This window comes from Mytilus galloprovincialis, chromosome 4 (assembly GCF_965363235.1).
Source record: "Mytilus galloprovincialis chromosome 4, xbMytGall1.hap1.1, whole genome shotgun sequence".
Taxonomy (NCBI): domain Eukaryota; kingdom Metazoa; phylum Mollusca; class Bivalvia; order Mytilida; family Mytilidae; genus Mytilus; species Mytilus galloprovincialis.
This window is the reverse complement of record NC_134841.1, coordinates 13,926,517-14,070,695: the sequence shown is the minus strand read 5'-3', so window position 1 is coordinate 14,070,695 and position 144,179 is coordinate 13,926,517. Positions and strand designations below refer to the sequence as shown.

The following is a 144,179-nucleotide window of genomic DNA, read 5'->3' as shown; positions in this document are numbered from 1 at the left end:
AATTTAGTCAAGCTGCAGTCCAGCTACAGAACCCCTAAAAATGAGTTTTTTCAACGGTTCTTAACGGAAAGATATTGGCACTCCCTATACACGAGGCATCAAAATAAACGTTCCATTCTGACCGGAAGTGGCTACAAATGTATACAGACCAGATAGACGAACGGAACCTCAGCTTTGGTAGGAAGACCAATATATCATATTGCAATACATCAGTTGACCCTTGGGTACAAATTAATTTTACTATCTTTTGTAGCTTATTAGTATGAATAAAATGACCAAACTCAAGTGTAAATTAAAAAAGTGGAGGTTCTTAAGACATGACAAAGTCACATGCTCGACTTAATCAACAACAAGAGTGACTAGGAAACAACTGTCAATGAGTTAATATCGATTGATAGCATTGAAACATTGAGATGTTGGTATAGTATTGTCTCATTTTTCTGTTTACCTTTGATAAAGTAATACGTTACCGTAATAAATGTTCAGAAGTGATAGTATACCTACACTCTTACAGAACTATACATTACAAAATGCTGTAGAAAGTCAACAGTAACGCCATGGAATGAAGTTGAAAAGATTATTTTTTATAACATTACATGGATGAACAGGTCTTTCGATGTCTGTCAGAAATAATCAAATTTATATATCTTTAAAGCTATTTTTTTTCTGATTTGTATTTGAGATTTAAACGTTACCAAAGAATTAGATTCTGTTTTATTTTTGTTTTAGTTTGATTTCTGTGTTGTCCTTAGAACTGAAGATCAACTTTTTTGTTTAATGTCAGTATTGATATTATAAGGTTTCGACGATCTCATGCTATAAACGTTGTATATGATAGCTTCTTTGTTAAATCGCGCATACTTATTACCAATTAAATTGTTTATTATGTCGATCATGAAAAAACTTATCCATGACATATAGTTTATCAGTAATTATCTTATACATCCTAGGTAAAATAATATATTACCGTAAATTATATTCAAAGTATACTTTCACAGCTTGTTTGGTCTAGTTTTTCCGGTTCTTTGTTCCCTGAAGAACAAACAATTAGTGAGATCTGGTAAAACAGTTCAAAAATGAAGTATTATCGGTTCTTTGTTTTTTACTAGATACTGATCCTTCTTTGTCCACTTACATTAGATATTATATTTGCTTCAACACATGGATGCAAAGAATCATCAAACTTTTGGAGATCTTGACTGCTGCAAGTTTGTAGCAAGCTTAAAAAATGAACCAGGGAAAAAGAAATTTCTTTCTGAAAACAAGCAGACACTCAGTATATCTTTGAATTCTTCCTGGTTAAATTCTTTGACAAAACCCTTGAGTGTTCCCGGGACAAACTAAATACCTTGCAGATTTCTTCCCACAATTTCTCACCCACGTGATCCTTTTTAATTTAAGCACAGAAAAAAATGCTGTAAAATTGTAGGGGCATTGTGAAAAGGTGCATTTCTTATCTTGTTTTACTAGGTCATGGATGGGACAATTATACTTAACTAAATTTTAAGCATAATCGGGCCAGGTTCTGGATTTAAAATCTAAATATCCCGCTTGTGTAGATGCGTTTTAAGTAATCTAAATTGCGTTTTTTAATAACATACTGAGTTGTGATCCTATTTATGCATTGTTTTATATACAAAACAGTTAAATCACAAAAATAATGAACTCCAACAAAAATTTAAAACGAAGAGTCCCTAAACAAATGGCAAAATCAAAAGCTCAAACACATCAAACGAATGAAAAACAACTGTCATATTTATGACTTGGTACAAAAAATGAAAAGTGTTTTAGACACACACAAAAGTCAGTTCGAAATATGCAATAACTAATATGCTCTTATTGCTAAATGACAATAGGTCATATGCCATTGTAAACTATAAAAAAGGGGTAGCTAACACCAAGTTCATTTGCCATAGTAATTAGACTGTGGTTTCTTTGTTGAGTCTATTTATCATATATTATTCCGTGTTTTATCAACAATTGGGGTTTAAAATGTTTTAATTTTCATAGTTATCATATCGAGTTTATACTGAACTTGCCAAATTTTTAATTTTTCATTCTGATTGATTTTTAGCGTTTTTCATAATTCTCAAATTGCAAATTAGTGACAGAATTTTCTAGTAAACAAGCCTTAATTTTTAAAGTTTGTTTTGATTTCAGCTGTAAATTTGAACAAGACAAAAACAAATATAACAATTAACTCCTACCAATCCTTGAATATTATATTTTAAAAATATGTTTGGTAAGTGATCTTTGGCATCTAGTTAATCAAACAATGCAATTATCTCGGGACACTTGGTAATTTTGACAGTTCACACTAAAAACCTGAAATAAGGCTTGTTTATACGACTAATGAATCTTCCAATGTTACGACATGCTGTACATCATCGATAGTCTAAGGTCATTACACTCTATTCTGGGACAACCTTAGAACGCGGCAGAGAAATCAAAGAACACTATAATAAATAGAATTCTTCTATTTAACTACAATTTTATGTTGGATTTTTTGCACCTTTGCTTAATTGAATATTGACTTGGACATAACAAATCTAAACAAGATTATTATTATGATTAGATTACCATAAACTCAAAATCGTTAGATATTCAAACGTTGCTTTTCAGCTATGATTCGTTCCGTTTGTCGATCGATTTGAATGTTTGGTTGTCAGTTCGATTAACCGGAGTCTGTGTAAAGATGATACAGAAGGTCGTCTAGTTCTGTTCATTCATAATCACACCTAAACAAGTATGCGTCAATTGAGAATTTGTCACAATACATTTGTCATGCTGGAATCTACACGTATTAGTTCATTCTGCAGTGACAGGAATGCATTGATAAGCTGCATTGAGACAGTCTTGTGTGTTGTAATAATTCGCCATCAGAAGAAGTTTAATTACAAGAGCAAAAGTCAGAGTGGAATGTCCACAGATATTAGCAACACGAACAAATTAGCTATATAGAAACGTATTTATAACAGATATGTAAGATGTGTATCATAAGTAATAAAAGGAAAAGATAAACAACAGTCAACTATCATTGATTTAGATGTTAATGAAAACGATAGCATTGAAGTAAAGAACTATACTATTACAAATAGTATGTACCAGTTTCATTTCATTAGAAATTAAAATCACATCATGTTCTTCTCCTTCTAAACTTGGTTTCATACAGCAGATTAAATTCAAGGACAAAATGTAAAATTAATCATCATTTGCCCCTCATATTGCAAAAGGCTTTAATACTTTCAATTATATGTCTAATTTATTGATAAATGAAGTCTAGTCCAGATTCAGTATACATTAATTACGTTTGAAGGCAAAGTGCTTCATATAAAACATATAATAGTCGATATATTAGTATGTATGAACAAAAAGAGATAGCTATTTACATCAATGTATCTAAATCAAACATTAGCAAAAGTTTTGCATCAAAGAGGGATCCTAATGATGAATATTTGGTCAGGTAACATGTCATTTTGAAATAGGTTATCAGAATAATGTATCTCAAAATGTGGCAGTTTTTGAGGTTTTTTTATAAGTTGCAAAAGGTTGTAAGGCCAATTATTCATAGGGCAAATGTGTAATACAAATAAAAACATAAAGATAAATTTACCACTGTGGGTGTTTGGTAAATCTGCTTACCCTCCCGGAGCACCTGAGATCACCCCTAGTTTTTGGTGGGGTTCGTGTTGTTTATTCTTTAGTTTTCTATATTGTGTCATGTGTACTATTGTTTTTCTGTTTATCTTTTTCGTTTTTAGCCATGGCGTTGTCAGTTTGTTTTGGATTTGTGAGTTTGACTGTCCCTTTGGTATCTTTCGTCCCTCTTTTAATTAACATAGTTCATAGGTTCAAATATAACCCACACCATATATTAACTCTTTCTATAGTCAGTATCGATGTCCAAAACTGAAAATTTCTATTACAATTAATTCAAGTGAAAAAGTTGACCGCAATCATAATACTGTGTTCTCATCTTGACTTACAATACCAAAATAATCACACAAATGCAATTTGTTCAAGTACATAACGTCCTTTAGAAATAAAAAATATTACCAATTAGACAACTGTCCACCAGATATCAAATGTCATTGACGTAAACATCTGCAGGTCACAGTGCGACCTTCAACAGTAAGCACATTATGTAGCGGATAGTCAGAAATAAAAGATTCCGACATAACAAAATTTAAATCGATACCGTCTCGGACCAAATAGATATTTTTCCTAAACTCTAGTTTCTATGATTCAAAATAAATTGTGACAGTTCAGTGTTAGCTAAAATCAGCATTACGTAAGATTTATTGTCACAATTACGAATTGGTTGACAGATACATTTCTGTCTTTTAGACCATTAGCTACATGTTTTGTGTTCTATTACCTATAATGGCGTGTTGATTGCGTGTGCTTTCTCATGGTGGATGATGCGTGCACAGCAGACGACAATAATCCTGTCGACGGATCAAGTCTCGATTCTTTTGGAGGCCATGCAATATCACCAGTATTTTGAGATTTGGACATCGATACACTACTATTGCCTCTTTTCAAAAATAAAGGTCGAATAACTCAGATAACTCTTTTGCATGTCGAAATGTTCTATTATATCATTTGAACGTCACTGATGAGTCTTTTGTAGACGAAACGCGCGTCTGGCGTATTTAATAAATTTAGTCCTGGTATCTATGATGAGTTTATTTACCATGTATTTCGCTATCTTAGTTGTTCTTATATTTATTTGTACTGTATTCCCATCATGTAATGTCATTTTAGCGGAATATTTTTAAAACATTGCCAAAAAGCGTAGATGTTTGGCTAGCCAAACAAACAGGTTCAAGCCACCATTTCTTAAAATTTCCTGTACCAAGTAAGGATAATGATAGTTGTTATCTAATAGCATGTTTTTATGTAATTTAAATTGTCTTTTGTTTTTTGTTACACCTGCTCTGTTGTTTCGTTATTTTCCTCTTTTACTTGATGTTTTATCTCGGTTGTACTATGAGGCCCGGGTTTGTGTTCTGTCGATCGATTTATACCTTTTGAACAGCAGTATACTACTGTTGCCATTTTGTGGTTTATGATTTGAAAATAAAACTATAATCCATGTTATGATACCAGTATGCTTAATAAAACCATTATGTCAATGATACTGATGAAACACTTCAACGTATTTAAATTATGAAAAGCTACAACCAGTGCTGAAAAGAAATCATCGATGGCACATTTGCATCTAAAATGCTACTGAAGATTTACTTCCGAACTCTAATATCATACAGGAAGCTTTAATTTATTTACAAAGAAGGGAAATGTTGAAGTTTAATGTTGAAAACAGTTCCAGTAGCTGATTGCATAATCATCGCCATAATAATTACTTTACTATAAATAAGGTAGTTAACAATAGAATATTCAAATTTAAAGAATCCATTTACAAGATACAACACCAGTTAAAACACAAACCCTGTCATTGAAAACGCACTTAGCCAAATATGTCAAATAAGAAAGAAAAGAAAAGAAACAGTAAATGTAGAATTCAGACGACAATTCAGGTATCTGTGAAAACAATGTCGCAATTGAGTTCTGTTACATTTCGTTGTCTATTTCTTAAGAATCTTTTTTAGTTTTATTTGGGTGACCTTATCATTGATGCATTAGTTTGTGTATTTTAATCGATTATAAGATTATAAGACTGGGATGTGATATCATCGGGAATATGTGATTCAGAAATTTAATTATTAATACTTTTTTTCCTTGCAGACAAACGTACAATTAAGTTATATGTATCAACCAGAAAATATTTAAATGTGTACTGTATTATAGAATCATACAGCCAAACAAAAGAATGAAAAAATAAGTAAATGTATATTTAAAGTCCCTTTTACACCATGCATCTATAAGGATTCGACTGGAATAACTTCAATTATGGAGGCAGTAGTTTAACGATGTTGATGTCGCGCCTTTACAACAGTCCACTATTTTACAATTTGGACGTTTCGATCAAGTACAATATTGTGCGCTAGGTGTTTTGTATGAATGATTTCAAACATCATCGTGAAATACGCTCGAAATACGATATTAAAAAAATAAACATTGATAGTATAATAATAAATCCTTTATTTGTTCGTCTCAGATTTCACTCCTGGTAATGTTTTCTTTTAATGCCAGGCTATTTCTGGTTCAATGTACTTTATTGAGTGCATTTTTTTTAACACCAGGAAGATATTATTGATAGGATGTCAGATTAAATTCATATCTATTAAAATCATAAATTGCAATTTTATTGCAAGGTGAGTTGTGAAAATACTTCATGAGTGTTTTGAGCTTTTATTTCATACTGATAACCCTATCATTACCCTAAATCTGTCATAAAACCAAATGCATTGCGTCTTAATAGATAAAAACTGGCTACTTTCTGTCAGAATGTATCATAATATCATTAAATCCCTGATATAATTGGCTCAGCTATTGACGCGTTGTTTGAAACATAATTTCATCAAATAAACTCATCATAGATACCAGAATTGAAATTTTGTATTTTCACCAGATGCGCGTTTCGACTACAAAAACTCATCAGTGTAGTTTGAATAAAAAAAAAAGAAAAATGCCAACTGGAACATCTATCTCGACTTTATTTGTGAACGTTTGTATATCATAAATGACAATACTTGAACGCAGCATTTAAATTGGTATTCAGATTTGTTTTTAATGTGTGTTGTATCTACCCAAATGCACGACTTTACATAACTAATGTTACCCCAAGACAATTGGAAGAAAACAAGCATGCACTTAGGACACATTGTATACTTATAGAAGTAAACAAATCAGATATACAAAATCAACCGAATAGTTCTACGGCCGCTGAAACATGATGACTTGTTTATGAATCACGCCCATTACATTGCTATTCTTCTAGCTTTTAAGTCGGAGTATTCAAATGTTTCATTCAGTTATCCAACATAATTACAGTAAAAACTTGTATATTGCTTCAAGCTAACAGATGTAAAAGAGACACGAGTTTTATCAGCATCATGTTAAGAATTGTTCAAACCTAAACGACATAAGATAAACAACGGGAATATACCTTATGTTTAAAGCCATTCACTGCCATGTTGAGTAGGGATCTTTCCAGTGTGCTGGAATTTAATATGCTTTCTTTGGTGAAACAACATTGACTCAGATAAAGCATTATGGACAACGCTTAACCATTTATAGCATCCATAGAATTAATGAAAGAGCCTTATGTGAGCAAGCTCCCACTCCCATATAATTAACATTGGAATTATTGCACTGATATGATTAATGAAAACATCTATCCCAATTTGAAATGAAAAACAATCGGATGTAAGATTTTTATGACGAAAAAATATGTGATTTGTTTTAAAGTTTTTCTGTCACATGTAAATTTTTCTGACTTTTTTTAAACACATTCGATGTTTTGATGAGTGGAAAACTTCGTAAACATTTGGAGTGGATAATTAAGATAACATGAAGGTGCTATATTTCGCCAAAAAGAAACATCATTATATATTAGTATTATTATTACAGTAAACACCAACAAAATAAGAAAAATAAAAGACACATTTTCCTATGGGAAAGAATGCATAGGCAAACTATGTTTAGGATTGTGTGTGTTGTAAAATCATATTGCTGTTCTCGCTTTGTTGAGAAATGTGTGCGTAGTTTTAATTTCAGCGCACTTGGGCACTATAAATAACCGATTAAAAGGATTGAAGATGGGTTAATATTGATATGCATGCTAGTATTATTATATAGATTTTTTTCTAACAGTTTTAATAAACTAAAGATTCAAATGTTTTCCAATACCTTAACACAACTCTTGAGAGTAATAAATTTTACATTTGACGTTTATTATAGTTTTTGATTTTTATGCTGTCGTCAAGTCATAGGATTAGAAACTTCCGATCATTTTGACTTTAAATCGATGTCTTGAAGTATCCATAAGTCGGAAGAAGAAAAAAAAACTCTTTCATCATTTAATCTTGTAGTATATTTCAAAATCCGTTATATGCTGTATGTTAGAAGTTTTAGCATCTTTGCATCAAACATCAAACGTATAACATTTTTTTGAAACGAGAAAAGGTTAAACCCCATTATAAAACAGTCATAGTTTAACATTGGTTGATTGATTCGTGTTTTCTTTATGCCGTATCAAAACAACAATGTTATACCGACGCAATAAACAGAAGATGGATAAATGAATAGAAAATTGAAAAAAAAACCGGTTTGATTTGACACAAAATGTGCACGAAATGTGTCTCGCACATTAAATTGATCATGATAGAAATTATTATAAATTAAGGAATGCATCTCCCTCATACAAAGCTCTGATTCCTTTCACGGATTTGGTTATACTTTTTGGACCTTTTGGATTTTAGCTCTTCATCTTTTATAGAAGCTTTGGATTTCAAATATTTCGCTCCACGAGCATCACTGAAGAGACATGTATTGTCGAAATGCGCATCTGGTGCAAGAAAATTGGTACCGTTAACTAATTAATAACACTGGGTCGATGCCTCTGCTGGTGGACTATTAGTCCCCGAGGGTATCACCAGCCCAATAGCCAGTACTTCGGTACTGGCATGAAAATACGGATTTTTTGTGATATTAAGATTTGCTGTTACAAAATGATAGAAATTATTATAAATTAAGGAATGCATCTCCCTCATACAAAGCTCTGATTCCTTTTACGGATTCGGTTATACTTTTTGAATCTTTTGGATTATAGCTCTTCCTCTTTTATATAAGCTTTGGATTTCAAATATTTTGGCCACGAGCATCACTGAAGAGACATGTATTGTCGAAATGCGCATCTGGTGCAAGAAAATTGGTACCGTTAATTTAATTACTACCACTGGGTCGATGCCTCTGCTGGTGGACTATTAGTCCCCGAGGGTATCACCAGTCCAATAGCGAGTACTTCGGTACTGGCATGAAAATACGGATTTTTTGTGTTATTAAAATTTGTTGTTGCAAAATGATAGAAATTATTATAACTTAAGGAATGCATCTCCCTCACGCAAAGCTCTGATTCCTTTCACGGATTTGGCTATACTTTTTGGACCTTTTGGATTTTAGCTCTTCATCTTTTATATAAGCTTTGGATTTCAAATATTTTGGCCACCAGCATCACTGAAGAGACATGTATTGTTGAAATGCGCATCTGGTGCAAGAAAATTGGTACCGTTAATTTAATTAAAGGGTCATGGCGGTTCTGAAACTGAACACCAACCAATAGCAAGGTAATATTTACGAACAATGTTCTGGGAATCTTTAAAGAAACAGGAACCTAACAAGCTCGGCAAACACTGGTTGAACATACGCGCGTCTGGCGTACAAAATTATAATCCTGGTACCTTTGATAACTATTTACACCACTGGGTCGATGCCACTGCTGGTGGACGTTTCGTCCCCGAGGGTATCACCAGCCCAGTAGTCAACACTTCGGTGTTGAAATGAATATCAATAATGTGGTCATTTTTATAAATTTCCTGTTTCCCAAACTTTAAATTTTTGAAAAAACTAAGGATTTTCTTATTCCAGGCAAAGATTACCTTAGCCGTATTTGGCACAACTTTTCGGAATTTTGGATCCTCAATGCTCTTCAACTTTGTACTTGTTTGGCTTTATAAATATTTTGATATGAGCGTCACTGATGAGTCTTATGTAGACGAAACGCGCGTCTGGCGTACAAAATTATAATCCTGGTACCTTTGATAACTAATTACTACTTTCCTTCGTTTATCCACGGGAACGATTTCATACCTTCTAAAGCAAAATTTAATTTAACCTAATTTGATATCTGCATTTATCATGCTTTAGAACAGTGCTTTAAAATCCATCATTTGCAATAAATATAAATACAGTAAGAAAAACGTAATCAGGCTTAATTACGCCCTCCCGTGTTTATCTATATACTGAAATAAATTGATATTTTCATTATATGTACAGGGAAACAACTTATTTGTGAAGATGCAGTGTTTCCTACAAAATATGACAATAATGTTCTATGTTGATCATTTAACAGAGTAAACATCAGTATGCTACGTTTGCAGTTGTCATTCTTAGAGCATTCTTCAAGAAATTCTACTGAGAAAACATATGGTGGCAAATTGACCGATTCACACGATGTACTTTTTCTTACCAATTGGCTATTCTTTCGTTGTTAAACGATAGCAAGGTAAGGTTGCATTACTTTCACATCAAATAACTGCAGACACGTAAAACAATATATCAACGTCAGGATGGTACACAGGTGTGTTTACAGCAGATTTGTACCGGTAATTAGTGACTGATGATCATAAAACTGCCTATAACAATTTCTTTGGATAATTGGTAGATTAACATCTGTTAGATATTTCGCATTTAGATGACTATAAGAATTGAATAGGATAATTATAACGTCTATTTCTGTTAATAAATTGATGAACATATAATTCTGATTATTTAATTGATAATATTTCAAGATTTAGAACGACATAAGAAAAATTTGTAATTACTTGTCAGTGGTTTGCAACGTTAATAGTGCAAATTACATAAGTAAATTGAAAGCATCGAATTTGATGGGTGGATGTTAATTTGGTATTCAATTTCCAAATATTTGTTACATTACATTCTGTTTTAAGGTCTAAATGAACTTTTAACAAGAAGTCAATTGCTTTTCTGACAGGAACTTTGGTTATTAAACCCTCTTCTTTTGTTTGTTAATTTTTAAAGTGTGTTTTATTTGGTCCTCCGCACGACGCGTCCGTCTGTCCGCTCGGCGCTCTCAGGTGAACATATCTGTCTAGATTTTTATGAAAGTTAAATCATAGGTATGTATCAGCAATGTATCTCAAAAATATGTGCAGGTTATCTAGTTTTAAAAGAGTTATGTATGTATGTTTAATTATCCTTTTTACCCAGTTGCTGTTTCAAATCAGAAGAATCATCGTCCGAAGTTATTATTTCATTTTACTGTTTGTCTTCTTGGCAATATGGTGTTGATATACCATCTTTGGTTGTCTAGTCTTCAAAAGTTAGATTATTGACAACCCTCACAAAATTAGGCTTTGTTTAACTTGTCACAAGGTGTTGATTGTTGGAGAAAGACGAAAACCTTTCGACATTTCCCCCTTTCTTTAGGTTTATATTAAGTTGCTGTCTCATTGACTCCTATCTTCTGTACTGTTTCAATCATATGATGTTTGAAAATAAGGTCATAAAAATCTGGAGTATGAATGAGAAAATATTGGAAAAAATGAAAATATAATGTAAAATTTATCTGACGGTAAAACGATATTTCACGTATTATTATTTTCCTTGACTCAATTTTTATTTATCAGCCATTACATTTATGTAAAAATGAATGGTTAATATTGGTATTGTTTGAGTGTTTTCAATCTTTGCCACTTGATTTTAATAGAATGTTTAAACAAATTTAATTGATTTTGACATTATGTTAGAAGTTAAAACGACTTAATGACACGAAAGATTATAATGCATAATAAAAAATATTTATGAAATCACGCAATAATATAAAGTAAATGGTAAATTGCTGGTAAATTGCATGGTTTATTTGATATCAAGGCATTTATTTAATCATATAAAACATTCATTTGAAGTCTTTCTCATTTCAAATCTGATGTTTCCTGCTGGTTTCAATACTTATTTGTTTCCCACTTCACACTGTATATTAAGGATAATGATCTCATCTCAAGTCATCATCAAGAAAAACTGCGATGAAATATCTACCACCCTTGACTGAAATACTCTCACAAATATTATATATAAGGGTAAGGGATGATAGTTTAGTGAGAAAAAAAACATCAACACTTCATTAAATCAAGCCATAATGATTCATGAAAAGTACTCGCTTTGGTAGGACTATGTAAGAAAACTATACTATGAATTCCAATCTTGAAGTTACACCAATGCTAATAGGCTGTGTGTGATTTGTATATAGATTTGATAGACACTTAAGGTGGCACGGTAATATTTCAGGGCCCATAGGGATACTGAAAACCTTTTTAGAATTTAAACAAATTTCTAATACAAAATTCTTCATTTTCAGATAACTGAAGTACTTTCATTTTATCATTCAAAAACTAATTTGAATATGAATGATGACCGTTTACTTTTTTTCATATATATCTTTGTAAACCTAAGGCTACAAGTGCTTATGGGTTTTAAATCATGCAGTGAAAAAAATTGTAAATTCATGACTTGAATGTAAAATCATTTCAAATTTTCTACACCTGTTTCGTCCCTCAGTGTGGGCAGAGAATGTCTATATTAAGTTAGTATAGACTGTCACTGGTATGTTCAGTAAATACTGAATTTTTTGTACAATCGCACTGTTCAGATACATTGACAGAGCAACTTAAATTTCAGAATGTAAATACAATAATGTGCAACTTAAGGATCATCCCTGATATGAAATTATTTGAAACTGAAAGACAAACAAGATGAAATTTCAAATAAGAAACCCTTAACGATTTCCTGTCTTTAGAGAAGCACTTTCTCATATGGAAGGGTTTAATGACTGTAATGGTAAATTCTCAAAGAGAAGTTTATGTATTTAATTAGTTGACAAAAGGTTTAGAGAAGAGGTTAAAAATACCAAGTGGAGAATCAATCGTCATTAGTCGACTTGAAACCGCCAAAAACGAAAAACAACGAAAAACAATGAAAAGACACGCAAAAGATAACAAAGCAAAACACGAACCTCACCACACATTAGGGATGATAATCTCATATACTCCAGAAGGGAATGCAGATCCTGCTCCACAAGTGACCAAAGTCGGGTTCATTGCTCCTTAAGAGGTCACATATTTATCAAAATATATTTGTTTCAGAACTTTTTTATTTTAAAGGTATAATACCATCAATTCAAAGTATGTAACATAAGGTTGTACACGAAAAAGGGTTGACAAAAATATTCCCTTAAATTTGACAGTTGTAGGAAATTAATCCCACACTTCATTGCAGTAAAAAATTAAAATTACTTTGGTGTTTCAAAGCACAATTCATTTTAATAGAATACTTTGAACACTTGAGTTAACATGGTTACTACAGCTTACACAAAGGTTAAAAAGAGGTTGACATTTGATTGGTTAACTTCCAGTGATTTTTATTATCTTTGATGTTAATATGAAATGTTATGTGAAATTTTGTCACTTTAGTACTGGACAGGATAAAACATTTTTTGAAAAGTGCAAATTTAACGAAGACTTAAAAGAGAAAACCAATGATGGTATAAGACATAATACTCAACAATCATTTTATTTTTTGGATTATTATGATACTGTGCATTAAAAATTAATCTTAAACCTATATACAACGTTCGTTTGGATGAACTGGCAAACATGCAATGTTCATTGAATTTGTACTTGTATTTGCACAATATTGTTTTTGTTTTATTAATGAGATCAAACTATTAGAAACAGATGGTCGTCAATAATGTCTACAAAGAATGTTGTGGCATGTCAAAATAGTTTGTTTGAAATACACTTTTAAAGCTGAAAAAAGATTCAAGAATCACAAACTGATATCTTTTTACTTAATGGATAGTAATTGCACCAAAAGACTTATCTCAAATTGTCTCATTGGCAATCATACCACATCTTCTGTTTTATATAATATAAATTTTGTGTTCTCGATAGCATAGCGCCAATCACTAGAACAAACTTTTACCTCATATATAAACGTATATACAAAGGTAGAGTATTGTAGACATGTGTTCTAAACATTTGTGTCGAGATTTAACAGGTTGTGTAATAAACAACAGAAAACAAACAAATAAAAACACATTCGAGGCAGGAACATCCCAAGGTTAACTAAATGAATTACATTCATGCTATAAGAAAATTTAACTATCCTTTCAAAATACGTTATTTGTACTGTTTTTAAATGTCTGTTTACTTACTAATATGGTATAAAACGTTTAATCACTTATGATGGCAATATGAAACCCAAGTATGTCCAATGATTAATCCAAGAAGGTGAGGTTAAACAAAAGACGTTCACATTCTGTTATGAATAATTCATCCAAAGGCCCATTTTTGAATTAGTGCGAATAAATATTTTCATAGTTGGTTAACTTACGGAAGTTTGTTTGTCACACATTATAATTGAACCTTTTTAAAGCCTGTTTGCTAAATGATTTATCGGTTTATTCAAACCTAAATGAGACGTGTAAAATAGTAGTTTTGATCATTCTTCAGTATTATATACTATATTAGTAAACATATTGCTAGAAATAAAGCGATCTTTTAAGTCGAACATGCCTGGTGCTGTACCTTGTTAATTACATGACTATGTATTTGTTTGGTACATGCTTTGGAATTGCAAATAAAGAGTGAATATAGAAATATTTTTAATATTACATTATAGATTTGTAAATGTCAAATTTGTTATTTGCAACCTCATTTAAAAATCTTTGTTGGCATCATTTCATATTTATACTATAATTATCCTTTATTCACTGTATCGTTCGGACCTGTCAGATAGTCAATGCTCAAAAGTAACTAGCTAAAATAACCCCATCATAGATACTATAATTAATATTATGTAATAGGTCAGACTCACGTTTTGTCTACAAGAGACTCATCCGTACTAGTGATTCTCGAACAAAAAAGCTAAAAGGGCAATATACAAATTGTTCGTACCTGAAGACGACTATTTGTTTATTATCTCAACTAACTCATCAGGATGTTTACATTAAAAACTACATGTATCATTATTGCATTAAACCAGCATCTTGATGAAAAACACTCGAGTAGAAAATCTCAGAAAGGTGGCGCTTCCTCCTACCCTTTTTGTAAACGTTGTGAATCAATCATCCGTAAATTCGATAATTCTAGTACTAGTATGTAAATATCTTAGTACCGATTTACATACGAACCATGCAAAATGTAAATCATGCATGGGTTGACAATAAAAATTAATTATATGTGGTATGATTGCCAATGAACCAACTATTAAACAAGATACCAATGACACAAACATAGAAAGCTTTGGGTAACCGTACGGCTTCAACAAGTATCAAAGCCCATGATACCGCATAGTCCGCTATCATACACATAAGAATAGTACATTTGTAATATCTTATCTACGATATGAAATAATGCTTCATTTAAATATAATATTATATGGTCCCTATTCAGGCGAGATATAAATTCTATAGAATGGATTATAAACTAATGTTAAAAAATCTAATGCAAATATTATCGTATAGAATCTGTTGTGAAGTATTACCCCTTACATTTATCTACACCGTGGCCTTATACATGTGTAACAACTGATTTCCAAAAATAAACATGTGTTGTCTTTCGTGAGGTGTTACTAAATTTCTAAATATTTTGCTTGATTCTTAATGGACTATATACTATTACTCAAGAGATAAACATTAGTGAAGGTTTTCTTTCTATTGATTTGCGATATGAGAACTTCAGAATCGCATACCTCTAGCCACTGTGAAGATGAAGAACAGTAATACAAGACTTTTATTGTTATTGTGACATGACTTACGTTTTCATTAGGAAGACGTTATGTAGAACTCTTGATGTTTTTTTTTTCTTCAGCAATCACCGTAAGATCGTGTGTGTTCATTCAGCTGTATATTTATAGTGTGTAGCAAATGAAAGCTCAAATAAATGTTCGGTGAAAGAGCAACAAAACTACTTTTAATCAAAATTAATTTAGTTTGATTTATTTTGTCATTTGATGTTCACATATACTGGTTAATAGAACTTCAAAGAAGAAGCGGTAGTTTGTGAATACAATTTATCTCAATTTGATAACAATTAACCCTTACATAGAACGGTGCAATTTAATTAGTACGTTAGATATTCCATGTATATTCTAAATAGAAAAATTGTACTGATATAAATACCCACCTGAACATTCACATTAAGTTCTGCATTGTCAATTATTCTTGGAAGTTCAATCAATGAAACTCTTTAAGGTTTCTTCATGTTTGAGTTTGCCTACATGGACACAAGATTCAAATTTTTACATATGAATATGAGAAATGAGAAGACAAAAATAAACCAATCACATCTAAAGGTTTCTTATTTAATTTTTCAATCCATGACCGAGACAATGGACCAATGTAAGCATACATTTGTTTGAATAACCATGGCTGATGGTACAAAACAAGAATCGCATTGTCCCCTCCCAAGAGATATTCGATCAAAGAAAGACTAATTTAAGAAAGTCACTCTGTAAAGTATAACGCCGCATGAGGGGTTTTGCAACTGCAAGTAGGATTGTTCAACTGCATATATAACAATTAGAAAAATGAATCAACTCAATAAATAATAAAGCCGCATCAACCAAAAGAAGCTTGCAATATTGGTCTCTGGACTTTGCATTAGTCTGTCTACAATATGATAGAAATACAATATACACAGGGAACTACAAAGTTAATATATGACTCTCGACACGCTAGTCATAAAGTTTTCTGATACTATTTATATATTAACTGCATGTCTGTTCGATAATCAATACATGCGTTTTTATATTAATACTGATGAATAAATGCAATCTGAATTAAAGATGTTTCTTAAAAGCATACATATTGCATGGGAGATTAAAGATATTTCAAAGGTTCACATAAGGGATATACATTAGGGCTAAATTAACTATTCGTTTTTTTTAACACAATTTAAAGTCATTTCAAGTCATTGAAATTTTGAACATAAATTCGTGTTCAACAAAAATAAAAAGTTTGACCTTGTACATAGAGTGAAGGTTATAATTGATCAAACATTTAAAAAATTAAGGGTTGTGTTTGTCTGCTTTTGACATAAAATATTTTGTGAAATTTATTTCTAGATTTGGTTAACCATAAATACCCGTTTCTATTATGAATTCCATTTCAGAGTGTCACAAAGACATTCATTATATTTAATATATTAATTGTGACTATAGAAAAAAATTCTATAATGCGTTTTTCACTAAGAAAAAATACATCAACAAGTTATGTCTTTTTTTAGGACTCAATCAAACGTTTAGAATAGTTCATGTTTTGTATATTTTATTACAAAAGTTTAACTTGAGATTAGATTTACAAAATATAAACGTATAGTGATCAATATTGTTTCAGAGCGAGAGGGATATTCGAATGAAGAGATATGCAAGATTGTATATATTTTAGTTGATAAGTAGTTGTTTTTTCCAGATGTATATTTACCAGGCATATTCGGGGGAAAAGGGGGGGGGGAGAAAAATGAGAAAAAAAAATATTTTGTGGCATAGTTGCATTCATCGTCAGGTTTGATATACCTACAAAAACAATGGTGTAATTAGAAGGGTCTTACACCAGTAAGAGAGTTTTGTAAAATTCTCATCACACATAAAATGCCATGGTATTATAAACTGAATAAAGACAGAATACAGATGCACAGACAATCTGATATGCCTCCAATCATGAAAAATGATAAGAATAAATAAACGCCATATTCGTTTGAATATGGAGACTGCAAAATCACTACGAATTGCTGGCGGTAAACTTTTGCAACTCCGCCATTCTCATAGTGCAGACATTATTCTATTACAGCGAATGCATGCTTATGGCGTGAACCATATTGTTTTACAACTTATACATTCTCATAGTGTAGACCACATTCCTTACAATCAAAACATTCTCATAGTGTATGCAGGATTTTAATACAACAAATGCATCATCATGGTGTAGACCAGATTTTAGTAATGCATTCTATTGCAGACTACGTATTATGCAGAGCACATTCGTTTGTAAATCATACAAAAAGAGTAGATCAGATTCTCATGGGAAAATGCATTCTTTTTCAAAGAAAGGCTTTAGATAACAAAAAAAATATATATGAGAATATCCGCAAATATTTGTTTTAAATTGCAGCTTTTCTAGTAACTTTGAAGGGCAGAAACTTATTTGTATTTGCTATATTGCCAACAGTCTTATACATCTGAGCTATTACAAAATTCAATTATTATCCACAAAGCTTTTTGTGATTAACATCAAATAATATTGTGGAACATTTCACTTACGAATACATACCTAACAAATCCTATCGAATACTGAATATATCTGTAAACTATGAAATGCTTTGCAAGCGTTGCAATTATGAACACGGAAATGTTTTGATAACACATTTTGTATTTATTACCTTTTCACCCCAATTATACAAAATTAGCTCAAAACTCTCATTCACTGTTTTATTTGTATTAAGATTTCTTATTTATAGAAACATACGAAGAGTACAAGAATTAAAAATAAGAAGAAAAGATAAAAATTGACGCCGACAATTATCTTTCACCATATGTCAAATTTTAGATATAAACAAAGCAATACCTAGTTATACGATGTAACTGTAAGTCAAACTATATACTCCTTCTGTTTATATAACTATAACTGTTAACATATAGTTTGCGATTCTTAAACAGACAGGGTTCTAGTAACCGATTTCTATCAAAAGACTATTCTCAATTTTAATATGGCTAAAGTGATTTTGGCGTTCATTTTTGTTGCACGTCATCGTTTCTGTTGTTCCGTTCTTTTCCTCTTGCAGTAGATCTGTTTCTATCTGTTTAAGTTTGTTACCTTGACATATTTTCTCTCAATTGATTTATGATTTTTAAACCTCGGTATACTAGTACTGTTGCCTTTATTAAGTTATATGTCCCTCCCCCGTTCATATAATCATTTGAAGTGTGCTACTAACTTGAAGTTACGCATACTTTTCTTACAAAAATTATTTTACAATTGAATGGTCCAACTTGATTCACTTTTAAACATTACAATCAAATAACAGGAATGGAAATTGTTTTCTGATATGTCATAATCGATTTGTTTTAGGTAACAAATATTTTTTTGATAGCAAATGATTTCCCTCAAGCAAACTTTAAGTATGTTATAGTTAAATCCTTACAAGTTTTTTCTATTAATTTACACGATCTAGATGTATCGAAGTTACTGAGAATTAAGTTAAATATTTTGAAGGATATTAAAAATGTTGTTAAAATCAATGTATATTTATGTAAACAATTTTCTTTTGATCTTATATTCTATTTAATAGTGTATTATCTCGGTAAGCATTAATCATATTTTCTTTTTCAACTTTCCATTTTAGATTCGAAACTGAATTTAGATTATGGTTTATATGGGAAAACATTGGACCTTAAACGTTCAACTATCATGGAAAAAAGCACATCTTTTAAATTTTGCTTCGTAGAAATAGGAAAGTTTACATCCATGTATTTCAGTTAGTTTTTCTGTTTACATTACTACTTATAGTCTACATAGTCTGTCGGTACATTTAGGATAATCTATTCTTCTTTAATTAGTGTCTGAACGTTTTCATTCAAAGGCAAACTATAATTTCTTATAAGCAAAGAAACGGCAGTATATATTACATATATATGTGGAAGAAACTTTTAAAACTAACATCTTTTGTTTGCTTATCAACAGCATGTTTTTCACAATTCGCGCCATTTATTTACATAGTCAATATTTGACAAAATGATTGAGAATTTTACAATTTAAAGAAATGGGTTATGACATTGATGTGAAAATAGTGTTTACTGAATTGGGTCAGTTAGACATAATTTAATAATTGTCACCTAGTCTAGTAGTTAAAATCGAAAAACATGAATAGGTCAAGGCTGTAGTAGATGTTTGGTGGAATGTGCGTTACAACTTCATACCATTACCTGGACAGTGGTTTATTGGTTGTTGTTTTTTATGGCTGGGGAAATTGGTGAATAGACGGACGATATTTGTTTTACAATCAGGGATTCAAAAATGTATTTATAATGAAACTAGCGCTTAGAAACTAGAGTATGACTGATAAAAACAAACACTATTTCCTGTATCATGTCAAGAATATGACAGTTGATATCCATTCGATTGAAGTGTTTGAACTTTTGAGTTTTTTTATTAGGGACTTTCCATTATGAATTTTCCATGGAGTTCAGTTTTTTGAATTTCACTTTTTCATGTTGGTTTAGTATTTCTCATATATTGCCTCCATGACAAATATGTTGTCGTTCCAGCTGACAAAGCCTAAAAAATATTGTTTTTGTTTGCAAGACACTACATTGACTGTCTGATTAAGGAACTGGGGATAAATAACACACTTGGAAATCATACATTACACTAGGTACGCTTACGAAGCAGGAGATCCTGGAACAGCACAAATCGGTTCTAATCTCCTTTGGTGTTAATCCAAAGGATGACGACCAGGATATTCCATCCTTATATTGGATTCCTAAGCTTCACAAGAATCCTTATAAGGAAAGGTATATTGCAGGTTCTTCCAAGTGTTCCACTAAACCCCTTTCTAAAGTTCTTACTGCCATACTCACTGCAGTCAAAGAAGGACTTCAGAAAAATTCCGAAACGGCATATTCAAGACGTGTTGTTAATCAAATGTGGATACTGAAAAATTGAAAAGAGTTATAGGTGAATTTACAGTCTCAATCATTCAAACATTTTACCAACATTAAAAACTTTGATTTTTCAACTCTTTATACCGCTATTCCACATACTAAACTTAAAGCTCGACTGAAAGAACTCGTCAGCTTATGTTTCTTTAACAAAAAGGGCACTAGACACTTTAAATATCTAGTATTGAGCAGGAATTCAGCTTACTTTGTGAAAACTCATACAGAGTCAAGGAAAACATAAACCAAAGAGGATATCACTGCCATGCTGAACTTTTTAATTGACAACATATTTGTTGAATTTTGAGGTTTGGTCTTCCAACAGACTATTTGAATCCCAATGGGTACGAATTGCGCTCCTCTATTTGCAGATTTGTTTTTATTTTCATATGAAGCAGAATTTATCCAAGGGCTTGTACAGAAAGAAGAAAAGAAATCAGCCCACTCTTTTAATTTCCCCTTTCGGTATATTGATGATGTACTGTCTCTTAATAATAATAGATTAAGTGATCACTTACATTTATTATATCCAAGTGAACTTGAAATTAAAGATACTACCGACACAGATAAATCTGCTTCATATCTAGACCTTTTTTCTCGAAATGACTACTGATGATAGGTTGAATACCAAAATTTATGACAAACGATGATTTTAATTTTCCTATAGTCAACTTTCCATTTCTGTGTAGCAACATCCCAGCGGCACCAGCGTATGGAGTATATTTGTCTTAATTGATACGTTACTCTAGATCTAGCTCAAAGTACGTTAATTTTGTTGAACGAGGAATACTGCTTTCTCAAAAGTTGACAAGACAGGGCTATGAATCAATCAAATTAAGGTCATCACTCAAGAAATTTTACGGTCGCCATCATGAGCTGATTGGCCATTATGACAAAAGTATGTCAGAAATCATTTCTGATATTCTTCCTCAGTCATAATAACGTTTCATCATTACTGAACTGAACAAAAAATAACACGACGGGTGCCGTATACGGTGCAGGAAATGCTTACCCTTCCGGAGCACCTGATTTCACTCCCGGTTTTTAGTGGAGTTGTTTCTGATTTATTATTTATAACTGTTGATGTAAATGTCCCTTGGTTTTGTGAGTCTTTGTTTACTCCTTGGTTTAGATTGTTATTGTCTCATACAAATTTCCGATACTAGTAATTTTCGAGCATAGCAGATGGCTTGCAGTATAATTTAAATAAGAACAATTTGGTTTCATACAAAAAAATGTGATTGGCATCCTGATCATGCATATATGTTGGGAATGTTGATGATAACGAGGCCACTATATATATTTTTTCAATATTAAAACATCAAAACATTAAGAAAAGAATTAAATGAAATTATAAAAAAGATTTCATGGCTTTTATTCCGACAAAGATTATTATAATAACATTACCGATACCCAAAAAATTTGTTCAGGGTAACAGACTTTCAACAACTTTTTGATTGGTTTTGAGAGGGTCCCGTAATTGTAGATAATTGATTGATATGGACAAGAGAGTCAACATATACTTTAAAACAATATATGACTTCAACTGTGTAACGCAATATACAAATACAATTCCAGTTTTTCTTTATTTCACCATTTGTCTGTAGTAATGTAAATAACAAAATTACAAATAAAAAATATGAATGCGTTTTGTCAGAATCACTAAAAAAATATCGTTATGTACTTTCATGCCTCTAATCGTTCCTAGATGCAAAAGTTTGTCTGTACATCGAACGAATTTTTGTAAACACAGGAATTTTGCCAAAAGATTGTGATGAAACTTAAAATCCTCATGCGAATATACGCTTGCTGAATATAATTTCAAAAGCACCACCTCTACAATTTATTATTTGTGATCCCCCCGTTAATATCTTATTTGTGTTATTGCATACAGCTTGATCATAGAACATTTTTTATTGAAAGCATGTTTAAGCGTTTAAACAAAACAGCAGAATGAATATGTCATAGAGCAAAGCATTTTCTTGACCTACGTTATTCAACGATAAGAAATACAGGTTTGTGAGTAAAACAATATTAGATAAGAGCAGGAAATGACATGAAAAGAACGAAAATTTCTAATTAAAAACTGTATTGTCTTCAGTGGAATGGAAAGTTTCAATGCATGATCCGAAAGAATGCAGCTGCCTGGCTTATGTGAAAGTAAAATAAATAAAACTGTAAAGATAAAGATGACTTTTCCAAACATATGTTTGAACTTAAAGAACTTTTAAGAATAGCAATAAGATCCTATAATATAAAAGAAAAGTATATAGTTGACTATTTACAAAGGACAGTTATCAACAAATGATTGAATATTTTTCAAATGAATCTTTTTTTTTTCATCTTCGTGAAAGTAGTTTCGACGCCATTTTTATATAATTTTTTTAGTATGTAAACAGTAAGGTTTAATATAATCCCTGTATGTTCAACTAAATCAAAGATATAATATTAGTAGGAAATAGACAAACATGGGAGGCAGGAATTCCAAAAAGATTGAGACCAGATGCGATGGATCAGCATCATCCGTGATATATATTTTAGTTTTGGGTTTTCCACCAGCGTAAAATCTAAGCTGGAAGCTGGTTCTTGGCTAACTACTACACTTTGAGTGAGTGTAGTGTAGTACAAACGTATTTTAGTTTACATAAAATCCAGAGAGAGAAAATAAAGAAATGGATCAAGCATGATCGTCTCTACAGTACCCGGAATCACGTTACATATAAAACTTAGTAACATAATTCAAAAAGGATTATTGTGGGAAGGACAGGATCAGAACTAAATGATTGTTTTCATCATTTCTTATCTCCTAGGAAGCTTTTGTAGTAAATTCATATGGGTATAATCGTTCAACTGACGCTCCTATTGGAATATCAAACCATCAGTCTTGACAAGTTTTATGAAAAAAATTGAAAGCATTTTTGAAAAATATACTTTTTTTTATTTCCTCGTGTGTGAATAAGTCAAGGAATTTTCCACCTAGAACATTAACCGCTATCTGCTACGATTCTAATTCCAATAGAGAGAAAACAAATGTAAACAATATTGCAGTTGTATTAAAAAGAGGAGGAAGATGTCAAAAGGACCATAAAAACATAAGTCGATGAAACCAGATCAAAAGATTTTAAAAAACCCAAAAAGTTCTGTGGCAATCTTTAACTAGCTAGAAAAAACCGTAGTGTTTCGGTGTTTCAGGTAGTCTTTTTCATAACCCTGATACGGGATTCTGGTATCTTTCGTCACTCTCTTTTAGCCAAAAAAAATGCATAATTCAATTTTTCCATTGCAGCCGAAGAACGATTCATATATCAACGTGAAAGGCGTTTGCACTGTTTGTATGTAAAATATGTAATAACATTGGATGGCTTGAATTGAAAGAAATGTTGATTGTGGTCAATATATGCTGTATATTGTCAGTGATAATTACATATTTTGTTCTCATGTAATTCGCAAATTTTTATTGATATTAAGCAGTACCGTTCATTTAGAAAATATTCCAACATAGACCACCTCACCAAAAGGTTATTCTAACATAGCACGATGCTTTTAACATTTTTGTAATTGTGAAAAATAAATAGCCTTTTCTGCTATATATACGTTTGCAAAAGTAGACTCTTTGTATATCAATGTTTATTTTTGTACACACAGAATACCAGATCACACATTTAGCTTACTATTATGATTAGTTTGTACTGTTTTAAGTGGAGTGTTAATAGTTAACTAATTGAGATCAATTATATATACAAACAATATAAATAAGCTTTGATGTACCAAAGTGTTTCTTAATGAAATGTCAAAACAAATAAACCCATTAAGCAAAATAAATATCATATCATCATTACTAACATATAACTTCCTTTCTCAATATCAAACGTTCTCAAATCTCATCTTAGTGCAAGATCATTCATAATGACAAATGAAGGTCTTTTAGTCTTTAAACTATGAATTCAAATTGCTTTTATTATTTTTCGATCTGCTGCCTGCAATAAATGTTGCGAAAGGCGGAATATATATATATATAAAAATTTTACGGCGTTGTTAGTGTAGGCAACTGAATGTTTTGATATGTTTAACAGGTAATATGTTGGTTGTTTTTCGTAGGTTCAATTGCGCTCTACTAACTTGAAATGCAACGTGCAATTACAGATTTATATTCATAAGACTTTATCTTCTGCATATGCTATTATACTTTTATAATACTCTTGGTATTGCTTATATTGTAGCTGTAAAGCTCATAATATTGAATAAATAATTATATAAATAAGGATTTGTGGTATTATTAACAACGAAACACTAACTTCAAGCTAGTGACAGACCCTATAATTGTATGTTCTCTGTTCTTTTATCGTACATACAAAACAATTAAAAACCCCATCAACTCCAGATGCAATCACCCAGTGCTGCTTATTCTACACTGATTTGAATTAATCAACTAATGTTTTCTCAAACAAACATTTGGATAATGTAGTTGCATGATATAATATCAGCGTAAGTCATGTTGTTCATTTTTTGTTTTCTCTTGGCTTGGTTTTGGGGTAGGCGTTTATTAAAAGGTCTTCAGCTAGAACTGGTCTCGTGCCTCTTTGTCTATAAAATAAATATGTTTTGGGTTATAGTATGACGATACATATGTGCGCTAAACTTTATTTTCCAGTTATGTATATATATATATATCAGGTTTTCAAACACCCTTCATAGAAAATGGAAGTATTATAGTATTTCTCCTATTTGCATCCAAACACCATATTTTATTGTCAAGAGTATTAGTTGATTGGTGTTTATTATGCTATTTAGTTAAAGTCCGTTTTTATTGATGGAGGAAGCCAAAGAGAACAAACCAATTTTGGTAGGGAAACTAAAGTAAACATTCGAATGATAAAAAGCTTATGGTGCAGGTGTATGACGGCATTTCTTAGTGTGTGTAAGAGTAGACTTTAGTCAATAATTCGAGTATTTTGAATTTAACAGAAGAATAGACATTTTGTTTTGTGTTCAGTCCACAGGACTATATATAAATTCTTCGGTATTCTAGTGAAATTGTTTGATATTTACTTTCATAATTTATAACTTTGATAAACCATTATCATTTTGAAACCTTTCTACACTACTATTTGTAATGTATCAGATTTGTTATAATCTAGAAACATTATGCGTGTCTTAATGCACGTGACATTGAAGTAAGAAATTTATTCGGTCGTGCATATTTTGATAATTAATTACTATTTCTAAAGCAGCAGTTTTACTGCTATGAGCTTGTTGTTGAGAACAGCGATCCATTGATACATAATTATGTATTGTTTTATTTGTGGTTTTATTGTTTATTAGATTGGTAGTGTAATAGTAAGTGCATGTGTTTAACCATTTAAACTTGCATCAATCAATTAATTGCATTGGGTAAGGATAACATCTTATTTACTGGTTTTGATTTGTGCAAATAATGCCTGCGATTTAAAGTATTACATTGGATGGAATCCTTGATTGGAATTGTTTTATGGTCTTGCTCTATGATGTATCAAGTGTTTGTCAAGCTGAACCATGATTTAAACAGAAGGTTCTGACGTTTATTGCACCTGAAAACAGTCATAAAGACATGCAATTCCATCAACAGACTTCGTTATAAAGAACATGACTATATTTAGCTGAATCTGAGTCTGGGAGATTTTTCTAATAATTTGAGACATATTGGCGTTATTTATCCGTTGGAGTAAATCATTATGAATAAGAAATAAGTGTTCGTTCCATGCACAATAGTTCTGTCCGAAACAATTAATTTACAAATTTTTGAATTTTTTGAAATACTAAGGCTTTTCTACCTCAGGCATAGATTACCTTAGCTGTATTTGGCAAAACTTTGAGGAATTTTGGTTCTCAATGCTCTTCAACTTCGTACTTTATTTGGCCTTTTTAACTGTTTTGGATTCGATCGTCACTGATGAGTCTTTTGTAGACGAAACGCGCGTCTGGCGTATATACTAATACTTTAGTCCTGGTATCTATGATGAGTTTATTTATCTGAACTCAATATGAAATTAAATACAAAGAGAAAGAAAGTAAGAAAAGGAATAATAAATTTACAGTATGATTTGATGTGTTTTGTCATTTGATTTTGCCATGTGATTAGGGACTTTCCGATTGAATTTTCCTCGGAGTTCAGTATTTTTGTGATTTTACTTCCTACCAATCAGTTGTCTATACATTTTAAGAAGTCAACTTTATCATTGATAAAGATATTTGATAGTAGTAAAATGAATAGACACACAAGAACCTTAATAATGAGCTTTTCAACAAGAATCGTTTGTCCTTCAACCTGTTAGCACAGTTGAAAGTCAAATATTAGTCAATTCATGTAGACACGCAGCTGTATATGTCAGTATTGTATATTTTGTTTTTATAATTCAAGTTGAACTTGATAACCAGGATCAATATAGTCATCTGTTTTTGTATAACTCGGTGAAAATAAATCATTTACATTTGTAAAGCGGAAATTGGGTTTAATTGCAATAAATTGCTTTCTAATTAGTGACAAGTTGTATTAGTAACATGATTCATCAGAATAAAAATAAAAAAAGACACACAGTTGGTTCTTTTCAAATTATGCTTAACTTTCAAAAACATCAAGCGTTGCGATGACTGTTGTATAGAACTACTTAAAAGAATAGGGGAATATACCAAAGGGACATTAACGTCTTAAAAGTCCAAAGTAAAATAACAAAAATACCGAACTCCGAGGAAATTTCAAAACGGAAAGTCTATAATCAAATGGCAAAATCAAAAACTCAAAAACATCGAACGAATGTAAAACAACTATCATATTTCCTGACTTGGTGCAGACAAAGTTTCTCTTTACATATTATAAAGTCTTGTACGATTTTAAATTTCAATGATGCAATTATTACTCATTTTTACAGTCAAGCCCGATAGTACATAATTTTCTCATTAACTTCATGCTTAATTTACCAGAAAGTTGAAACTAGTAAGACTTAGTGTTAAAAAAAACCAATTTACCTATTTTTTTCTTAATAATTGGTTCTTATCTTTTACATGTTAATTATCGTCATTATTTATCTTAAAATAATTTATTCCAACGAGAATTTTATGTAACTATATTTATAGTATAAACATTTGTTTCATATTAAACAAAGATGGGATTTCATGTAGGGGTAAATTAATTTTAATTGATGAAAAGGTTTTTGCGTCAATTTTCTAAATTTATCAAAATGTTCATCTTCAATTCTGGTATTGCTAATAAAGAATTTATAAAGACACTGTTAAACAATATCAAATAAATTGATCAGAAACATAAAACCGCACCAGATTGTTCGCTCGCAACATTTATTGAGAAATAATTAGTAGATGAAAGTTAAAAATGGTCTGATTTATTTGGTGCAGTTTATAGCAATTTATTTAAATTAATCAAATATGCATTTGTACATTTACTAAAATCAATTTACTTTCATTTTATCTAATTTCGATCCCATTCTATAGATGCACATTACTTTTAATTGATGATCTGTTGATTTAATTGACATATAACTTGTTACATTTCGAGATAATTCAAATCATATATTAATGGAGTCTGTTTTATTTGTAGCAATTTTTAAAATGTTGTTTCGTTAAGCTCATATAGATTTCTTTTATAATCTTTCTTTTTACTAATGGACGTAAAATTAACCAATGTTTTCATTTTATTGTTAAAATTATGATGAGAATCTTGTTTCTGTCTTTACTTCATGTAATTCCTTGCTTTAGATTTGAAAGTAGGCTTGTGATAAAACAAACTAGAATAAACCCGGATAATATCTGTTTGTGTTCTCAAATACAGCAAACAGTATTATTTTGATGCTACAACACTCACTGAATGAACTCGATATAAAATATGCGATTAAATAGTGAACTTTATTCAGATAGGGTTGTCAGATGTACAAAACCCTTCCAGTGGACGATATAAAGAATCTATATATGCTATTTTTGTTAATTTGAATTTTCCTCGGAGTTCGGTGTTTTGATATTTTACTTTTTCAAATATTAAAATTCCAATTGAAACTGGTCGTAAAATAAGATAAACACTATATATTGTACGTTTAGCTACAAAAAAAATGTATCAGTTAGGATACTGAATTATTTTTCTGTGTAATAATGTGTTATTGAATAAATTTGATTCAAATCATTGCCATTTAAACACAACAATTTGATTAATAGTTCTTTGAATTTCCCGCTCCTGTTTTCAAGAAATTGACTTTTCAATACATGAAAAGTTACCGCTTCCACAAATGTTGGTGCGCATGCCACTTCAAATTAGTTTCTCCTTGAATTTTTTTTCTCACATAAACACTTTTCTGTTGCATATTATGTTCCTAGCGTTTTATTCGCATGTGGGATAAATCGATTTGTAGGTACATGGACAATATCAGTTCATTGCCGTTGACAAGTAGTTATTGAACACACAGTTATCCGAAATTAATGCATCTTATTTTACCTTTTAATCACCTGTTCTATGATGCAAAACTTAAAACATTTCGTTAAATGATCACAAACACATCAACACTTAAAACCCTCATCAATCCCTATCCTTGTTTCAACAGGCTAAGACTTATCTATCTTTTGGATGAAACAGTAAATTTCCCTGACTGTTTTACAAAGCACAGAAGTATTTAAAATGAAAACACATATCCCCGTGCTAGTCATTTAGTATTTAAGCAGAACACTGGGGAAATTTAAAGAATTCCACAGTGACCAAGAGGCTGCCGTATTGTGATTGGCTTGCGGAGTAGGTAGTTAGTTTAACCACATCTAGTCAAGCTAAAGAGTTTAAAATGCAAAAGAAAAAGTATTTTGCCCAGAAAGAAAAATGAATGTGAATGGGGGAAGCCCTTATTTTAAGGGAATACATGTATTAAAAATACAATCGGATCTACATGTATAGCAATATTACTGCCTTACTCAGTTTGTTGTTTTTGTCATTTCGATTATGCAAAAACAAATCCAGATAACATACTTAAACCGATGGACATATATCAACTACAGGAGGAAATTAAAGGAACAACAGGAACACTATACTACAACAAAAAAAAAATCCTTATCATATACAATGAAAACAACCATCAACTAGCATTTTTAAGAAATAATAAAAACAAAACAATCTCGCTCGCTCGCTTCATATTTTTTAGCTTTTGTTCGAAGAACTATTTTTGACCTTACTGTAGTAATTTTAAAGCAGTCATAATAAAGTGGTGATTGTATTTATTCTAATGAACCCATGTTAATACATGCACTACTTGTAATATGTTCAACACTATTCTAATCGAAGTATTGTTTTTGTTTTCCAGATTCTCTCATACAATATATGCAATTAGAGGAACAAACTGATTAATTTTTTTTCAAAGATGCAAGGTTTATGATTTTTTTTTTACAACAAAAGAGCGTTTCGTCTATATTGGACTCATTAGTGGTGTAGAGATTTACCAGTTGGAATGGCAAATAAAAAAAAAGTGAAATTCATTGAACAGGATTGGAAAACAGTTGTACCAAATAGGGCTTTGGTCATGTTAGCACTGAAACATAATCGAGGGATATGATATACTACATACGATTGTTTTGAGATTCATGAATTCTAACTGTATGAATGTACACTAAGATAATTATTCTTATCATTAATGGTGGATCGTGTACAATCTATCCCAAATATGATTTATAAAAAAAACATAGCATTAGGTGTTCATGAGACACTACTAGGCCGGGAATGTATACCGATGTCTTACATTTTCCATCATTCAACATAGGGGCAACAAAGGGGACTATCAAAATAAAATTTATTTTATAGCACTTCGGTGTTGACATGAATATTATATACATACCATATTTATATGGTTATTTTTATAAATTGACTGATCGCAATAGTATGAATTATTCGAAATATTAAGGATTTTCTTAGCGCAGACATAGATTACCATAGCCGTAATTAGCACAACATTTTTGAATTTCGGGTCCTCAATGACTCTCCAACTTTGTACTTGTTTCGCTTTTAACTATTTTGGTCTGAGTGTCACTGATGAGTTTTATGTAGACGAAACGCGCGGCTGTCGTATTAAATTTTAAGCCTGGTACCTTTAATAATGCATAATAGAACAATTGAAACTAGAAACTTAGTATTTCACCATTAAGCTAATGTCATATACATTTGATATACAGTTATTAACATAATGAACTATTGGAATGCATAACAAGGACATAAGCACAATCCAGTTGGAGACAAATTTCTCTTCAGGAAAAAATTAGTTAAGAATATATACTAAAATTGTTCACGTTATAACTTTTCAAATATCGGGTTAAAAAATTCTTTACTTTTTTAACCTTTTCTTCTATGTGCATAGTGGTTTTTATATAACTTTGTACTTCAAGAATAGATATAAAATGAGAAATTAATATATAGAGAGAAAACTATGAACAAAAATCCTTATCGCTTTTTACAGTTGTTCTTTGTCCTACTTAAGATTTTTCGTATAAGTATTAAGCTCGTTCTTAAGATATATTTTCGGATCGAAATTCAGACTTAAAAATTGAATTGAACGACAAAAGTATGAAAACATTTAAAGGGTTTCTCTTAAATTGAATATTTTTAGAACTGAGAAGTAATTCAAGTAGGGATGTCTAGCATATGTGTCAACAATATACCTTATAAGTTAAATACCAGCATATAAAACATCTTTTGTACCAAAACCTGAATGAAAACATTATCCTTCAAATTGATATATACTTTATGACTGGATGATATTCAAATTGATTGTATTTTGAGAAACTGTATAATTTGATTTAATCTAAATACAACATGTTTATTATTATGAATCAGAACTAGACACTGATTTTGGACAACATTGCACGAAGTCAAGCGATTGATATCTTGGTCTGCAGGAGTGTTCATTTTCATTATCCCCATTTATCAATAAGATAATGAAAAATAAAACTGGCAAAAACATATTAATGTTTGCAATATATATTGTACCCTATATGAAATATTCATTTGTATGTGACATGTAAAAAAAATCACATTATAGAAGAGAGGCAAAAGATACCTGAGAGAAAGTCAAACCCATAGATCGAAAATAAACTGACACTGCCATGGATAAAAAAAGAAAAAAGACGAACAGATAAATAATATTACACGAGACACAACAGAGAAAACTAAAGACTAAGCAACACGAACCCCAGCAAAAACTGGGGGGGGGGGGGGGTGATCTCAGGTGCTCTGGGAGGGAAAGCAGATCCTACTCCACATGTGACACCCGCAGTTTTGCGTATGTTATTACTAACCTGGTAAATAGTCTAAATCGGTTGGTCCCATTTGTGAAAAGGGAACGGGATTGTAGTAACGACATAAGGAACATATCCTATATCATCTGTGAAACATATAATTACCCCGAAATGACAAATATAAAAAAATAACATGTTTATATTATTACAATTTCCTAAAGTTGTATTTGCAAATACTGATATGACATTTGTTTGTTCCCACGTACATCTTGCTTTCGGTCTTTTAATCACTCATATGTGTGATGTTGTTCTTTAATGCAATTCCCTTGTTCTTTCTAATTTACCAAGTTAGTCGTTTTTAAAGAAATTGATGGTTTTTCTTATCTTATGTTTGTTTAACATGCGTATAAGCAATATACTTAAAAATTAAAAAAAAAGAATGTTATAAAACAGAAGGTAGAGACTTGAAGGCACTACGCACGATGTCACAGGTACTTGATTAGTTCAATCATTGCGTCTTTCTCAAGCATTAACATTTACAACTGATAAAAATAAGTAATGTAATTAATTTTGAATGCTTAAGATAAATTTATTTCTGTTAGTGTAATTGGTATTCTCTTCTGTTGCTTATACATGCAGCCGCTATTACTTTTCAAGTTTGAGCTGTATTTCAAATGGTTTTGAAATGTTATTGTCCCGTACACTTACACTTGGCGAGTTAGAATGGGGGTAAGGCTAGTAAAATTTTTGAATTGTTTCTATAGTTATTAATATATCTATAACATTTTAGAGTAAAACACATTCTAGGAATTCTAATTTCTGCACATTGAGAGAGCTTAATCGTAATATAACACTATTGAAAACAACACTTTTCAAGTTTTATATTAAAGGGGCACTAGCTACGAGATATAAAAAAAATCTAAAAATGAAAGTGAAATAGTGAAATAACAATTCGCTTATTGCAGGCAAAAAGGTTCAAATTTGTCACGCTAAGAAACATTGATAATTAGTAATTCACTCGCAAGTGAATGATTCGACCTCTTTAAATCCGTATTCATGTGAACTTCAATTTAACCCCTAGCTAGAGATTGACAACGCATGCATTGTACGTGTACTGGTTATTTAAAGAAAAGGAATGTCAACAACGAAAGTGAAACTACGGTAAATCATTTGATTACTAATTTGATGTACATAAAATCATTCTTATACGTTTAAAAACAATGAGAAACATCTATTTTTAATCTATAAAATAAATCAAACAAACCTATAAAAATCCAATTGCACGTGTTGGTTTAATCTATTCATATCTTTATTTATGTTTACATCGCTTATATGGTAATCTGAGGTAAAATCGATAGTTAATTAGATGGCGTCTGGACTAAAATACACACGAAACGAACCTATATATTATCTACCCCATGCTCTGCAAACTGTTTATTTTAGACTTTTGATAGTTTGGATAAATGTTTTACATTGTTATAAATCAAATCAGTGACCATGAATTTGACAGCTAGTGCCCATTTAACACTGCATCCTTGTCGATATCGTTATAAAGATAAAAGCAAACATTTAATAGGAAATAACAATACCAAGTGGTTACACGTTATGGCCTGCACTATCTAAGGTATGTCAATTATTGATTTTTCAGAATTCAATGATTGATTATGAAATAGTGATGATATGAAAATATCTTTCATAGTTTCAATTCAAACGTATAATCACTGAGACACAGTGTAGATACTATACTGTACGCTATCCGGAAGTCGCGATTTTCGAAGCGATGATTTCCAACTGGCTAACAGGACGGTTTTGCCTACGGTAACTTTTCTCATCATTTGTTTACTCCTATATCTACAAAGTGCTTTGAAAATCTTCAAGGTATATATAGCATCATAAATATGAGTTACTGTAACAAAAACATGCATTAGAATATAAAATATACGTGTGCATCACATCAACTTGGTAGAAAAAAAGTGAAACCGATGGACAATTTTGCTTTCGTAGTACAAAGCAAATAATCTTTTATTGCAAATATTTGCATCACTTTACAGTTAAATATATACTGTTTCAATATTCTTTTCGTATTTAAGTAGAATATTCGTATTTCCCATAAAAAAAATGTTTTCCCTGAGGATCCCAAAATAAATTACTGTACGATCAGTCTAGAATTGACTGTATTCTAGAAGCGATTTCATATTTTTTGGCTGTATGACCAGTCGTGATTTTGAAGAAAAAAACAGCAGCAATTTGAAGGTATATACGTGTATATGTGATATTATGAACTATCCAGGGAACTATAACGTGTAATTACTTTCATCAGACAATACAAATATATTTCTGATGAATTTTTTAGATGGCAAAATAATTGTATTTTTGTTCCATCAGTCTTATTTAAAATCAAATGCCTAAAAAGTAATACATGATTCGCTTGTGGACTTTGTAATAGTGTATCGTTACAGTTAACTGTTTATAGCTATTACATTTTTAAAGATTATTTACACCGTCCTCCGTTGACCAATTGGTGATGACATAAATCAAGCTTGTCTCTTTTAAAATAACAAAAAATGGATAAAGACAGCTTTGCGTAGGGGGTCAATTCATGTGATATAATTTTGGTAAGTTTACAGAAATAGAAGGTCCATAATGCATTAATCGAGTAAAAATGGAGCAATTTCAGAAAACTTTAATGATTGGTTTAGAAGGTGTTGGAAATACCTGATGGGTGCCCCCATATAACGCAATGTTCAAGTCCGTATCCTATATAAAGTAACCCCATAAAAGATTTTTACTAAAATTCGAAATAGACGGTGCACAATACAGTCATTATCATTTATGATAAGGAATCCGAATAAGATTAATTAATAGTTATATCAGTGACGGGACTTGTTTAACTATCAATGCGTTTGTATGGGAACATATATTTGAAATCCCCTTTTCTCCTGGATTGGACCCCCTCTCCATTTAAAAATGGCCGGAACCCCCAATGTATATAAAGTGGTTTATGAGGAGATGCGCTTACTCATTCAACAGTCACGTCTCAGTCATTACAGCTGAACGGACGTGCTGGGCCAGCTCTCCTTTATCCGCTATCTTCGATGAGGGTTTACAGTTAGATATCAACGACTTACTACTTAAGATGACAGAAACCAATCCATGCCGTACAGATAGACGTAGTAGTTGGCGTACCTGCGTTAACATGCACTCCAAAACCATTGTATTATGGGGAGTGTTATGCCGATTAACGTCCGAAGGCTGTATCCTAGGCTGTTGGGTGATACGACCTTCATTTCACTGCCTCACGGCTTTGGTCCTGATAACGCTTCCTGTCATCTTTAGAACTACGTCCGAGATCATCTAACAGTACTCCATCATCGAGGCTAGCGGGCTGCCAAGCTGACCAAACTGGCCCTGAAAGCAGCCGTTGTGAAGAAGTAAAATCCATAATAGTAAACAAACCAAAATCAACTCACCAAAACCAAGATGGCGGCCTCCATTCGGCGTCCTTACTACTTGTTCCTGACCCACGGCAGAAATTATTCAAACGCTCACCAATCGCCTTCGGGCACCGAGCCGACCGTGCGAGGGCTGTATAGCCAGTCAAGGTCGTTAAACACCACCACATACATATGCGCTTACAAAACCGGCGAAACATATTGTACCGATCCAACGGACGAACGGAAAGACGGACTTCTTTATCACTATAACCCCCCGCTTAACAAAGTGGTGTACAATTGAGTGTCAAAGAGATAGCTCTACATCTTAAACAAAGTGAAGGAACTGTGATCAATTATAGGCTACATGCATTTTTATATAACAACTAATGATTGGTTTAGAAGGTTTATTTCCAACACCTTCTAAACCAATCAGAAATGGTGCGCATGCGTGACAACGAAAGACGTATCCTTTTTGGTCTCTGTAAATTTTCCAAATTTTTCACTGTATACTTTCATAATTACTTCCTCAGGAGGGTAAGATCGTTCCATAACACTACCAAAGTAATCACCAATCCATTTATCCATCGAAACAAGTAATTACTAGAGCAGAAATTTATTCTTCATCCGAGTTTCTAACGTCAACAAAGAAAAAGATGGCGGCAAATATGAACTAACAGCGACCAAGCAGTTTGAGAAGGTGTGTGTAGGTGAGTTCATCTTATCACCACATTCTTCTCCATCACAACGCTATAATCATGTTAGGCCTCATCATATTCTTAACTCTGAATATTACTGGACAACTCTTAAAAAATACACATCCTGTTCACCAGAAAGATCGTAAATATCAACTTACAATCATAAACAACATCGATGGTTCAGAACAAGATACTATATTAGCAAATATAAGAATGTACATCAGCTCCAGAAACAAATCAGGAATATCTCATGGAAAACTATTCAAACAACCATGTTATCTTGCATACCTATCATTGCTGCTCATTATCACATCAAATGACATAGACCTAAACCCTGGTCCAGAATCAACTATTTTCCCTTGCGGAACTTGTGACGAACCTGTGACATGGGCAGAAAAGGGTATAATGTGTGATACCTGCAACCAATGGTATCACGTCTCCTGCCAGTCTATGAGCTCTAGAACATACAACATCCTTGCAGAGGACAGTGCAATAGCCTGGGATTGTCTCATATGCGACTGTCCGAATTACAGCTCAGTATGCTTTGACCTAGTGCTGTCAACATCAAATTCATTCAGTATCCTGTCTGACACATCACTCAAAAGTCCACTTCCATTAGATTGCATCAAACCCATTCATGCATCCACACCAGAGAGAAAAAACCAAAGCTATAGACCAAAAACCAAAACTATACCAATCAAGATGCTTACTGTGAATTTTCAATCCATCAAATCTAAACAAGGACAAGTTAAAAATCTAGTAGAAAGTACACAGCCTGATATTGTCCTAGGAACTGAAACATGGATAGACCCAACTATAACAGACAATCAGATCTATCCACCAAACTATCATATATACAGGCATAATCGCAACCTGAAAGGAGGAGGAGGAGTACTAATAGCCATAAAAAATGACCACCTGAGCACACCTGTGCCTGAGCTCCACACCAACTGCGAAATTGTTTGGGCCAAAATAAGCCTAGTCGGGAATAAAGATATGTATCTGGCATCATATTATAACTCTAAAACATCAAACGAAGACAGTATCGAAGAACTTGGAATAAGTCTAGAACGAGCGAGTACAACAAAAAACGCCTTCATAGTAGTTGGTGGTGACTTCAACCTGCCAGGCTGGAATTGGTTAACAAGAACCCTAAAACCAGAATCCACCTGCCAAAAAAACCACTGTAAGTTTGGTGATATCCTGGACGACAATGGTCTTGTACAGCTAGTAGATGAACCAACAAGAGGCCCCAATACACTGGACCTAGTTATTACAAATAACCCATCACGCTTTACACGTACCAAAATAATACCTGGATTGTCCGACCATGATATTGTATTTAGCGAAATAGACACCAAGCCAATATCAAGGAAACAAAAACCAAGAAAAATTCCCCTATATAGAAAAGCAAACTGGGAAACCATTAAAAAGGAGATGAATTACACCCATCAAAAGATCAAGGAACTAGCTGCAAACGGCAGTTCAACCGAGGAGCTATGGTTAATCTTTAAGACCAACTTAAACCAGAGTGTGACAAATCACATCCCACACAAAATGGCAAAACAGAAAGACAGCTTGCCTTGGCTCACACCATCAGTACGCAAACTGATAAAACGCCGTGACAGATTGTACAAAAAACATAAAAAGTCAGCTGTTCCTTCAATAAAATCCAAACTTAAAGAAACAAAGAGAATGGTACAAAGAGAGCTCCGTCGTTCATACTGGAACTACATTGAGAACATCGTAACACCTAAGGAGGAAAACAACCAATATAGTAGTATGAAACGGTTCTGGACATACATCAAACATCAAAAAACAGAAAGCAATGGAGTTGCTCCACTTCGCAGTGAAGGTATACTACACACCCACCCTGTAGACCAAGCTACTATTCTAAACAAGCAATTTTAATCTGCCTTTTCCGCCAAGGACACATATAATGAACACGAGTTTAAATCCAGATGCAATATGCCAGGTCAATATCCCAAAGCAGAGGAACTCAACATCACAGAAAATGGTATACTCAAACTCCTGCAAAAAATAAATCCAAATAAAGCAGCTGGACCAGATAACATAAAACCTAAACTTCTCAACGAACTGGCCACAGAAATAGCCCCAATCCTTACAATCATTTTCAAAACATCATTAGAAACTGGGGAAGTACCAAATGATTGGAGAAATGCGAATGTAACACCAGTATTCAAGAAAGGAGAAAGATATAAAGCAGAAAACTATAGACCAATCTCTCTAACTTGTATCTGCTGCAAACTAATAGAGCATATAGTTACAAGCCACATCATGAAACATGCTGATCAACATCAAATCCTCTATCCATTACAACATGGTTTCCGTACTAAACGCTCGTGTGAAACCCAACTAATCGAATTCGTGGATGACATCACTAAAAATATGAGTGCAGGTAAACAGACAGATGTTCTTATAATGGATTTCTCAAAGGCATTTGATAAAGTCGGTCACAGTCTCCTAGTACACAAACTAGAACATTACGGTATCAGTGGTAAAACCAAGAGATGGATAGCCAGCTTCCTATCCCATCGAACGCAAGCAGTGGTAGTGGATGGAGAGTGCTCATCACATATTGATGTAGAATCTGGAGTTCCCCAAGGCTCTGTCCTTGGTCCTGCATTATTCCTGTTCTACATCAACGACATGCCAGAAGGGATCAAATTCACTGTCCGCCTATTTGCTGATGATACAATAACATATCTTACCATCTCATCTGACAAAGATTCAAATGACCTTCAAAGCGACCTCGACAAACTGGGAACATGGGAAGTCAAATGGAAAATGTCCTTCCATCCGGACAAATGCAATGTTCTCACCATCAGCCGCAAAAACAACACCATTCCAACATCTTACACATTGCATGGCCACAAACTGGAACCTGTCAAAAGTGCTAAATACCTTGGTTGCACCTTCACATCCGAACTGAAGTGGAATGATCATATCAATAATATATGTAACAAAGCCAATAGGACAATAGGCTTCCTTAAGAGAAATTTAAACATAGGAGCAACTTCAGTAAAAGAAAATGCATATAAAAGCCTCGCAAGACCAATAATAGAGTATGCAAGTCCAGTATGGGACCCATACTTTAAAACGGAAATAGATCGTTTAGAAATGGTCCAGAGAAGAGCAGCAAGATACGTTTCCAACAAACACCATAATCACTCAAGTGTCAGCAAAATGATTGAGCACCTGGAATGGCCATCTCTGGAAAAAAGGCGAAAAGACGCTAGGCTAACTATGCTCTATAAAATAGAACACGACAAAGTGGCTGTAACTAAGGAAGGTCGTCTTATGCAACCAACACGACTGTCGAGGAACATGCACGACAAAAGTTTCCAAATTCCTGCAAGCAGAAGTGATTACAGGAAATACTCATTTTTCCCAAGAACAATCAGGGATTGGAACGCTCTCCCTCCTGGGGTAGCATCAGCACCGTCAGTCGAGGCCTTTAAAGCCTCACTGACAAAGCTGAACTAAATTATCGAATTGGGGGGGTTGGGGGTTGGGGTCTGTATGCGCACCTAAGTCATGGCATAATAATCAGCTCGTTGATTGTGGCCATTATCAGGCAGAAGCAGAAGCAGAAACTAAATCTGTGTGTTTGTACAATTTTAAGTATAACGGAGGACATTTCTGAAAATTATATACTAGTATACATCAAACCTTCCTCTTATTTTAACAACATTTAAACATCCTTATACTTAATGTAGTAAGTCGAGTACACCCTATTTAATTAAGCTAAAAAATGTTTCATAAGTTTTCAGGATGTGAATGTATTGAAATATATTTGTGTTATTTAGAAAAATGTCACCTTCTAATGTATCGTAAATAACTTTGAAATCACCACTAGAATACAGTGACATAAAGACTGATCATACAGTTTTAAAATATACAAACGAGACTGATCGTACAGTGAGAAATTCAAACAAGTGTAATTTTCTTATTTCTGGCTTCAAAGATCTGGTTGAAACTCTTACCACCACTTTAAATATACTTCATTTAGTTGATAAAGTCTGGTTTTTACATTAATTTGTACACTAAGAGGGTTAAAAGATTGTTTTTAGGTTCGCCGACTGATTTTTCTTAGTGATGCACTTGAAAATCTCTTGATTAAGGCAAAGATACGAATAATGAATGTGCGGAATTTAATTGTTAACCATTTGAGAATATCGATGTTGGCTGAATTAATCAGTAAGCAATGTACAGATGATCAACTTACCGTTTAATTCAGTATACCCATCAAATTTAAAATGTGATCCAAAAAGTTCTCGCTTCGAAAATCGCGACTTCCGGATAGCGTACAGAATAGTATCTACACTGTGTGAGAAGGAACTACTTTGTATGAAGATGATCTACATGAAACGATTATAATTAACGGAAATATACCTATGACAACGTTTTGTGATACTTACATTTTACCCATTTGTAGTAAAGTTTAGAAAGACGTATATTTATTGACCCAAAGTTTAAAGTTGACTGATAGCATCTAAGTGGTAACACATGCAACATTACATATGTTAGATATTAATTGTGAAAACTCTATTGTTTGCAAACATTCTCATTACAAGTTAGTTGATCTCTATAGCAAAAAAGTTGAATTACAAATAAACTCAACTCCTAGGAAAGTCCGTAATCTAACGGCAAAATCAAAAGCTCAAACACATCAAACAAATGCAACATTTTTCCCTAGAAATTAAAGAATTGTGATCAAATAAAGTATAATCGTTAAACATTAACAAACAAAACCATTCTAATTCCATACAGAAAACTGTTATTTCAAGTGTAATCCTAAAATCAGTTTTTATAAAGATCTACATTGTAATAAATAAACTCATCATAGATACCAGGACTAAATTTTGTATATACGCCAGACGCGCGTTTCGTCTACAAAACACTCATCAGTGACGCTTGAATAAAAAAAAGTTAAAAAGGTATAAAAGAATCAATAGTTTTATTTGAAATTACAGTATAAAATAGAAGTCTTTAGATGGAATATGCAAGATCTTCTTAAATGCAATTGTTATATTGAATTGCTGAAATTATTGACACTTATAATTACTTTAATGTTAGTATAATGCTGTAGAACACAGACAGGTGAGAAGCATATGAATGCTTACATTGTATCACTTCTTGTATTATTTGTTTTAAATTCATACTTACTGTAAAATACTTTTTTCTAAAACGGCATTTGGCATAATTGTAAAGGTGCGTTTTGGTAATTTGTTTTCACATAGTTTTCAAATTAAACTAAAAAATGAACTCAAACAGACACGGTCGGTGAAGGTGGATTTTAATGATCATACGAGTGTGAATGAATGAGTGACTTAGACTTTCACGATTAAAGTCCCGTAACTCCGAAACATCAGATCAGATAACAGTGAGTTTTAAAGGCGATTGTGGTTATTGGTCGAAAAATTTCCTACATGTAACAAGTTAATTATTTGTTTTTTTTTTTTTATCGTAGAACGTTTAAGAAATGTAGTCCAATAACTTCAAAAGACAAAATGGACATTTACTTAACTGAAAGGGTGCTTTTTTTATTATATTGAAATAATATGAAAATGGTGAATCCGAATTTGGTAACTTACGACTAAACATGATCCACCACGTATTAACAATTATAACTGTGCCTTTTTTTAGCTGTGAAACATGAAACTTGTAAGCTTTTATTTCATGATATTGCAGACTATAGTAAAAAAAATTACACCTTAGAGTATTCCAAGTCGTGATGAGTACTACATATTTTCACTTATCATAATTCAGTGAGCACATAATAGTTTTTGAATGCGCATCTATGATCTGACCGCGCTGATTGACCGAGTCAATGTCATCATAATGTAAAATGTTTATTTCTTGATTCTTAGCATTCGGTGGAAATATTTAGTTCATGTGCATTAAAAGCGTATCTGTTGATTATTCGAGTTGTTAGCATATCATATTTCACAGATAGCTCAAACAACTACCTTTCCTTTCTGTCGACCAATTTTGGTAGAACCTTACTATTTCAGAATTCGTTAATGTGTTTTCGTCCTGAATATGAATGAGCTTATCCTCACGGGACGTTAAACAAACAAAATTCAATACCATTGGAAATTGGTACAGGCATTTTTAAGACATTACATTACATTACATCGTCCATAAACAGGGTATCTTAAGTAAGATTATTCAACTATTTGAACAATGATAAGAACGGTGTTATTTTGATTTACCTACATTTGAATAGACAACTCCCATGTAAGACCTCAAACATAATACAATGAACTGTACTCATGGTAAACAGGCTTTCCGAGTGCGTTAGCAGATTGTGTGTGAAATTAAATACAATCTCATAGAGACATCTGTTTTACCTAGGATTATAAATATATATTGTACAATCGCCTTAGACAGTTCAGCACACCAAGCACAATAGGTAAACATACCTGAATATCATATAATATTTGTTCTAATAAGATCGTTAGAAAGAGTCAAGGACACAGTAACAAAAAATACTGAACTCCGAGGAAAATTCAAAACGGAAAGTCCCTTACCAAATGGCAAAATCAAACAATAAAACATATCAAACGAATGGACAACAACTGTCATATTCCTGACTTGATACAGGCATTTTCAAATGGTGGATTGAACCTGGTTTTATAGCGCTAAACCTCTCACTTTTATGACAGTCGCATCAAATTCCGCTATTTTTACAACGATGCGTGAACCAAACAGACATAATCGTAAAATAGTCAAAATATGGTGACAGCAGTCATCACTGTGTAACAATCTCAAGACAAACAAACATATACAACAAACACAAAAAACATCTTTCAAATTAAAAAAAAAAACATTCCTTTCAAAAATAAAATAAATCTACTGTGTAAACATGTCAATGTATATGTGTATATTTTTTTTAAATTTAAATCTGCATTTATTAAAATGAAGTTGTTCAAAATGGAATACATACATATAATTCATATAATTTAACAAAGTGAAATTTTGAGCAGAATGTAAACTTGATTTTGAGATTGCATAATATATAATATGGAATGAAGCCAGACAAATGGTGTGGTTCGTGTTGCTCAGTCAATAGTATTTATTTATGTGGTGCTTTGTATACTTCTATTTTCTTTGGTCTTTGATTTTTTTTGCCATTGCGTGGTCAGTTTTTTTCTCTACTCGGAGTTCGAATGTCCCTTCTTTCACCTTACTTTTACAGTGTGTGGATGTTTTTTTTTTATTATTATTAATTTGGCTTTGAGGTGAAACGCACTTAGATTATATTCACAAGTTCCATTTGTACATAATATACTGTTGAAAAGCCTGTTGTAACGACAATAAATATCATTTTGAATGTCAATCGTCAGGAAGAATTTTTGCTTCCAGCAGAGCAATAACACAGCAGTTAATAAGATTGTTCAAATGTAATAATCGAAGGAACCATTAATTACAGTACTTCTTTGGAAGCACGCCATTTTGTCATGAATGTGATATAATTTTTCACAAATAAGTTTAATGCATTTTAGAGTTACATGACAATGCTTGTCAATTATAGAATTATAAGGTGAGATAATACTCAACTTTTATATGAATATAATAATTTCTTGGAAAGCCGTGAACATTGTATCGCTAAATTAACTTTTTTTATTTGAACTTAAGTTGCATTCTGCAAGATAGTGTAATGATCATCAAGATTATATCAACCCTTTATCAAATAAAATATTTGGCATTATAAACCCAAAACAAATTATATGGAACTCACAAGTTTGTAATATTGCAGTGGTTGCAATTGTTAAATTGTTAAAAAAAAGTTTTTGATGCTAACTTTGCACTAAAAGATAAAGAAGTAATCTGAATTTAACATCAATGTACTTCCAGCTTGCATAATTTAACACGAATGCTTCATGTCTTAAACCTTGATGCTTCCTTAAAACAATTTTGTAAATGTGCTTAAAATCGTAGTTTAAAGAACACGTGCAATGAAATACAATGTTGAAAATCATTTAAATTTTTAAATCTTATGAAGGTTTATTTGTATTTGTTACGATACATTTCACTGCTCTTAAGTTTTAATTGTTTGATTGATGAAATCTAAGTGCACTTGTTATAATTCCATAACGCTTTAGTAAAGAAACTCTGACATCTGACATTCCCTTTAAATTCCAGTATATCGATTGCACTGTTTTTCTTGGGAAACAACGCATACAGTACCTACCCTATTACTACAAAGTTTTAATTTATTCACTATACATCAGTCAAAATATGCGATTTTATTACGTAAATATAGGTGTACAAATTGTATCGGTATGACACCTTATTAGATGTTTCATCGAGTTTGTACTTGCACGAGAAACACGACGGGTGTAACGTGTTAAACAAGATATGGGCACCATTCCGGAGTACACAAGATCACCCTCAATTATATTGTTTGGTTGGGTTCGTGTTGCTCGGTCTTTAGTTTTCTATGTTGTGTTTTGGTGGTGTTCGTGTTGCTCGGTCTTTAGTTTTCTATGTTGGTGGGGTTCGTGTTGCTCGGTGCTGAGTTTTCTATGTTGTGTTTTGTGTACTGTTGTTTGTGTTCTTTTGTCGTTTGTCGTTTTTGTCCTTGTATTGTCAGTTTGTTTTGACTTGTTAGTTTGAATATCTCTTTAGTATCTTTGCCTCTCTTTTATACACACCAACTCCGACTTAAATACAGTCGTGAATTACAATTGCAGTTTGTTATAACAGATTGGTATCTCTCAAAACTCAAACCCCACATGACGATTCCAACGATAAAGACGATACATAGATTGGAATGTTGATGTGCCTTGTTCGTTGGGATGTCAAATCACCATGTGTCAATTCTTTCTCATTAATATTTGTTACACAATAATTGACTAACTGTTACGTTGTGATAACTCTTTTGATCGTGATATAAAAGCATGTGTTAGATGAATTCATCCTCCTTTGATTGAATGTCGTCTGTGCTGAAACAAACTACTTACCGTTCCAACCTTTCAAGTTTCCTGATACATGTATGTGTTACAGTGTAGTTGCAGCCCATATTTCGCACTAATTAAAAAGGGAACATCTTCAGAGAAATATATATTTTGGCAGGAAGTCGAGTTTAAAGTTATCCCTTTTCTTTACGTTGAATATATCAGAGTTCCGCATTAATTATTCTGGAATATGTTGAGCTAAGTATCATCATGGGTTATTCTGAACTAGTTAAAGAAAATGTCAATCTCGGCTGTAAAATTTCTGGCTCATACTCATAATGTAACGATCTTTGTTTGGCATTGAACCGCATTCTATAAGATTTTGCCCATGCTTCGAAGTTTATTTTTATATCTTCTTGTACAATTTCGTACTCCTGTAGTCTGTTTTGATATGTAGACAAAAGTAAAATCACAAAAATACTGAACTTAGAGGAAAATCAATTCGGAAAGTCCATAATAACATGGCAAAATCAAATAACAAAACGCATCAAAAACGTATGGACAAGAACTGTCATATTCCTGACTTGGTACAGGCATTTTCAAATGTAGAAAATGGTGGATTAAACCTGGTTTTATAGCGCTAATCCTCTCACTTTAGGTCGGTCAAGTTCGGATGGAACTCGAGTACTGTCTCTAGTTCCATATAAACGGTAAATATTTTTGAAGAGTAAGGACTCTAGATTACCGGAAATACAAGGCCCCTACTCTGAATATGTTTACATTCAAATTTGATTGGATCGACATCATAACATCCGGGATATCGAGTCGATCTCTAGTAACCCTGCCACAACCCAGGGCTCATTGAGTTCTAATGGCGGGAAAGCTATATCCAATCATAACAGGTGTTATATATGACGATGTCAATCCTATCTACTCTAGATATCCATCCGAACTTGGCCTAATGACAGTCTCATCAAATTCCGTTATGTTTACATTGATGCGTTAACTAAACAGACACAATAAATAAAATAGTCAAAATATGGGTACATCAGTCATCATTGTATAACAATTTTAAAAGGAACAATTTAACAGAACACAAAAACATCTATCTACAAACACATTCATTGATTTGTGTGTCTGATGTCAGAAAATGTTCGTCCTCTACTACAACCTTCATTTAAAATGATATTTGTGTCAATAACATATTTAGCGATGTCTTTCTAGTATTTGATCTTTTAATATCATATTCCTTCATTTTTTTGTATAGTAGTTTCTTGTGTGGTATTGTGTCGAAAGAATTTAATAAATCAAGGATTCAAATGTAGATCAGCATCAAACGCGGTCGTTAAATCATTTAGACACTAGAAATTACATTAGTTTAGCTTAGTTTAGCGAAGTTTATCCTTAAAGAGCATGAAGGCTTTCAAGATAGGGGATACTTTTAGATTGGTGGTTTTTTATGTTTCTTTTCTTTTTTCTTCCTTGTTTGTTTTTGTGCAAAGTGCTACTAGTAATCTGTCGAGTTGGAACCTTTCAAGATGTTTTTTTAGTTCGTTCTAATGGTGTGCTGTTTTAAAATCTCCCTAGTTAAAGGAGGAAGAGCGTTGTCCGAAGCCAGGAACATGTAATCCTATGGTGGTCGTTGTCCGAAGCCAGGAACATGTAATCCAATGGTTGTCGTTGTCCGAAACCAGGAACATGTAATCCAATGGTTGTCGTTGTCCGAAGCCAGGAACATGTATCCCATAGCCAAGAACATGTAATCCAATGGTTGTCGTTGTCCGAAGCCAGGAACATGTAATCCAATGGTTGTCGTTGTCCAAAGCCAGGAACATGTAATCCAATGGTTGTCGTTGTCCGAAGCCAGGAACATGTAATCCAATGGTTGTCGTTGTCCGAAGCCAGGAACATGTAATCCAATGGTTGTCGTTGTCCAAAGCCAGGAACATGTAATCCAATGGTTGTCGTTGTCCAAAGCCAGGAACATGTAATCCAATGGTTGTCGTTGTCCGAAGCCAGGAACATGTAATCCAATGGTTGTCGTTGTCCGAAGCCAGGAACATGTAATCCAATGGTTGTCTTGTCCGAAGCCAGGAATATGTAATCCCATGGTTGTCGTTGTCCAAAGCCAGGAACATGTAATCCAATGGTTGTCGTTGTCCAAAGCCAGGAACATGTAATCCAATGGTTGTCGTTGTCCGAAGCCAGGAACATGTAATCCAATGGTTGTCGTTGTCCGAAGCCAGGAACATGTAATCCAATGGTTGTCGTTGTCCGAAGCCAGGAACATGTAATCCAATGGTTGTCGTTGTCCGAAGCCAGGAACATGTAATCCAATGGTTGTCGTTGTCCAAAGCCAGGAACATGTAATCCAATGGTTGTCGTTGTCCGAAGCCAGGAACATGTAATCCAATGGTTGTCGTTGTCCGAAGCCAGGAACATGTAATCCAATGGTTGTCGTTGTCCAAAGCCAGGAACATGTAATCCAATGGTTGTCGTTGTCCAAAGCCAGGAACATGTAATCCAATGGTTGTCGTTGTCCGAAGCCAGGAATATGTAATCCCATGGTTGTCGTTGTCCAAAGCCAGGAACATGTAATCCCATGGTTGTCGTTGTCCAAAGCCAGGAACATGTAATCCAATGGTTGTCGTTGTCCGAAGCCAGGAACATGTAATCCAATGGTTGTCGTTGTCCAAAGCCAGGAACATGAAATTCAATGGTTGTCGTTGTCCGAAGCCAGGAACATGTAATCCCATGGTTGTCGTTGGTTGATGTCTGCAATTTTTTTTTATTTAGTTCATTTCTGTTGTATAAATCGGGGCGATAATTTTCTCTTTGGACTTTTACACATTTTGTAATATCGGTGACTTTTATGGCTTACTATACATTAAGGTGTTTGTTCATTGTAAAATAAAATTAGTTTACAAAATGTATTTCGTTTGCTTTTTTTTACGTAATGTTTTTTTTTTTTTTTTTTTTTTTTATAAATTTTTGTGTAACGTCCGCATACTAAAGTTTTAGATTTAAATTAAATACTAGTACAACTAAATTAATGGGTTTTCAGTGAAGTAGGTCACATCAATCACACAAATAAACATTTTCCGTTATCTAAAGTCAGCCAAAGGTTTTATACGAATAGTTTATTGGATTAGACACCAATTTCTATTAGATTAGAAAAAAAAAACTACCATTACCGTTTTATTTTGCTATATCAACTATTGTCCTTGTCCTGTGTCATGATAGCATGAGCTGTGGAATCTTAAACAGATTATTAAACGATGATTTCCACAAATTGGTGTTATCCAACTTGAGGTATTGCCTTGACTCTACGACTTTTTGCCGTTGGACTATTAAATGCAGTCAATGGAAACGGAAAATAGCAAAGCTTAAAATACCACTAATATCAGTAGAAATAAGCAAAAGAGAAGAGATAGTTTCATAGCTGACACAATTTCTTTGAGGACACTGAGTTATTTATTCATACACACAATATAAACTCTTGCATTGCTTTAACTTTTACTTGCTTCAGTACTAACATCATGAATAACATTTTGCTTATTGTTTCAGTTAAGAAATTTGGAACTCAATTGAAAAATTATATTAACAGCAATTAGTAATTTTGCCTTTCTTGGAGTATTCGACATTTTTTCTCGTTTTTTTTTAATATAGTAAGCCGATGATTGAGATGTGCGTCGTTTGACTTATAGCCACATACCCAGTAGGGATCAGACCCGATATACGATGCCCAATGTAGGATGCTTACCATACTCTTTGCACCATGGGAGAACCATCGCAAACCTCTAATATCCAAAGTTTAGCCTTCATTCTGGTCGACCTGCCTTGAAGGACATACGTTCCTTTATATTCAAAATCTTACAAATGCATGTCGATGATCCCAAATCAATTGTGTCAGTTAGACTTGCAACCCAACCAATACAAAATAATGAGGCAGATACACATTTTACAACAGCTAACCGTCTATACAGCATGTCAAGATTCAAAATGTCTGGAATCTTGTCAAGAAATAAATAAGTTAAAAAGAAATTATCCAAAGATCTTTAATGTATCACCAATTAATTTTTCAATTAATAGAAACAAAAATCAGTGGAGAAAAACATCTACAAGTAATAATGTATCCACTCGTAAAGATTTATATTTCAATTTGAAGTTATTTTCAGCGAATTAATTAAAAGTTTGATGATTTTTTTTAATATGAACAAGTGTGGACACAGATGAGTGTGGATAGTATGTATGGATGTTTGACAGTGTCTTATGACAAAATGAGTTCTATGTTTTTTCTATATGGTGTTATTAACTATGTTGCACGATGACAACCAATCTGAGCATTATGAGTGTTATTTATTAAATTTTTTATGCCCCCACCTGCAATAGTAGATAGGCATTATGTTTTCTGGTCTGTGGGTCCGTTCGTTCGTTTGTCCCGCTTTAGGTTAAAGTTTTTGGTCAAGGTAGTTTTTGATGAAGCTGAAGTCCAATCAACTCGAAACTTAGTACACATGTTCATTATGAAAATTAGACTTTTGACCCCAATTTCACGGTCCATTGAACATAGAAAATGGAAGTGGGAGTTTCAGGTTAAAGTTTTTGGTCAAAGTAGTTTTTGCTGAAGCTGAATTCCAATCAACTTGAAACTTACTACACTTGTTGCATATGATATGATCTTTCTAATTTCAAAACTCATAACTGCTCCAAAAGTAATCTGATAGAATTTCAAGCATTTTAAGCCAATATTATCAACATCTACTAATGAGTCTTAATATGTCTACATATCTAAAAAGTCATAGTATTCAAAAGGTAATGCAAAATTATTCCTTTTCATTTTTTTTGTTATATGGATACACATTTGAGTGATACATGTACCAATACAATATTTGTTGTGGTATGAAAGTGCAGTAATTAGCATTTACTGTAACTATGTTAATTCACACAAATTGAAAAATAAACAAATGAATGGACCAGATGCTCCGCAGAGCCCAGCTTTATACGACTGCAGAGGTCGAAGCCTGAACAGTTGGGGCTAGTATTGACACAACATTCAAGCTGGAAACAGCTCTGAGTTTGAATTGTGATTAAATAGATGACACAGCTTAGGTTTCTGACACAGAATGAATGTGGTCTAATGAACTTAAATATTTGTTTTGCTTTTGTGTTAGGAGCAATTCACTATGCTGCTGAATATTAATCCTTTCAAACAAAAATATCTAAAGAAATTTTCTTTTTAATTTCTGAAATGAGAAACATTTAGAGGAGACAAACTTCAGTTAAGAGATCAGAAACTAAAAAAATGTATAATTTTTCCATTTCTAAAAGGGCATACCCTAGAAAGTGCTTGCAATCACTGAATGGTTATTAATGACTGCTTTAATTTATCAGTTGGTAATAAAGTGAATATTGCATTGTATATTGTATAATTGATTTAAGTTGACTGAACAAAGAAAGATAACTCCAATTTTCAAAGAAGATTTCATAAAGCATTGGTATTAGGTAATTCAAGAACCATTCTGGACAAACTCCAATTAAGGGTCTTGAATTTACAAAAATGTTTGTTTTTGGTCCGTAATTATTAGACTGTTTGTCCCATAACCCACACAATATATCCGAACCTTCTACTTATGGTATTAAACATTGTGGTACAATTTCAGAACAATTGAAATACTTATACACAACTTTTTAAACCGACACTAGATTAAAGCTTGTTTTGGGCACCTTTGTACCCCTTATTCCTAAACCTTAGGGACCATAACCCCCCAAATCAATCCCAAGCTTCCTTTTGTGGTTATAAACGTTGTGTTATAATTTTGTTGATTTCTGTTGACTTATAATAAAGTTATTATCCAGAAACCATCTTTCGGACAGGATACCAATTTACGACCCCAAATTTTTTGTGGTTGTATAAAAATGTTGAACATGTGCAATGAAGTATAGTTTTAGAAATCGATTAGGGAGCTACCATTTGATTTTTATGGGGGGGGGCTAGGATGAAAAATTTTGTCCTGCCTTTTTTTTTAGTTGTAATCTCTGTCCTGCCTTTTTATTTTTCAGTCTATTCGGTCCTGCCTCTTTTTTTCTTAGCTTATCCTGACTTTTTTACAACAATTGTCATCCTGCCTTTTTTTTTTTTGCCAAGTTACTCATCCTGCCTTTTTTTTTTACTCAAAATCCTGTCCTGCCTTGTTTTTCAAATTTCATCCTACCTCCCCCCATAAAAATCAAATGGTAGCTCCCTTAGACTGGATAGGCCTTATAATTTTTTTCCCTCCTAATTGAAGGACCGTTTACACTCAGGGCCGAGTCATCAGCAGGCAATACAGATGTATTAAAACAACCTAGCATCATATTGCTAGTAGTGGGAGTAGCATTGTCCGGTAAATTTGTTCCCACTTTTTTTTATAAAATGTATGGTTCAAATCAAAATAGAATGCTTTTATCTCCTGAATACTTACATTGTACATAGAGATGATACTACTTTGACAAATCCTTGTCCATTAGAGTTGTCTGTCAAATCTTAATTTCACAAAGAATGAATTGCATAACAATGAACTGAGCTCAAAGCAAAGTACTTTAATAATACACTTAGACAAAGAGCTAAATCCAGTGATATACTTTGTACTACAGGTCCTTCATGACCATCCATCCACCCAAACCATATCTCAATAACATTCCATACTACATGATTGGATTCAGAAGTCCTGAAAAAGACATGACTTTTTTTATCTTGTTTTAAGTATATATGCACAGGTTAAACCTTTATTGTGGATATAATCATTCAGTATCTAGCAACTATCAATTTGCTTCATGCACATATTGATATAGGTTGATTGCTCCTCTGTTGGAAATTAGAACACACCTCCATCTAATTTTAGTCAACTGACGAAGAAAAATTCAAAACTATATAAAATGTTATCTAAGACTTGTCAGTGTCTATTTCCTTTGCCACTGAATAAGATTCCATATTTACAACCAATGAAAATCAAATATCCCTCTAATAGACTTAGAATTGAAATCGTTTTCTAAAATGGTAGTTATGTGGAACCTAGAACTAAAAAAATTGAAACAATATATCTTAAATATTTCAAATGCATGTACATTTAATAATTCTCCAAAATTCACTTTATTTTTCCTTTTTTGGTTTTCTGTTGGAGACTGTATATTGACCTCTATGTAGCCTTTTCAACTTATAAAAGGGGGGATACATTTCCATAGAATTAAACTTTTCTGAAAGAATTGATTCCATTTATTTTCAATAAACAATAAATATTGAAGTCTATAACAGGCATCTAGGAACAGGCTCAACATTATTTCTAAACATGTATTAATATATACCAAAATGTGGACAAACCTACATTAAATATTCTACTTCAACGACTTTAATTAGTGGAGTAGATCAAATTAAAAAGTCACAATGGTTAAAAACTCCAATGGCAGTCTTTCCTGCTAAAATCTTGATGTGTAGAATGTGATATACCATTTTTGGGTCTATATACTGTCCTTTAAATTTAGGTCATTTTGACACGGCAAAATATGAAAAAAAATGTAAACTATGGTCTGGAAAGCACACAGTTTGTGATATTTTAAGGTATCTTTACTAAGAAAACCTGCAAATCTCAGTGGCAGATCCAGAACTTTTCAAAAAGGTGTGGGGGCTCTGATGGACCAGAGGGTTGCCCACTCCCATCAAGCTTCAATGATTTCTTACATATATGTCATAAGCTAAATTTCCCCCACCCCCTTGGTCTGTCTATGCATCTGTTTATCGTTCTGCGAAATAGTACTAATACTAATTTTTCCCCTCCCTTACCTGGCCCTAGACAGTTGCTTACCTTTGTAAACATTTTATAATTATAGTCAGGTATATATTGATTGAGAGTAACTTACATAGTAGTTAATGGGACTCTTTTTCACACGGTTCTGTGAAATATAATACGGCAAATATATACCCGTACATACTATCCGCATAACACAGAAATCTGATAGATTTTCACTCCTCTGGGAAAAATCAACCTGTGAAATGAAATACCATGCCTGGAAAAAAATTACCGGGACAAATTATCCTCAGGATAAAATATCACAGAGGACGAAATAAACCGTTACATTACATGAGAAGCCGGTTTGGTTACAAATAATTATGTCACGTGAAGGCGCACTGACGTCACAATTTGCATTAATTTTGCAATACACTACAGTTCACTCATACAGAACCCATTATCATGCAAACATGCAACGTGAATGTGATTGGTTATCAAATAATACAGAATTTATGCACGTACAGTTAATATAGAAGAAATTAGTTCATCAAATGTGAGTTCGTGATCTTGTGGTTAAGACCGATGGCTACAGTGCTGAAAGTCCTGAGTTAGATTCTCACTTGGGGTGCTAAAAATATCAGTACATCAGAAGGGTAATTTTCACCCTCTCACACACATCTTTGTTAATGTTCCGGGATTGTTGAAAACTTGCATATTCATCAATATTTGATTTTGTGGTTTTAACAATCCAGACAGACAAATAGCAATAAGGTGTTTAGGAAAACATGACCTAAAACCTCCTTCATATATGACAAAAATACATGGGAACTCATATTGAATGGTCAAATGTGTTCAATATGAAAATTGAAATTAAGATGGTAAAATCAAATATTAGCCGTTACTGTAAATGGACTTAAAGTATGACTTTTCAGCAAATTTAAAGGGAAATGACACGGAAGAGGCCAAATAGTGTTCAAGGGGAGCAAATGCTATTTAAATTAGTATGCAGGTTTTAAATATAGAGGGAAGTTGAGTCATCTTTTTGGGTGAAGTTAAATACTGACTAGTGTGTGGTTCTCATTGGGTCTAAGCGTGACCAATATTGACAATTTTTCGCAAGCGTGAAATGTGAAAGTCAAATTATTGTGTCATGAAAACAGGAAATGAGGTCTGTCGTGAAAACGGGAAATGGGGTTCTGCAGGACCCCGGAAATGACAAAAAAATGAAAATTGCTCATGTACATAGTGTAAGCGGGATATGGGAATCTGACAAAACAGTAAGTGGGATCTGGGATCAGAACACCACCCCCCCCCCTCCAATGAGACCCCCTTATGTAATTCTATATAAAAAAAACACAACTAAGAACTACGTTTAATTCACTTTGACTACTGATATGCAAACCTAGAAATATTTCATAAAATAGTGATTGAAAGATTCATAACACTTTGAAAGGATAATTCAGACACGTGTTACGCGGGGAGCATGTTTTAAATTTGTTTACAAATAATAATGTCACGTGATCGCGCACTGACCTCAAGTTGCATCGCCCTTACAATTCACTAATACATGACCATTTTCATGCAAACATGCAACGTGAATGTGATTGGTTATCATATAATACAGAAATAATGCATGCACAGTTTAAGAAGAAATTAGTTCAATAAATCGATGCGATTTTCACTTTTGACACGAATAGGTCGGGTTGACATTACTGTCATCGGAGATAATATTGAGATAAATGGGATAAAACGGACCGTCAAAAAGGTATAGAGGAGCACATCAGTAGAACCTTAACAGTAATAAGTAATACTTACCAAAATTTCTCTAATTAAAGAACTATATAACTGAAATTTCACAAAGATAACGGTAAACATTTTGTTGATGGTGATGATGCTATTATCGATCCGTTGAATTCAGGGTCAACGGAATTTTTTGCGTTGCGTTTAAATCATTGAGGCCATCTATTTTTATTGCGGGTTCCACATATATAAATCGGAATTAAAGAAAAAATGGAATGTTGTTAGCAGAATCAAAACAGAAATGATGAACATTGCAACATTTTCAGCAAAATATAAATAGGATGGAGGATCTGTGTATTCACATTATTTGTAAAACTCTCCTTATTCATGTGAAGCGTGTGCTTTACATCGAGGCTTGCTATGCTTATCATTGACGCCACAGTACTTCAACCAATCAGACAATGTTTATTTTGGGCATTTGACTTTTTTTAACTCAGATTTTGGAATATTTTAATCGAAATTATAGAAAAATGGAATGTTGTTAGTACATATAAAATAGAAAATGATGAATACTTTTAGCTAAAGATAATTTGGATGGGGGTTCTGTGTATTCACATTATTTGCACAACTCTCCTTACTGATGCCATATTTTGGAATTTCCGTGACCTAAATGGTTCGCGAAAATTAATATTTTTATATATAGTATAGTAAATACAGCACGACAATTGATGAATAAACTGATTCAAACTTAATAGAGAAATTTAGTTCACATATAATGTTTGGTGTGTCATTTTGTTGACGGTAACTATCGGCAAAAATAAATTTCGATTCTAAAATCAAATTTCGTCTGACTTTTTCGACTTTATTTTCTTTTAATCGTGCAATATGAACTGGTAGTTACAGGTTTGCCACAGGAATACTCGGCCATTACCATGTAAATATCCTGACTGTAATTTTTTCAACGATATTTTAAAATTTACAGTCAATCATTCAAGCAATTTAACTGTTTTCGCCAATAAATTCATACTTGTTATATCCCAAATAATTAACAAAAATAACGAACCTTTGGTATTGTTTGCTTGACAGGTGAAGGAAGAAACAAAGTTTTTACAAAGACAGCGGCCACGTGATAATGCTACTGATAGCATTCTTTCTGCCAAACAATGGTTTGTTCAAGCCTATATTTATATTGCTGCAATACTAATTTAATAGTTATGGTATCAACGTATATTAAAAAGATTAGTTGGTGATAATAGTTCGTTTTTTTTCTTAAATGATGAAACATATTGCACTTAATAAGGATTTTCATGCACGTAGGAACAAAAAGAGATATGAGGTATACGTTAACGAGACATGTTTAGTAACCAAATGTTTCGTTCAAGTTAAGTTAACGTTTATTCACAACTTCTACAGAGTTGAATAAATGTAGTGCTTTCAAAATGAAGTAACATATATAATATTGAATATTGAAGACCGTTTAATGGTAGCTATGTCTTTAAATTATTTTGTGTCGGTGGGCTGCCGCCTGATTAACTTATGCCCCTTGTCTACTTTTGTTCATAACGAGAAAACATTTAAATATGGAAATACTTGTGTCATTGCATGATGCTTTCTATTCTGCCAAGTTAGTTTCCGAATCATAATTAGGATCTACCTAACTACCTGTACCGTACTATGTAAATTGATTGAATCTGTAATTTGATAACACGTCTCCCTTGAACTGCATGTATCAAATTCCTGACATGTGCTTCCTTTCCAGGACATGGAAATTGTTATTAGTAGACCAAGAGATTAGTTTTGCTGGAGTTTTATTAACTTCTAAATTATTATGTTGCCATTGGGGAAAACAGTTGATGTAACACAATTACGTTGTTGGTTTATTACTTTACGAAATAATTGTTGCTTTCAAGTATGTCATGTCTGAACGATAGTCCTTTATAACTTTATCAAGGTTTCACTAAATACGGTAGAATTCATATCATAAATGAAAAATCAGGAACGGAAACATATGATATTTTTGTGTTTCTGTATATAGGGAACGATTCATACCCCAGTAACTCGAACACTGTATATAGGGAACGATTCATACCCCAGTAACTGGAACACTGTATATAGGGAACGATTCCTACTCCAGTAACTCGAACACTGTATATAGGGAACGATTCATACCCCAGTAGCTGGAACACTGTATATAGGGAACGATTCATACCCCAGTAACTCGAACACTACAGAAAAAAAGATAGTCAACGATTATCAAACTTTTGATTTTAATTCTATTAATGAGTGAGTTATGTATGTATATCAATAAGACTATCATGGGTGAATGAAATCTTATACATCTTAAATTAACAAACACAACATTTAGAGCCTGAATACGGATTGAAGTAAATAATGGACACGAGTGTATACAATATGTAAATATTTATTAGAACTTCTCAGAAAGACTGTTGCACTATTTTCTACTGCTAAGGATACTATATAGACATAGAAATCAGTTATATACTTGTGATGATGTGTTTCAATAAGTACTGCCTTTTAGCTAGTGACACAAATCCTAAAACCCGCAAACATATACGGTTTGAAGAATGAGCTTAAATGACAAAACCATTCTACCAGAAGCTTCTACCATGAACTCTGTCAAAGCATTTTTTCTCAGATAAATTCTTCACATATAAAAGTATGCCATACATGAAGATGAATATTAAGAGATGCTCTATCTATTTTGCTAGCCTATTGTCTATGGAAGTTGAAAGGACTTTCATCCGTATACAAGTTCTAATCTGTTTATTCGCCAGATGTTTAACTGTTCCTTTTTGGTCTCTTTGTTGTTGTTTTTTTTATATAAATTTGATAATTGGATAAATTGTTGTTTGATTTGTAAATCTTATTTGTTAATCTAACTTTTCGTCAAACTTGACAAAGGTGCAAAGGATGTGTCCATTGGGATAATTAAATGGACATAATATACAAACTCATACATATGAAAAGATAAATGTGCTTAGTTAAATACAACAGAAATTGTTTATACATATCAAAATGCATCAAGTTGTTAATTGCGACACAGGAACTGTTTTGATCTGTGCATAAGGTGTAATCTCCTAAGTTTAACTGTTGAAGACATCTAGTATGATTACCCTCTTTAACTTTCTTGAAATGTAATACACAAATTAACATTATTTTACAACTTTACAAATTGAAATCTGATGTAATGGGAAATGCCTATCTACCCAGGAAATCAATTGTATAACACTAACAAGGAGGTTGCCCTATTTAAAAGCAAATTCGAAGTTCAATAGCTTGAAACGATAAGGGTAGTATAGACATGAAAAGTCAATGTATGAGAAGGAGAGTTTTAACTCGCTCTGCTCACATAATAATATAGTTTTGTTGACTTCAAAGGTGTCTTCATCTATAATCATTTAGATGATTTTATAGATTGGAATTTTACTTAAAGAGTTGAGTTTTCGTGAGATATCAGCATGAAGAAAGACAACTCTGCTGTTTTCGTCCAATATTCAAATTTTCTAATGCACATGTACTTATACCTTATACCATCTTACGCCAAGCTTTAAGATTTCAACGGAATAGCTAGAATAATACACTTTTGTTGAGATTATTATACAAGTTCAAGCGACTACTTACATTAAAATTCGCGGCAGCGATAACCAAGCCCTTGACGGCGTGCACAAAAGTTGACGGCAACTGTAAAATGTACTTTTAAAAAGTGTTTTATTCAACCTTGTATAAATATCTTAAAACATGAAGGGTTTTTGAATGATAAAATAATATGTGTTAGCCATTAAAATCCACATTATTAGTAAGGTTATCAAAATTCCATGTATAAAGTATAAAACGAACATAGAGAAAACGGCAAAAATATGTGTAACTTGTAACATAAGATAAGCATAAAATAGATTTTTTGACATAAAATTTATACAAATTCAACATATTTACACACATTTTCATATGATAGAATTTTTCGGAGTCCGTCAATGACGTTATACGAAATTTACCCCCCAAAAAAATCAAAAACAGCAATGGTGAATGAGTTTGGAACATAGTTCGCTATGTGTAAGAAGTAGTAATTTGGAAGAATTGCCAAGAAAAAATATGTAATTTCTATTTTTTATTACAAAATAACTTGATATTCCAAATGTGCATATATAGAGGTTTAAAAAAAATCTGCAAAATATTAATGATTCGATAGTCTAGGCTGAACACCTGATTTTTTTTAATGTCCAGCTTTTATGTTACAGTTAAAAGAAATGACGTTTTAACGCTGTTTTCTGAATAGGGTCCACGGAATAGTCGCTTATTATTTCTATTACACTGCTCTTAGCATATATTTTTATAGATTTCCAAAATATGCATTTGCTGTGCTTTGTTGTTTGAAAAAAATGAAATATGTTGAACGTTTATGTTTAAAATCATGTTATAAACTAAGTGTCCAGTGTGTTTGTTACGCTTACGTTTTATTGGGGGGAATTCCGATTTTATAAGTTTGAAGACGTTACGTTTGTGGACTCAGCTTTATGCACGCCGTCCTTATTAAACTCACAAAAAAGAGAAATTTCAGTTTACCGTTCAACAATTTCTAAAATTTAAAAATGGTGAAATTTCCCGTCAAGGCTATCTCAAATCGCTAGGATACAAGTACCAGTCAAGGACTGAACTATAAATTATTCCTGTATATCGATACAATGTATATCATCCGCATGTTTATTACGTTTTATTCATAGTCGCTGTATTTTAGATATTCAAAACGTTTCTTTTACATATATGTTGTGTTTTTTTTTTAAATATTTATATAAATAAATAAAGACTTGTCTTATATATGTTTATAAATAAGATGTGGTATGATCGCCAATTTATGTCAAAGTTAAACAATAATCGAAAAACAAATTACAGGTAAAAATAAACTCAGGTAAACTACAGGTAAATTCGCGCAAACGTAATACCGTTTCTCCGCGCAAATGAAATGGGTGTCATTTTAAAATCTGCGCAAATGTAGGTACTCATTTTTATATATATATATATATCAAAGTGCCCTGTTTTTATTTGTTATATTTCTCATAGGGTTCTTTATTAAACTATGGTTGGCTGCAGTTACCATCTATGATTAAAGGTCAGTACAAACATTGGAACACAGTCTGAAACAGTCTTTCCAACAGCACGCTTAAACACCTACACGTTTTACCTTTTATCTATATCATGCTTAGTAAAGTACACAGATGCATGGAATAATTTACTACTTAAACACACGTGCTTTTTTGTGATGTTAAATTACATATTTCGCAATTTGGCGCTTTTTTTAACCCCCTCAGTAATTAATTGGTACAAGTAAAATATATAACATTAAAAGTAAGGTTTGAATATACAACTTATAATATTTTTATTTTTTCCAACAACATTATAATAATTTATAAAGGTGAGTATATTTGCATGTGATAAATACAAAATATTCTTTGATTTGAATGGAAATGTACTTTCACTGAGAAATAAGGCATTTGTATTGCACAAAATCTCTTGCTGATACACCCACCTGTCTTAGATATTGTTTTCTTTTAAACGGCAACTTTACATTGAATTTTTTTAGAGTCTCTGATGTCCAAAATGATGCGATGATCCACTATACGGCGACGAAGAAAGAGTTTGATAGCTTGGAGAATAATACGAGTCTGCGTTACTTGCTGCCATTGAATGACTGAACGGTGCAGCAACATGCTGTCCAAAACTTGTACCAAATGCAGAATTCAGAGAATGTTCACTTTGAGTTTGAGGTGCATATCCTGAAAATGGTGTCCATTTAAATGAATTAGTATCAGCAGCAAACGGAAATTGATGAGAGTGTAATGGCGGTGGAACCGGAAGTGCAGAATGAGACCCATACAGGTGACCAAACGGGTTTTTGCTAAAGTCATCTGATTTTTTATTCTTTTTGAACCGTGATGATCTTCTAAGGAAACTACCATTGCCAAACATATCCTTACAATCTGGATGTATTGCCCAATAACTTCCCTTTCCTGGGCGTCCTGCAGCACGTGGTACTTTTATAAAACAATCGTTCAGAGATAGGTTATGTCTTACTGAGTTCTGCCACCTTTGTTGGTCTTTTTGATAATATGGAAATCGATTCATTATAAACTGATAAATTTCGTTCAACGACATCATTCCAGTTGGCGCACTTTCAATTGCCATCGTAACTAAGGCAATGTATGAATATGGCGGTTTCACATCAGCTGAAAATTGTCTAGCAGCCTGTGAAGAAATTGATTTTAAGTTGCCTGATGTCTGTTCTCCGGATGTTGGCAATAGTTCTGAATTTTTGTCATAACTGTTGTCATCTGTTGAATTCGGAGTTGTTTTTCCTGTTTCATAATAAACATTTTCTCTACGTCCAAGCGTTTCTTCCTTGTAGTTTCCTAGTACTTGGTTATGTGTTTCTGTATTGTTTATGGTGCCAGGTTCACCTAATCGAAATGATTCCATAACCCAATCTGTGTCCAGCTAAAATTATTATTTCGATCTTTTATATATATTATATCCTGAATGATATGAACACAGCACAGTATACGTAATTTCGTTACTCTAACAGTCATATCTTAAATGTCTCTCGTATGTAAAATTCTAAGTAGTAATAAAAACATAATAGCCATTGAATGGCGAATAATATGAGAAGAAAGTTAAATTTCAAAATCGTTAATAGCGCTTCATTTCTATTCTTTAAAGTTTTAATGTTCTCAAAACATTAATTGCCTTTTGCCACTGGGAAATTTCAATATTTTGTTTGTGTATTAATACATGTGTAGTCTAGTCCGAGAAAGATTGTCAATTTAACCCCATGCGTCAGTACTCGTTTCCAATTGTGGTAAAACAATTACATGCAAACATGTATATTCATTTGAACATGCTATATAAACATGTATAAGTTCTTCTAAATAATACACGTATTTCAAATTTCGTGATGCTTTAAAGCTTTTTTAAAATAAATTTAAATTTATATATATATATATCGTACTTAAGCAATCTGTCTACAAAGAGTTCATGAAGAACCTAGAAGTAAAACCATTTGCAGTTAAATAATGGAAGTGCTTGTGGGAACCCCCCCCCCCTTTTATGTTTTTATTTTTTTAAGAATACATTTTCTGTTACTGATTTGAATACTCATCAAATGTGTTCTTGCTCTTTTCCATACAATTTTACAGTAATAGTAGTCAATAAATGTTGACCCTCTTTGCAAAAGATAATAGAGGGTCAAAATGTATAAACTACACTTCTCAATTGTTTCGATATGACCATGTTTGTAATGATGTCTGCGATTGCAACTAGCGTAACATTTACATATCTAAAAACCTATTTAACCACCCGTTTTACAGTCAGTAAAACCTTTTGCTAAAATTTGTTCATTTACAGTTAAAAAAAATGTTGAAAAAGGTACATATAGTTGGAAAACGGGACATCATCATCTCTTTTAATTTTATATTTAAATGTATTTTTATGTACAATAATATGGATAGGGATATTCTAAAAATTGTCCCGCTACAGGTATGATTTTACATGTAGCAGTGATAGTCTTATTTCTCAAATCATTCTTTGAAGAAGAAAAAGCTTGAACGATTCATTGTAACTTACTATTAGGATTAATTTCACACGTTATATTTCAACCTTTATTAAATTAACCATTATATTGTTTGTTCAAGGGTTTTCATTTAAACCTTTCATTCAAATAATTGTTGTAATCATTATATGACTTTTAAACCCTTATATAAATAAAAATAATCATTTAAAATAAAAGCAACCGAAATGTATAAAACGGGCTACCATATTATGTGAATAAAAAGTTGAAACAACATAGGGAAAAAAATGTCAACTGTCTATGTGTGACTTTCAGTTTGAATAAGCGATCGAAAGTCACTTTACTCAAATAAAAATTAGCTTTCAATTTTTAGTATCAATAATAAAGAAAAAATCTATGCATTTATGATTTTAATTCATATTTAAAGAAAAAAAACGCCGATTTTACGTTCTTTTTTTATAAAAATATACATGTATATATTTTGAAAGAACTCATTCAGTTATATTTCAGAAAATAAAGGAGAAAAATGCATTATTTTTCGATTCCGAGCTATTATTATATTTCACAAAGGCAATGTTCTATGCCAAATTGACTAAACTCTGTGTCATAGCACAATTACCGTTCCTTGGCATTAAAAAGAAAATCTTTGAACAAACAGTATAATGGTTTATTTAATATACAATGTAGGTTGAAATACAGAAAGATTGAAATAATTAGTCCTAATTTGTTTCGTCATGACACACGTAGATAACCGTGACAAAAGCAGTAGTCTGACCAACAAAAAGTCGGGACACTCAACCTGAATTAAAAGATGAGAGAAAAAGTTAATTTTGTTTCATAATGGTATAAATAGAATATTTATGATATTATTAAGAAATATCTAGTAGTTTCAGAAACGTTGAACTTGTTGGTGATTTTACACTGAGTATTGCCTGCACGTTTTTATTTTTTTAATATGTGTAATATAGAAACTCATAAGTTAAACATAAATTATGAAAAACTATATGATAATAAATAAAACAATAAGACCACAGCTACTGAAATCAAGCTTAAAGTACTTTTGCGGTCTAATATCGGTTGCTGTACTTAATATTAACTTTAAAACAGTAACATTATTAACATCCAGGAAGGCACGATGTATTGCAACGCCCAGCCCAGAACAATTTACAGAAATAGAGTGCAGAACAAGAAAGAAAAAATTGTGTTTTGCTTCAAATTATAAATATTATTTGGTGTTATCACATAGAAAACAGGACGCAGTGCTTAAATATGAGACAATAGAAAGATTTGAAGGACAATTATATTGGTTAAAATATATGAGAAGAGTTGTCATAAACTTTGATCCAAAAAGTCCCTTCTGTTTTAATACAAAGTCCAACAAAAGGGACGCAGTTAAATCGGCGTATGTGAATTGTCAACTTTCCTTACAAAAACAATCCAGAAAAACCACATCATGTGAAATTTACCATCTTCATTTGTTCAATATTTAAAAGCAAATTGCCCAAAAAATATTGAAATGTGAAACCTTTTAAATGCGATTTAAACCGATATCTTACTAAATGACGTATGTATGGTAAGATTATATAAACAGACATGGAATGTATTGTGAATCTCGAACTTGTTTATTTTACCTAAAAAAAAACATTGTTTTACCTCAAAAAAGTCCAGATCAACGTTAGCTGTGTTGGTTGGAAGACAACCAGGGTCAATCAAACACCGCTCTGGAAGAGCAATATTGAAGGTTAACGTATCCAGTATTTTTATTTTACATCAGCTGCAGGGTACAAGACAACTAAAATTGAGAATGAAAATGGGGAATGGATCAAAGAGACAACAACCCCGTTACCCGACTAAAGAGTAAAAAACAACCAAAGTCCACCAATGGGCCTTCAACACAGCGAGAAAATCCCGCTCCTGAAGGCGTGCTCCAGCTGGCCCCTAAACTAAATACATGTAATAGAACGGGGCTTAATAGTCAATCATGTGTTTTAGATAAACATGTTACGCTGTCAATGATTTTGTAATAGTAAAGTAGAACTGGAGGCTCTCAAGAGCCTGTGTCGCTCACCTGTATCTACTGGGGTGTTGCTAAAAAACTACAACCGATAGCTAGAAACTATTGAAACAAAAATAATCAGCAAGACAAGATCTACAAACCAGTTAATATTTCCGTCATAGTAAGTAGCCTTTTAAAGTAATAATTTACCTTAAATGATGGACGACTTTCATCCTCTCTTGTGTTTTTGGTAAAAACTGCAGGAAGACGACAGAGAAATTTGTATCATGAACTATTCAAGTCTATAATGTTCTAGAGTTCCTATTGTTTAAGATGCACATAGACCTAGATGAATGGCACGTGTTCTTTCTAGCATCTCATTTTGTTTAGCTATCAAAGTTATGTATTTCCAAAACTGTTTGATATTTTCTTTGATATCTAGCTTCTACTCTATTGTCAACATAATTGTTGTGTGATTTCATTTATACTTCAGTCGTTATTTATTTTCGTAGTTCTTTGCATTTTCCCTCTTATTTTCCGTCCATATGAATATTTTTTTCCGTTTCCGTTCCGTTTTCCGTTTCCGCCGTTTAGCAACACCCGTATCTACTGTGGTTTTTGAAATCATGTAGAATAAGATTAACCAGATGCTCCGCAGGGCGCAGCTTTATACGACCGCAAAGGTCGAACCCTGAACGGATTGGGCAAGTATGGACACAACATTCAAGCTGGATACAGCGCTGAATTTGGATTGTGATTAAAACACAGCATAGGTTTCTGATACAGAATGAATGTGGTCTAATGAACTTAAAAATGTTTTTTTTTAACAATTCACTATGCTGTTGAATATTAATCCTCTCAAAAAAAAATATTTGAAGAAAAAAAAAATGACTCCCCCCTATTTTTTTCACCTCCCTCTTTCTCTTATTTCAAAAATGATCTCAATTCAAATTTCTAATGGAGTTTGCAACAATAACTACTCATTTAAATACATCATAAAATATTAAAATATAAAATGTCATACAGTCATGGTTAAAATTAATATTAATTAATAGTAATTTCTAAAAAATAAATGGGGAATGTGTCCAAAGGGACACAGATGATGCCCCTGCAAGCATATAAAGGGACATAACTCAAGAACAGTATAAGTGAAGCTGCCAAAAATTGAACTTAAACTGAGTTTAGAGGTAATAAGCATTATATACACATTTCATTAAATTTAGTTGAGACAATTGCAAACTTAAGTTAAGAGAACAGAAACTAAGAAATTCTTCAATTTTTCCACTTGTAAAGGGGTATAACCCTAGAATGGCAATCAGAGTGCTTGTAATCACTCAATGGTAAAGATTGCTTTAATTTATCAGTTGGTAGTAAAAGGAATATTGCATTGTATATTGTATATAGCATTGATTTAAGTTGATTCAACTACTATTCTGGACAAAGAAAGATAACTCCAATTTTCAAAGAAAATTTCATAAAGCATTGGTGATTCAACAATCACTGGAAAAAGAGAGATAACTCCAATTTATTGACTTTAAACTACAAAAATGCTTGTTTTTTGCCACTTTTTGGTCCTTGATTCCTAGACTGTTTGCCATAACCCTTAAAATATATCCCAACCTTCTACTTATGGTATTAAACATTGTGGTACAATTTCAGAACTGTTGAAATACTTATACACAACTTATTAACCTGAAACTAGATAAATACTTGTTTTGGGCCCCTTTGGGCCCCTAATTCCTAAGCCTTAGGGACCATAACCCCCAAATCAATGGTTATAAACATTGTGTTAAAGTTATTTTGATTTCTGTTTACTTATACTAAAGTTATTATCAGGAAACCATCCGTCTTCGAACGACGCTGACGAGACGACGCCGACTACAACGTCATACCAATAAACTCATCAGTGACGCTCGAATAAAAAAAAAGGTTAAAAAGGCCAAATAAAGTACGAAGTTGAAGAGCATTGAGGACCAAAATTCCTAAAAGTTTTGCCAAATCCAGCTAAGGTAATCTATGCCTGAGGACGACCTCAAACATTTTTGCGATCGTAAACTACATGTACCCCTATGTTCTATTATTAGCCGTGTGGGCCATGTTGGTTGGCAAGAGGGGTCATCGAACACATTTTTTTACAACAAAATTGAGATCAAGTTTGGTTAAATTTGTCTCAGTAGTTTCGGAGGAGAGGATTATTGCAAAAGATTACAAAATTTTACGAAAAATAGTTAAAAAATGAGTATAAAGAGCAATTACTCCTTAAGGAGTCAGTTGATAATTTTGGTCATGTTGACTTATTTGTAGATCATACTTCGCTGTACATTATTGCTGTTCACATATCTCGATCTATATTAATATGAAAGGAAATAACCAAAAATACAAAATTTCCATCATACGACCTTTTCAGGAGCAGCTACACAACAATCGGTAGTCTACTTTGTCTAAAATTATTTCGGCAGATAGATCTTTACCTGATGAAGATTTTTACACATGTCCAGATTTGCTCTAAATGCTTTAGTTTCAGAGATCTAAGCCAAAAACTGCATTTTACCCATATGTTCTAATTCAAGTCATGTTGGCCATGTTGGTTGGCAAGTGGGGTCATTGGTCACATTTTTAAACTAGATTCCCCAATGATGAGTGTGACCAAGTTTGGTTGACTTTGTCTATGTAGTTTCAGATCTAGAGGAGAAGATTTTTGTTAAAGTGAATGACAGATGATGGACGAAGGATGCCAAGTGACGAGAAAAGCTTTTTGGCCAGGTGAGCTGAAAAAGTACCATTTTAATTTTGCCATCTCTATATGGTTATTATAGCATCCAGATATATTCATTTTCAAACCAATACCCCTTGTTACATGAATGTTTGTTTTTAATGATCTGATTTTTTTTATTTGTTGAAGTGCATTTAATTGGTTGGACAAATGCACAATAATTTGAAAAAGATAATTTCTGGGTACTTGATTATGACACAGTCATCTTCATCAGAGGGCAGAAACTTGGCCGGAGATGTCAGATTAATGTTCACAGATTTGACCCAAAATAATAATGTTCTATTTTAAGCAGTCATAATAAGGAGTATTTAAGTCCAAAAGAAACAAATAGCAATGCATTTAATCTCCTGTATCAGCATTTTTTGTGTATATAAGATCTATAATAAACCATGGAGATGACCTCCGAGGAATGCCTATGACTTAATGATTTAAATACACAGACAAGCACATGCAGTTGTATCATGGTGATTTTGCTAGGTTTATTTAAATTCATGTCATATAAAAAAAGAATTGTGGGCTGAAATGATTCTTCCTGGTGGCTCCATTGTTTCAATTTTCAAAGCACAAAGTCTAACCTTTTTAGTAACTGAACATTCTGTATGTATGTGCCTGTCCCCCAAGTCAGGATCCTGTAATTCAGTGGTTGTCGTTTGTTGGTGTGTTACATATTTGTTTTTATTCATTGATTTTTTTGTACATAAATTAAACCTTTAATTTATATATCTTGTTTTAATTGTTTTACTTTTAATTTTAGGGCCTTTTATATGTGGTATGGACTTTGTTCAGTGTTGAAGGCCTTACTGTAACCTATAGTTGTTAATTTCTGTGTCATTTGGTCTCTTTTGGAGAGTTGTCTCATTGGCAATCATACCACATCTTCTTTTTTATATACTAAGCATATATAGTATGAATTTTGTTCTTTGCAGACCTTTGATTTTTGACATCCTTGTCCTTTGTCTTTTGGTAGATAGAGGTCTCAACTGCAATCAAATTACCATGATTACATCTCTGTATTTGATACAATTTTTATTTTATTTGTATATTGCTAATTGTTGTACTGCTGAAGAAAAGTAAGGGCATACAGGGTAGTCTATCGAAAGTAGACAATAAATAGCTGTCCCATGTTAAGACATCTCTTGCACATAAAGGACACCCTTGTAGCTAGATTTTGAAAAAAGAGCAAGCTAATGGACGCTACTAGGCAGCACTCGCATCTGCAAAGTGGAAAGGGATTAATATAAGTTGCAATAACTTGTTTCCCAATCCACTATAATAAATAAATATGTTCAAACTACGGGTATACATTACAAATTAAAAAAAAAAGCCTGTGTATAATGAGACAGATTTAATGGTTATCACATGACTACAATATGATATAATGATTTCATAAAAATATCAACATACTGAATAAATCATTCATCAATGAGATACATACCATACTACCATACTTATCATGTACTTATTGTTTTAAAAAACACACCGACATTATAACACAGTACAAAACTAAATCATCGAACAAACTTATCATGTACTAAGTGTTTAACACACCAACATTACAACACACAAACAACCTGAATATGCTTGTGGTATCTAGTAAGAGAAGCCCATTGTTCTCCAATTTTAAAGACTTTTGGTGGTCATTATGCTGTATAATTCTTTTGGGTACATAATTAATACCCTGCTTCTTAAGACTTTAATTCTTATGACAAATTTCAATTGTTTCCTTTGGAAGAGGTAATTATTCCTATTGGATTGTAAATTCCTATTCCTGTGTATTCAATTTGAATTAATGGGAGTCAAACCCTGTGCAAGTATTTTAAACTTTTAGATGGTACTCAGCTAAACCATATCCACTTTAAAACGTTTTATAAATAATTTCCAAAAATATATTGAACCTACTATCATGACTATCTTACCTATTAACAATAACGAAAACATAAAACATAGCACCAACTAACCGTTTAATAAAAGAGTAACAAATATGGAAAGGGTTTCAAATCTTCTACTGGAACTTATTTGATTGACTGGGTAATGACACTTACTCGATATTGACAAACACACTTTTTCTTTTGAATGAAGAACATGCTTCCATTTACCATTAAACAAAACGTTTATTGCACACAATAAACTTTAGTTATTGTGTTCCTTTTAAAGCATGTATAATCTTCCTTTTATCTTAATCTGACATTATGCTTTCTACACGCTAAGAAAACCACTTTTAAATAATTTATCTTAGTTTTCTTTGTTTCACTATAAACTATTCAGGGTCAACTTAAAAACATGCTGACCTTTAATTCTTTGTACTGCTTCAAACATGTTTAATTTTTACACTACTCATCAATGATCATGCTCGCATGTTTTCATTCAACCAATCCTACATTTGACAACACTAAAATTAATACATATAATGTTATTCAACTTATGACATTTAATGTAAAAAACTATTCCTCTGTGATTGATAATTATAATAACAATTTCACTAAAAGAATATCAAATCTTATAACACAAATCAGAAATAATAACATTCAAATATAAATTATATATGATCGAATATGGTTTAAAAATGATGACAAACAGACATTATGAACATATTGAAAAAATATATTTTTGGCAAAGCAAAATAATTATTACATAGATAACTTGTTTTGGCCATGCGTGAAGATCATTAACATTAGGATATAAAAATCAGATTATTTATAATATTTCATACATTCTTACAATGATATATAACAAGAATTTGAGAAGCATTAAATTTATAGATTTAAAGAAATGCATCAGATACAATGAAATAAACAAAGTCTGAAAGTTTTTTTAGCACTTGTAAGACATATATAAGATGCAAAAAATATTCAAATCTGCACTAAAGAAATTTGGGATGATTTTACCCACGAAATTATAAAACCAAAAATGTTTGTACATTTACCAAAATAAGTTAAAATCATTAATAACTATTGGTTTGATTTTTGGTGTTTTAATGCCACTTTTAAGCAATGCCACTTTTTATTGGTTGAGGAAGTCAGAGATCCCAGAGAAAACAATGACCTTCAACAGGACAACTGAAAATTGTAGTCAATTAAGATTGGATTCTGGTGCACCCTCACAATTAGAGTCCGAACTCACAACCTCATTGTTGACTGGTTAGTGATTACAGTTGTTATATGTTTTTAACTACTTAGACCACTCTGCCATTGAGGACCTTCAATATTAATGAAGACAAATTCCAAATTCAAACAGAAAATATTGAAAATCTGCTAAAAAGGTGAAATAGAATCATGAGAATTATTCAATCGAAAAGGAAATCTAATGGTCCCCATTGTTAAAATTTACATGCAAATGTAACAATCCAATATAATTGCACATATTTTTATTTCATTGATATGAAACATTTCGTTGTTTAATCCTAAAGCTACAACAAACACACAGTAAAAAAATGGGTTGACCATTATAAAATGATAGAATACTATATTAGCCTTGGAGGGAGGATATTTTTTTTATAATCTGAATCATTGCCAATGCATAATGCAAATATCTGCCTGTTTAACATGTCATGTGAGTTCGTGATGATTAACCGCCCAATGTATTTCATAATTTTATACATGTACAGTGTACATGTTAAAAAAAATTATCAAAAAGTTCAACCATTAGGGAAACTTTTATAGTATCACTGACACTGTGTTTGCTGTTTTTAAAAGATAAATAATCAGTGTACACAGTTTTACAGTTTGAAGTATAATTATCTTTGTGTTTTTTCTAATTATATTTCCTTAATATAGAATCAACAATACCTAGATCTACTTTGAAAATATAAAAAAAATGTTTATTAAAACACTATGAATAACTTTTTATGAAGTTGCAACTTACAATGTTTTATGGTATATATATACCCTTGCATACTTTTCTTGTCATTCAAAGTAATATTTACCATCTTTAAAGCATGGCACTAAACCTGACAGTAAATTTGTATGTCTTAGCTAGTACTATCCACTTCTTACCTCGGGTCAAAGAACTGCACCAATATCAAGCACTTATTTGACATTATTTATTTAACAAAGCACTGTTAAGCCGTAGAACTGTCATTAAGTAAATCTATTTCTTTTTGTTCTACATTTGTTTCCATACTCGCATTACCATATAGAGGATTAGCAAATGAGTTCGGAGATGCATCATTACTAAAACTATCATTTTTAGCATAATATGCATTTCCATTTTTGGATAATTTTAATTTATCTCCATCTTGAGATGGACGAGAACCTTCTGCATAACCATTGCCTGTTGGCTGTAGGCTTAGATCATACAGTTGATTATTCATACCAAGACTGTCTTGGTTGTTTTCTATAATATCATCATGGAATCGTTCATGTGGAACACCTCGTTTGAGTCTTCTAATCCTTACAATAAAGACTACAAGTATTGCTATCAAAATTATCACAAGTATGACGATCGGCACTGCTATCACTACACCAAGATTATTTTCACGTTTTTGTTGTTTACTTGGAATGACAGTCACATTAGAATGTGTTGTTGTATCTGGAATAATAACTGTTGTTTTGGTTGTTGTTGATGTGCTGGTTGTCCTGGTAGTTGTTGGTTTTGTAGTTGTGGCTCTTGTTGATGTAGACGTTGATTGAGTTGTAGTAGTTGTTGTTCTTGTTGTCGTTGGAGCTGGTGTTGGTTTTTGAGTACTCGTTGTCCTGGTTGTTGAACTTTGTGTAGTTGTTTTTGTTGTTGTAGATTGGACCGTTGTTTTTGTTGTTGCTGATGTTGTTGTCGTTGGAGTAGTTGTACTTGTAACCACTATTGTTGGTATTGTTGGAGCTGAAATAAAAATATACAGAAATTTTATGTGCAAATATTTCATATTTTACTATCAATAAAGGCATGTATTGATTTTTTCCCTCATCTTTACACAAGGTTTGTATTTCATTTTTGTATTTGAAAGTTGTCATTAATGAACTAAAGTAGCTGATTACAAATGATGGTGTATATCCATCGACCAACAAAATTTGCTCCAAGAAAGATTTTTCACAACTTTATCCAATAGAACTTATATTTGTCACTCATTACATTTACTTTATAAATTTGAGATAAATAAAACTGAGATATCATGACACCAAATCGCCTGCACTGTAGCTGTCCCGCTAGACCACATGAGCACCTGGGCTTCATAAAATGAAGCTTTTCGTGGCTGGGTGTTACCTTTCCACGTCAGTTTAAATCTAGCGTCGTACTTCAGTACATGATAATATAAGGCATGGTGATATATAATTAATAGAAATTGAACCATTGTTTACCATGCACCTGCAATTGAGCATACCTAATACATATTACAGATAGTGTGGATGAATGAACTGACAGATCTGTTGAAGACTAGAAATATTCCGTTGTGTTATTTTTTTGTGTGTATGTGTGGGAAGACTGGGTAAATACCTGCTTCAAAAATTCAAAGGTAATTATTGATGAAGATTCAGAATCCTATTCAGCTACAGTTTAACTGTAATACTGATTTTATTTTTGTTAAGTTGAATCCTTGATATTAAATTTCACCCAGAAATCATTATTTGATGCTTGCATTTTTTTTACTTTTTGCTAAACATTAAGCTACAAGATTTTACGAAATTTTGAGACAAGTTGACATGTTTATTGCAAATGTTAATTTTTAATATACATACCCATACATATAACTCCGACATCCTCAGTGTGGTTACAGTTATGTGTACCTATCCCTCTGTGTCCACACTTATAAAGGGATTCTTCTGTCCCTTTACACTTCACATTGTCAAACCAGATGGGACCAGATCCAGTTCCAAACTTCCCTCCTCGGACCACAGTCCCACCAGTAAAGTTGAGTTGTCGACACACTACACTGGCAGCCTGGTCATTCCAGAAATCATCACAAACTGTACCCCATTTATTTGGTCCCTTCACATACACTTCCACACGCCCTGAGTATTTGTCTTTACCATTCATCAAACGGATTTGTGTTGGCTCTGAAATAAGTGGAAAAAATTGTCTTATGAAAAAAGAAAGAATCTACATCTATGTCATTTAGTCTCTGGTGCATGGTTGTCTCATTGGCAATCATACTCCATCTTCTTGTTTTTATATAATCAAAACCCATGCTAGCCACAACCAAAAACATCACTTCCTCCTGACATAAAAACTGTGAGTGATATAGTGGCTAAAAAATGAAAAGGTATTTATCAGCAAGAACATTTGTGTCCATTTCTAAATAAAATATGAATATGTTTAGCTGCTTCTGTCCCTCAAACCCTTTATAAGTACTATCATTGGGGGTATAAACATATGTTAATATGGAAACAACTACAACATATGTTAATATGGAAACACCTACAACATATGTTAATATGGAAACACCTACAACATATGTTAATATGGAAACAACTACAACATATGTTTGAAACTATGACAGCTATGTAAAACATACCAACAGTCTCATTGAAACATTCAGTGTAAGCCCCAGGTTCATCTGTTCTCCTCATACAAAGATCATCCAAGAACGAAGAATTAAATCCTGTATTCAGACACGTCATCATCGTATCCTCTGAACCCTGACAGAAAAATCCTGTAATCCAGCGAGGTAATGATGTGAGAGATTTGTTGACATTGTAGTTGACTATACCATCAGTGTAATTAAGTTGTTTACACATGACCTTGGCATCAGCGGTCTTCCATGACCATGAACAGACTGACCCCCAGGATCCATCGTAACTGATCTCTACTCTACCAACAGATGGATTTTTACTTCCCTGTAATCTGTACTGTATACCTAATCAAAAAAACATTTAAGAATGATTTTTTTAGCATATTTTTTTAAATCCTCTTTAAAAACATGAAATTATTAACTTATCTTTGCTAATACTATTTTTTCTTATTTAGGTATTTCCAGCCATATCACAGCATTTTTTGTTGTAATTCTCGTATCATGTTAACTATGTTGACATATTTATATAAGAGGAGATCAAATTTTTACATAGTGGCAACAATTTATATACGCATAATTTTTTTAAAGATCCAAAAGTTAACTGCTTCAACAATAAGTTAAATTCACTCAAGTCAGTTAGAAGCCTGTTGTATAATAATGGGCCATTCCAGTTAATATCTGCTAAAGGGGGTTGGATGGTCCTTTCTGAGGGGTGTAAAATTTATACATCTTAGGGGTGAAAATTTGGGGTTTTTCATCTGACACGTACACTTATATGCAAAAAACTTCTGAGGGTCTTGCAGCAGTAAATAATTTAAAATAATTACATCTTAGGGGTTACACAAATACCTATTTCAGATCTTAGGGGTGCTTTTGAATGTAGACATTTACGTATAATGCATTATCTGGTATTGTATTTAAAATTCTAATGGGTACAATCCTTGCAGTAAAAAATTCTGAAGGTCATTTTTTCCCATGAAAGCCCATCCACCCAATATGAACAGAAACTCTACATCTGATAGGTCTTAATTCTTAGATCTGATAGGTAGTTTGTCATGATGTTTTTTTCTGATACATATAAACAAAATTCTCCCCATCCATCCCCACCTGTCAGAAATTAACTGGAATGGCCCAATGGTTGTTGTGCTTCATTATAAGTCTTTCTCTTTCTAGCACTTTGTATAGATCAGATTGTTGCTTTTCTTGTTTAAATTGTTTTTCACTAGTCATTTTGTGGTCCTTTATAGCTTCCAATTGCTGTAAGTTGTGAGAAAAGGCTCCATGTGGAATGCTTTGACCTATAATTGTTTACTTTTTATACAGTGTGACATGGATGGAGAGTTGTCTCATTGGCACTCATACCACATCTTTTCATATCTACAATGTAAGAAAATTTGAAGTCTTAAATAGCAGTTCATAGAACAATTATATTTCAAAGATTTAAATCATGAATACAACTCACCTGTGGAATTGTAACACAATACACCAGCATCATTTGAATTAAAGCTACAAGAATCTAGGTCAGCCTTCTTTGACTGAACACAATCAGCTAAGGAACTCTCAAGGCCTGTACATTTCACCCCTCTCATTAATATTGGCTTTCTATTTTTCATAATATGCAAGTAAGCCACACCCCCAGCATAACCTAGTTCTTTACATGTGACATTGGCATCACGATCGTCCCAGTCCTGCATACAGACACGCCCCCAAACACCATTAACTCTGACTTCCAGGATACCATGAACTGTACTGGCTAAACTATCTGAGGCTATTCTAGGTGCAAATCCTACAAATATTCACAGAATTATAACAACTCAATCAACATTCCATTACCTAAATACACTTCATTTGGACTCTCTCTCATTGGTAATCATACCATATCTGCTTATTTCTACTCATGATAAATTAAGATTCTCGATAAACAACATTTAAAAATATAACCTTATTCAACAAACAAACAAAAACATTTACCCCTAACTACATTTACCACAAATGGCAACGTAATTTATTCCTTAAAAAAAATACCCAAATAAGACATAATTTCAGTTCTTGGTATAGTAACAGTTCATAATCAAACAAGATTTTCAATTGAAATTTAAGCATATAATACATTGTTATAAAAGAAAAAAGATATGGTATAACCATATAACAGTATTTTTTTGACCCCCTTTAAATTTCCTTTATCATGTTCTCATAAATTATAAGTTATATCATAATCAGTCTTCAATTTACCTTTCTTTTCTATAGTTGTATTACTACAGTATACAGAAGCATATGCAGTACAGGTTGTGGTATTAAACTTCATTGGGCATTCAGACAGATCAGATTCTATTCCATTACATCTTAGATCAGAGATTAAAGTCTTTCCTTTAATCTTGCCGAACGCTGAGCCTTTAATGGCGAGACCATCAGTAAAGTTATTTCCCAGACTTCTACAGGTTACTCTAGCAGCTTGGTCATCAAATCCTTCATCACAGATACTATACCATTCCCCATTACGATGGTATTCTACTCCTCCCATCCTGGCATCGTGTCCTTCATTAAGACGAACTGAAAGAAGCATCATTCAACAATAAGGTAGGGAGAAAGTCAATTGTTTTGTGTTTCAATGATATAGGATATAAGTGTGTATGATATATGAATTATTTTTTTGCATAAAACAATAAAAATAACATTTTTTTATAATTTTTCAGTTTCTGTACAATTATCAGGACTACATTGAGTTAATAGAAGAACATTTTGTGCACTTTTGTAAATATCAAATTAAGGTGTTTTGTTTTATCCTCTGAGAGTTATAGTATGTTTCAATAAATACAAATATCCCCCAAAATATGTATTTTTGTAAATGTGCTCTAAAATTAAGTGTCTCAATATTGAAACTTACTCTAAAAATTTACTTATTACTTTAAACAATACTTGGAGTATAAGACTAACCATTTTTATAACAAAAGACAGAAGCATCATCTCGATGAGAATCACATATGATTGACAGAATCCAGTTACTCTCTGAGAACTGATCGTTGAATCCTCGATGTGGACATGAGTGAAGATTCTTTTCATTTCCATTACATTGAAGATGGCTAAGCCAGATAGGTCCACGACCCTGTCCATAGGTGGCACTAGGTAATGCCACACCCTCAGTGAATCCAAACTGACGACAGAATACAGAAGCATCTTTATTGTCCCACCCAGCATCACAGATTGTGCCATTGATGCCACCCACTGATATCTCAACTCTGCCATAATGAGAGCCACCATCACTCATATAATACTTTATTCCTGTAATATAAACAATATCAATATGTTATGGCAGTCATCATAAGCATTTTTACAACTTAATTCAGTTAAAAGCGAAAACAAATACAATTTAAATCAAAATGAGTATCTTTAGCTAGGTCTGTATTTCATTATTATTTTCATTCTGACATTAATCTAGGAAAATTAAATACCTATATTTAACAAAATTTCTGTTTTTTCATTGCCCTATCTCATTTTTGCTAGTTGAATAGATTAAAATTTCTAAAAACAAAATGCATATACTCATTTTTCATATTAAATAACAAATGAACATGAAACAGCATTACTCAAAAGTGTTTCCACATTCCAGGCTAGTTTGTGTTTCATAGAGCTATACTAAGAAATGTACTGGTACTAAAGTCTTATTGCTTTATTCTGGGTATTGACTCTCTATATGTCATGTTTATGTTGAAACTAAACTTAAATAAAACATCTTTTTAAATATCTACAATAAAAATAAAACAAATATAAAAATTATTAAAACTACCTATAAACAAAAACATACCTTCATCCTTAAAGCACAACACTGAAGCAATATGTGTATCAGAACAATTTCCTAAGGACATTCTAGACTGATGAGGACAGTCCAGTAGTGCCTTCTCCTCTCCTGTACAGTTAAAGTCACTCAGCCAATAGGGACCCCTAGAACTCTCTGAGGTAGACTGTTCATCGTGTTTATAAGCTATACCATGCCTGTATCCCTGTTCTCTACAGAACACCCCAGCATCAACATCATCCCAGTTTTTACCACATATCCTACCAGTGGCACCGAGATGTGTCACAATTACCTGCCCTTTGTTTCTATCTTGTAACTTTAGTGTATATTTTTCTGAAAGAAAGAAATATTTCAACCAATAAACATCATAGTCTGATGGAGATTAATATCAAACATTTGCCAGCGTTATCATTGTCTGATGGAGAAAAATATCAAACATTTACATCATTGTCTGATGGAGAAAAGTATCAAACATTTGCCAGCGTTATCATTTGCAGCATAATGCATTCTCTAAATAACTCAAGGTTTCCTTCCATTTTAAAGCTATGTCTAAGTAGATAATAAAGGGTATACAAGACCATTTTTCATTATAAGAAACTACTATTAAACTAAGATCAAAGGTAGAGTGTGCTAGTTTCTGTTTAAGAATTGCTTATTGCATTACAATTGCATTAATTTCCTGGTTTAAAATAATGAAAAATCAGAAGTTATTACAAGGTTTTTATTAAGTAACAAAAGAATGAAAACTTGCATTCTGACATCATATATGTATACATTTTTGTATCTGTATATAGCTTTAACTTCAAATTGCTATATTGATCTTCACATTTTTGTTTATTTTTTTTAACAATCGCAATAATAAATGCACCCTGTAATTTGTGAATTTACAATATTCATTCATATGTACAAAAAAATACTATCACATGCTATATAATTTATAACTTCCAACAATACACATGAATATGTAACATTGTCCTGCAAACTTGCAAATTATTGTGAGTAATAAATTGTCACTATTATGTCAAACTTAAACACGTACATCTATAAAGTTGGAAAAAATAAGTTTGTGTACAGTATAAAGTGCTTACCCTTATCAGGTATCTTTGTCTCATTAAAACACATAACTGAAGCATATTGGTCACTTTCACATTGTTCTTCACGTAAACATTCCGTAACAGATTTCTCCCTTCCAGTACATCTCAGTGTGTAATTGGTCAATACTGGTTCACTAGTTTTACCAAATGCTGAACAACAGATGGCCTGCCCATCGGTATAACCTAGTTCCTCACACACCACTCTAGCTGACATGTCTGTGAAGCCTGTGTCACATACACGTAACCAAGTCCTGTTGTGGTAATATAACACAGCTCCATTACTACTGCCAGGAGTGTAACCTTTGTATAGCTTCACTTAAAAGGAAAGATAACTCAAATTACCATATATGATCATTACATTTTTAGTAAATGTTGCTTATCTATTGACTAGAGTTCTATCCATTTGATTTTCTGCCAAATTTCAATGTAAATAGAATTCCCTTCTCTTTCTTTAAAGTAAAAGTAGAATGTGTCAGAGAATATGAATTCCCCTGCTGAAGTTTTGCAGTGTCAGATGAACTTCCCAAATTTGAACTCTATCTGTGTGTTGTGGTTCTTAGAATTGTGTATAAATTGCATGAAGCAAACTTTTAAAATAAGAGTGCAGAAATGAAAAAAATGCAACTTTCCAAGTTATTAAGGGGCATAACTCTAGAAAGATAAGAGATAACATGCCCAAATTCAAACTGTTTTGGTTCTTAGCATTATATAAGAGTTTCATATATTTGCATGAGGCAAGCTTAAGTTAGAGTGTGGAAGTGAAAAAATGCAAGTTTTAATGTTCTATAAAGGGGCATAATTCTAGAATGGTAAGTGACTCACTGCCCAAATTCAAACTCTGTCTGTGAGGTTGTTTTCAGTGTTATGTATGAGTTTCATAGAATTTGGATGAGGAATACTTGAGTGCAGAAATAAAAATGGGATGGATGGAAGGACCAATAGACACAAGGATGGACAAAGAGCAGTCAAGGGTAACAATTTATGCCCCCTTCACCTAGCAAGGAGGTCTTAATTATGCATAAAAGTTAATAACTTTTTCTCAACATATGGAGTAATAACTTAAAATGTAACAACTGCCATAAATTTTTACCATTGGTATAACACATAACAGCAGCATCATCTTTATGTCCCAGACAGAATCTAGAGTTTCCAACAACCCATCCTTCATGAGGACAGATGTCAAGACTTTCTTCCTTCCCAGAGCAGTGTATTTTACCATCCCACTGTGTCCCAGAACCTGGAGGTAGATTGTCACCATAGTAAGAATCTCCTGTGTTAAACCCTAGCTGTCTACAGAATACGTCAGCATCGTACTGGTCCCAGTAGTGATCACAAATGGTTCCCCATTCTCCATGGACAGATACCTCTACACGACCTGATCTATCATTTCCTCCAGCTAAACGGTAGTATACACCTAGAAATAGTATAATTCAATTTATGACAATCATTTTTTTTTTCAAAAAGATTAAATTTCTTTTTTGGTAAGAATTGAGACAGATCACAAGCCATAAAATTTGCTGTTACAAATTTTTGGAAATGATTTGAAATAAAAAAAATTATCTCTTTTGCTCAAAGCTCTGAATCTTTGCCTGTCTTTGGCCATACTTTTTTGTATTTCATGGTTTATAGCTCCATCTTTTTTATAAGCGTTGGATTTTTAAAATATTATGGCCTCAACCATCACTGAAGAGATACATGTTTTAAAATGCGCAGCTGGTCATGGTGTTATTTAACAATAAGAAAAAATTACAATTTAAACAAATGCAAATACTTTAACACTTGTTAAATACCTTCTCTGTCAAAGCATAGCACCCCAGCATAGTGCTTTCCTTTACATTCTTTTACATTCCCAAATCCAACATGGCTACACTGGTTGATACTAGACTCGTTTCCATGACATGTGACATTAGTTGTCCAATAGGGACCTACAGCATCCATATCACTCTTGTAATGGAAGTATGACATGCCATCAGGATAGCCTAGCTCATGACAGACAACTCTGGCAGCCTTGTCATTCCACCCGTCAATACAGATACGACCCTCTATTCCCAGGTATGTAATGTTGACTTGACCAGTATAACTAGATCCTCCAGCTAATCGTAGTGTGTAATCTAAAAGTATGTAAAAATTTCCTTATGACATTGGCAATCTTAAGCTTGTAAACTACAAATACACCAAATTATTTGTAACTAATTCCCCAGAAGACATTTGCTATGTGAAAATTTCTCAAAGGGAAGTTGGACCAAGAAAGGTAAAACAAGATTGGTTTTATGGCTATAATTCTCAAACATATTAAATTTCTTTTAAATCAAAAGGACTTGAAAAGCTTAAATAAAAATATACTTGTTCTAAATTTAAATAGATCATTGATTATGTTTCGTTTTCGTTGTGTGATTTATCTATCCTAATAAAGACTGAGCAAGAAAACAGATGCCATAGTTTAGCCTATGTAAGGTAAAACAGATGCCATAGTTTAGCCTATGTAAGGTAAAACAGATGCCATAGTTTAGCCTATGTAAGGTCTTATCTAATTATGTATGCCCTCTTTTTCTATTGCCAGTCTTAATTTGCCAGTGTGGTATTATTTTGTTGACTGAATAAGAGGGGACTTTTGCAGTGCAAAATATATTTATTGAAGATAAGAGTCTCATAAAAATCTATGGTAATACAAAGTATACAAATTCTAGACCAGTATATAGGACACTTACTTTGTGTACGAGTCCCATTATATAACATGCCAGTGAGGTATAATTCTGTGGACTGTTACAGACTATAGCAGTACTGGGACAGTATAGAGGACACCAACTTTGTGTACGAGTCCCATTATAACATGCAAGTAAGGCATAATTCTGTGGACTGTTACAGACAATAGCTGTACTGGGACAGTATATAACTTACTTTGTGTACGGGCCCCATTATAACATGCAAGTGAAGCATAATTCTGTGGACTGTTACAGACTATAGAAGTACTGGGACAATCTGTCAGATGTTTCTCGTTTCCTTTACACTGTAACCTTCCAAACAATGGAGTAATGAAACTAAAACCAAATGGTGAGCAGCATAGTGGTAATCCATGTTCATAACCCAGAATCCTGCAGGCAACATCTGTAATATATAATTATATCACTTTTATCATATATTTTTCATAACAAAAGGTTTCTAGATTTAAAAAACATTTTCCTTAACTGCACCACATATTCATGTGTCAGGAACCTCACCTGTGATTATGTTATGTCAAATTTAAACGTCTAAACAAATCTAACCTCACAACATATTAATATGTTAGGATTCTAGTCTGTGGTTGTCTAGATCTATTACATGTAAAATTTTCATTTTTATTTTTTTAGGGAAATTTGGATTTGATGGCAGATATTTCCTTTTAATTTATTTACATCTTACACATTGCATGGAGATATTTATATTATTTCTCAATAATTTTGTGGATAAACGATTTCTTTTTCTTCAATTTTGAACAAAATCGCTGCAAGAAGGCTTACAGAAAATTTGTATTAAGTAGACCACTTATATTTGTAAGTAACCCAAAACGTCAAAATAAGTTCCCAACCAATAATGCTGATTTCAAAGTAATACATTCTAATTTACGTATACTTTTTATGAGATGCTTTTTTTCTAATGAAGATTTTTTTTTAGTACATATACAATTCATTTCAGATCAAAATGGAAATTTTTGTCATGTTATCTCAACTTTGACCATTCAGTATAGATAAATAATTTATGTCCATGAACTTATATTAAAAAAAATGTAAAGATTTCACAGAACCCTTAATCTTGTCTGTAGTTGCTGCTCTAAGTGAAAAAGTGTACAGTTGACTACCAAAAACTATTTCTTGATCTTTGATCCATTTATTGGATTCAATGAAGGTTTAACAAAGTTAATAATGTTTGAAAAATCTTTAAAACCACAGACTGCTGCTAAGTGTTGATGTCATGCATAGATGATAGAATGAAGGATCGCTATGTCTTTCTCTGCAATTTTCAAAAAGAAAACAGAATTTAACATCTGAATGCCAAAGGTGAAAAAAAAATGTGAAAAACCAGCCATACAATGCATATGCTGACTTAAAGAAAGAGTTGTTATAATATTTTACCTGCTTCTGTTTCCCCAAATCCACTGGCACACACTGTACTCCATCCTTTGTTCTTGTGATAAACTTCTACCATACCATTACTCCTATAGTTTCCTCTCATTAAACGCACTACGAACAAACATACAACATTTACTATAGATACATTACACAAATTAAACTGATTGATCCAAAGTACTGTACATATACAAAAACAACAGTACAAAGTCATTTCTTCTTACAAAATTATTATTTTAAATTCTAATTTGATACCCATTACAATACAAATTGTACTAAAAAGTAAAACCAAAATCACTTTTTATTCTTTCCATTGGTTCCAGGTTAGTTGAGCAGATAATTTTTCACCTCTTTTTTAATCAATCTGGTATTTTTTGTCAATCTTTTTTTCTTGTTTTAAAATTCCAGTAGTCAACATATATAACATTATTGTAGAGTGTAGACATGGTAAAAAAACAAAAAAATTTAGAATATTTCTTCCACTGGCCTTCTTCAATTTCATTGTTATTCTTCTTATCTACATGGTAAACATTTTACTTTCACAATCATTAAAATGATATAGATTTATTTTCTTTCTTTTTTTTTAAGTAAGCAGAGTAAATATGTAAATTATAATTAAAATATATGAATCAGATAAAAAAAAAATATATTTTCATATTTGCAAATATTGGCTTCTATAAAAGTTTACCCGATTTGAAACAGACAACTCCAGCATCATTGCCATGTGTACATCTTTGTGTCTGAGCAGGATACCACGATGCTTCACACTGAAGGAAGTTTGTCTCATTCCCCATACACTCCACCCTTGTCATCCAAATATCCTGATCATTAGTGCCTACCGTTGTAGGATTAGCCTGAACTCCTCCTACAAAGGGACCTAACTGTCGACAGAAGACCTCAGCATCAACATCATCCCAGTAAACATTACAAACAGTACCCCATCTACCATTCAAGTAGATTTCTGCTCGACCACTTCCTTCATATTCCTCACCAATTCTAAACTGTACACCCTCTGTAAACAATATTACATTATATAATTAGACAACAGTTATGCAATATTTTCTGTTCCAATGAGAGATTTTTTAAAGTCTTTCAGGAATTTTTATGCAGAATGGTCCATTACTTTATTATATAATGTGTTCTTATTTATATCATTTATCCATCACTGGTATCTTCTTTTTTTGAAACTTTTAGCAAAGATAAGCCATGACAAAAGTGACAAGAATAAACACGTCTGAATTCATTTTAACAGAGGTCAGTAGATTTTCAATATAAATGATAGGTTTAATGATAATATAAACAATACCTGCTTTCTTTGAGCAAACAATAGCAGCCCTAGAAGATCTTTCATTACATTGATGGTCCTCTCTGAAGGTTGCCATTGGACACCTATGCAATGTCTCCTCCGTTCCAGAACAATTAACATGCCCAAATAATGTAGGTACATGTCTAAGAACTGTTCCCCTGGTAGCATTTCCACCAGCAAAACCTAATTCCCGACAGACTACTTGTGCATCATCGTTATCCCATCCCACATCACAAATTGATCCCCAGATTCCGTATCGCTGGACCTCTACATTACCAAAGAATAACCCACTGGGCCTGGTAACATGGACAGCTAGAAAACAAAAATTGAATTATTAAGCATAATAAATTACCAATTCTAAGCATCAATATGCAATGGAAGTAATGTTTCCTCTTTTTCTATGTTAGGATTATGATAATTTTATTTTGTTTTATAGGTCCTGTTCATTGTTTTTCTCTCTCCTTTTTTATGTTTCTTTCATTCTTTTTACTGGTGTTTTCTCCATCAATTTTTTCAAGTAACTTACAGTGGAGCTGAAAATTTTTATCATTTTTTATTAAACACTGATGATAATTTACCCTTTCAACCTTAGGAAACCAGAGTAAACATATCTCATATTATTTCCATGTCAACTTAAAATTTGTACTTACAATATTTAGTAGCATCAGAATCTGTACAAGCCACAGACACGTAATGTTTTGATGGACAGGAATCCTCTTCATGTGGACAATCATTGAACTTCTCCTTGCCAGTACACTGGACATTAGTTATTCCTATTGGACGAGAAGTCAGCCATGTTCCCTGAGCAGAACAACACTGGGCCCTGCCATCTGTATATCCCATTGACTGACATGCAACCTTAGCATCAGTATCATTGAAGTTTTCATCGCAAACAGAATACCAGGAATCTTTTTTGAATACCTGAAGTTGTCCATAGTTGGCCAGTCCAAGTCCAGACAATCTGACTGAAAAATGAAAAAAAAATTATAGCAAAACATATCAATACTTTACTTTAATTTCAATTTGTAAATAATCACTCCTATAAATTAGAATAATCACAATAAGATATGATCAATGCTGCAATCAAGTTCATGTAAACATGGTAAAGCTATTAAATTTAGAACATGTGTGTTTTTGTTTTACTTTCATATTCAATTGCAGTTTAATGTCATTCTTAGCAGCAATCTAAATAAATATGTACATGCATTTCCTTGTAGCGTTTGATCCAAAAGGGGCTTAACAGTGATTGTTTGTAAATGAATTTCAAAATTTGAATACTTCAATCTTTATAATGGATTTTTTTTTAACAAAACAAAGCGATAAGAGATGTAGATTCCATGTGCTTTTTTATATTCAATTTGTGACATTTGTACACATTGTAAATATATTAACTTACCACTTGCATAACATTTGACACCAATATCCTTCTCATGTGCTGCACATGCTGTGTCTGGTTTCTCAGCAAGACCTACTAATTCACAGTCCAGTATACTGCTCTCATTCCCATGACAATAGGCTCTACTGATCCACACGGGACCAGTGGTGTTGCCATAGGAATGGTTGACAACATACACACCATACATAAATCCTCTCTGACGACATATCACCGTGGCAACCTTGTTTGTCATATACCATCCACAAATACTTCCCCATGTACCATTGATTTTGACCTCTACCAGACCTTCAGATTTGGACTTTCCACCTGTAATTCTTAACTCAAAGCCTGATGTCTCTGTAATGACATATACATTGTAAATATGTTTCAAAGATATCTTTGATTTGTAAGCAGAATTCAAATGCAGTTGTAGAATGAAAATGGCAAGTGTCAGCAGTCAAATAATATTAATACAAGGTGTGTGTGGAAAATAAAAGCGTAAGGTTATTCTAATACAGAAGCATCAAAATATACTATTTTAGATTTCTAAAATGTATGTCTTCAAATATTAAATTACAAGAAGATTCACAGAGGGAAAAAATATCCAATGGAACAGAAGATGTTAAAAAACCCTGAAGGTTTTATATCTATTACATGTATAATTGAATACGATTAAATAGTTTATACATATTTTGTACCATACCTTTAGTTTTATAACAGAATGCAGCAGCAGAACTACTAATAGAACAATTATCTATCTGACCCCAGGCTAAGGTTCCACACTTGTCTAAGTTACTCTCAGTACCAGTACAATTCAGGTTATTTAACCATCTGATATCATCAGTCCGTGATCGAGGTACATGTGGTAGTACATCATGACGATATTTGTATCCAAATCCTCCAAGAAATCCTTTCTGTCGACATGCAACCATAGCATCATTACTGTCATAACCATTTGTACAAACCAATCCTTCATGGTTGTAATAGTCTACCCATAGTTTGCCAAAAGTTCCATTTTCGAATCTGAGCTCAAACCCTAAAAAATATGTCATGTCTCAAAAACAAATGAAAAAAGATTTCTACACTGTAGGTTAATATCCCTAGTTTATTATACTTTGTATGTGTCAAAATATAGAGTGAACTGGAGAAAAACAGGTAGGGTACATACATTACATCCTCCTCCTGTTTTCAAGCATTGGTTATCATCTCCCTGATTATTATAGTCAGTTCCATGTAAAATGTGGAAAATTAAAGTACTGTTGTTAACTAAATGCACTGTAATTAAATATGGAAGTGTTGGGTATATGGTCCTAGAAGAGAAGTATTTTTAATTAATGATAACAGATGAAAATGATTTGTGTTGCTTCGTCTTTATTTTCTATGTTGTGTTTTGTGTACTTTTTGTTTGTATTTTTCTTTTAGCCATGGCATTTAGACATCGATTTGTGATTTTGAATGTCCCTCTGTTATCTTTTGCCCTTCGTTTGTACCATCTTATAAAGTAGCGAATCAGCGACTGGTACCTACCTTTGTGTGATGGTTCCTTGTCAGTACAGACAACAGAGGCATATTTTTTACTAGCACATCTCTTAAGTCCATCTATAGCTTTACAGTCCTTCAGAGTAGGTTCATTACCAAGGCACTGTAGACCCGTTATTGATATTTGATAATCATGGGATCCAAATGCTGAGCAGCATAGACTTTTCCCGTAGGCATATCCCATATCTCGACAGGCCACCTTGGCATCATTGTCATCAAAGTTATCAGAACAGACCATTGTATATACCTTGTTTGACCAAATCTGGAGAGCTCCATAATCATCTCCTGGACTGGTATTCACTATAGTAAAACAGAAATAAATAACAATTGTTTATATATTGTTGTGATTTAGTATCTCATAGTGAAACAAAATAGTTTATACTATTCTACAATTTAAAGAATTATTTAAAATTGTAGGTCTTAACTAACTAATATAATAATACCATTAAAGTAATGTTTAAAGTGTACTGGAACATTAAAAATGTATTGGAAATGTGTAGTTGATGAAAACACAAGTCATACAGACTTTTAATACATTTCCAATATTATTGTCAAGTTAATAAACATTTTTGAAGGTTCTTCAGTGACCAATAGTTGTTGATTTCTGTATCGTTTGGTCTCTTGTGGAGAGTTGTCTCATTGGCAATCATACCACATCTTCTATTTACATACCGGTAATAGAAAAATGACATTGTAAATTCAATATAGTATTTAAAATATGGTAGGACTAATTTAAGCAGTGCAGGAAATAAACAATTCAATCTTGGAATTCCACTATACCTCTTCTTGAACATGTGACTCCAGCATCAGTCATATGCTGAGTACAATAGGACTGGACATTACCCCATCCACGACTAGGACATTCCAGTAAACTAGACTCAGTACTGTCACAGAACATTCCAGATAGGTATACATTTCCAGACCCTGATCCATAGTAAGAACCTTTGTAGGCAGTACCATCAGGGTACCCAAGCTGTTGACACAGAACCCTGGCATCGTACTTGCTCCAGTCGTAATCACATACTGTCCCAGAAACTCCATCATAACTTATCTCTACTCTACCATAGTGTTTCTTTCCATCAACAAGCTTAATTTCTACACCTGAAATAGTTAAATTGAACATTAGCACTTTCTGAAAAATTCTGTTATTTGCGAAGTTTCTTATCTGTCAAAGTATCAACATTTTTGGGAGGGGCCTTCTTCTGGAAAACATTTTTCAATCTGTTTATATTTATCGTGTTTACTTTTAGGTTTAATAAAATTCAAAACTTCAATATAATAAATAATTAACAATAACACATATATTTTCCAGATAAGTTGGACTTTACCAAAAAAGAAATAGGTATATGGTTACTGCTCTAAGTGTATGTGTTTCCAATCATCATTTACAAATTACTGGTAGTTTTTAAAATGAATTTTTTTTTTTTTTATTTAAGAACTTTTTTATATCTGATTCTTTTGATTGGTTTAAAAGAATGATTTTTATTTTCATTTCAATTTTAAATCAAAATATATTACTGCATTTTGTAAATTCCCATCTGAAGAATCTTACACAGTTCATACCTGTAGAATTGTAACACAGTACACCAGCATTCTTAATGGACCGTACACAATTTAGAGATACATGTGGACTAGCATCACATTCTGCTGGTGAAGACTCTGCTCCTGTACAATTAAAATTTGTATACCAAACAGGCATTGACCTAGAATACACCTCCTGAGGGCCAAAGACCACACCCCCTTTATAACCAACCATATGACAGAAAGCATTCGCATCCTTGTCATCCCAGCCTTCAGTACAGATTGTACCATTCATACCATACTGCTCCACCAAAACAGACCCATGGTAACCATCTGATATATAAAACTTCTTCTCTGAAATGAAAATAAATAAAATAATGCTTGAGTTAATGTGTGATAGTATATCATAGTGCAGTTAAGTACTTTTTCCATTTACCAAAATGCATTTCAAATATTGTAAATTCTGCACATTTATTGTGGATTGACCAATTGCATTGAAAGTGATTTATGAAAACATATTGATTGTATCAAACAATATATCATTGAAGGAGGCATCAAATGATTCAGAAAGACATAGTTATTCCAAGTATCATTTTCTGTTCTCTGGTATGGTCATTCAAACTAATTTTGAATATATTTGTGTACTGTAAAAAGACTTGACAACAGATTTTTTATGAAGGGGATTCATTTATTTGACTACAACTACAAGTTTTTTTTACTACATCTACAAGTTTGATCGATTAAATTGTATGTTTTTCTGTTTTTTACTACAATTGTATGTTGTTTTTTTTTCAATTTTAGTTAATTTATATGCTTAGGAGTTTAGTATGATGTCCATTTTCACTAAACTATAACACATTTTTATTTAGGGGCCAGCTGAAGCCCCTCTCTGTGATGAAGACTCATTGTTGGCCTTTGGTTGTTTTACTGATCATTGGTTGGGTTGTTGTCTCTTTGATACATACCCGATCCCATTCACAATTTTTATTTTATTATTTGACTAAAACTAAAAAACTTACCTGGTTCAAAGCCACTGTTCTTTATACACAGGAGACTGACATAGTTAACAGTAACAGAGTTACATTTAGTAGTCACAGTCATCTTACATTCATCTAAGGTCAACTCAGAGCCTTTACAGTCCAGATTGTAAATAGTACCAAACGATTTAAGGAATCCAAAGGATCCTGGTCCTAGAATCCTAGCTTTATCAAAGCCTATATCTCGACAGACCACATCAGCACTAGCTTGGGTAAAGTTGGTGGCACAGATACTGTACCATTTGTTTTGATTTAGAACTTCTACTCTTCCCGTTATGTAACCTGCTCCTTTCTTTCCCTCTAACAGTTTTACTAAAATGAAGAAAAAAATTAATACATTGACGGCTGTACTTTGACTTTAATTGTTAATTTTTATACATTGTGACATGGATTTGGACTTTGGGAGTTGTCTGATTGGCACTCATACCACATCTTCTTATTTATATTATTAATAAGAAATATTACAAATCACTAAAATGTTATCATTGAATTTATGTGAATAAATATGATGTACAGTCACTTGTTGAATATTTTCATACATTGTATTTGAATTCTTCAATATTCACTAGCTATTTATTTTATTACATTTTGATGAAAATAACATGAAAAATGCAGAGGGGCACAAGACACACTTTCACTAATAAACTAAATCAATTAGGCAGATAAACAAAATATTTTGAAACTAAAACTGTAAAAGCAACTATGCTATTCATAATTTTGGATGTGCCGTGTGTGAAAAAGGATGCAGGTAAATCCAAACAGACTTTCTACAGAAAAATGGTTATATAAGTGATTTCATGTGTAAAATAAACATTCCTCTTAGCTGACATTTATATTTCTGTGGTTTATCTTGAATAGAATGATTCTGAAAGGCAAGACAAAAGAAAAATCCTAAATTGTAATACCAAATGGCTAATGTTCCAATCCAATTTTTATCAGCACTATTTTTTCAATTGTTGAATTTGTATGATTTTTCAAGTTTTGAAATATGAAAGTACCTGGTATTACTTATAATTGAGAAACATGTCAATCTTGGTAACTGTTATCATCTACCTTATAATTGAGTAGATTTTATGCATTTTCATAACTAGTACAATGTAACTATTATATCCTAACAGCATTCACTTTTGCCTTAATAAAAAAGAAAATCAAATATATATTACCATTTTTCCAGCAATAGACCCCAACATGATCTTTACAATCTGGTATATTGAGAACTCTATAGCCATAACTAGAACATCCTAATAGTGATGTTTCAGTACCAGTACACCAAATGTTAGACAGGAAAGCAGGCTCGTTACCAGGCATTACCCTGAAAAGTTAGGTTGACATTATTATCATTATGTTATTACAATAACTATCTACATAGTAGAGATGACAAAAAATGACAATATAATCCAGTTATTATTAATTTTTCTTCTACATTATTTCACTTATCCTAACATCCCTGGTTCTAAATATGAATTTCTTAAAGTAATTCCAGTGTCTTGTAGCTTTTGGCCATGGTGAGTTCAACAGCGAGAAGATAAACTATCATTGCTATACAATCTATTACTTGTCTTCATGACAAAAAGGTCAAGGAAATAACATCAAGTTAGATAATCCTTAAACTTTAAATATTAAATGATGATATATATATATGTGCTAAGTGTCTACAACATTTTACAATCTTCTTATATGTACCAAATATGTGTATAGTAATTCTATCAGGCTTATCACTAAAGTAATTGGAAAACGAAAGCATGTGATAAGACAGAATCTATAGATTTAAGAATTCAAAGTCACTGAAACATGAAAACGGGGCCAGTGACAACAAAAAGATACCAGATGGGAATTCATTTTATTCTCTTGTTGACACTTCCAATTAGAGTTTTAGTCTCCTTTTACATGTAATTACAATATAGAAGAAACAATAAGTCTGACTGACTTACGCCATAGGTTCTCCAGAATTATATCCCATACTCCTACAAACCACTGTAGCCTCTTGTTGACCCCATTTATTGTCACAAACAGATCCTATTTCCTCATCTATACGGATAATAACTCTACCGTAGTTGTCACCTCCATCTTTCAACAATGTATGAGGTGCTGAAATTGAAGAAAAATAATAAATACATGTACTAATATAATACTTATACCATGTAAACAATGGTAAACTGGCTAACATGACTTTTTCATTTTGTAATTTCTCGGAAATCTAGAAAAACAAACCAACATAAAATTCCTCTATCCTAATTAAAGTACAATGTGTTAACAAGGTTTTTTCCATACTCTGTATTTCTTTCTTTTCTGTATCACGTACCATTATGACAAATCTGAGGATTTGATGATCACTAAAAATATTTTTATATCTCTCACTTCTTCTTGCAGACAGATTTCTTTCAAAACAAATGTATTTCTTAAAAATATCTGCCAATTAATTTTCTTTTAAATCCATTTAAACATTTCTTTAGTATTTTACATGTTCTGTGATAAAAGCTAAGTTAATGAATTATTAATCCATATATCATATATATATACTAGGATTCCTAAAAAACACATGAATCTATTATTGTTCTTTGATATTTTGTAGTAAAATAGTAATCTGGCAAATGTATAGTAACTCAACCATAAAATTAATCATTCTTACCAAAACTATTATAACAAATGGCTCCTGCCACTGATGAACTGTAACATACACCAGTATCTCCTTTACACTGGGAGAAATCACTTTCATTCCCAAAGCAATGGTACTCAGACACCAGTACAGGAACTGAGGAAGGCTTGTGATAGACAGTAGCCACACCTCCTGCAAACTTCTTTGTCTTACACAGGACATTAGCTGCTTTGTCGTCCCAGAAGGAAGAACAAACTTGTCCCCATGTGTTGAAGGCTCGGACAGAAACAGCACCAAAACTATTCGAACCACCTTCTGATTCCAATCCTATGTTTACTTTTACCACTAAAAATATAAATATAATAAGTAAAACTTACATATACTTTATTTTTTTTAAATTATAAAATAACATTTTTTATAGCCTGTTCAGATCTGTCAAATTTATTCAAATCCATGGTATGAAATCAAACATACGTTGAAAAATGTTCATTATAAGATTCCATGTGCTTGGCTGTTTATTTACATTAATGTTTATATTGGTTTTATAAACCACTGTCATTCTTTGGAGGTAATCTTGATGAATAATTAATTAAATGTTGTCTTTTCTAAAATACAAAAAACATGTTGATACATCCTAAGATATAAAGATCTCATCGACATTTATTATATTGCTTACCTGTATCAGAACTCCCATTGAAACAACTGACAGCTGCATATCCGAAATATTTGTTACTGCAAACTTTTTTTGTTAGGAAATTACATTTAAATATAGAATCTTCTGTTCCTTTACAGCTAATCTGTGTTAAAGGATATTTGTTGTATTTTCCAAAACTTCCCTGTGGCAGCACTGTTCCGTTATTATAACCTAGCTCCTTACAAACGAGCCGTGACTCAAATAATCCAAATCCACTTAAACAGATATCAAACCAGCTTTGCTCAGAGGTTACAAAGATATTTACTACACCATTGTCAGGTCTTATAGACTGCAATAATCTGACTGAAAATAGTAATGGCAGAGTGACTATTATATTAATGCTATATTGTGCTTCAATGGACCATATTAAAAAAATTAAATCAAATTTATCTGCAGAATCAGAATTGTTCCTTAATGTAAAACACAATTTGTGACAAATAGGTTGACATGAGAGTCTGGAAAGTAGAAATCAAAACTGTAAATTCAGAACTATTGTGTGCATTTATTATTGAAATTTATGGAGACTAAACAAAAAATGTTAGGTTAATTATTGCGATTTCAGGAAAAGCTTCATGCAAATATATGTGTTCGATATTAGATTGCAAGTTGTTGTTATGGCGATACATGCCCAGTCCCATTATTAGCATTAATAAAAACATCGCAATAATTTCTAAATTTACAATAGGTCATCAGAGATAAAGAAAATGAACATTGTACAGCAACCAGCTGAAGATGGCATTCATTTATTTTAATTGAAGGATCAAAACAGGTATAGCATTTCTACTTTATTAGTAAAATGGTCAATTCCATAATAAACAACCTGATGTTCAGTAGTTGTTGTTTGTTGATGTCACTGATAAGTGTTTCTCATTTATTATATAAATTAGACCGTTGGTTTTTCCTGTTGGAATGGTTTTACACTAGTAATTTTTGGGGCCCTATATAGCTTGCTGTTCGGTGTGAGCCAAGGCTCTGTGTTGAAGACCGTACTTTGACCTATAATGGTTAACTTTTACATATTTTTACTTGGATGGAGAGTTGTCTCATTGCCACTTATACCACATCTTCTTATATCTATAAACATACCATCTGTATAACACAATACTTCTACATCTCTTTTATGATTAGAACAATCATCATCAGCCACACCCCATCCTGAATTGTTACACATCAGGATGGATTTCTCTACTCCAGTACACATAACACCACTCAGAAAGATATTTCCTGTTCCACCATTCCCTAAGTTAGTTGTTTCTCCATCAGCAAAGCCCTTCTCTTTACACAGAACTCTAGAATTAGTCTTGGACCAGTATTTATTACAGACTGATCCTTTCTGTCCATCGTAAGTTATTTCTACTCGTCCTGTCTGGCCACCTCCAACAATACTCATTCTAGGGGCTGAAATAACATAATGAATTATTTAAGCATAGCCATTAAAAGAGAGTTTTTATGTGAAATCTATAATATATGGCTGGCTCTTTGAAAAACTTAGTTTTCATTATAAGTATGCAATACTGGTACATAAAATTTAAAAATTCCAATAATCATGTTTATAAATACTATCATGACTATGAATATATAAATTATCAATCCAGTATGGATCCTATTTTGCATGAATTTATCTAAATAACATTTCAGTTTGATTAAGTTTGATCTGCTGCATGTGAGATAAACTACTGTCAATCTTTCATAAATGTTTGCCTTGTCAATATCAAGAAATATATCTATGAATTGAGAATCTTTAATCAGAAACTTTAGGTTAAACAAATTTTTGTTGTTGTAAAAACTTGTTTTTTACAACAAGTAATTTATGTACAGCTTGATGCCATTGGGTATTAAAAAGGTATGTACATGTAAAATGTATGCAATAATCTATGAAACATTTGTAGATCTATTCTAACTAAGTAACTTCAAAGTCTCCGTTAGATTTTCTTGTTGTGTTGAAGACCCATTGGTGGCCTTTAGCTGTTTTCTGTTGTTTGGTGGGGTTGTTGTCTCTTTGACATAGTCCCCATTTCCAATTCTCAATTTTACATACGTGTTAATTCACTGTAAAAAAAACTACAAACTATGCAATTTTTCTACAAGTGAATGACTGTCATTTGTGTATTCGTTCACCAAGCCTGAGGGAGTATAGAACCATTATAGATTATGAAATATGATCACATGACATAAATCAACATGATCAATATGATATCTTAATTATTACACGTTACAAGCACATATACATGTACATGTAATTATATGCAATAAAAGTGTAACGTCCATAAGATAATACATGTCATGGTTAACATTTCGAGGATTTCTTAGTCCTAGGTTCATCTGAGGGTCTCCATAAAAAACAATACAGCATTTATTAATCGTGTGAAAGTATAATAAAAATTATATGTATTTGCAGTTATTACCATGATTACAGTATTAAAACCTAATTTTAACCTATCACATATCATGCATATACATCAAGAACATACATGTACATGTATAAAATCATTTAAACCGTAGTTTCATGTATCTTCAATTAATTTACATTACATGTTCTTGGAGACAGTACAAAAAAAAATCTTTTAGATGATTAAAAATGATTAAATTTCCAAATGGTCTTTGGACCAAAATTAAAAATATGTTCAACAAAGCACCTGGGCAAACATTGTTTAATATTTTTTGTCATTATACATTGTACATTTTTGTAAGTGATTAACCATTCTTCAAGTCTTTTGTTGGAGATGGAACTAAGTTGAAAAACTTGTGTCTAATCCATTTGTTTTGTACAATAAAATATGTATAAACTAATTCTTTGGTTACCCATCATTCAAGATGGATAGCCAGGATAAAATCATTAATAGAACATGTATAACTAGTCTTAAATTCTGGGTCATTATCCAAAGGAATCAGAAATAATGCTAAAATCTCAGACTAAACAAAGAGCAAATTTCAATGTAGTAATGTTTGCAGCACAGAAAAGAGTAAACTTGTTGTTAACAATAGGTTGCATTCTATTCATCAACTAGAGGCTCTCAAGAGCCTGTGTCACTCACCTTGGTCTATGTGCATATTAACAATGGACACAGATAAATTCATGACAAAATAGTGTTTTGGTGATGGTAATGTGTTTGTAGATCTTTCTTTACTGAACATTCTTGTTGCTACAATTATCTTTATCTATAATGAACTTGGCCCAGTAATTACAGTGGAAAATATTTCCTAAACATTTACAAAAATTAACAAAAATTTATGAAAATTGTTAACAATTGACTATAAAGGGCAATAACTCCTTAAGGGGTCAATTGACAATTTTTGTCATGTTGACTTATTTGTAGATCTTATTTTGCTGAACATTATTGCTGTTTACAGTATATCTCTATCTATAATAATATTAAAGATAATAATCAAAATCTGCCAATTTTCCTTAAAATTACTAATTCAGGGGCAGCAACCCAACAACAGGTTGTCCAATTTGTCTAAAAATTTCAGGGTGGATAGATCTTGACCTGATAAACAATTTAACTTCGTGTCAGATTTGCTCTAAATGCTTTGGTTTCAGAGATATAAGCCAAAATCTACATTTCACCCCTATGTTCTATTTTTAGCCATGGCGGCCATCTTGGTTGGTTGGCCGTGTCACGCCACAAATTTTTTAATTGAAATACCCCAAAAATGATTGTGGCCAAGTTTGGTTAAAATTGGCCCAGTAGTTTCAGAGGATAAGATTTTTGTAAAAGATTACTAAGATTTACGAAAAATGGTTAAAAATTGACTATAAAGGGCAATTACTCCTAAAGGGGTTAACTGACCATTTCGGTCATGTTGACTTATTTGTAAATCTTACTTTGCTGAACATTATTGCTGTTTACAGTTTATCTCTATCTATAATAATATTCAAGATAATAGCCCAAAAACGGTACAATTTCCTTAAAATTGCCAATTCCTGGGCAGCAACCCAACAACGGGTAGTCTGATTCGTCTGAAAATTTCAGGGCAGATAGGTCTTGATAAACAATTAAACTTCGTCTCAGATTTGCTCTAAATGCTTCGGTTTCAGAGTTATAATCCAAAATCTATATTTTACCCCTATCCAGACAAAAGGAGGGTCAAGGGTAACAAGGCAACAGGAACATAAAACTTGTATTGATAAGGTAACATATATGGATGTCAGTAGCCTCATTTCAAAAAGGTCAAATCAAATTATTTTACTGGTTTAAATAAAATACTTTTGTACTTTTACGTATATTTATAGTCAATGCTTCTTTTGGTTTACTGATTATATATTAAACCTATCATGCACTCAATGTATTCATACACCATTCACTGTTCTAGCTTGTATGCACATGTAAACTTGTTGCCATTGGCAGACCATAATAAACCACAAACTAGGATGTACCAGTAAGTACAAATGTAGTACAATGTTTATCAACTAGTTTTACATTAGTCACAAGACAGGTATTGTTAATGAGACAGGAACTGTTTCATCTCTCCAATTTTGTAAAATAATTTGTTAGTCAGTCAAACTTTTGTGTGAAGTGTATTATTTACAACTGTTTCTCTTTCAATAGATCTACAGATAATGATGCTGTCAGCTAAAATTGTAATCTTGATTAGGCCATGGTCACTCATGTTATATGTAGTATATTCTTCAATTTCCTTGTGTCTTTTTTTCAGTTCAAGTCAAAATCTATCATTTTATGTTGATCATCAAGAATATTCCTACAGGATCATGCGCTAAAGTGTTTTGTTGAGATACCTTAGCAATAATAGATACAAACCTTCCTTTTTATAACACAGCACAGAAACAGCAGGACACCAGAACACTGGATGAAACCAAGAAGAACTTTTACAGTGGTAAAGAGAGGTTTCCTTCCCTGTACACTTTAAACCACTGACCCACGCAACTTTATCTGGTTGATGTTTGGTACCAAATACAACTCCACCAATGAATCCTTTACTCCGACAAACCACTGAGGCTTCAACATTGGACCATTCATAAGAGCAGGCATGACCCCACACTCCAAGGTGTTTGACCTCAACACGGCCCCATGCTTCTCCACCATCTACAATTCTTACATCAAAATCTGAAATATAATGTGTATAATTTTACTATAATGTCTAATTTCAAACAAATCACAAGGCAAAACTAGCATGATTAAATATTAAGGAATTACTGAAATATATAAGATTATATACAAAGTTTTTCCACTGATTTTCTCAATTAATTAGCATGATTGGTATCACTTGAATTAATGACTTCAGTATTCATAAGTCTACAATTTCTGTAAAGCTGATGAATACTTTTAGCAATTTTATTTTTAATCTGACAAAAGAAAACTAGAAATGATAGCTGATATTTGATATTTGAGTCTCCCATGGAAATTAAACTTGTCGTAGATGCATGATCTTTTTATTAGTTGTTTTGGCTTTGAACTATAGCTAGCTGTCAGAAACTGTGAGTACTCCTAGATCTGTACTTAGTGTCTTTTTTGATGTTGGGATGACAAGTACCCACCCCGTCCACTCTGTGTTATTGTTAGATATATTTCAATTTGTATCCATCTGATGAGTTTAGTCTTTTTCAGCTGATTTTTATAGTTTTTTCTTATGTTATTCTGTTACACTACTGCCTTAGGTAAAGGTGAATGATGGAATCCAACTAACATTTTTAACCCCACCACATTCTGTATGTATGTGCTTGTCCCATAGCTGACTGAGAAGTATGGGCTTTGCTCATTGTTAGCGGCTGTACTGTGACCTATAGCTTTTAATTTCTGTGTCATTTTGTCACTTGTGAAGAGTTGTCTCATTGGAAATCGTACCACATCTTCTTTTTTATACTGTCATCAGAAAAGAGAAATGGAGAATGATTCACTTCTGACAGTATTCATAATTATATCTGAAAATTGAGTGATAGCTAAATATATCAGTCTTATTTTGATTATTTACATATATCTTTAACACAATTTTGTTTTTTTTTTGGACAAAACTTACTCATGTCAATATTACTTAATGATGTTTCGTAGCACACAGCTCCAGCTAAACTTCCATCAACACAGCTCTGCCAATAATAGTCGGAGAAAGAGCAATTCAACAACCTACTCTCTTTTCCTGAGCAATTAAATTTGTAGAAGGCATCAGAAAATCCCAGAGACATTCCAATAGATCCTCTGGTTGCATTTGTTATTGCTTTACCAGAGACATAACCCAATTCTCGACAAACAACGCCTGCATCAATATCGTTCCATCTGTGATGACACACCTCTGACCAACCCTTTGGTCCACTAACTTCCACCAGTCCAACATTTGGTTGATTTTTGGCATAGCGCAACTGTGCTATCAGTAATAGAAAAAAAGAAAATAATAATACATTATACATGTTTTAAATACATGCATATATATATGTATAACAAGAATGTGTCCCGAGTACACAGATGCCCCATCTGCACTTTCAATTTTTATGTTAAGTGGACCGTGAAAATTGGACAAAATCTCTAATTTGGCATTAAAATTAGAAAGATAATATCATAGGGAACATATGTACTAAGTTTCAAGTTGATTGGACTTCAACTTCATCAAAAAAACTACCTTGACCAAAAACTTGAACCTGAATTGGGACTAACTAACAGACAATGACAGATGAACGGACAAACGAACGAACGAATGGACGGACAGATCAGAAAACATAATGGGGAATAAAAACAGTTTAGATTCCTACAAAGCATACCCAGATATTCTCCTGAAAACTGTACACTTATTTACTTTATATTGTCTCCAGATACACTGTTTCCTGACACTTGTGCAGAGTTGTTGCTAAGGAGATCAATAAGTGATTTTATGTGAATTTCATTTTTACAACCAGGGATGGATCAAGATATTTTTAAAAGGGGATGGGGGAAACGTCCCAACCATATGTCCCTATTTAAGAGTATTGATCTGCTTTACAGACAAGACTTTAAATAAAAATATATCTATCTGTCTATGTCTATTCAACATGCTCAGGAGTAATCATGGTAATTTGGTGTAAAAACATAGCCATATTTTTTAATTACATCTGTTATTCATTTTCATAAATCAGACATAACATATGTAGTCATACAGCCCTTGTTTTGGTGTCTTCTTCAGACATCAGTAACAGACTAACAAAATAGAGGCAACATTTGTTACAAAGAGAGAAAAGTGGAAGATAAAAATAAGGGGGCATCACAAACACACACACAACTGTTATCTGGTTATTGTAATAGTGTATGGATAAGGTCAGCCTTATCACACAGCCAGTGGCATTGACAGAAGCTTCTGACATCTAGACTTCCTTAAATTTTAGTTGCACTTAGTTTTTATTTTTAACCAAATAACTGCAATAAACTACTCAGTGCTGGTTTTGAGGGTCAGGCAGAGGAAAGGCCTCATGATTATAAGAGCAAAAAGTCATTATACACTCAAGAACTGAAGAGTCTGACTCAATTGAATGAAGGATAGCAGGAACACTTAAATAAGTGAAAATTTAAAATATCTTTATATACATGTAAAGAAAAAAAGGGTTCATTCACATATACATGCAAGTGCATGTGGTAGCCCTTTAAATCTTACTATCATGGCTATACTCTATGGGTATGCTCATTGATGAAATATGTACAGTGACCTTTGTGTTGCTTACATTTATGTCATTCAGTCTCTGGTACATAGTGTTGTAATAGGTAACATAAAAATAAAATGAATACAGTTTTGTGAATTTTCACACTTACAATTCAATTTTTATACGTGACTTCTCACTTTTCTTCATGTTTTTCAATTTTAAAGAACAATATGTCCTACAACTTTCCGTTTCTAGGAACAACATGCCAATTAATCAGTTATGTTCAAATTCAATCTTAAAAATAGCTTTAAATTTTCCGCCCTCAGATATTTTTTTTTACCGGAAGTAAACAAACCAAATATAATAGGGAAACGGTATCCGTTTTATTCCGGAATTGTAGCAAATCAAATAATTAAAGCTTAATATCTTTAAGATATCATTTTGAAATGTATAGTGTACATACAAGTTCCTGTTTTTAACTAATTTAGTTTAATCCTATTCTAACTCTGTTGCTATTATTTTAAATTTTAACTAGTACATAAAATTAAAATTTAAAAAAAAAATTAATTGCGGTGACCCTGCAGATAGGGTGGACTTCCTGAAGAAGAAGAAGAAGAAGAAGAAGAAGAAGAAGAAGAAGAAGAAGAAGAAGAAGAAGAAGAAGAAGAAGAAGAAGAAGAAGAAGAAGAAGAAGAAGAAGAAGAAGAAGAAGAAGAAGAAGAAGAAGAAGAAGAAGAAGAAGAAGAAGAAGAAGAAGAAGAAGAAGAAGAAGAAGAAGAAGAAGAAGAAGAAGAAGAAGAAGAAGAAGAAGAAGAAGAAGAAGAAGAAGAAGAAGAAGAAGAAGAAGAAGAAGAAGAAGAAGAAGAAGAAGAAGAAGAAGAAGAAGAAGAAGAAGAAGAAGGTACCCAACACTTTAACTAAAATTAATTTGGCTCGTTTAATTTTCTTAAAATTTTGACAAAGTATTTACTTTGACCCTTTTACAAAAATATCAAAATTTCAAACAACCGTTTTGTCAGAAAAATTACACTGGTTATATAGCAGTTTGACAAACACCAATTTTGATCTCTGTGAAGCTTATTATTCCCTTTACAACACAACGTAATTAAAACGTTTAGCTGACTTTACAGAGTTATCTCCCTGTAGTGTTAGGTACCACCTTTATATCAAGTTTAACTTGAAAAAGTCCTATTTCCAATCGACAAGCAAAACATATCGAAAAGCAAGAAAATATTTTAAACGTTAATCAATATTTGTACTCATTAATTTTTTAGTCTCTTTTTTATAATTTGAAATGGTTTAAACTTAAGTTTTAGTATTTATGGAGTAGGAGAGTACTGGGCAACGATACTGCCCATGATGAGAGACATTCCTTATGAATAATATAAATCAAATGAAGCTTAAGCTATATGTATCAGCAAAAGACATATCAAGCGAAAGTGCAAAAAAAAAAAAAAAAAAAAAAACAGCAAAAAGACAGCGTTTTAGATTTTGTTTGTATGCAAGCTGTCACCATATCGGCTGAAATACCAAAAAAACTGGACAATAAAGGAAGTGTGATTTGACTTTAAAAGACAACCAAGAGATTCTGAATTTTGACTTCAACACAAACCAACATGATGTGCATTAGTAAAAGTTTAATTGAACACCAATTCAAATTAATGCCAATGATAAAATAAACTCTTCGTTTTATAACTTGCAGTTCGGGGTAATTCGAAAATTATCGAAGTTAAAATATCCCTACATGAAGTTTCAGAAATGTTGGTTAATGCCGGATTAAAGATGCCAGCAGTCAATTTTGGGAGAAGATTGATAAAACAGTATGAAATCCCGAAAGACTGGAAAATACTGTAGAACAGACTGTTGATTTTACAACAATATTCGACTGACATTTTGTTAACTAAATGAATACCTACAAGTAACGTTGAAACAGGAGACGCCAGCATCTTCCTGGTGATTGCAGTTGTGTACTCCCCAAGGATTGGTCAGACATTCGTCCAGCGATGTCTCATGTCCTTTACAAATAACTTCATCTAAATAGATCTGACCTTTGCCTTGACCAAAGTGGGCTAATGAATGCCCTATCTGAAAATATCAAAAACAAATATAAAATTTAAAAGGTTCAAGCGTACATTTCAAGCATCGGTTTTCAGTTTCCAAAATACAAACACCAATATTTAGTGCTCGTCGAAAAAGATTCCGTAACGTACAATACTTGTAATAACTACTTAATTATAGATTAAACAAAATTTTAAAACATGTGCTATAAATGTTCTGTTGGATCTTATGATTTTCACTATCAGAGAAAAAGACCTTGCCATGAACATACTATAGATGAAAATTCACACCTTGCAATAGTTCATAAGTTCATACAAAAACTTAACATAGACCATTGAACTACGAACACGAGTTCAAGGCTTGATTTATTCTTTAACAATTATTTACCAAAAACAATTACGACAGACAGCGACTAACAACAACCGCTGACCCAAAGACTCCTTTCTTATGACAACTAACAACAACCGCTGACCCAAAGACTCCTTTCTTATGACAACTAACAACAACCGCTGACCCAAAGACTCCTTTCTTATGACAACTAACAACAACCGCTGAACCAAAGACTCCTTTCTTATGACAACTTACAACAACCGCTGACCCAAAGACTCCTTTCTTATGACAGGTACATAATGAATATGACAGGGTTTAACATGTTTGTGAATGATGTATATACCCTCCCCATAGATTGGGAAAGTGATGTAACCCCACATCGTAAGAATAAAGTGTAAAAATCAGTTAAATGGGCGTAATTGATCAACAGATCTGTACTAAGAGATCTACTTTATAACAAGAAGACAAAAGACACCAAGTATCGATGTAAGGGTACTCACAATAACTGAAAGCGAGTTCAAAGCCTAATGTCAACGAACAAATAAAGCTTGTTTTCCCGGACTTGCATATCAACGGATATAGTGTAAAAAAATAAAAGAATGCTTAATTATTTTGTTTATGTTGTTGTGTATTTTCATTTAACCGTTTCTAAACATTAAAAGTCTTCTTTCGTGGTGGTTGATACAGAGTATTTTTCAGATAGAATACATATATACTTACACCCCATGTAAATCCAAGCTGTCGATATACGACTGCAGCTGTTGATAAAGAGTATAATTGAACATTTGGGATACACTATACTTACACCCCATGTAAATCCAAGCTGTCGACATACAACTGTAGCAGCATCATTATCCCAGAAGTCATCACAGATTGTTCCCCAATTAGCTTTATCTTTGGAAATTTCTACCCTCCCTGAACTCGTCGTTTTTCCATCTTTTAATCGTACATAGAATGCTAGAATAGAAAAATACACATGGGTTTGTTTTGGAGTTTAGTTTAACGTCCATTTGCACTTAACAAGTACTATTTTTGTTATTAAGTGGGCAGCTGATGCGGGCCAACTCCGGGTGCAGAATTTTCTCGCTGCATTGGAAACCCATTGGTGGCTTTTGGCTGTTATCTGCTCTTTGGTCGAGTTGTTGTCTCTTTGAACTTGAAAATATATATTCCCCATTTCCGTTCTCAATTTTATTGTGAAAATATGTTATACGTGTTAATACTTTTATTGGAGGACTTTCATGAATGCATTTTTATGACATGATTTCTTTGTAATCTATGTAATTGCAAAAGAGATACTTTCAAGAGACGGTATGATTTGAACGATCTAGATACAGATAATTCCCAATCTAAATGGGTAAGCATTTCCTGCACCGTATACGACACCCGTCATGTTTAAGATCTAAACAAGCAACATTTAGATATACACGAAGGTGAAGGTTGCACAAATTCATTTACAAGAAATTAACAAGAATTTGTGAATATACAGGGCGTATCTATACACAATGAAATTTGAATGATATGAGATAAGTGTACCGAAAAACACGGATATATATTTGAATGATATATGTTCCCCGGCTATAAATAATAAAGATAATGCAACCATCGATCATGTTCAATTATGTTGATTACTAACTTATACATTAAAAGAAATGTCAACGGAATGCAAGTTGAATTTTAATTTTATTGCCTTTGTGTTAGTATTACAAAACAATACACCGACTCGCGTACAAATGCAATCGTTAATAAATCTTTTTGCCATAAAATACAATATTCATAGAAAATGCAATTTCACTATCATAATCATACGTCATTTTAGTTATAAAAGAACAACTAATTTATTTATGAGGGTAAGAGTTCAAAGTGTAATGTTTCCGTCAATGGAATGAATAAATTGTCTAGAAATGTTTATATATTAAAGGTCAAAACTAAAATTTCCAAAGATTTAGTAAAAACTGCAATAATCAAAGAAAGCAATCGCAGGCTGTTGTCTCCTAAAAAATATCTTTATATAACATTTTTTTCCAGAGATAAATGCATATGTAAGCAATGTTCATTAATAATCATAGTAAACTAGTATTTAGTATGTAAAGGCATGCACAGTGTAATACATGCTATTAGTTGCACTTGTTAAATAAAAGTCTAACCATGCGAAATTTAATACAAGGAACACGAGCCACTGATGATATATACCAAAAACCATACAGACGTTTTAACGCCTTTCAGCGGCAATTATTACACACGCTCATACACTCAACGAGAACACACAAAAGCAATACAAGAATGAATTTGCTAAATGGATAAAATACAAGCGCTCTTCTGACAATTTTGTTTTAGAAAACACTTAGATGCAAAAAATGCAAACAAAAATTAAAAAAATATATAAAATTATTATTACACAAATAACGAGTCGACTGAAGATTTCGGCCTTTTGGCTTATTTGTAGATCTTGTCTTGCTTATCATTTGTGTTATTTAAAGTTTCTATCTATATATCATATTACAGTTTTCAAGAAAATAGACAATAATGGAAAAATGGGAAAATCTTCATCAAAGGGCAAACATTCCAATAAGGAGTTGTTGACGATTTTGGTTAAAATGAATCATTAGTTCTGGCCTTGCTGAACATTTTTGCTACTTGAAGTTAATGTCTATCTTTATTATTTTTCGAGATAATTGACCAACATTTGACAATATGATAAACTTTGTTATTAAACGGCAGTTACTCCCATAAAAACTCTCCTCACAGTTTAAGGCGTAAATACAAAATAGCTAAAGCTCAACATGGTGAAACTTTTGGTCCTGTAATTTTAGGGACGATGTTTGTTAAAATTAAGAGACACCGACGGACGCCAAGTGACGAAAAGGGCCCACTTAGCTCTTTAGACCAGATTAACTAAACTGTATTTGCTCTTACGCAACTATCAAAGCAAGTTTTGGTAATCTCAGTATTAAGGCGGTAAAATGTCAATTTTCTCTGTATTTGATTCACTCGCAAGGTCAAAATCTTAAGTTGTTAAAAACGGATGGAATAATGATTATATATCAATGAGTCTATATTATATCTTTAAACATTCATTTCATATCATATCATAAAAAACATTTTTTATAACTATTTTACATATTAAAAAAAAAGTGTAGTGACTAAGTAATGTCCGATGCTTGATTTGATAACCTTTCTAATATACTAAATCATCTTTTTGCCAACTCATTGTAATTAAGAAATTTAGTTGATTATTATCCATAATATTGAAATTTTAAATAGTACTTCAAATAAAAATGGTTTCGTACATTGTATATCTTTTTTAAAAGAGTTACTAAATAACTTGTTACATATTCCAAAGCAGAAAACAAATTCAACGAAAGAAACATTTCTTTTATTATGACAACTAAAGATGGAATACTGTACATAGTTCCAGGAAAACCTCAAGTTCTATTTCTGTATTCGAAGATATGTGCTTTGATTAAATATTAATGTATATACTGTTTACATGTAACTTGTATTATTACATGTGCCTGTTTAAATGTGATGTATATTTATTAATGATCTAATTATGCCATTATGATTTATGAATTATTAATTCATTTGTTTATGTTGTTTCGAGGACCATATTGATAGTAATTAAGTTTATAACTAGTATAAAACAAGATGTGGTATGATTGCTAATGCGACATCTACATATCCAAGAGCATCAAAATTGTCAATCTTGGGATCTGGTTTGACGAACACCTTACATTTACAAAAAATACCAAGGAACTAGCAAAATCAGCAAGCCGAGCTTTAGGGGCTGTTTTTGGACGTTTTATTTCATCCGGTGGTATGTCATATAAAGTTTATACAAAATTGTACAACTCAATGGTGGAGCCTATTTTAATGTACGGAAGTGGAATTTGGGGAACAAAATCGTTTAGTGTAATAAACTCTGTGCAAAATAAAGCCTGTAAGTACTTTTTATCAGTTGGTAGAAATACGTCTAATATTTCTACTATGGGCGACTTAGGATGGACATCATGTTTGAATAAACAGCGTGTTTCATGCGTTCGGCTTCTGTGTAAACTAACACGAATGGATCAAAGTAGAACTGTATATGATATTTGGAGTTGGATATCACGTCGACGTAAAGGCTGGAATACGGAGGTGAACAAGATGGTGAACTTATTGGAAATTAGAAACATCGTTAGTGATGTATCATTAAGTACAAAAGTAGTCATGAAAAAAGTCACTGAACAAGTTAACATCTTAAATAATACAGAATGGCAGAGAGAACTCTTTAACGATCGCGGAAAAGACAATGGAAATAAACTTAGGACATATAGGCAATACAAAAGCAACTGTTCCGTGGAACCGTATGTGTCAAAAATTATTCCACGGTCGTACCGACGTGTAATGGCCCTGTTTCGTGCAGGCTCGCTCCCGTTAGCCATCGAGACTGGAAGATACACCAAGCCGCCAATACCTGTTGAAGACCGTTTATGTGTTTATTGCTCTGACAAAAGTGTTGAAACTGAGAAACATTTTTTATTGAACTGTTGTCTATATAATGACTTAAGATTTGACCTTTACTCAGAATGTTCACAACATATTAATAGTTTTGAAAATTTGAACGACGATTTAAAATTTATACAAATCATGAATTGCTCCGAGATACAGCCATTTTTATGTAAAAGTATTCATAAGTTTTTTATGCGACGTAAATTATTTACATAATTTTTAACTAGTTTCATGCGACATAAATTTTTTACTTAAATTTTTTAACAGTGGACAATTATTTTAATTCAATTAGTTTATTTAAATTATGCATATCAGTTGATTTTCCCCCGCAATATCTTAATGTAAATATTTTCACATATATGTGTGAAGGTTTAGATGTATGTATGTGTGAAGTTTTAGATGTATGTAAAGTAAATATTTTTTACGAAACATTTTTAAATATATTTACTTAAGTTTTATTCATCATGTTGAAAATACTCTAAAATCATAGTTATTAGTTTTAAAAATACAGTATTTCAAAGTATCGTTGGATTTTTAAGAACATGTATATATATTTTGTGCAATGTGTCTCATAAGCCAAATGATATGGCTGGGTATTGATTGTTCTATGTATGTTTTAATATTGTTGTATGATATGTATGTCAATCAATATGTGACACAATAATAAAATAGATTATTATTATTATTTTTAAGCAACTACAAGCATGTTTCATTCTCGAAATTAAGATAATTCATTTGATGAATGTAATCTTTAACTTCACAAATTAAATTTTCCCTTAGTATTCAGAACATCGTTAATGTAATTAATTGAACATGGATAACGGGAGTGTTTAATGACCTTGTCCACATAAGTAAGTATCGCCTTGAACGCCTTGGTGCTCATAACTGGTTGTGCTGGCGATTAAAGGTTGTAAAAAATCTGATAGATTAAGTGTACTGTAGGGTAAATTTTCGTCTAATTAGTAAGACATTTGTAAAATATAACGAGTCAATGGGAGACAGCAACAAAACGACAAAAACCCCACATAATATGCAGAACTAGGACGAGCAAATAGGTCAGGACGACGCTACTTCCGAAACAGTATAACCAGTCCAACATCACAATATAATCAAGGCGTTTTCACATATATGTTATAAGCACTGTTTTGTTGGATACAGTTTAAACCCATTATCAGTATTAGCTAGTGTCGTTTTTTTCATCCAGCATATATTTTAATACAGTTGAAACATACTGTATCTAGGTATCGTTGACTGGTAGAGCTGGAATTATTTGCTTATATGCCAAGACAGGTGCATGCATTCAACAGCCACACAATTATCAGTCGAAGTAGGATTAGTTGAATAAGACTTTATTTGTTGAGTACTCATTCAGTTCTGAGTACCACCAGATTGACATGCTGTAGAATAGCCCAAGAGACTCTGGTTACGTGTTGTTGTGCAATGGTATGGCTTTGAAATTAGTAAATATGACTTCTGATCATTATTCCATCTGAACCATAAGCATGTTATTTTAAGTCAAGGAAATGCTGCATCCTTACACAAAGGTTGACAAGTCGATAGGCTAACCAATTTTTGGAAAGTACATAATCTACAACCTAGTTGTGAATGGATAAAATTGAGAAATTTAAATGGGGAATGTGTCAAAGAGACAGCTCGACCAAAGAGCAGGACTAGGTACTAACCAGTCAACTCTTTACTATTTTCCGCCTCCAATATGAAATAATTCGCATTTAGTATTAGATAAACTATTCCTTCGTAAACATCGACACTAATTATTGCGATGCCTAAATGTTAGTAGTAAGATCTAATAAACTGAAGATAAAAGACAAACTGGTTTTAACTCCGAAATCAAAAACCTAAATTTAATTTCAGTTCAATTCAAAAGTGCATCACACCTTTGCATTGCTAATTTAAATGCGATTAAACTAATTGTAACGGTATCTATTTATTGAACCAATACAGTTATTTCCCCGTCTTGTATTTCAAAGTTTGAAATGAGAAAGTCAGGGAACGTAGACCATTACTGTAATTGTCTAGTTTCAATATAGGAAGTAAGAGTTCTATACCTAGTAAACAATTTTAATCAATCAACACGATGAATTGCTTCATTATGTCGATCTTATATTCAAAATATATAAAATACTGCAAAGATTTACCATCGCAGATGTAACTTTCAATCGCATTTTCGATGTTTAAGTAGATGCCGTGTCAAATTTCATGTGTTATTAGATTGCAAATCCAAAAACAACAACATTTGTTTTTTTTTTTCATTTTGATGTTACTCTGTTATTATTGGAACTGTACTTCTTAGACCTTTACATTTCAACTATAGTTTATAATGACGAGACTACATTTTAAGAACTGAAACTTTTGGTAACATATTTCACAACGAATCAAAAGGTAATAGTGTCAAAAGCAAAGAGATACAAATACATATACATATACAAGTACTGTACTCGTAACATCCGTCTCAAGAGGAAAATGAAAATTTGAAATTGAGCTATACATGAAATCCAATGGTGTGAAATATACAGTTCTGACAAATTGAACTAAAAAAAAAAAATGTTCTCAAAACCCTATACAATTGTGTGTGTTAATAACTGCAGGAACTAAAATCGGAGAGTCAAACATAGCAACCAATAAAACCTTCAGCTTCACAACTTGTAATCAACTTTATGTTGGCGATCACAATTAAACACTTTGATAAATTAAGTTTATCTGTAACGTACAAATGACCTTTCAACTAACTCCTATATTTGTCACATCATTTTGACAGTAAATATGACGATTATAGGGACAACACAACCATAAAAAGTGGTAAATATAGGTAGTCAGATACTATTTTGAGAACTCAATTAAGTATATCTATTTCAATAAGTGTACAGATTTTACAACTACAACAGTGGGTACATAATGTGTCCCCACATTTTTTAGCAACTGTATTTTTCGAAGTTTGCACAAAATACACCAGTAGCAAGAGACAGCTCATCGTTTTGTCCGTGTGTCTTAAGTAAGCGATTAACATTCAGTAAAGTGATCCTGGTGACCTCTATGGCTTTTAGCTATATATACAAGTATCATACATTCTGAGATATGTATCATCCATGAAATAAATTATCATGTATCATAAATCAAATTCAATCCGGCACTCACTATTTTAACAACAGAATACGAAAAAAAATCGATATAACCTCTGGTATTTTGTAAAATCTTCTAAAAAAAACACATCGTCAATATTTTGATAACCACGATTCTGACTTGTGGTTTCACTAAACTTTGCCTCTTCATCACATGGGTGATTATTTTGTCTACATCTTTTTTATTGTTCCGTACCAGTTGTAATATTTAATCGGATGACCTGTTATATAGCTAACAAAGAAAAACAAATGCGTATATGAAGTTAGAAAAGTGAAACATATTACTGATGACTTGTTACATTAAATTGAGGATTCCATCTAAACTAGTATAATTAAAAGGAGTTGTGGGTTACAAGTAAACAAAACAGCAACTAAATTATACAAATATCGGGGCTCTTTTCACATAAAAAAACGACAAAAATAGTCTTAAGCTATACTGAAATATTTATGACAAACGAGTATTTTCTCTCGTAAGAGTAATGTGAAATTAGTCATTGTGTCGTTGAAGAATTGGAGGCATATTCAACTATATATTGAATATATAAAAAAATCAATCGCAATCGATTAAGTACATTCAATTTTCAAAACAGAAAAAAAGAAGATCTCGGTCGCTTATATCTCATTGTTTAGTTAATTTATATATTTGACATAATATAGTGGTGTTGTGTATTCTGCCTTAATTAGTTGCAATGTCATAGCATTATTGACCGGAAAGTCTGTATACAAATAATATTACCCCCTACTGAGTTTCTATAACTGACAAATCAAAGTGATTAGCTTCCATTCTAAGACATTTGTCTATACTAGGAACTGTGTAATCCAGTTTCAATTGATTGTTTATGAATAAGCATCCAAACAATGCGGAATCGTTATAAAATGTAAAATTTTGGTAAATAAGCAATAAAAATAAAGCCCAATCATTCACAACTGAGTCATATAAATGACGATAAATTACGGAACAACTATTTATTTGACCAGACTGCTTTTTTTCTTTTAATAAGAGTGACACATTCCCAATGTACGTAATTTATGTTCTAGTATTTCCATGCGTGACAGTCAGTACCAACCACTTTTACAGGAATTTTCGAAACATCCAGATTATTTTACCTCTTAAGTGCAATGTCCAATCGTGTAAAATCATCATATCATGTATTCAAAAATAAAAAAAAAAAAAAAAAAAAACAAACATCTAACCATATTCACTGTCTATCATTTGTTTGGTTAAATTGATTGTCGAATGACAGTCTTTTTACTAAGTTTTTTTTTTATGTTAGAATGAATTGGTGGAATAATTGTTTCCGATAAATTCAGGGGAAATTGGTCACATTCCCTTGATAGCTCTCAATATTATTTCGTTGACAAAATAAATAATAAATTGAATGATTCGGTTTCCCTCAAGATATATGACACTAGAAAAGTCAAATAGAGTGTAGGTATATATATACAGAAAATCCCTGGTAAGGGTGTTTCACAAAAAAAAACACCAATTAAGCGAGAACATACAGTGTATAGTAAAACCATATACAGCGCAAAAGATGTAACACATAACAGTAAAATTAAAAAAATATATATGCATAAAAAAAACATGACATAAATTCCTACAACAACTGCGGTGTTTTCCTTTGAAACAATCAATAACATTTACAACAGTTGCGGTATATCATGTACATACAAGAATAGCTATCAGCTGTTTACCAGATTTGATTCATTATTATTTCTTTTCCTAAAAGGATAACATGTTTCCCCCGTCATAACAGTGACTGATTGCATAGATATAGACAAATTATTACTCATGATAATCACTTGTGTTTTCTGGGTGACAATAAAATCCCCACCAAACAACGCATTCAACCACATATTTAATTTTTCTACCAATCGGTTTATATTATTGACATTTTAATCGAAAAAAAAAAGAAAGATTAAGGTATTAGTTATTAACTACATTTAAATTAATACAGACGGTTTCTCATTTGGAATATTTGTATTATACAATAATTAAGTGCACGCAGATATTATTGCGAGACTGTTATAGTCCAATGGCAAGATTGAAAGAGAGAAGAAAACATAAATTAGAATGCCAAAACCATGAAACCCTATAGCTGAACAGTAAATGAATAAAAAGTTACAAACGCAATAATTGCACGAGTTATAATATTGGTTCAGAACGTTTAACAATACTCTGTACCATTTCCTATACAACAAAACTTAAATCATCGTTGACATACATCAAACTAAAATAATATCATAAAAAATTCAATTTACTGCGATTCTTCATGGTGGACATGTTCGGCTATCCAACGCAACAAGCCATAACACTAGACGGAATCGGATGTTTCAAGATGGACAATTAGTTATATGCGTTCTTAATAGAAGAGCATTAAATGGACTTAAAATGCTCCATTTGTTAAAAAAAAGTCATGGTCACTGAGAAAGGTGGACTCAACAACTGCATGAAATATACATATGAATATATTGTATTGTTCTTTTATTGTTTTCTATGATGTATTGTAAACTTATTTTGTTGATTAATGTATGCCATCAATCCCATTTGGGGTATAACTGTAGATTATTCAATACAATGTTTGTATGCATTTTAAGTTGGAATGATAAATAAAATGAACGAAATATGTGAATGTTTTCCAACGGAAGTTACGACACAAGTATAAACTGCAATTTATGTTGATGCTGCAATATATGTATCAAACCTAAACACACGTAATGTCAAGATGATGGTGATGGATGATTGTAAAACGCGTCCAGCGGCAAGTTAAATGTATAGTCAGGCTGGTAACATGTTAAAGTAATGTGAATATTAACCCTGCTTTGTACTAAACCGACATGCTGAGTCGGATCTTATAACATGCTAGTTCACAAGGTGAAAGCTCACAAGAAGACTTGTCACCCTTCCAGGAAACATTATTCTGCATGACTCCGAGCCGTCTTTATTCGTACTCGTTAATGCCGCTTACTTATTAAAGTTACAGCACATTCTAATTTTAAAGTATTTCGGTTAACCGGGTCATGGTTCGAACCTATGACCCCCCGCACTCGAGGCATACACGCTACCACGAGACCACCGGGATGGTTGTAATGTAAATGTTGGATACGGAAATAACATATTGTTTTGATATGTTACAATAACATTTTTAATTAATAAGAATGTAATGTCATTGATGAGCAGTGGGTTTAAAAAAAATGTTTACTAACACTAATAACACACTTCTTGATAAAACAATTTTCGAAGTTCAGATCTCGCCTTTTTCAGTAGGGTCGCAGCACTATAACACCTAAAACTTACGCATCCAATTAACATATCCTCAAACAATATTAATATTACATTACAACTATTAATTTAAAATGATTTAAAGATTTCCGTATGGATGTAAAAAAAAAGCAACATATTGATACCATTAAAAATCGTTTATCGCAATCTTTAACGTATTCATAATAATTTGTACATGCATGTGCAGTTTTCTTTCCTTTGGTTATAAAAGTTTACTAACTAAGTGCAAGTAGTTAGAGAACAAGTTTTGTACTTCGAGTACTGTTTAAGGTGTTTCATAACCATGATCACATGATCGTATAGTTTATATGTACATTATGACATCTGTCCAATAATAGAAAATGATTTACAAGTCATTAATTCCAAACTAAAACCAATAACCAATTTTGTTATCATGACCTCTTAAATTTACGAATGTTGATGAACTGCTCGCTTACTATATGACACTTTTTTAATTTCTGTCGATCTTCTTTTACTGGAGAGTAAATTTTGTATTACGCTACGGTAATGTTGGACTAGATTAACTTTACGAATAAACTCAGATAAGCATACATTATTTAGCAGTTTGAGTTCAGTGTCAGGACTATGGATTTGTGACGGTGTATGCTTATTTTTAAAGGTCCCTTCAGGTAAAAAGTGCAACAGTTGTTTGAATTTTATATATAAGCAAATGAAGATCCTAGTTCTTAAAAACAAATTAAAAAAAAAAATAATGAGTACAAAGAATTCAAATTCCGTCTACATTAATATGTTTTGAAAATTCCAATCCGATGTTTCAATAAAGTTGAAAGCTGATTTGAATGCCTAATTATGATTTCAATTTATTTAAAGTAGTAGACGAATACATCTTTTGCAAGTATCAATTCTTATTCAGTATTGTAATTTATATTATAAACCATTATAGTCAATCACCAGTAAATATGCGAACTATGCTGAAACGACATGTCTGTTTTAACATAAAGCATAACTCGACATATCATGTCATTATTCTTCCTTTGCAGAGTTAACCAGTTTAATAAAATAGTATACCATACTATAGTATATGATAAGACAACATTACTCAAAACTATGAACCATAGTCAGTCACTTTGATTTATAAAGATAGTCTGCCATATAATATGACAAATTAAGCTCGCTATCACTTATTACTTCAAACACCCAAAACCATTATCACAAATATAAAAGTTGTAAATAGACAAATTATTCATAAAAAGTAAGTGCTATATATATTCTAATTTGGTACAGTTAAAACAACGGTGTTACAGTGATTGACAGCACCAAATTTTATTTTCTCCACTGGTATGAATAACATTAATGTCAAGGTCACATTTGTAAAAAATGACCGTCCTGCTTGCCGTCGTGTTCCTATGAGGCAGAATTTATACAGGAGCTTCTAGAAAATTTGACGAAGTTATGTTATGTTATGTAGATAAAAGTCTGGTGACTGTTGTGATTGCATCTATCCAATTGATCTTGAAATATCGGATGAGAAGATACAGTTCTGTTTACATCTGGACTTATATTTAGTAATTATCAATTGGGATCGATTGAAAATGTAAATTAAGAAATGATTTGAACATCCCCATTGTGAGCTTTCCACTTCTGTGTATAAACATGTATTGTTCCGACACCTGTACATGTTATTAGTATATTTTCCCCAGTTGAGACGATATTCCCAGCATAGGGGTTATTGCAAGGTTATTAAGGATATGTTTGACTTTTCGTTGCCGCAATCCCATCCTCTATACCCCGATTGTTTAATTACCGAATAAGATTATCAGTTAAATTCTCATTGCAATGATATGTGCCGCTAGAGGAAAAAGAATTGCTCAACCCTAAGGATCACTTGGACTATGACCAGTTTTGTTCAATCGTTTGTTTTCTCTTAAATATAAGTTTGTTTTTTCATCTTATTTTCATTTTTCCCATGGCGATGTCTGTATTTACAGGATTTCTGGGTTTTGTTGACCACTTTGGTACTTCTTGTAATATCAATTTTACTGAAATCTTTGCTGCCAAAAATATTTATCTCAATATCTAACAAAATTAATCCTGTCTTCGCAAAACCAAGAAAATCTGACGACAGAGGCGTATTATCGGCAAAAATACAGGTTTGCTTTTACTAATATCATCCTAAGTTAATAACACGTCTCACAACACATAAGTAGAAAATTGTGTTAAAGTGTCACGAACACCTAGAATTTGGTGTCATTAATGATTGAAAACATGTGATTCTTAGACTCAATCTCTCTTTGGTTGATATATAGTAAAAAAAAAAAAAAAAAAGAAAACGAAATTGATGAAATATATAATCTATCAACATAAAAAGAAAGAAAAGTTCCTATAATCTGTGTGTCACCAACTACAAATAAGAAGGTCGAACTATTGGAAATTTGTTTTTTAAAATTTGATCAACCGAAGAGCGGAAACATACTTTTTAAAGAACATTTTTAAAGAAAAAAATAAATAAAGTGTAACTTTAATGTGATGTAAAACAAAAACAAAAACCCACCTGATCATGTGATTAATATGAATGCTAAACCGAGGAAAAGGTTTAATAGCAATGCACGAGGGGTGGGAAATACCAGACTAACTGACCCTCCCCCCCCCCCCCCCCACACACACACAGCCAGAAAACGGCGAAATGACAAACAAAGCTCAATGCATCAGTTACAGTCTACAAAAATAATATCAATGAACACAATTTTACCAACACCAGTACGTTTGTTTATACAGAACAGGAATAAGAGAGAAAACAGTTTTCTGACATGTTCACTGACGTTATTCAACATTTCTCTCTGTCCTTATATAAGATTATTACAATCAACAGATCTACTGACGTGTCAAGGACGTTATAAATATTGCCATAAGGATAAGAAAATATCATGCCATTTTTAACAGTATTACTGGCCAACTTAACAAATGTTGTATAATGGCATACATAGCATATGTAAAGGTAAAAACGATGTTTTACAATCAGTTATATTGCTTAGACCAGATTTAACAGACGTTAACAAGCGTGTTCTCGTCCAACAGTTGAGGAATATAAACAAGTGTGTCCTTGTCCAACAGTTGAAGAATATAAAGAAAGCCAATAGCAAAGTAGTTCATACCGAAGAAAGTAAAATACTTACAAGGCCTAAATCTTAAATTGGGTCATTATGTTTTGAAATGTTAAAGTAAACTTTATAAAATGAATATATTTGCAAAGGTAAAGCATGTCTCTATGTATGTCTATATTTTATTTTTATGGTAACGCAGCGATTTTTTTTTTAGGTTCAACGTATATAATACATAATTCAGGAAATAATTTATAAAAGTTTTAAACACCTTGAAAACATAAGAATGTTTTTAAAATGACAAATGAATTAAGTTTAAATGAATCAGTTAACTAAATGATGATGTATGTTTAATACAAAATAACTGTATTTGTTTACCAAAAATGTTTTATTTATAATGGCACACTGTCAAACATACTAAAAACAGGCTTTGTAATATCGACGTCGTAAAACACAAGTTGATACAGGATGCACAACATTACAAGATAAACAATAAATTTTATGACATGCATTCTTCTTGTTTATACATCTACAGTCATAGCTACAGGATTTAACCTTAAAAGTAAATGTCGTTCAACGATTTCAAAATATACGTCAGAGAACATTTTCACCTGAATTCTAGACGGATAATCCTGTTGGTCCAAAAACCATTGCACAGTATAGTTATAAAATAAAGAGGATATCTGCCCCCAATTCTCCCCATACTTTCACAGACAGAAATGTTCACGATTCAAGAATTGACATCGGGGTTTTAGGATCATCATCATTTTTATTTCTGCTTGATATATCAAAAGGGCTGACCTGACCTGATTTTTTGCTAATATGAACCGCCTTCGTGGGCATCAGTCTGACCTTCAGTGCGGGATGTTCAAAGTACAATGATCTATGGTGGGTTAAACTTATGACTTGCTTCTACTGCGTAAATGCAAACATAAGGAGTTGTGGTATCCAACTATCCAAAAAGACGTAAGCAAATAATTTAACACCATGCAGTTCAAAAGCAAAGAATTGTCAGCATGAAGCAACCAGTATTTCAATGGGTAATCAGTTTAATTTGAGCTCCTAGATCGGTGTGTGTGTCTGTATTACACTTTAGGGTATGATATGGTTCGTATTTGTATGACAATATAAAACATATAATCGTCCTCAATATAGTTGATAACTAGAGTTATAGATCTGTGAGCAATTAATGTAAGCAAATAGTGTTAGTCGTCTTACGATGTTAAACAAGAATGTGTCCTAAATACACGGATGTCCCATCCACACTGTCATGTTCAGTGGAACGTAACAATGGGATAAAATCCCTAATTTGGCATTAAAATTAGAAAGTTCATATTATAGGAAACATGTTTACTAAGTTTCAAGTTGATTGGACTTCAAATTCATCAATAACTACCTCGACCAAAAACTTTAACCTGAAGCGGGACAGACGAACGGACGCACATACCAGAAAAACATAATGCAAAAAAATGGGGCATAAAAAAATGATTGAATTAACATAGTACATTATGACCAATTTGAAAATCATGACCAATAACAGTACTGTGCCTCGCTTACAGAGTAAAAGGAACAGAATTTTATAACGATTTCATAACTGTCAATACCAAGAGAACTAATGTATAGAAATGTTTGACCATGGTCATATATCGACCGACATTAAAACCCTTGCCAACGTTGGACGTCTGTTTAGATGTGCGGGATATATAATTTCGAAGCCACTTTTTGTCAAAATTAGGAAATAAATTCAGATGCGTCGCTTAGAGGGGGTATCAGGCTATTTGTACGTTAAACAACCAGGTGCTGAAAGGCAAAATTTCTGTTTCCCATTTACAATTCTAAATTTTCTAGTGGCAGTCCCAATGTCCAGGTCGACCTTATCTGTACCTAACCTGTCTATGGTATTGATGGATGATTCTTCTCGTCCTGAACATGCATGTAATACTTGCCACTGAACGATAAGCAAACAGCAATCAATCATCAACACTGGTTATTATAATATATTTCCTTAACTGTAGCAGTCAGAATGTAAATTAGCTGAACTACAATACACTTTCGCCAAGTCTCATATATCTATTATAGTAAGCTTAATTTAAGGTAAAAAAGGCTGACTTCTTTGCAACAGTGCTATATAGGTTTCTTGGGCGAACAGATAAAATAAAGAGCCTGCATATCTCAATTTCCTAGATACGTATTTCAGATACAATAAAGGCCAATAGTGTAAAAGATTTTGCAAACAGAAAGAAGAGAAATCAAATATTCGAAATTGTTTCAGTACGCACGATACTGACGGGTTTTAGATGTTTACGATAAAGCATCGTGTTGTTGAATGAGTTAAAAAATGTTTTTAGAACAATGTAATATTTTCTTTCAAATACTGTTTCCCCAACTCATTTGCTTATATGCCATTAATCTGGGATATGAACATGCTGGTATTTCTCGCTACATTGAAGACCTGTTGGTGACCCTCTGCTGTTGTTTTTTATTTGGGCGGGTTGTTGTCTCTTTGACACATTCCCCATTTCCATTCTCAATTTTATTATGCTAAATGGATATGAAGTTTCTTTTTTATTCAAGATGAAGCTATTGGAGTTCAACTTGAGGTGTTCAGCCTGCAACTTTATTTATCATCTGGAATTATTTCAATCTATTCCACAAGTTAAGTGCAACCTATTTGAGTCATGTATCCATCCACAATAGACCAATTAATCGTATATTAAACAATAGATATCAATAATCATCAATCATATAACGATATAAAGATCTAAAAACATAACTCCTTTGTATAGTTCTTGGTTAGAATGTGTGCAAATACATAATAAAGGAAAGTCAAGACTGTAACGAACTTACTGTTGTAAAATCGTGATTTGTAATGCGCTAGTTGTTATAAGAATTAACTAAGACATCGAATTCTGATAAACGTTAAAAGATATGCCAGTTGAAAATGAAACTCAAGGATGTACCAAATTCACAAATGTATATACCATATAAAGTTCCTAATTGATTCCCCATCATGAAAAACAATGTGTTTTACAGTTTCTGCATTTTTTTCTTTCTGTTAAGTAGCAAGTTATATAAAAGGCAATCTATACTATTAAACGAGAAGACCTCATTTTGGGTGTCGCTTCTCCTCCTTCCACAATAAATTAATCATCATGCCTCTGTGTCCTATAGGTAACATGTATAGTCGCATTTGTCATCCATTCTTATAATCATTCAGTTGGGGTTATTTTGGGATAAAAACGAAAAAGAATACGTCCGGATATTTTCCCGTCATTGGACAAAACTTGAAGTCAGATAAGACTTCCGGTTTGTGTTTTTCTGTACTTTGAACATACAAAGACTATGAATAAAGTATATAAATTTGCTTTCTGCTGTCCATTTGAGTTCTAGCATGTATCATCCTTGCTTACCGTGTTTCAGTTTGGGTTATTTTGGGTGGAAAACGAAAATGAATAATATTTGCTATTTACTATCAATTAGTTTACAGTGGCGGATCCAGAACTTTTCATAAGGGAGGGGGGCACTGACTGACCTAAAAAGGGGGGCGCGTTCCTCTAATGCTTCAGTGATTCCCCATATAATCAACAAGTCGGTATTTGGAAAATAGGGGGAGGGCAAACAAATGTGCCCTGTCCCTAAGTATCTTTGACTTTTGATACCTCTCCTGAAATTCTCTGTATAGTAATTAAAGTATATATGCATGTTCATAGATTACAGAAAAACAGAAGGTATAAAAATCGGTATTTGGAAAATAGGGGGAGGGCAAAAAATGTGCCCAGTCCCTATAAGTACCTTTGACTTTTGATATCTCTCCTGAAATTCTCCAGTCAGTATAGTTTTTTTTACAGTTTACATACGCTCTAATTCCCCGCGGGTGTGTTCTAGTAGTTTATGAACCGAGAAACACCTAAAGCTTTCAGCTATCTTACGTTGAAATGTATCCTTTTAAAAACGACTTGCAACTGTTTTTAGTTTTGCTTTCTTTAAACGTTCATCATCAATTCGACGGTAGGATACACAAAATACAAATAGATTACTGAAATAACAGCATCGTATATGTACACTTATGAAAAGAACTGTTCGTAAATTTCGTCATGGTGCCCGATGACGTTTTCTGTATTTGTCTTCCTCAGAAATGCTCAGAACTAAAAATTTGAAAGCCAGGGATGTGTTCATACTTACTTTTTCGTTTAGGAAAGCAGGTGTTTAGACTTCTTACTATTTGGATTATGGAACTTTAATTATAAATATCAACTGTCTGCACGTTTTCTCAGAATTTACAACAGTGTTAGTTTTTATATTATATAGATAAACATTCAATATTTGGACAGGGCAAAATGCTTATATGTTATAAAACAATAGCTGTCAGTAATAAGGAATCAATCATAATATATAAATGTATATAACCATTATGAATATATTTGTCTGAAAACGTGTTTGTTGAGTCCATCTCGCTAGAATAATTTGCTTGTCCAAAACTCGCATTATAATTTCAACTCTTGCTTGATCGTTTGGGTTTAAGACATAAATCTGTTTGTTCACTAAAGATAGTTTCTGGTATCAAATATGCAGTTGCTTTCGCTCCGAAGCCTTGTCAACATTTTCAAAAAGTGTATTCACAAGTTAACGTTGATTGTGTGTGTGACAGTTAACTTCACCTACATCATGCGGTTAAATCATCGTATTCATAGAACTGATAGCGGAAGTAGTTATAACATGGAATTATTAATGCGAAATCCAGTTATCTAATGCGTTTCATTAAACAGCTCCACATAACTTTAAAACAGTTGCTACTAAATTCACGAAACAAGATATTCAAATGTGTTTTAACAACTTTAGTAATATTGCCAAACCTTACCAGTTAAAGAGTGCACTGAACGTAGATACCATGATCATATTCAATGAAAAACAAATATTTAGATAGCATATATATTGGATAATCTTCGTCTTTGAAGTAATCCTTACATCTATAGAAGCCTTTTTGTAATTTGTGACACAATGTTACCCTTCCATGGAAGTAGTCCTATTATCTCCTTTTATATATATAAAAAAAATTCCCCATTTCCATTCTCAATTTTAATGTTAAGATGCGGATTCAGGATTTACCAAAAAGAGGGGATAACTAATGAACGTCTGTGGTGAAACATGTAAAGTCTATGCATTGACCTTATACACAGCTCCATCACAAGGGGCGCCTCCTAATCAACCTCCGACATTATTGTCTCCAGTTCTATAACCCCTCCCAAAAGTTGAATTAACAAATGTAACATAAACAATAAAGACACAAGAATGAGTCGTTTGAGACATACAAGAACGAAACAGTCTCCCCAGCACCACAACATGCACAAATAATAAAGATTAGATACGAATATAAAACCGCAACATAATAGGACATAATGTCTTACCTTGTGAAGAATTTTTAGCATTTGTATTGTGTAAAATAACTGTCAATACAATCACAATAACTATTTGTACTCTAAACAAATTTGATGAGTAATCCATAATGTCGATATATATTTCATTAAACGGATCCAATTAGGATTCTTATTCTCTCATTATTATTTGTCAATAATCACAATCTATTCTTAATCTTTAGAAGTTTACAAATGACCATAGGTATACAGTTTTCACCTGTAAACACGTGCTTTATCCAGGTGTGAATCAAAGCGGAACGTTTTAACTTATGTCCTTTTACGAGTATGTATATGTATCTTCACTTTTGTATCAACAGGACATCCATATCATATTTGATAAAAAGGAAACAGAAAATAAACAATGAAATAAAATAATTATGTGTTGAGTAGCTTTGTATTTTTCTTAAGAAGTAAGAATGATGGTCGTAGCCTATAGCCGAGATGAACAGGGATCCATAAGACAACTGTCAAATACTATCAATCACTGAACTCGTCATGTTGGGCCTAAAGGCATTGTATTACGTAGTTTATCGCTTACCTTTAATACTCATAAATGATTTGATTGGAGAACTATAATATGTTTTATTTGATAATTAATACAAAAACAATAATATCGGACATGTACACTTGTAAAAACGACATCTTTAGGGAACAGTATATTCCCACAGATAGCTTTTACCAAATACATGTACATGAAACCAACTTGAAAGTGAAATCTTTAATAGATAAATGTTTGGATTGGGGCGAAGTATAATATGTAATTTGGGGATGTGTTGAATTTTTATGAAATTTTGTTTGATAATATATAAAAGAGGAAAACGACATGAAGTATTTATACAAATGGTAATATTATCTAATAAGTACACAGTAAATATACGTTTCATTCAAATCTACATTCATTTATTTTCCTCTTACTACGTTACTGACCGTCTACAAAAAGCTGGTTGTTTCAGACCTTAGTAACAGCAAATTTTTATAACAAAATATTTGTATTTCCATCGACATGCTATACTTAGTAGAAGTCTGCATCTATAGACGATTATCCTGAATCACGCAATCAATCGCACTCCTTTTATAGCTAATGCGATTCCCTGCAAACTGCTGTCGTCTTATCAATGTATATTGAAATCTTAAAACACTTAAGCTAGAGTTTATAATATATGCACTTATTCAAATATTCTGTAAAGATTGAAATTGCATACGCAAGATCTGAAAAGACTGATCAAAATCGTATCAAAGAGTGTAAAAGGGCAAGTAAAGTGCGAAGTTGAAGAACACGGAGGACCCTCATTCCGAATGATTTTGCCAAATAACGTCTCTGTAATTTATTCTTCGGGTAGAAAAATTGAGTATAGTAAAGAGTTAATTTATAATTATGGCTATATCAATGATAATTCATGTCAACACCGTGAAGTTTGAGCTGATTGAATTAATCAATTTCAAAAATATTTCAATGCTTTACCTGCTTTTAGCACCTACTTACCTCCTTTCCCGCTTTAAGAGACAGCTGTATACGTGTACATATTAGCGAAGAATAATATAATATTACACACACATATAAATAATAAAAGCTTTAAAACCAGTGTCTAAGCAAAAATTGATGAATCAGGGGTATGTCATAGAACGTCTCGTCCTTGTTCTCTCAAAAAGGCTCATCGGATGAGACTAAGACCGTTTTACAATATATTCCTTATCAACTTCACAAATAAAACAAGATGGTCTAGAAGTATAGATTCTAGGTACTGATGTTGTTTATAGTCTTAAAACCGTGTTCTGATAGTTTTTTTACACTTAGTCTATTTTTGGTAATAATCATTGATGTGGCTCGGTACTTATACATCCCGTCATTGTACTATAGTATTTTTTTTTGTAATCTTGTCTTTCACTAATATACTTTGTCTGTTTGCCTTTTTGTTTTCTTTGTAGACTTCTTTGTTTGTTCTTATAGTGATGAAGATTATAATACTATGTTAAATGCGTTACCCTTATTTTTTTGACATTTTACCACTTCGGTTTTATCATGTATATTTATTATATGGTAATTTTATAAAAAATTCTGTTTGCAAAAGTATGAACTATTCTGAACAATAAAGATGTTCTTATCCCAGGCAGAAAACCCTAGTTGTATTGGTCACAACTTTTTGGAATTTTTGGTCTTCAGTGCTCTTTACTTAGTTTGTACTTGTTTTGGCTTTCGAACATTTTTCATCTGAGCGTCCCTCGTTAGTCTTGTGGACGACACGAACGTCTGGCGTATTAAATTTTAAACCTGGTACATTGTACCTTTTTAGCTATTATTCGTTTGTTTCTCTGTCCTATATCTTCTCCCATTTACTTGTATTGTAGTCATGTCATGCATTGTTGTCACTTTAATGCTATATTTAACATTGCCATAAAAGCGGGAGGTTTGGCATGCTACAAAACCAGGTTCAACCCACCATTTTTACCCTAAATTGTCCTGTACCAAGTCAGAAAAATGGCCATTGTTGTATTATAGTTCGTTTCTGGGTGTGTTACATTTTAATGTTGTGTTTCTGTTGTGTCGTAGTTCTCCTGTTATATTTGATGCGTTTTCCTCGGTTTTGGTTTGTAACCCGAATTAGTTTTTTTTCTCAATCAATTTATGAATTTCGAACAGCGGTATACTACTGTTGCCTTTATTTACTTATTTTGGTTGTTTTGCTTAGTTCACACATACATTGTTTCTAGTCAACAGTTATATAAGTGAGAGGTTTAGCTAGCAATAAAACTAGATTCAATCCATCATTTAGAATTTTCTAAATAATTAAATGCCTTTACCCACCAGGAACATGACAATTGTCATTCATTCACTTGCTGTTAATGAGCTAATGATTTTGCCATTTGATTACGGACCTTTCTACATAAGGATATATTAGGAGGAACATTTAAAACACTTCAACAAAGACTTTATAGGAAACTGTCTACATCTCTCTTGTTCGTTCTGTCTTGTATTACTCAGGCACTGTATGTGACCGATATCTACAGAAAGACATAAACCGTATAGAGAGAATACAACGACTTCTAACTTCTAAATAGTTCTACCCCTAGTAGAAAGAACAGTAACTGGTACAACTGTACAAAATAGTGAACGACCTGGTAGCCATCACATCGAATTTAAAACTAGACTATAGAGAAATTCAAACATTATACAACTAAAACTTTTATCAGCAAATACTGACATTTGAAAACATTCGTTTTTTCCGACTAACTATCATTGATTGGAATTTATTACCAAACACTGCAGTGAATTGTAAAACTGTAGAAATAATACATGCCGTTATCAGGCGCAATTAGATAAGTCAGTGGCTTTTACGCACTTCCTGGATAAGTTTAACTCAGCAATACTGAATTCGTTTCCAGTATTGTACAGATTAGACGTGGCAGCGTACTTGCACATCCCTCGCAGCTAAAACGGAAGATCCACTCTAATGAGGGCTATACTGCTGGTCGGAAGACTAAAATGACTATATTTCTATTCCCAAGTCACTTTTGGGGACTAACTGAGCATTGAAATAAAAAAAAAAAATATATAATACATTGGTCCAACACAAAAACTCACAATTGTAAACAGACATTGTAAAAAAAATATACAACGAAAGATGTACTATGCCTACATGGACAATGTATACAGTAGAATTTTGATGTTTTTTTCTAATGAAGATATTATTCACCTCTACAGGATAAAAATACTCAGAACAGCCATAACTGGAGGATACTGTGAGAATTTAAAAACAAAAATGAAACAAAAGCCATCACTACAGAGTACGGCTACCCTAACAGAGAAAACGAAAGTAGAATTGGCCGAGACATTAATGGTAAACTCTTTATACTCTAAACTCTAAAAGTATTCACAATGCGAGGTGTTGTAAATATTGTAATAAACTATCCACATTCTGAAAGCCTGCTTTGAGATATAATGGGTTATCGCTCTACCATTGATCGCTAATATTAAGAGAACACAGTATAGAAAGATTATTTCGGGGTAAATATTACATCTTAGACTCTCATGTTATTTTATTTGAAACAGTATTTAATCGTAGGAAATGTTATGGATGGAGAAAGGACTTTAAGAACAAACACAAGGTTGGACATAATGACTTAATCTTATAACACAACTGTGGCAAAGGGTCTTGAACAAGCTACAGACTCAAATTTGAAACGTTATTGTCTGAAAAATTTCAATGGAGACCATTGAACTTACTTGGTTAAATGTGGAATAACTACAGAGTCGACTCCTTATAGTTCTAAAATGAATGCAGTACATACTAATCATGCTTTGCAATCTACAGCTTGTGTATACTATTAAGTATATTCATATTCATAAATGTAACTTATTGCATTCATTTAATGTATTTTTCAAATTGTATCAATATAATATATCTTTATTGCAAAATTACACCCATAAGGGTCAATAAATACACTTATACACAATATAATATAAATAATATAGTTTAATATGCTATAATAAAAATTACTATGATGTTCAAAATAAATTATCAATTAAAATATGTCGTTCTCTTTCGGACATTATAGTGGATCATGTTCCCTACAAAATATATTATCAGCAGCAGTTCTTCAGAAAAATGAGGGATATTGTATTTGTCGAAAGTAAGTTATTATTTTTTAAGTTTTTAAAAAGCTTTTACAATCGCTAGCTCATCATGAGTTGTGGTTTAATTACATTTCCCGAACTATGGAAGAGATAAATCTTTGTTTATATCATTTGAAACTACTTAACAGAATGTCAGGCCACCATAAAAATATCTTTATTTGATATTGCATACCAGTGCTTGTAGAATTGGATAGGCAGAAAGGGATTTAATTGTGTTTTTTTTGGCCAACAATATAAATTATGTTTTTGACAAGAATAATAGTAAGAGCAGGAAAAAGTCTCTCAAAAGAAATTGAGCTATTTTTTGTTTGATAAGACTACTTGATAGCCATCAGCAAGCCATTAAGATGTTTAATTTTTGGCCTGAATTTCATGGAACTAGCAGATAGCCAGTATTAACAGGGTAATTATGGCTATTTAATGATTTTTTATTTAAATTTTGTAGGAGTTGTGGCCATTTCAACTTTAAAATTTCCAAAAATATACCATTATTGGAGATTTAAATTGCGTTTACTTTTCTTTAGCAGTTAGAATTATCAATACAAGAAAACCCTGACCAAGCAATTGAAATTCTCCAACCTTTGAAACTGGATGGAACTGAAATTGATGTGTTCTTTGATCTTGAAACCACCGGATTAGGTTGTAAAAGTGATATAATTCAGATAGCAGCACTGACCAATGTTAAAAAGTTCCAGAGATATGTTATTCCCCGAGTAGAAATAAATCTTAGAAGCTAGTAAGGCAACTGGGATAACATATAGCCATTCCATAAACACAATGTATTTCAGATGTAAAAAGGTTGAACTGGTTACAATAGATAAAGCACTTCTCGATTTTATTTCTTTTTTTAAAGAATTTAATAACCAAATTCTTATTTGAAAGAAATATTTGTAACTTTGACATTCCAATCATTAATGATAAATTAAAAGAATGTAAGCTTTTTACAACATTTTCCTCTATTGTAAAAGGATTTATTGACACCTTGAAAGTTGCCAAAAAATATTTTTCGAATACAGATATTCTTAACTTTAATCATCAAACTCTTGTGACGCATTTGTTAGGAGAAACATACTTGGCTCACAATACTATTGAGGATGTTCAATCACTCCGTAATTTGCATGCCAAAAAATAGGTACACCCCATCGAATCTGATGATATTTATGCTTTTTTTACCACCAATATCTAGTTTTGAAGAGCAAGGCCGTAAGCAGGGTATTTCTCTTAAAACTGGCTTCAAATATGTATTTGAAGACCACAATGTTCCACTAAAAAGTGTGAAGGTCTTATATGAAAGATATCATGGTAGCATAAGTTCGAATCACGGCGAGGGAAAAACATAAAAGTTTTGAAAAGGTATTTTGGAACAGCGGGAAAGAATATTCCCTTCAGGCACAAATTAGCTGTAAAACAGTATGCGTAGTATAAGCAATTAACTGTTCAAAATGCGAAAATCTTATATATGTAGGACAAACGGGTGATTCACTATATCAACGGATGCTATTGATATTTTCAAAAACTCAAGAAAACAGACGATCCGATAGCCAAACACTTTATTCAGCATAATCATTCTTTGAAAAATTTAAAAGTTGCCGCCATAAAAAGAGTATTTGAAACAGAAATCTACAGAAAACTGAAGACGCCTTTTGGATAAAAAAAATTAAAAAACTTTAGAGCCTGATGGACTCAATACAATGTATGAACGTGGTACATGCATTTTCTTATGTACAAAATGGTGGATCAAACCTGGTTTTATAGCTAACGTAAACCTCTCACTTGTATGAAAGTGGGGCGAAAGATAGGAACATTCCAACTCATAGATCGCAAACATCGCCGTGGCTAAAAAAGAAAAATAGACAAATAATTATTCACAAGACACAACAAAGAAAAATAAAGACTAAGCAACACGAAACCGACCAAAACTAGGGTGATCTAAGGTGCTCCGGAAGGGACAGTCGCACACAATACCACGACAACGATGTGTGAATCAATGGTGATAATGCTAAACAAACTCGAAATCATCCAAGAAAAGTGAATCTCAAACAATAATATCGAGGCCGATTTTCAGCTCTGAAATGTTTGTTGACGTGCAAACTTTGAATTTAAACTCGGCATCTGCAAGCACAGAAACTAAACTATTAACATGGGGAAATGATGAGCTAAAATCAGAAATAGAAAAGCTAAAACTCGAAATTCAAAGGATAGAAGATATTAGGATAAACATATGCTTTAAATAGTAACAAGTTCAATTGAATTAGGGCTGCCTTAGAAGAGAATATATCAAATTCAAATGTTTTAGAATTTATAAAAGTGCATGGCAATTTAAAATGGATTATTGATTAAACGAAAAAAAAATAATCATGTGGGAAATATACCGGTAGAGATGTTCTTACCATAAAAGCATTTGAAAAACTATAATATGAATAGAAAACTTTACAAAAATCAATAAGGAGCGTCAAACCGCCTTTTAAAACTATTTTACCGGATTTGAAAACACCAGAATTTATCGAAGGTGTTAAGGCTTTATGTTTAATTTGCACATGTTTTACATGTCCACTATGGCATATTCTGGAGGACAGATCTGTGAGCATAATAGATATGAACACCAAATTTCTACAACTCACAAAGATTTTTAATACTGCCGATTTTATGAAAGGTCAATTACTACCGTTTAGTGAAAATACTTATACCGTAGAGGAACATATTTACACATGTTTATTGGAACCGTCTGAATATGATGACATTGCCCAAAGTTTAACATAGTTACAAGTGTTGTTTCTCTTCCATGGAAAACTTAGTAACAAACTATTAACAAAAGACAATTTACCAGGTGGTAAACTTGTGGGAATGGACCATACAGTTGTAGATAAATTTAAATTTACTCCAAAAAAACAAACAGTTTTGCTGAGAGTCTTTGGACGATTGGACTATTAACTAAAGTCTAAACTAAATCTAAGTACGCTAGAAGCCGAAGCTTATATTATGTTTTCGATTAACAATTCAAAACATTCAATTTGTTACTTGATAAACCAAAATAGAACGTACTATGCTAAATGATGAGGCCACATGGATGTTTAAATAATTCGAAAAAATGTAAACAACGACGAAAGGAGATTGAAACAGTAGACGTATTAAGCTTGAGAAAGTTATTTAAAAAAGAGAGGAACTTCAGCAGAAGATTAAAAAACAGGTAGAATATATACTTCAAAGCTCCGTGTTGAAGGTCGTACCTTGACCTATAATGGTTTATTTTTATAAGTTGCGACTTGGATGGCACTCATACCACATCTTCCTATATCTATTTAATGACGGTTTTTGGCAAACTGCAAATGGAATTGATAGTATGCTACTATTATTCAAGACTTAAACAGATAACATTATTGCGTTGAAAGCACAGTTTTAATTACGAAAAGATGTTCTTCTTCAACAAGCTAAAGAAAAAACAAACTTTTGATATTACCAAAATGAGACGACTCATCATCAAGAGTAAATTTAACAGCTGAGGAGGTCGCATTGAATTTTTAGAAAACCTGATTAAGCAAGCAAGGTTATGGATCAACAGACAGGTAACACAGAACAAATTTTGATTACCAAAACAACTTAATGGTGAAGTTTCTTATGAGTGGTGTGCTTGAAACGCTATTTCACAGGTACAGCATCAAGTTCACATGATAAACATTAGATTTACTTTTTTGGTTTCAGACACTGATCGGCTGCTCTTTTTTTAAACAAGAGCTATAAGAATAACAGTTGATAGGAATTTTTATTATATATTTGTGTCCAGACATTTCAAAATAGATGAAAGCAAAGAAAAAACTGTTTCCCTGTGTGTGATGTATTCTTAATACTCGTATTAACAAATTTATTCATTTCACATATTTTTAAATATTATGTAATCAGATAGGTAGGCATGAAAGGAAAAACAGGTTCCATGGTTTCTCGATTGGTTTAACATAGTAAATGTAGTATGTGATAGAGATTTAGCTTAGCACATATATATCCATCTTGAAAAGGTTTGGGTGACACGGAACTCCAGATAATGGTTTAAAAAAAATAATTCAACAGAACGGTACGAGATCAATTAAAAAATATCTTTTATTTGATTTGTGCTATCCAGGGATGGGCACGATTACTGACAAATGTAATCGATTAATAATCGATTACATGAAGGATTTTTGTGCAATCGATTAATAATCGATTACTCAAATTTTAGTATGTAATCGATTACAATCGATTACATTATCAAAAGTAATTACATTACTTTTCGATTACTGTCAATTACATACTTCAACATTTCAACAAAAAATAACATGAGTAAAACACAATTATATTGCTCAGCATTTGTATATATAGTGGAAATTAAGATCTTTACCTAACATCCTAATGCATCATTCAAAGCATTGTTTCTAAATTATAAGTTAATAGCTGCTTTTTATATCAAATCTCTTGATGAAAATTAGAAATATTTAAAAAATCTCGTAATTTTGACTTTCAACATATATGAAAGATGTCATCGCATTGAAATAATCACTTATTCATAACTAATTGTTTTTCAAAAAATTAGCTTTCTTACTGTTTAAAATTTTTTTTTTTAGCATAGTTAATTACAATGTTTAAGGAAATATAAAAAAAAGGTAGAATAATTAATTAGTTCAGCTAATTTTTAAGATCAAAATTTATTTTTATAATGACATGCATGTTTAAAAACTTTTGTTTGGATAACCACCCTAATTAAAGATTATTTAACTGCCACTGGAGTACAATTTATAACCTTGGGCTAAATATTGTAAATTTCCTTCTTTATAAGACATAAGATAATTGAAATAAAAACAAAGTATGTTTGTTATTGATTAGAAGACTTTGATCATCTCATTAGTAAAGGCAAGAATGTTGTTAACTTCTCCAATCAAATTATATACAAAATATATTTATAGTGTCAAAGGGATACATGTATCTATTTCTAAAAAGAATTGCTATGCATTACCATTGGTTCATTGTTAAAAGGATTTTGTGTTCTTTTTTAATTTAATTTATATACATGTATATATATCATAACATTTAAGAAATCAACTGTTTATGTATTGTAAGCTTTAATTTCAACTCTGATTGAAAATGATGTTTTCAGGAAATTTAATACAAATAAGCTTACTACTTTTAAAAAATGTAGGACAAAACTTAACGAAAGACAGACACCATGGACACATCTCTTATTTAAGATCTATTTTATTTTTTCAAATCTATTTTCTTATTTAAATATTAAAGCTCTTGAATTATTGACAAGCACATACATCCATTTGTTTCAAAAGCTAGATATAAAGTAAATTTAGGTAGGGTTACTCTGGTTACTCATAATGCAGCTAGAGACAAAAGATAGAAATAAGGCAGTTGCTTAAATCTCAAGTATTGTTAATGCATAATATTTTATCTGTACTACAACAAAGTGATAACATACATATTTTCCTCTGAAATAGGTTATTTTTCATCAAACTATTTTACTAAAGTAATCGAAATGTAATCGAAAAGTAATCAATGATTACATCCAAATTTTTGCTGTAATCGATTAAATTACGATTACATGTAATCGAAAATGTCTTCGATTACAGATTACTGTCGATTACTTGAAAAAATGTAATCAATTACAATCTATTACGATTACAGATTACGATTACCCCATCCCTGGTGCTATCTGGATAATTAACAAATTCATATGCACTCCACCAATTGTATGGGTTTTTTTTACGATAGAAGATGAATTAAGGTATTTGTTCTCTTTGTAATGTGATGCAATCTTTCAAGTGGGGTTTTCTCTAAAATGGAACATGAATGTTTCTATTGCAGATTTTAATGAAAACCATATTCACCATCAAAATGCTAACAAAGTAACAACTTAAACCATCATTTAATATGATGGTTGGATTTTGTTGTTTCTATGAAAACTTAATATACCGGGAAAAAACCCTGTATTTTGGGCTTTACTGAGTGTTTATTATTACTCCTGGTTATTTTATGAAAAAGTTTTAAACTTCTGATTATCCAAACTACTTATATAAATCATATAGAACAGGAGAAATTGATCAGCATGTTTCTTCATTCAATCTTGAATGTTTGCGGTCTTTAAACTTAACAATAAACAAGATGCCAAAATGACTTACGTCCCTTTGGTTGTATTATGAGTGATTTTGGCAAAAAACAATCACCTTTCCATTTCTGTATTGTTTTAATCTTAAAGCTTTTATGACTTTACAAAGTTTTCGACACTACTCAAGTTTAATGTTCACATTCACGAATATGTTGACCAATACGATATGTCGGTGTATCGGTATAAAATAGCAATATATTTTCGCTATCCTATCTCTATTCCCATAAAGCCAATGCATTACACCAGTAAAGAGACAACAATTACAAACAATAAATATTTACAATGTGTACAAAACACGGAGTTCATGCGATTCCCTTAACCCTTATAATGCCAGCGGACCGATCTGGGCCGATTGACGTTGTCTGTAACTGCCAGCCGGCCGATCAGGCCGATTTAGGTGTTCTTTAACTGCCAATGGGCCGATTGTTAGGGTAAATGATATAAAAACATTAATTTGATATTCTGTCAATATTCTTTCTTTTTCTCTACATTCTTCCTTTTTTCGTGACGTCATATACAATTCTCTGACGAAACAGTGACGTCGTTGCTGTAAAATTCAGCGCGATGGTTTCCGTCAATCCATGGATGCGAGCAGTACACAATATTCCGTGGGAATCCGGGGCCGCGAAACATGCCGACAGCAAATTCAACACCAGTTAAATATTTCTATTTGCTGTTTTCGATAGAACTGATAAAAGAAATCGTCAGGAGAACAAACAGGCACATTGTAAAATCATTTTGAAAGAGCACTGATAGGAAAAAAAATGTCTCCAATTTTTTTGTACCATTAAAAATTCAATAAACAAACCAATTAACCTTAATAAATTATTGGTTATCAATTTAATAAAACTTTCATTTCGTTAGCGAAATAAGACGTATCAAAGTGAAAAGATATAATAAGGAAAGATACAAATTAGAATAGTTCACGTTACACAATGCCTTTCTTTATATACATATGTCATCTAATAGATTGAGAGAAAAAGGCAAACATTTAAAGTGACAAACGTTTGAATTTCATGAGGGGAGACATGAGGATTTATAAAAAAAATATGATATCTTTGCATGGTTATATATAGAGAAGAACATAAATATATTTGCCCAAGACAGCATGAACAAACAAAAATATTAGCATTCGTATGAAAATAAATATCCGCATAAAAATCTTCCTGTCCTAACATAATAACAAATGGACGTTCTCTAAATATAAATCTTAAGATATGCCATTCCTTTGTACAGTTAGTTATGCAAGAAATTTCATAAGAAAAGGTGCAGCCACTGCCAAAAGATATGCCAGAATGAAGTCTTGGAGACCACTTACAGAAAATGAACTGAAGTCATTCCTAGCTATAGTGTTTAACATGGGTTTGATTAGGAAGTCTTCCATAGAAGAATACTGGAATTCATCTTTGCCAAGTCAGGCATCCCATTGGTTCAAGAAGGTCATGTCAAGAAATCGTTTCCAGAACATACTAAAGTTTTTATATGTGTCAGACTATTCAGGAAACGTCCCGAGACAGGTACGAATTAGACTCTGTAAACCATGCTTAAACATTGAAACGACGAAATGATAGGATTTCAATTAAAACAACTCTCCACATGAAACCAAAATGACACAATAATATACAACTATAGATCGTCGTACAGCCTTCAATAATGAGCAAATTTCATACCGCAAAGTGGTGTGCTTAAACAGGCTGTTTTCTGCTTTTTGGTTGGGTTGTTGTCTCTTTGACATATTCTCAAATTCCATTCTCTATTTGATGACTAATTTTTAGTTTTGTCATACTTTTTTTTTTATAGAAATAAACCTTCAATTTGTGTTAAAAATAAATGTTTCTGTTTATCCTCGTCGATTCCTTAAATGTCTTGTACGAAATCAAAATGTTTCTTTCCAAATATAAAGTGTTACAAGGGGAACTTAAAGCAATTGAAAACAAAAGTCCCGGATACGGATATAAGGTATCCATTCCCGTAGGGCTTCACAGCGTAACTTCATCTCAAGATGTTTTTATTTTCTTTTTGTATAAAGCACCCAGCGTATGACCCTGCTTCAGGTTTTAGACGACTGTTATCCTTTATGAACAAACAATTTTGTCGTTTCATCGTTCCTAAAAAAGAGGTTTGTGTGGACGAAACTTTAATGGTAACCAAAGGTCATAATGTAATGAGGCAGTACATCCCATCTAAGGCTGCAAAGTTTGGAATTAATTTTGGATGCTTTGTGAATCAGCGACTGGTTACATTTTGCAAATGTCTGTGTACATAGGGCGATATTTTGATCCAGTACCAGCAGGACAGCTGCAGGGTACAACGGTTGTCATGAACCTTATGAGTGAGTCCAATATTCTGAATAAAGGTTACGTTTTTTGTGATAGCTTCTTTTGCTCACAAAACCTAGTTTTACGGCTTATTCAAACTACTACACATATTACAAGTAGCTATTTAAAGTAAAGCAAATTAAATGTAGAATGTTCACCTTATATCGGTGTACCGATGTTTTTGACTTTTCACAATTTTATTATCACTATTTTTAACTTAGAACAGTTCGTGGTATTGACATTTTTAGTCAGTCTTAGTGTTATAAAAATTTCCCAAAATTAAACAATAAAGGTCAGGTAAACCCCAAAAAAATGAAACTGCTATAAAATTAAAGAAATAAGAGAAAATAACATACAGTCAAGATAATGGTTAAAAAATAATTTCACATTGAAACTTAAACAGAAATACTGACCCCGTAAATAAACCTGATGTGAACTCGTGCACTCTGGAATGGTAAGCTGGCATTTTAAAATACACCAAATGTGTACATATTAACAGTTCGTTTAAAGTATAATACTTGCATTTCAGTCAATATATCTCCTTAGATATGTACATTTACGTAGTGTTACTATTATTTCTTAAAGTTATACATAGTATATATATGTCAATAGATAGCACAGATTGGGAAACGTGCCGACATTTTTTTTCTTTTTTTCAGGAACTCTTAGAAAGAATCGGTCTATGCCGAACACCATTCGTTACGCGAATCAGACACCTGACAATCCTGTTTACATGAGAAAGGGTAAAATGTTATGCGCCGCTTTTAGAGATATGGATGGGGAAAAAACCAGTACGAATGCTAAGTACGGCATTTTCAGCTCAACATCTTCCCTCCGGTCGCCCACGCATCGTGAATGGGTACAATAAAAGTATGGGAGCAGTTGACACAACAGATGCCATAATGAAAGCGTACAGAGGACACCGAAAAAATTGTAAACCGTGTAAAAAAGTTGTCCTACATTTATTTCACCGCATTGTACATAATGCCTATATATTGTATCAAAAAAACACGTCGGACACACCAGTAAAACTCAGACTTCGATTCATCCAGGAGATTGTTGAATCTTTATCCAGAATCCGAAATGAACAGCCGCGACGACGAAGACGACACCAGCGAGCACGATCTGTGAGTACCTTGCCTGACAGAAAAGAGAAAGACTGTTGTGTGTGTTCCAATCGCAGCCACGGTTGTAGGAAAAGGAGCAGGACAGTATGCAATTTTAGCAAGAAAGGCCTCCATAAGGACTGGTTTTTTTTTGCACGAAGACTGTAAAGAACTTTAATTAGGCCTTATCGATCATTTAATCATCTGACCATTGTAGTCTCATTGTCTTTGCATTAATAAAATTCACCAGATCACATTTACATTTCAAAAAGAAGAAAAAAAAAACATCAACAAATTACTATGATGGTGTATAAGTTAACATACATTGTATTTATAACTCAAAGTTTTTGGATGCCTCAAATATTGCCCTGTTTAAAAATATTCTATGGTGCACACGTGTTGTAAATTATTAATTTAACTTAATATTTGCATATTTTTAATATCATTTCATGCCGACCAAGATGTACACAAATGAAACAATGGGCATTTGGATAATCTTGACGTTGACGGTTTTATTGGGTTTTCAATGGCAAACGTCTGTGTTGAAGTAATATTTAGCAACGTCATCGACGTAACGTCTTTTTGGCTTTTAAAAAATTCTGGCAGTGAAAAGTTTAATTTTTGTTTGTCACCTTGGTTTTCTTCCCAATCGATTTACGAGATTTGAACATGGGTTAACTACTGTCGCCTTAATTTGTATACTCTTGTGAAATAAAGGATATGTTTGGCATACTAAAATGAGACCGCAAGCAAACGTCAAAAAATACAAAAAATATGTTTAAAAGGTCAACGATAAAATGTCAATACAATATATCAATCTTTTAATGGATCCTGTGAATATATTTAAGAGACTGTAAGATATGTCATTAGCAACTTATTCCCTGCTGTTATGACAAATCCTATAGATTCATTACAATATACTTATGATGTTTATGACGACGGGACAATTGAGCACACGTGCATATATAATAGGTGTATTGTAATAAACGAATAAAACTCGATATTTTGCGTTGTGTTACTTTTATGCTCAAAATCTATATCGAAGGCGCCCATACATAGGTACAAAGTAACGTCATAAACATAAGACGTAAATACGGGAAACATAACGTTAAAATTTGCATTATATTCTCAACAATAGGTTTAATCTAGTTATATGTATCTAGCTCTATAATAGCTCTCATCATTTTTATCGCAACCAATGGGATGACAAAAGGAAAATAAAGATGAATAATAGATCAGTGCAGAAAAGTCACATAACTACATATGTATGTACTGCAAATTTATTACAAAAACACGAGTTAAATTAAAATAAAAAACCAAAGCAGTAGCATATCACAATGTTACTACTTACATAATAGTTATCAAAGGTACCAGGATTATAATTTCGTACGCCAGACGTGCGTTTCCTCTACATAATGCCGGCGTCACACGTTGGCGTATAGACCAACGTGCACCAAACGCACAGAGAAAATTGACAAAGTCGATATACGTTAGTTGCATGCCAGAGGAACACTAAACAACCGTTAAACGAACGTTTGAAGTATGTCGAAAAATAAAGGTATACGCTTGGTGAACGCTACAACTCGAGGAAATTTTTATGCAGCATAACATTTTTTATCCAGCTCAAGCGTGTGTCTAGCGTATATCTGTACACTACACGCACGTTATACATACGGTAGATAAGTTTGAGACACGTTTAGGGCACGTTGTATACGCTTCGAGATCGTTCGACTTTAACTACAACGTATGCGGGTGTGTTTGCAACAAACACCCCATAATAGAACGTCCAAGATACGACCGGGACGCGTCTCAAATACGTTTCAAGAAACTTTTTTCCTTCGTAGCGTGCATTCCATCTACGTTAGACAAACGCCAGGCATACGCAACCATATGTTTTTTGAACGCCCGTTAAACGCTTAGGTACGCCCAACACACGCTTAAAGCTCGTTGTGCACACGTTACAGATATGATTGACAGGTTGAATGCATCCCAAATTACTAGCGTATTGGCAGCGTACATGATTTTTTAACACGCCCGGCGTACATTGGAGCTATACGCTGATGTGTAACGCCGGTATGACTCATCAGTGACGCTTAGATCAAAATAGTTGTAAAGCCAAACAAGTACAAAGTTGAAGCATTGAGGACCACAAAACATGCGCAAAACACTAGAAGGCCTTATAGTTTAATTATTTCAGTCTACAACCTTTCGATGAGCAGTGTTTGTTGACCTAATGTCATAGAGAGAAAGGATATACCGTACGTTAATGAGAAAAAGCGCAAGAGTTGATATTTTTTCTATGCAGTTAATTTTCCGTCGATACCTAATAATCTCCACAGTATGCTCGTATATAAAACAGATTTCATTGAAAACAAAAGTGCAAAGTTATTTCAGAATATATATGTTAGAACAAGAATCTATGTGGTAAAGTAAGACGTGTAATCTAATAAGTTTGGGATTATTTGATTAGTAATGTAGAAGAAAGTCTCTAAATAGTATTATATACACAGTTACTTGAGACTATCTCATTATAACTATTCATTATATGGCTTTAGCTTTAGATTGATTATTCATCTCTATTGCTTAAGTGGCAACTCTACAGTCTTCCAACACAATCTTGTCCTGTTACAATTGGCGAATGCACGGATATGGGGGTCATATGAACTTCAATCAGGACTAATTGAACTAAAAAAAAGTATGAACTTTTTATTGATTAGTTTAAGGATACCATTCAACTAGATATGTTGGTTAATATAGTCGAGCAGGTTAAAAAGACATTCCCCTTGATGAATTACCTTGGAGTTTGGTGTTTTTGTTAATAATTTTCTGTCACTTACTGTTGATTTGATACATCTGATTTTCGTCATCACAGGCGCCCCCTGAACAATGCAACCATAGTTAAAAGTGAACCTGTGAAAAAATTGCAATATACCACCACTGGTATAAATAATTATAAACACTGATTAATTCATTTACGAATAAAGCAATTAGTTCCTGTTTTCTTCATTTCCAAGAATATTTAATTTATATGAAAATAGCATATATCGCCTGCTTCTTTTATTCGTTCCTTTCAAATTCAATTAAAAGAATGAATGAATCTGATTTCACACCTAATTGAAAAGAATGAATAATGTCAATAATAAAAGTAGTAATCTGATCATCAATTACTATGAGAAAGTTTTTCGGTCGACAGTTCTGATTCCATGCGATTATATACTCTACTTAACCATAGAAAAGTCATTTCATTCTGAAATAACAAAAAAAAAAAAAACACAAACCTTTGAATACATTCAATTATCATATATGACAAAAGTTAAAGAGAGTTGAATAATTCGACGAGTTCGTATATGGCCTTCTGCAAGTTCAAATTACACCCCTATTGCACATAATCTATTATTACTGGTCTACATTTTTATGCGCCCAGTGGAGATATCGTATATGTGACGAATTCTCTCCTATTAACTTTCTCTTCCATGTGCATGCTAAAACTGTTCAGTGTTCTTTTTTTTTTTATTATTATTTCATTGCTATTACCAAAATCATTGTAATTCTTGTATGAAATTTAAAACCATCAAGGGTCCATAATTAGATTAATAAAGTAGTCTTATAAGTAAATTAGATTTAACAAATTTAGCTGCACTATTGGCTAGCTGATCCACGGATGATAAGGTGTTTTTGTTTTATTTAGTAACTGAAGGGTTGTGGTTTAAGGATTAAATACTCTATATTCGGTTCGGTTCTGGAACGAATGAGAATATAATTATGTAGTTGCACCCTTCTACCATACACAGTGACTTCTCTCCTTTTGTTGTCAATGACTACAGTAAAAGTGAGGCAAACAGACAATACGACTTTCAAAGACCTAGTTGTTCCAGTCACATGTTAGCAATTTGCTTATATCGGACCAAGAGGACAGTCGCTGTTTTTATGCCCCACCTACGATAGTAGAGGGGCATTATGTTTTCTGGTCTGTGCGTCCGTTCGTCTGTGCGTCCGTCCGTCCGTTCGTCCGTCCGTTTGTTCGTCGGTCCGTCCGTCCGTTCGTTCGTCCGTCTGTCCCGCTCCAGGTTAAAGTTTTTGGTCAAGGTAGTTTTTGATGAAGTTGAAGTCCAATCGACTTCAAACTTAGTACACATGTTCCCTATGATATGATCTTTCTAATTTTAATGCCACATTAGAGTTTTTACCCCAATTTCACGGTCCACTGAACATGGAAAATGATAGTGCGAGTGGGGCATTCGTGTACTGAGGACACATTCTTGTTTTTTAAATGTTATCATTGTATCTGAGAGTAAACTATATTTGCGCAAACAACTCCCAGTTTATCACAGACCGACAATGGGACGTTAAAGTTTGGTCGCCCAATATCAAATAAATCTGCTTTTAAAAAAAGGGTTACAGAAGTTTGAATGGAAACCATTTTTCATCTTTAACTGCTTCATAAACAGAAGTGGACAAACGTATCAGTGAAATTCTTGGAAAAGACTGAACTTTTGTGTGACGTAAGATTAAATAATCAGGACAGCCTGAAAAGTTCAGAGTGCCAAAATTGAGATATCAATGAACACTTGAATTAGCTGTTGAAAACATTAAGTTTGAAGGAAACCATTTTTCATCTTTAACTGCTTCATAAATAGAAGTGGACAAAGTATCAGTGAAATTCTTGGAAAAGACTGAACTTTTGTGTGACGTAAGATTAAATAATCAGGACAGCCTGAAAAGTTCAGAGTGCCAAAATTGAGATATCAATGAACACTTGAATTAGCTGTTGAAAACATTGATAAGAGGTGATGTTCTGAAACCCTGCTGACTGCTATGGCGATTGTAGATCTCAAGATTTAACAAAATTGATGTTATTTATAAATTTAACAGAAAACAACCCAATCCATGATTAGCGTTATTTCACAGAAAACAACCCAATTAATGGTTATCGTTATTTCACAGAAAACAACCCAATCCATGGTTAGCGTTATTTCACAGAAAACGACCCAATCCATGGTTAGCACAATTCACAGAAAACAACCCAATCCATGGTTAATAGCGTTATTTCACATAAATAAGCTATACGTTATCATTACTTTTATAAATGAAAAAAAAAAATGTTTAAAGAAAAAATTGCACCTCATAATGTAGTTAAAAATCTAGTTGCAAGTATATGTTTTTGTTTCAGGAGACTCAAAAGGATGTAACTGAACATGAGACGAATCTATAATGTGACGAGAATGCCGAAAGAGGAAATGAAGAGTCCATTGAAATTGCATCTACCAGTGAACAACCTTTGTATGGATGGAGTGAGTGAGTGAGTGAGTGAGTGAGTGAGTGAGAATGTGACAAAGCTTTTTAATTTCTCTCAACAGATACACAAAGAATAGTAAAGCATATTTTAGTTAACAATAGACATTTAAATAGTTTCGCTAAGTTTTAGTTTATACATGATTGCATTTACTTTGTCAAATTTTACACATTCTAAGAAAATGTATTTTAGCAAAATCAAGAATTTCAATTTTAATTTGAGTACAATATACGCACATGTAAGTTAACTTTAAAAGACAGTATCCAATTGCCGCCATCATTTCAAAATTTAGCCACTTTTACTGCCCGTATAGCAAATTCCTTGCTGAAGTATTTTCATTGTATGCAAATTGTAATAATAAACATATAAAAACTTTCAGCCCCTCTCTTTTTGTCTATTACATAGTCAAAGTAGCCTTTGAAAAGAATTATTCCAACTTATAAACTGAAATATTTTCTTAGGGCTTTGCCATTTAATATATAACTACAATATACATGAAAATGTTCTTAAATGATATTTCATTAGCCTAAGCACAGGACCGAAATCCCATGTCCTGTTCAAATCTCATAGTCCAGGAAATTATAAAGAATTTTACAATTTAAAGACAAAACCATTACCATCTTGAGTTTAGTTGTGTCTTAAGGATGTACTTAGATGAGGTTTTGGAATTTGTGTCAAATATTCGGACTCCTTGGTGTTTTTCCATACAATACAATGTAAAATATTTTGCCCCATAACACCCATTTATTTTTTCATATAAGACTTAATAGCTCATGAAAGGTCAATTACCAAAATTTTAGAAGATTCTTAATTTTCGTTCTTTTAGTTTGAGACCTTATAATACTAATGCAAATATAAGGTAAAAGTCCGAGTCAGCCTTTTCCCGCCAATATTTTAAATCTCAAATATCTCGAAAAGGAGGTCCATGACCTATCAATATTTTTTGCTTATTTTTATCCTTAATTGATGCTCTACCAGATAATGGTATCAATTTTAACTTCTTAATTTATTAATTTTTGCCTAACCTCACCCAAGTACATCCTTAAAATTTGTAGTTTCCATAAGATATTTTCTTTATTTCTCACTTTTTGTTGAAGGAATGATCATGCAGGGATAGGATAAACTAATCTACCTGGCAGAATGTAACCTGACATCTATTACTAAAGCGCTTTGGGGAAGAAAGATAAAGAGTTAAGAGGACAGCTTAAATGTGTGACACTCCTGTAATGTAATCTTGCACACAAGAGTGGAAAAGTAATAAAACACAAAAGATAGTGTAAGTATAGATGTATGCAACTAAGTGGTATATAGTTTTTTTTTATTTGTTTTAAATGCTCTTCAACTTTGTACTTGTTTGACTTTATAAATACTTTGATATGAGCGTTACTGATGAGTCTTACGTAGACGGAACGCACGTCTGACGTACAAAATTATAATCATGGTACCTTTGATAATTATTTAGTCTATTTTGATTACTATCCCTTTGACGTGGCTCGGTACTCCTGTAATTGCGTAATTGTGCATTGGTAAATTTACGTGTTCTTTTCTTTCATTTATGCTTATGTGCTCTGGCTACTTCGTTTTGGTTTTCTTTGTTGACATGTTTGTTTGTTTTATAGTTATTAAGATAACAACACAATATGTACTGTTGCACCCTTATTTCTGTTATTTTTTTTTAACACCCCACAGTCAAGTAGACGTTCCCATTGATAAGGGTTTTATTTTGCGACCTGTCCTAAGACATTTCCTGTTTAGGTTTTACTCAGTATTTTGAGTTCATTCCCAGTATAAGACAGATACAGATACAAAAGACCAAAGTAACCATATTACTAAACCCCAGTCAACTTTGAGATTGATATGGTCAAATAGAAAACGATTTCCATTCAGACTATTGTTCTGAAACTGTAAATGTGGCTGATCCATTCATATGCGATTTGTCTCTGTCTGTTGGTGTTTCTTTGATACAAATGAAGTGGCTTTGTATTTATACATCACGTTATTGTGCTATTGCAAAACAGTTTATCATTTTTGCTAATGTGCATTGCAGATATATCTTGTATTGTTTTTATTGAAGGGCAGCTGTTATCTTAGTTCGTTTCTGTACGTGTTGTATTGTCGTATTTTCTTGTTGCACTTAATTGTGACTGTTGTTTCGATGTTTTCCTCTCTAAGTTGATGCTTTTCCCTCGGTTTTACTTTGTAACCCGGATTTTTATTCTCTCAATCTTTTGATGACTTTTGAACAGCTGTATACTACTGTTGCCTGTTTACATACATGCCTATTTAATTTTTGCTGATGTGCTTGGTTTGTATGCCACTTTGCTTCTTTGGTTGTTTTTTATAGTGATTAAGTTTTAACACTGCTGTAATCCTATTTTTTTCCCTTTTATACCTTATATGTCCGCGGCTTTGTGGATTTTGTTTTCTATGTTGAATGTTTTATTTAGAAAGTCTGATAATTTTTTCTTCATTTTGTAAACGGAAACAATGTTGTCCGGCATATTATTTAAACTCGGGTTCTTTTCATTAATTTTTATTAATGTGTGGTCAACTTGAAATTAAATACTACCGACAGAGACAAATCTGCTTCATATTTAGACCTTTTTCTCGAAATGACTACTGATTGTAGGTTGAATACCAAAATTTATGACACACGCGATGATTTTAATTTTTTTAAACTTTCCATTTCAGTGTAGCAACATCCCAGCGGCCCCAGCATATGGAGTATATGTGTCTCAATTGATATGTTACTCTAGAGCTACCTCAAAGTACGTTGATTTTGTTGAACGAGGAATACTGCTTTCACAAAAGTTGCTGAGACAGGGCTATGAATTAATCAAATTAAGGTCATCACTCGAGAAATTTTACGGTCGCAATCATAAGCTGATTGGCCATTATGTCAAAAGTGTGTGAAAAAAGTAAAATCACAAAAATACTGAAATAGAGGAAAATCTAATCGGAAAGTCCATCATCACATAATCAAATCAATTAACAAAACACATCAATAACGAATGGACAAGAACTGTCATATTCCTGACTTGGTACAGGCATTTTCAAATGTAGAAAATGGTGGATTAAACCTGGTTTTATAGCGCTAAACCTCTTCCTTTGATGACAGTCTCATCAAATTCCGTTATATTTACAATGATGCGTAACCTAAACAGACATAAAAATAAAATACTCAAAATATGGGTACAGCAATCATCATTGTGTTACAATTTCAAAAGGAACAATTTAACAGAACACAAAATCATATATCTACAAACACATTCATTGATTCGCGTGTCTGACGTCAGA

At 32.5% G+C, this 144,179-nt stretch overlaps 1 protein-coding gene across 1 annotated transcript; it reads right to left on the bottom strand.

Annotated features, from left to right (window-relative positions):
- Positions 1–70,369: 70,369 nt before the first annotated feature.
- LOC143071411 (uncharacterized) lies at positions 70,370–121,830 on the bottom strand. The gene is made up of 31 exons (XM_076245673.1): positions 121,388–121,830; positions 102,818–102,969; positions 101,541–101,709; positions 98,043–98,384; positions 96,827–97,132; positions 93,153–93,464; positions 92,049–92,369; positions 91,406–91,717; positions 90,708–90,864; positions 89,940–90,088; positions 88,759–89,088; positions 87,782–88,093; positions 86,999–87,319; positions 86,207–86,518; positions 85,383–85,733; positions 84,701–85,036; positions 83,955–84,269; positions 83,305–83,616; positions 82,687–83,010; positions 82,005–82,112; positions 80,794–81,000; positions 79,686–80,006; positions 78,986–79,309; positions 77,890–78,210; positions 76,811–77,134; positions 75,943–76,287; positions 75,241–75,558; positions 74,471–74,794; positions 73,012–73,353; positions 72,236–72,553; positions 70,370–71,381 (listed from the first exon to the last, which is right to left on the bottom strand). Exons 1-31 carry the CDS (start codon positions 121,482–121,484, stop codon positions 70,624–70,626), a joined length of 9,240 nt encoding a protein of 3,079 aa, XP_076101788.1. The 5' UTR covers positions 121,485–121,830; the 3' UTR covers positions 70,370–70,623.
- Between the last annotated feature and the right edge of the window lie 22,349 nt (positions 121,831–144,179).

What these genes read in the sequence shown, in the direction of transcription:
- LOC143071411 (XM_076245673.1), bottom strand. Translation starts at nt 121,484, where the DNA reads ATGGATTACTCATCAAATTTGTTTAGAGTACAAATAGTTATTGTGATT. An exon ending in TGTCAAATGTTATGCAAGTG is followed by an intron (nt 84,270 to 84,700) that starts GTAAGTTAATAT and finishes TTCATTTTTCAG; the next exon opens with TCAGATTGTCTGGACTTGGA. An exon ending in ATTGTGTTACAATTCCACAG is followed by an intron (nt 73,354 to 74,470) that starts GTGAGTTGTATT and finishes TTTTTTGATTAG; the next exon opens with GTATACAGTACAGATTACAG.